Here is a 144179-nt window from a genome sequence, read left to right on the forward strand (position 1 = left end):
TTACAAGGTAAAAAAGTGGGTGAAATTCTTTTTTGTACATCGTTCCCATCGCAACGTTAGTTTCCATAGAAAGAAGAGGGGGGGGGGGGGAGAAGAAGAGGGTGGGGGGCAAGTGGGAAGGAGATCAAAACAAGAGAGCAACAGAAGGCCAGACAAGTTATCTACATATTTAAGTACCTGAGATAATAAAAACTAAAAAAAAAAAAAAATCTAAACTAAGGTGCCTGAGCATAGCAGCAATGTATTGTATACTGTGCATGTTATACTTATACTGTGCATGATATACAATGGACGTTAAGGTGCTTAGAGGAAAGGAGCACAATAAAAAAGACAAAAGTGCGTTATACATGGGATTTAAGGTGCAAAAGGTCAGTGCGTGTCCACCTAGGGTGGACTGACCTAGTATAATCCGCAAGTAGCTCCGTGAGGGAGTGCAACAAAAAGTAATTTGTACCTGGTGTAGATATGTGATGATGATGATGATGATGATGATGATGATGATGATGATGATGTGATCGTTGTTGTACTGTACTGTACTGTACTGTACTGTACTGTACTGTACTGTACTGTACTGTACTGTACTGTACTGTACTGTACTGTACTGTACTGTACTGTACTGTACTGTAATTTCCTTCTCTGTTTAACTCTTTCCACCCAGGTGACTCACTAAGCCATCACAATGGACAGAGATTCTCCGCTCCAGACCGTGACCAAGACATCTCCTCTCTGCATTGTGCTAAAGACAACCTGGGGGGGTACTGGTACGGCAACTGTGATACTTCAAATCCCAATGGACTTTATCTGTTCGCTGGTGACACACGTACCTTTGGTCTTGAATGGGACACATGGAGAGGAGGAGCCAGTCTGAAGTCTATCAGTATGAAGATCAGACCACTACGCCGAAGGGACCACCAGGATGATGAAAACACAGAGGAGTAGTTTCAGTGTGGCAGAACAGTACTGTGTGAGACTTGAAATGCATGTGTCATCCTTTTAGCCTTATAGGCCCTATCTTGGGCGCCGCCCTACCCCTTATCCCTAAACGTATTAGCCATTTTTCACTATTTCTTAAAACATTTTAAAATAGTTCAGCAAGCTGATCTACATCGACACGTTGTGAACTTGTAGATTGGCTATTTGAACTATTTGTAAATGTTTTTCAAAATAATAAAAAATGTCAAAGAAGTTTAAGGATAAGGGGTAAGGCGACGCCCAAGATAGGGCCCTTGTCTTACTGTACCATGTGCTGTTTACCTTTCTGACTAATAATAAATAGGTATTCAATCAATCAATCAATGTCAGCACTCACCTTATTAATGCCTAATTAATATTTTGACATAATGTTATATTACTAAAACACTACAACTGATAGATGTGACACAATACAACATGGCCATGCATTGAAGTATAAATATAAAGTAGCCATTAGTGTACATAATACCTACATAAAGATCACTTAGATTAAGTACACAGCACAGCCCATCCTAAACTAATGTACTGTCAGTTATTCTCCTGTCAGTTCACATCCTGTCAGATGCCACATTCCATTCCATCATTAGTCTCTCAGTATATATACCAGTCTATTTACACTGGTTCTGTTCCACACTGTCTAACATTACACTGAGACTTTTAGCAAATTACTACATGACTCCTGAACCTGACTAAGTTTGAACTCCTGCCTGCCTGACTACCTGGTTTTGACTCTGTTTTATCTGTTATTCCCTTCTCTACAATGGCTGCAATAAAGGAACATTTGTTTTTATCAGACTAAGACTTGTATGCGTTTTTTTCCCCATGCAAATTGCATATGTTTCACTTATAAATACCATTGTGATGTGAACAATTCACAATTCCAGTATGTATTCCTATGTGAGTCATTCAATTGTTCTGATCAGTGATAAAGTTCAATATCAACTAAAGCAACTCTTTTGTCTGTCGACAAAAATGGTGTGACCTGTCAAAGGTTGTAGATCATGAGCCTCATTGGTTGTTTTACATGTTCATGTTTTTTGCTGGACCAAGCATTCTGTGAGATCAAAAATGTCAATGAAGAGTGAGCAGCCATGTTTTCTATAACAGCTGCATGGTTACCATGCAGATGACTGCTGTCAAAGACATCTGCTACCACTGCATTTTAACATACATGTCTCAGTATATCTTCTGACACTTTTCACTTTTTTTGGTGTATAGTTTGGTCGATTATGATTATTTAAATAATTGTAATAATGATTTATATGATGCTGAACTGTGCTCAATATATCTATCTGAAAATAGAACGTCTATATCTAATACATTGTATTTCTGGCAGGCTAAAGACTCTGCCAAGTGATTTGCTGCCCTTCATAGGTAGTCAAATGACACTGCGTGTCATTTCATCCTTAGACTGTACTGAACATGGAGAATAATATGACCATCAACCAAATGTATCTCTAAATAATTTAACCAATCTCAGTAAGTCCGTAAATATTTCCAGGGTTCGAATAGAAACCATGTGGAATTTAAATACTTTGTTGCATTCTACTTTATTTTGTTAAATCACTGAGTAATAGTTTTTTTCTCCCTTTTTTACATCTATGCAGTTCTGGACACCACCAGTCCTGGGTCAGGATTCCCTTGAAAAATATATAAATAAATAATTGTTTTTATTTGTTATTTAATCTCAATGTTAAACAAAGTTTTGAAAACATATATATTTGGCTTTTAACTGGATATTACAGGAGCTTTCTCATCCTTCATGTAATTTTTATAGAGTCACACGTGTGGTCAGCTGTCTCGTCACCACTTTAAGAAAGAAAAAACAACAATAACCATGATGACAAAAGATAATAGAACACACAAGATAGAGACTGGGAAAATCAAACATAATGCATTCCAATAATACTTATTTGAGTCTAAACCAAATTGGCCCTTAAAGGACCACTCCACCCATTTTCAACTCATCTTTATAATTGGTCCCTATGGTCCTTCTCACTAATGCTCATTATAAGATGACTTTGTCTCAGAGGAGGGCTGTGGACAATTCAGAAACCTGCCTACCAGTGACATCATCGGTAGGCAGGTTTGGTCATTTCAAACAAGATTTCAAACAATTAAAAAAAAAAAGAACAATGTCTTCTATTAACTTTCCAGGAAGAGAAAGACTGTACTTTCAATTAGCTTGAAATCCCCATTGATAATGTCATTGGTGGGTTTCTGAACTCTGTGCCCAAAGAGACACAGAGTGAGTATATTATAAGACGTTATAAATGGAATGTATGAAATACATGAAAAAGAGCAAACAAGTCTTAGTCTGATTAAAAGTAACGCTCCTTTATTACAGTCATTGTAGAATAGGAAATATCATCAAGTAAAATACTTTGTCTCTTGATCTAATCATATTTTACTATCCAAACTAATTTCTTTAACCAGGATTGTCAACATATTTGTTCAAGGATGTATCCAGTATATACAGGCAAGAGTCAGAACCAGGAGATCAAACAGTGAAGGCAAACCTAACCGACATGGTTCAGAAAGAGAGTCAGAAGCAGGTAATCAGGCAGGAGTTCAGACAGGAAGTCATGTAATAATTGTTAGAAGTCTTATTGTAATGTAATAGAACCAATGGATGGTATACTGTACATACTGAGAGACTAATGATGAATGAATGTGGAAAGTGACAGGATGTGAAATGACAGGAGAGTTACTGACTATGAAAAGAAACTGAATGAATGAATACAGATCAGGACATCAGGAAGGATTCATTACACTTTAGGATGGGCTGTGCTGTGTTGCTTACTTAACCACTTAAGCCGCTACTGTATGTATATACTTCAGTGTACTACGAATAGTAAAAATAGCTGGTCTACAAGCTCGCAACGTGTTGCGATGCATCGTGAGCTTGTAGATCTGCTATTTTGTTATTTTCAAAAAATATATATTAAAATAATATGCATTTGAAAACACTTAGTAATAGATACAGTTAAAGTACAAGTACAGTATGTACTGTAACAGGGCGGACATTTCGATCATACTTATTAGTTTCTGACAGTTGAACATGGCCTCTTTTTGAGTCCTGACCTGTGTTTCAAGTCTCAGACAGGGCTGTTCTGCTACAATGAAACTACTCATCATTTGTATCGTCATCCTGGTCATCTCTTGGGCCTAGTGGTCTGATCTTCATACTGATAGACTTTAGGGGATCGCTGTAACCTTTCCATGTACTCCACATAACATTAATACCACTACCTGTGACATCAGTTACCCACATATAAATTCCATTGGGATTAGAAGAAGTACAACCGTAGTACCAGTACCCCCCCAGACGGTCTCTAGCACAATCTCCACTTCCCCAGCTATCCTGGTCTCTGTCTTGAGTGGAGAATTTCTGTCCATTGTGAGGCACTAGTGAGTCACCTGTGTGGAAAGAGTTAAAAAGGGAAGGGAAGTGTAAAACAACAATGACATCATCATCATCATCATCATCATCAAATGATCATCACATCACCATCAAAAGTACTGTTATGGAATAAGCTACAGGCTAGTCAGTGATGCACTTTAGATTTGTGTTTTCATGGTTTGATATTTGTTAGGGATGTTAGGTGGTTTTTAGTGTTTTGTATGTTGTAGTTCATATAACGTGCTGCAAGACAGTGGTGGAAAAAGTACTCAAATGTTTTACTTAAGTACTCTGGTACAAGTAAAATTCCAGAATTCAAAATGTACTTGAGTAAAAGTACAAAAGTATTGGTATCAAAATGTACTTAAAGTACCAACAGTAAAAGTACTAAAATGTTTGAAAATAGCCGATCTACAAGCTCACTTGTAGATCTGCTTTTTTCAAATAGCCTAGGTATAAAATAGGGCTAAGGAGGTTAATGTATGTTTTATAATGTAATAATTTATATCTGCAAAGTAACTAGTAACTAAAGTTTTCAAATGATTGTAGTGGAGTAAAAGTACCATATGTTCCTCTGAGATGCACTGTAGTGGAGTAGAAGTAAAAGTACTGTATAGACAATTGGAAATATTCCAATAAAGTAAAAGTACCTCAAAATTGTACTTAAGTACACTTGAGTAAATGTACTTAGTTACTTTACACCACTGATTGGTGCTATGTAATTTATTGGACTATTTCTTTGTATTTTATGTTGCAGGACCACATTGGAAACAATTGTTGTACATGTTGTAGTTAATTTCCCAAGTTTTTAGAATGAACATAATTACATGTTTGTGGATTTGAGCTACTGATTTGGCTGGATTAAGGAATGAGCTTTGATTATGGTTTGCATTTATTTACACAGGAGATCACTGAAGGATATATACAACCAAAACCCACAATTCTCCACAGCAAAACCCTAAATGTTAATTTAATTGTGAGGGTGTAAAAATTTACCCATTTTTATTCACCTCAAATTTACTCTCAGTATTGTGTTGTGTGATAGCAGTTATTTGTGTGGATCATACCTGCTGCTCCCCCTTTGAATTGATCAACATGTAGCATGTATCCATAGGCCTCTTGAGTCGATGTAAAATGAGCTGTACTGGGCAAATGCACTGTCCCCAGCAAAGTCCTCCACGTCCACTCTCAACTCACTTCTTTTGAAAGTCAGATAGTAGAGATTCTCCAGCCCTATAGTACATGAAGACATACAAGCACATGTAGCAGTTTGACAGTTTAGGCATTTTTATGTACAGTATTTATGGCCATGGACAATATTATACCAGTGGTAAAGAAGGCTATCACAATTAGAGTGTTGTGTCTATCAACCATTTAATGTCAAGAGTTTATGGTTACTGTATCTGCTCCTGTTGTTAGCCTATGTTTACTCAACATACTGTATCTTCTCACCCAGCCAGTATTCTCCCTCAACATTGCCAAAACCTCTCTTGTAATGGTCCCAGGGTCTGTAAAATGACACCGTGCCGTCCATCCGTCTTTGAAAAACCTTAGCAGTAAAATGCAGAGAGGAGAAATGAAAAACAGAAAGAGAGAGAGGCAGAAAGAGTGAAATCCAGAGATGTGATATAAACATGATTCAATGACAAAAGCTCTGCTTGTCCAATATGATATAACAATGACTTAATGTTATTATTGAGCTGCTAACAACAATAGGAGATATGCAAGTGTATACAAAAAAAATTGGGGAAAAGTGGGGAAAATTGAGCAGTTTAATTGACACTTAAAGGGAAACTAGCTACAGTAACGTTTAGCCTATTTTTAAAAATGTGTATATAAATATATATTTTTCTGATCTGTGTGTGTACACACACAGATCAGAAAAGTTACCTAGTTACCATTCATTAATAGTCTGCTAAATCTCATATCATTCGGAAAGGATTGACATTGACATTTCACCATGCATTTTCAATGCATGGTGAAATGCATCCAATGCATTCAGTAAATAAATGTAATGTAAGATGACATCACAGTATAATGAAAATACAAGCATCCTGCAGGACATAGAAATACTCTTACCGTCCACCTCCCTCCATCAGTGTCCATGTCACAGTAGACCTCTACAGCAGTATAATCATCAACAGGATAGATGGTGTAGACCCCACTGGGAGCACTGTTGTCCAGCTTGTAGATGTCATTACAGTCCAGTGGTAGGGAACTCACAGCCGCCGGGGTCAGGAGACACAGGACGAACACTACTTCATATAGTGGCTAAAATAAATAAAAATACAAAAAAAATTATGTATTTTTGTTGATCTGCTGACAATTGCTACAATTACCAATATTGTATAACTTAGTTATCAACAACTATGCCATACATGGGAACTTCATTATGTATATATAAATAAATAAAAGCTCATAGGACCAGTTGCATAAATAGGCCTAGTCTATGCCTCTTCACATTGAACTATAACTTAAATTAACATGCATACTATATGCACGTTAATTTGGTTCTATTAATCTGCATAAAGAAATCAAATGTCTAGTCAAACAGACACATCCATCTTCCCTCAATAGGTCAGTGAAATACATCTTACCATCCTGGTTCAGAGAGGAGAGGGAGATGATCTGTCTCCTTGGTGAGGGTGCTTTATATACAGTACATGTATGAGGTGGTTACGTACTCATCATTCAAAATATTCAATGTCACATTTGAGTGGAGCTTTTATAGCTGACTCACTGGAAAAAATGGGTTCATGTCAAATGCTGGGAAGTAGACTTGTGGGAACATTGCACCTGCATCAGGAGTTGGACGCATGCTCCACCATAAGTCTTGGTCGCACTGCCGCGCCCCTTGATGAAAATAACAGATTTTCAACTGGAAAACAGTTACGCATGTTATTGCTTGTTGTTTGCTATGCTGTAGAAATGTAGCAGACCATGTCCAATTGTCCATGTAAGAAATATTTCACACTTTTATGAAACACATTTAATGATCCCCATGTCAGCAACAAACACACACACACACACACACACACACACACACACACACACACACACACACACACACAAACACGCGCATGCACACAAGCACAAACACAATGTTAGCATATGTGTTTGTGCCAACTTTCTGAGAATTATACCAACTGGACTCAAGGACTTGTTGTTTGTTCTATCCAACTTATCACTGAGACATGGATTCCAGATTAAAAGACTTCATACTACATAAATAACTAAACAAAATTCATGTCTAAAGCTTGCAAACCTACCTTTTTTAGAAAGGGGATTCTGTTGTTGGTGTATCAAACCAAGTCATACACTCAAATAGACTAAAATTGTCTTTATGGGTTGAAGCTATTGTGTAACTTCTTCACTTCAGTAAAGAGGTAAATGACAGTGAATACACACATTTTCATTAGGAGCATTCTTCCTGAGAGAGATTGATTGATTGATTGATGTAGTTTATTTAGTAAGACATGAGAATAGTACATGACAGTACATAACAGTACATGGAAGTACAAATTCACAATACAAGGTCTACTAAACTGGAACTCTCTCTCATTAAGCACGCAGCTTGTTTAAGATGAGAACCCCATGCACACAAATCATGATGTCATAAGAGACAGACAGATATACACATACTATACAGAATGTCATACAATCAGCTTTCAGGTTGCTGGTATGAAGAGAGAAAAACATAATACAAAAGAGGAAAATGAAGGATGGGGGGGGGGGTAGGGGGGGGTAGGTTAAGACTTAGACAGGGGCCATTTTCGAATTGCAGCCTCCTGAAGGTGTATTTCAGGGCAGTTTTGAAAGTGAGTAGGGTTTTACACTCCTTTACTCCTTTTGGTAGGGCATTCCACATGTTTGATGAATAGCATGAGAACGAGTTCATTCCCTTAGTAGAGCCAAATCTGGGTTGAACATGATTTGTGGAGCTGCCTCTGGTGTTATGATCATGGACATTTTGGAAGTATTTTGACAAATACAGGGGGATCCCAATGTTGTGGTGTATCTTGAAGACCAGGCCCATAGCAAGTTGCTGTACTCTGTCCTCAACCCTAAGCCATCCAATCCTAGCAAAATGAGCAGGGGTTAGATGGGTTTTGTGATTGAGGCCAAGAAGTAGCCTTACAAGTTTGTTTTGGGATGTTTGGAGCCTTGTTTTTAAGGCCTTGGAGGTGTTGTGATACCATGAAGTGCATGCATAATCATAATGACCTTGAATCTTCAGAGTATTCTTACTGACTAGACGATCAATCCTCCACAAATAGCGTGTTGTTTGGTTGACCTTTTTGCTCACTTTTTCGGCGTTTTTGTTACCAGAGAGGTTTGCCTCCAAGATGGAGCCCAGGTAGGTAATTTCGTCCTTTCTTTTGATGACATCATCACCCACTTTGATCGTGAAACTCTCTGCCTTTCTAAGGTTAGGACTGGACCCAAAGAGGATGGATTCAGTTTTACCCAGGTGTAATGACATTTTGTTGTCAGAGAGCCAGATGCAGATCTGGACGCAGATAATAATACATCCACAAAGCTTTTAAAAATGTGTGTAATAAAATCATTCGTCTGTAGCTGTAAGCTGACGATCGCCATTGTGTTTTCGTTGAACCCTAAATTTATTCGACAGCCATTACGTTACAATGTTGCAGATGACATGATTGCTAGCTTTGCTGCTGTATAGAGGTATCAGAGAATCTTATGCAACAGAAGTGTTGTAATGTAATATAGTGTGACATATAGTGGTGTCTAGTGCACTGGTTCTCAACCCGTGGGCCAGGGCCCACTGGGGGGCCATGAGGATATTGCAAGTGGGCCCCCAAATAATTGGCAAAACACTAAGATTTTCATAATATAAAATAATAAAAAATAAATAATAACTAGAAAAAGTGCTCCTCGGAGCACAGGTCTCCGCCAGGTCAGGTAGGTTATTGTGGCCTCCTGGTGGCGCTATAATAGGCCAATGTGAAAAGGGTGCCATTTCTTCTTCGGCCTTGCACGGCAATCGGACACTGACTGCATTCATGATTTGAGGCATTTTGTTAAAAACATTTGTTTTGCTAAATTAGACCTGCTGGTGGCGCTATAACAGGCCAATGTTAAAAGGGTGGCATTTGTTCCTCAACATAGTGTGAATGTGCGTGACCGCAATCGGACGGTGCGTTCATGATTTGCGGAATTTTGTTCAAAACAAGCCACTAATGCAAACTTTTGATGTCAATCTTAGCCAATCAGGATGGAATATGAAAAATCAAACACATCCGTCTTCATCACATGACTATAGAGATCATGTATACCGATTTGCGTGAAATTTGGATAAAATGGGAAGTAGTAGTATAAAACGAAAGAAAAGACGTTGAATTGATGTAGGCCTACTTTATTTAGACATGAGACATGAGAAACAGTACATGGAAGTACAATTCACAATATAAGGTTTCAGTCATTCAGTCCGACTTCACTGTATAGGCTACTATAGTTGCCTTTTCATAAATGATATATTTTTTTACTTAAGCTGTCGTGAAAGTTTATAATATTTAGAGAAATTTAAAGTTTCAAATACAAAAGTAGTAGTAGTTGTGAAGGTTAGCAAACTGGACATTTAGACTGAATGTTTCCTGTATCCTCATCTTGCGCTAATGCACACAAGTGTTTCACCAGGTTTTATTTGTGTTGTTTCTCATAAGCGTACATCCGTTGTCCGTCAACAACACAGAAGTCTGTGCCTTGACTTCTGTGCGCTCACTGCGTTGAGCGCTCATAGCTCTCCAGCCGCAACCGGGCCGCAACCCTATATTTATGCGCGACCAGCACAAACATTGTCGCATAGTTGATGACGTCTGTGTCCACAGGGGAAACACTATGTGCATGCCGCCACCTGTAGGATCGGGGGTATATATGCAAGTGTTCTCTGGTGCGCTAGGATCTTGGCCAATGTGAATGCAGGCCAGCATTCGTTCTCAGGAACGATTCGAATTCAAACGGATCCAGTGTGAAGCCGCCCTAAGATTGGCTCCCAAAGTTTGCAGGATTGGATCATTTTGAACACAATGCCTCAAATCATGAACGAAGCATGCGATTTCCGTGACATTTTCCACGTAGATTCCCACTTGGCCCAGGAAGAAATGCCACTTGAAAACTTTCCTAACGGCCTCATGGTGGCGCTATAATAGGCCGATTCACGTTTTTCCCTATAATTGCACCGATCTGCGTGAAACTTTGCACGCACACTCCCCAGAGGCCAAGGAAAAACATCTGTCCTGCATTTTTCACATCTGCTTTTTATAGCGCCACCATGAGGCCGACTTTTGCAAAACACATTATTGGATATTACTCCTACAGATTTTCTCCAAAAAACACGCAAATCGTTACACAGTATCTCTATAGTCATGTGATCAACACGGATCTGTCTGATTTAGCAGATTCCATCCTGATTGGCTAAGATTGGCTCCCAAAATGTGCAGGATTGCTTCATTTTTAACACAATGCCTAAAATCATGAACGAAGCATGCGATTTCCGTGAAATTTTCCACGTAGATTCCCACTTGCCCCAGGAAGAAATGCCACTTCAACTTTCCAATCAGCCTCATGGTGGCGCTATAACAGGCCAATTGACGTTTTTACCTATAACTGCACCGATCTGTGTGAAACTTTGCACGGACACTCCCAAGAGGCCAAGGAAAAACAACTGCCCTGCATTTTTCACATCTGCTTTTTATAGCGCCACCAGGAGGCCGACTTTTGGAAAACACATGTTTGCATATTACTCCTTCAGATTCTATCCAAAAAACAAAAAAGCAAATCAGTACACAGTGTCTTTATAGGCACCGTTGGCCCGGTCGCTGCGAAACTGTGCACACACACTCCCTGGATGCCAATTCAGAACCTCTGCCTCAAATTTTTCACATGGGTATGTTATAGCGCCACCTGGAGGCCGATTTGTGCAAAACCATTTTTTTTAACATTACTCCTACAGATTTTATCCAAACTTCATGCAAATCGGTACACAGTATCTCTATAGTCATGTGATCAACACGGATCTGTCCGATTTCCCATATTCCATCCTCATTGCCTAAGGTTCGCTTCCAAAATTTGCAGGATTGGTCCGTTTTGAACAAAATGCCTCAAATCATGAACGCAGCTTGCTTTTTTTGTGAAATTTCACAAACACATTCCCACTAGGTCAAGGAAGAAATGCCACCCTTTTTCACATTGGCCTGTTATAGCGCCACCAGCAGGTCTAATTTAGCAAAACACATTTTTGGAACAAAATGCCTCAAATCATGAATGCAGTGTCCGATTGCCGTGAGCGACCTAAGAATAAATGCCACCCTTTTCACATTGGTCTATTATAGCGCCACCAGGAGGCCACAATAACGTACCTGACCTGGCGGAGACCTGTGCTCCGAGGAGCACTTTTTCTAGTTTTCCATATATTCGGCCGTACACCAACGTTGAAGTCACATTTATCACAGCTGATCCGAGCGTACATTTGGTCCCAGCCTCGGGATCATGTAGAGAAATAAATCATTTTTGGCTGCATATTTGTGTTTTGTTTTATGTTTGACTATGAAAAAAGTAGGCCTACACTGAGTCATTTTACAAAATGAGAAATGGCTCATTCTCCAGAGTCATTGTCATTCATATGGTGTGTTCCATTTCTATGATTGTGTTTTCAATTTTGCCCTGCAGTGTGCTGTAAATGTTTGGTAGTGTGCAGCACATGCTTATTGTGTGTACTGTAATGAATAGTATGTGTGTGTAATTTGAAAATATGGCTGTGTGTACCAAATGAAAACACGAGTTCCATTTTGTGAACAGTTAAAAGATTTGATGGCAAAGAGTCATCTTGCAAAGGCAGTGTGGGGTTTAGCATTTTGTGTGTACTGTAATGAATGGTATGTGTGTGTCATTTGAAAATATGGCTGTGTGTACCAAATGAAAACACAAGTTCCATTTTGTGAACAGTTAAAAGATTTGATGGCAAAGAGTCATCTTGCAAAGGCAGTGGGGTTTAGCATTTTGTGTGTGAGGTTTTCAGTTTTGTGTGTGCAGTTTTGAGAAAGCCGTTATTGTTTTGAAAAACGTGTGTTAACAATTGTGAAAAACTGTAATGGATGAAGGCTGGTGTGTGTTGGACCATGGGTTAAATGTCTGATCTCCCGGCCGGTGGCCATGAAAATATAACAGCAGCGCCGCTGCACCGGTCTAAACTCCCGAGAGTGCTCTCGCAGAAGCGCTGTATATTTTGAAAATAGCAGATCTACAAGCTCACAACGCGTTGCGACTAAATCTAATCTAACAACAACAATTGTCTGAGGTCCCTGGTACTAAATCTTTTCAAATGGGGGATCCATGGCGTATACATATCAAATTCCTTCCTCCATCCTTGACGCGAATATATTTGAGAACCACTGGCTTACATGAGAACCAAATTATGCTTAATTTATGTAGTTGTACAACAACAATATCTCTCACTGAAAATAACAGATTTTGAACTAAATAAAAGCAACTAGTGCAAATGTTTTTAATAAGCAGAATACTTAAGTGAGGGCTATTGAGAGAGAGAGAGAGAGAGAGAGAGAGAGAGAGAGAGAGAGAGAGAGAGAGAGAGAGAGAGAGAGAGAGAGAGAGAGAGAGAGAGAGAGACGTCTCCCAACTCAACTCTTATGCTCTGGTCAATTATTAAATGCACCTTATCGGCTACATGATGAAAAAGTTCACTAATAACGTATTCAGTAGAGCACAGTCCTCGAGAGGCTGCCTGTCCATAAACAGTTGTGCCATCACACAGCCATGCCCCCTTCCAGAGAAAAGTTATATCTCATACTTTTGCCACTTTTTTCATCAACTACACTACAAACTCAGACCACTTGATGTGATGCTGCACAGCCAAGATCAGCACAAACCTGAAAGGGAAGTCAAATATGCCTGTACAATCCTAGACATCAGCCAACAGTATGTGGAAGACCTGTACAATAAACTGATTGCAAACAACATTTATAACACATCATGTCAGATGACAGTCACCTCTGCATGGGGTGCCGTGCAGATACAACTAGAAAAGAGTGCTCCTCTGGGTGCAGATCCCCGATTGCCCTTACACCTACGGGGTGCCACACATGTTATTCGACCGCACCCCACGACTGACACAGCCTTGGGTAGGCTACCCGGCCTGTAGAATGAAGCTGTTGCTGGAGGCAATAAATATGCAGATAAGGAACATAGGGTGAGACGAGGTTATAGTGAATAGAGTGGTGTTTATTGCACAAACCAATAAAACAATAATGTGTTCAGTAGAGCAGTGGTTCCCTTTTTTGGCCTCATTACCCCCTATACCCGACTACAACATTTTGTTTAGAAAAAAACAAGTGTAGCCTATGATGCTTCGAATGAACGATAACCCACCATTTGGAGAATATAACATTATAAATACAGTCAGTAATGTAGAGAAAGAGATGCAATTACTGTCCATTGAGCAGACTTATTTTAAACTGTGGTTTATATATTTTACAATATTTCAGTCCAGTTCGGATCTCAATATGTTCAACATAAAACAGCAAATAACTGAAATTAAGTATTTCTTCCTATTCAATAACAGATAATAATGCTTGTCAAGTTTTGGGTTTTTGTTTAACACAGATAAGCAGGTTCACACAGAGTTTGTGAATGTTAAAAATACAGTAAAATATATTTTTCCATTTTCCCTCAACCCCCTGTAGTACTTCCACTTACCACTAGGGATACACTTAGCCCTATTTGAGAAACTGCAGTAGCGCACATACTTTCACTAAGGAGGCAGCCTGTCCATAAAGTGTTGTGGTACTGTCTGGGCATGGACAATAAAACAGGTTTTCATCCTGGTTTAAAATACTGCATTTTATATTAGGTTCAAAGTTCATGGTGTTTATAGTCACATAAAGTATAACAGTTTACAGTTGGTAGCAGCATTATAGTCAGTGGAATTCTTGTACTTCAAGCTTCCTCAACATCAAATAATACTTGTTATTATGGACCTGAATTAAACCTATTACATTGCAATATATATATTCTGGACACATTATAAAATGCATATACATAATACAATTAACATAGCATTATGTCATATATCGGGCAGTGAATACAAGTTAGTGTCCCGCCTCCACCTGACTGAGATGACTCATAAATAAATGCTATTGTACTGTGGTTTGACACAGTTGGGACAGGTGACATCATGGAGTCAAGACTGACCGTTTGTGTTGTGATTTTAGCTTTAGTGCTTGATGGTAAGTGTCACAATATTCCACATATTATTCAAAAACATTTAACGTTCTATTTTTTTTATTAAGGATATAAGTAACTTAAATGCAAACTAACTGATTGTATGATGATACAACACGTTACAATTAGGAAGGCTTAGGTTTGTACAGAATAGGTTATGTGTCTATCTGTCTATTGACCTACATTATGGTAGAATGAGAACAAATAACACATCTACATCATTAATATAATCTTTGTGATATTAATTGGGACTTATCTGATATTGACAGTGATGACAGGAGTGACAGGTGACAAGTGTCATGCAATGGTGGCGGAGAAAGTTTTATTTGTTTCCTGCCATATAATGTGTTAATAATAAAACACAGATTCTCAAGTCCTCAAGTCAGTGTTGTTACACTGTAAAAACGTTATGCTAGTCCATCCATTTGGTTCAATTTGTACACTGAAAAGTTAAATCAACACTTAAATTTACTGTGTAGCCTAACTTTCAGGAGAGATTTCTTTGTCACCATATTAACAGTAATTATTGCAACTTCTCAGGTGGTAAAGCGCAGTTGGATGGTGAGTTCTGCTTTCATTCATTCATTATTTCTACTTTTGTTAAAATAATCATGACAATGTACAAGAAACAATCCCACATGGTTTGCATCAGTTTGTTTATGACACAGGTGTGAGTGATCACTCTGTTTTTGGTTGTTGTTCTTGCCATCTCCACTGAGCAGTCCAATATGTGGGTCTAAGCAGAAGTTTAGAACAAAGAGCTTTTTGAGAGAAAGATAATAATACAAGGTTCCTTTGCCAATTAATCTGCTGCGTGGTGGAGAAGAGAGCTGCCATTTGATAAGAGCAATCCCAAGAGCTCCTCTTGGGATTGCTATTGCTGTCATCCAGTATACACCATACGGCTGTATTGCTTTATGTGATTGGCTGATGTGCTTATACAGTAGGTGTCTGTGAATGTAATCTGGTGTCTCTGAAATGGTGGAGCATGCTAAATTCAATCTCAAAGACTATAACAATGGTACTCAATGCCTCCATGCTTGGCACTCAGCATCAAGGGTTACATTGGGGGTAAGTTCCTCAGACATAGTCTCATATCCAAGGTGGTGTACTTGTACATCAAGCTGCCTCGTGCTACAGAAGGTGAGATTATAGGGTGTACAGAAAATGTAAAAAATTGTGAGAAATAGATGAAAGACACAATAACTGATAGCAAGACAGCAGAGTGGATGATGTGAAAACCTGATGGAAAAGTAAAAGTAAAAGAAGTGATAAAAAATGAAAACATATTGGAATGGAGCGTTTTGTGATTTGACATGTTTTACATGATCAGTTCATCTCGTTGCATATTCCCTGTAGTGTGTGGCGTGGCTCCACTCAACACGAGGATCATAGGAGGTTCTGATGCTGTAGCAGGAGCATGGCCCTGGATGGCCAGTCTGCACTCTGGAGGCTCTCATCGCTGTGGAGGAAGCCTCATTAATGACATGTGGATCCTGATTTCTGCTTCATGCTTTGGATAGTAGGATTTGACCTCATTATTATTGTGCTCCTTTACTCCTATAACCCTGCTTATAATCTTAGCCGTTTAATTCCTTCTGCATCAATGTTTTACACTGTAAAATGTTAATTTAAGAGTACATTTGTTTGCTGTCTGAGTGAAATTAGCACTCTAGATTTGACTGTGGGAGGAATGACAGGAAAGGAAAAGGCACAAAATGCAACCCAGATCTATCTAGGCAGAGGTATATACAAATTGACTGAGCAACACCCCTATTATGCCTCTTAATTGTAGTATATTCTGTACAGTACAACGTTTGGTTATAATATTTTTTTCATTATCTCTCAGGTACACAGATGGACTGACGGTGGTCTATATAAAACAATATTCTATTGAGGATATTCAATACTGAAACAAAATTGTCCATTTAAAGTATTTTATTACACACATCTTACTGTCTTACACATAGACACACCCCAAACCTATTACACAAATGCATTTGATGTTAGAGATCAAGTTATTAGTGATGTTATCTGGAGGACATCATATTACGATTTCACAAGTTTATTGGTGTTGTATTCATAACTTTGCTAAACTGGAGGTACGCGCCATTACAAACTCTGAGCAACTAATGAATCAAACACACAATCAATCAGAAATGTCAAATTAACTGGGTGGTTTAATGTTTAAATAATCATATTCTTTGAGGTGGTAATACTGTAAATAGGCCAATAGAGTGTAACACTATGTTCCGCCTACAGTAACTGTCAACTGACATCTATCTCTCTCTAATACACTTAGTTTCAACCACAGTGAGGTCACAGTGTACCTGGGACGACAGACACAACAGGGTCCCCATCCCAATGAGACGTCCAGCCCCGTGTCCCTGATGATCAAACACCCCGACTTTAACAGTAAAACAAAGGACAACGACATTGCTTTGTTAAAACTCTCCTCTTCTGTTAAATTTACCGATTACATCCGACCTGCCTGTCTGGCAGCAGACGGAAGTGACTTTAGCGCTGACAGCACAGCCTGGGTTGCCGGCTGGGGCACAGTCAACACTGGAGGTGAGACTTCTTCATCATGTTCAGTGATTATAAATATTAAATGTATATTGCTGACAATTCTGTGGCAGACCTTTTCTGTTTTTCATTCATCGCATCTGTGTCTTTTTAGATTTCTCTGGCTATTCAAAAATAGCAGATATACAAGCTCATAGCGCAGCACCGAGTGCCACGCTATGAGCTTCTAGATCTGCTATTTTTGGGGAAAATCGTGAAAATGGGTGCAAATCTTTATTCAGAACCCCCCCACCCCCTCTCTTTTCCAGCTCCCCTACCCTCTCCACAGAGCCTGCAGGAGGTGGACGTGCCCTTTGTGTCCAATAAACAATGTAATGCCGACTATGCAGGAGAACGAGAAGTCACTGACAACATGATCTGTGCTGGTCAAGAAGGAAAGGGCACCTGTTTTGTAAGTATTTTAAATCCAGTGTACTTCTTTCACCCTTTAGACACGTTTTCAGGATTGATCCAGTAATTAATTACGTAGAATTGACCAATCGTAATTTGAGAGTGATTTGTTCAGTTGTACAGTAGTGCTGATATGGCTATGGGGCTGATATGTACCCCTAGAGTTTGGCTATAACTGAACTGTTTTAATTTAAGTGATGGTGTGGACTTACAGTATATAACCACGCGCATTGGAGTTTATGAAAGAACATTTGTAACATTAAGATGAATTGATGGAGAGGATATTGTTCATTGTGGTGTGCTTACAGTACATCAACCTGAAGGTACACCTCTGCTATAAAGCTCCCTGTTGGATTGCAAATCTGATCTTTGACCATGTCAATGAAGTCATTACTAATGCTGGTGCATTTAAAAAGCCTTGGACAATGGGACTGAAAGGGAATCCTCATAAGAAAAGACATAATAGAAGATATAGTTTCCTATTTTGTTATTATTCATCAGTAACAATTTTTGCCTTGTTGACTCACATTATGATGATGTCTTACAATTTCAATTCAAACAAGAGAAGGGGGGAACACAGTCACAGTCGTATCAAAAAGCTAAAATACTCTTTTTACACAGACACACCAGTCAGATAGTAAATACATAATGCATATTGGCATATTTAGTGATGGCAAACCATCCATTTTGTCTCTCTCTGACAGGCAGATTCAGGAGGCCCGCTGGTGGTCAAACAGGGTAAACGTTGGATCCAGGCTGGAGTTGTGAGCTGGGGTGATCCTGCTTGCACCGTACCTATCAAACCTGGGGTTTATGCCAGAGTGTCCAACTACCAGAGCTGGATCGAAAAAGAGATCACCAGCAACCAGCCAGGATTTGTCTACAACTCTAGCAATGTGATCAGTGGAAGATCCAATCTGTTTTCCCTGCTCCTTCTATCCATTTTAACCCTTGTATTTTCTCTGTAACTGTTCTCATGAGAATCAGGCGATATAAGGTCCTGCTGTGATTGAACACAAATAATTTACTGAAAGGAGCACTTCAGCCATTCTAAACCTCATTCGACTATTTGTGGACCAACTTGGTAGTGCCCAATCTTTCAAAAATTGAATAATCATCCAAATGTGTGTTGTTCTACAAAACCTTTGAGTTACACCATTAGAGACATGGTCAAGTGCCATAGGTACTCCATCTCCCTTTTCCTCTCTGAGTTTGACTTGTTTTATATTGGTAGTGAAATAACAAAGTGACTCCGACAAAAATCATTGTCATGGCTGATCCTGGATAAATCTATTTATCTATCTATCTATCTATCTATCTATCTATCTATCTATCTATCTATCTATCTATCTATAAAAATATATTTCACTTTGTATTAATCTATTACTAATATTAAACCAAACCACTACCTTTTACGGCACCAACAGTATAAAGCAAAGTCCACTGATCTCCCTCAGTATGGACAAATCTGGCTGTCCCATATAAATTAGAACACTTGATGTTGCCCAGCCAAGACCGGCATAAACCTAAAAGGCCAGTAACAGCAACTGAGGGAGCAGGCGGTTATGGTACTATAACAAACACAACTTATTAATTCCTGCTGCTATCAGGTTTATAATGAGCAGCTGTGGAGACATACAGCATTTACACTTCTTGAATGTTTTACTTTTATGATATGTGTATTTGTCACCCATGTGTATTGTTTGTTTTAAAATGCTTCTTCTATGTGTGATTGCTGGCCAATGAGAGATAATAAAGATGAACTTGAATTTAGTTGACTTGCAGAACAATCATAATCTGGTGGTAAGAGTTGATGGAATCAAGAAGACCTCATCCCAATTAACTTTGATATTGTGAAATGTCCAGAGTATGATAGGGAACATTTTGAAACAGAATCTGGTTATTGGCCAAGTATGCTCACATACAAGGAATTAGACTTGGTGTAAAGCGTTCTGTACACCGACAATCTATACTGTATACACAGTTACAATAGATAACAGAAAGGTACAAAAGAGTCATTTCTAAGTTTTAAAGTAAGTACAACATGAGCTCACTAGAGAGCAGTCCTCTGTGAGTGTTTCTGAAAAATGTTATATTTTATAGTTTTTACAATGGAAATATTTTATTGTTTTAAAATATAATTTAGGAAATAATATTATATTTATTAATTTATTATGTGAAAAGTTTAGACTGGTCTAATTATCATTTGGGGGAAAACAAACAAACAAACAAACAAAACAGAATTGGTTGTGTCAAACAGGGACACACAAGGCTGGGCTAAAGTTGCCCATTTGCCCTCTTTGGCTGAGCAGCCCCTGTGGAGGAAAAATAAAAGGTATTTTTTTGCTGTGGCTGCATAAATGTGCATAGCCCATTGCAACTTTTATAACTTGTAGATAGGCATGCCGCCATAGGACACGGAGGCGGCAGGTGGCCAAGGGCAATTAAAAAAAAAAAAAAAACATTAAACTCAACACAAAGTAATGCCCACTGCTCTTTCTCATGTGACACTCTAGCATCAAAACCTTGTGTTGTTGCTGTCGTCTGAGGGCTGTGAGTGAGTCTTTTGAAGTTGTGTTAATGATTTACAGCGAAGGTATAACCAATGGGATGCCCTGTGAATTAAAATCTCCACAATACGTTTCGAAACAATATGCACATCACATGAACCAATCTAGCTGGCTAACATATCGGCAGCAGACTGCATGCAAGATAACTCCTTAGTTATGACCATTACATAGTGTGCATAAGTGCATTCTGTAGGCATTCTTTGAGACACACATATGGGCATTTGAGGGTGTGGTCAATTCAAGAAAAATCTCATGTCTTGTTTTTTTGCACCTCAAACACGCACACGTGATGTCACCTATCTATCGGCACTGTAGCTAAAACACTACCAGGATCTGCTGGATTTTGTACATTATTCACACAACATGTATCTGTCCATAAACAATCTAACATAATGTAATATAACATTTGAATCTTGATATTCAGTGTGTGTGTGTGTGTGTGTGTGTGTGTGTGTGTGTGTGTGTGTGTGTGTGTGTGTGTGTGTGTGTGTGTGTGTGTGTGTGTGTGTGTGTGTGTGTGTGTGTGTGTGTGTGTGTGTTTGTGTGTGTGTTGAAGGACAATTATAAGATGAAAATTATTTAATCAGTGAATTCCTAATTAACATCTTCCATCCTTCATACACACTTTGTATTGGTCATTTTGCTTTATTATTTTGATTATTATTTTGAAACTTCTCATTATATTTTGTATTATTGTCACACCATGGAGGAGTACAAGGGTTTCACTGCCTACCATGTTGTGACAGCTGTATATTGTAAGTTCATGATGTGACAATATCAAAGAATCTTGAACCATAAACCTTGCTCCACACATTGACCTGTACGAGACCATTATCATGTAAACAACCCTGTTATCTGCTGTCTGCTGCTGCAGAATGAACAGTGGGCAAAGAACACAAACAGCCTCACTACAGCCCTGTTATCTGTTGGAGACTGTTGATAAACATTTGTAAACATTTGTAAACATTTGTAAACGTTAACGATACACCCTCATTACGCGAAAAGGTTAAATACGGAGTCCCACAAGGCTCTGTACTTGGACCAATACTATTTACTCTATATATGCTTCCTTTAGGTGAGATAATTAGGAAACACTCTATAAATTTCCACTGTTATGCAGATGATACACAATTATATCTATCGATGAAGCCAGATGAAACAGATCAACTGGCTAAACTTCAAGCATGCCTTATAGACATCAAGAGTTGGATGACCCGTAATTACCTACTCCTCAACTCGGACAAAACTGAAGTTATTGTACTTGGCCCTAAGCACCTCAGAGATAAATTAGCCGATAAGAATTTTACCCTAGATGGTATTACCTTGACCTCCAGGGGCACTGTAAAGAATCTGGGAGTCACGTTTGACCAAGATATGTCCTTTCAGTCCCACATAAAACACATTTCAAGAAATGCCTTTTTTCACCTGCGTAATATTAAAAAAGTTAGGCACATTCTGTCCCAAAATGATGCAGAAAAACTTGTTCACGCATTTGTTACTTCTAGGCTGGACTATTGCAACGCTTTATTATCAGGCTGCCCAAGTAAGTCCCTAAATAGCCTGCAGCTAGTCCAAAATGCCACTGCGCGCATACTGACAGGAACCAGAAGAAGAGATCATATCACTCCTTCATTGGCCTCTTTGCACTGGCTCCCGGTTAAATACAGAATAGAGTTTAAAGTTCTCCTCCTCACATACAAGGCTCTCAATGGACAGGCACCAGTATATCTCAAAGAACTCATCGAGCCCTATAAACCAGCCAGAACACCATTGCGTCCACAGTATGAAAAAATGCTTATGGCTCCAGGAAACCCCCAAAAAATTAGAACAGGAGGCAGAGCATTTAAGTTTCAGGCACCTCAGCTGTGGAACCTTCTCCCAGTCTCAGTCCGTGAAGCAGACACACTCTGTATATTTAAGACTAGACTAAAAACCTTTCTCTATGATAAAGCCTATAGCCGAAGTGTAGACTCAGTCACCCTATAGTCATCCTCTCACCCCTCCTCCCACCCCCCCCCCCCCCTTCCTCTCTCCTCTCGTCCTCTCCTTTCTCGTCCTCCCTTTGGTTGTGTGGGTTTGTGTCCCATTGGTACAATCGTAATTAACCCTGTACGGATTCACGCTCTAGTAAGGCCTGCCACTAATTCTACAACCGGGGACCCGCTCCCCGGAGTTTCTTTTATTTCCCACGTCGCAGGTCCATGGACCCCCCAGCTGCGGCTCAATACTGTGACTGCGGACCGGGCCTCTCCATGGAGCACGACCGTGGATTTCTACTATATTACACTATACCACTACACTATACTGTATATTATCTTAACATTCTTTTATTATACCATTATATACTGCATACACACTATTGCTGTACTATATTATATTATCATATACTATCTTACACTATTATATTTGCTACTATTGTTATTGTTACTACTTGCACTGTATCTCTTTCTGTCTCTCCTCTGTCTGTCTGTCTCTCCCTCTCTCTCTCTTCTTTCCCCCGACACGGTCGAGGCAGAAGGCCGCCACCCTAGAGCCTAGGGTCTGCCTGACGTTTCTTCCAGTTAAGAGGGAGTTTTTCGTTGCCACTGTCGCAAAATTGCTTGCTCAGGGTGGGATGTCGGGTCTCTTCTCTACATGTAAAGTGTCTTGAGACAACTTGTTGTGATTTGACACTATAATAAAATTGAATTGAATTGAATTGAATAAACATAGTCATGCGTTGTATGAATGAGATATTATCCATACAATCATAAATACTATTCTTTCCAAGACGCTATCAATGTCTTAATTATTGATAGCCTAGTTTTACAAGCAAAATTATAGGTGGTTCATAGGAGAGGAAAAAAAAAATATATATATATATATATATATATATATATATATATATATATATATATATTGTAAAAAAGGTAAAAGACCTTCAAGGAAGGGACTGCACGCTCCAGGGAACAGATGGACAACTTACTACTGCATTATAGTATTTTATTAGCACGACGCGTTTCGCCGTGAGCTTCGTCAGGTGCTATACAAAAGTGTGAGTGTTTGATACAGTGACACATATATAGTGCCATTCATTAAACAGTTCCACCCCTCCAGGCGTGGTATAAATCATTCAATTATTAAAATACATTTCAGTACAGGAGAGGGTAGACAAAAGATGCTGTATGCAAAAACACCAATAAACAAACAGATCAAATAAGAACACATTTAAGGAGAAAACAAAAAAAGATAATATAAATGCACATATATATATATACATACATAAACACATCAGAAGGAATATCTCTAGTACTGACAGGAAATCCCATACAGATGTACGGCAACCCGTTTATACATAAAGTCTTTGAGTTAAAAACTTTTAAATTGAAACAAATATCATGGTATAGGCACAATCAAAACGGTCAGGATGTGGGTTAAGCATGGATCAGGCCAGGTCAGTTAGTCAGTGAAAACTTTTTGGACTGTTAATTTAAATATAAGGGGCGGTGCAAACACATTTGTACAAAAAAGCGCAGTGTGGTAATAGCACATTAATAACTTTTAAGATTTATAGAAAAGGGCTGAGGTCCAAATTCTCATTTAGGCCATTAGGTTCCATTGTGTTTAAGGTAAAAATCTATGGGTTACTTGCGTAACCCCAGGTTTTGTAAATTGCGAACGAGTTGTTCACTATGGGAAACAGCGCCCTCCGGCGATGATACAGAAGCTTCACATTCACTCCCTCAGGGCCGAAACCCTTTTTGGCCCGATGGGCCTTTCGTCGCTTCCCAGCAGCCTCCTCGCCCGAGGGCATAAGAGGAGCAGGAACGCGGAAGTAATCCTCTTAACACACCAGCTTCCTTCTGCCAAGCAAAAAAGAAGGGTGTTTTAGTGAACAACTCGTTCGCAATTTACAAAACCGGGGTTACGCAAGTAACCCATAGTTTTGTTGCATTGCTTCTCTCGTTGTTCACTATGGGAGATATAAACCCCCGGAATGTACCTAAGAATCGAGGTACCACCACCTGCTGTCCCAGCCCTCCCCTGGGCGCCAGGGCCACGCCCCGAGGGGCGTGACCCTTGCCACCCAGGCGCCAACAGACCCACCGGGTCTAAGGCACGGAACAGGAGAAAAGTGGGGCCCTGACAGACCAAGGTCTGCCTTATAAACTAAAAAGCAGGCACAGCCTGTCTATTCTAGTGGGGGGAGGGCCCTGACAGACCGAAGTCCGCCTTATAAATCTAAGGCCCAGACATCGGCCTATCCTACACTAAGGCACAGGGGCATGAACAGAAACTACCGCGGTTCCATGCACCCACCCACCCTCAGGTGGAAGCCACACCCAGGACTGCGTGCGCCAATGAAGACGCCGCCACGTCCAGGCTGTAGAAAGCAGCGAAAGTCGACGGCGACGCCCAACTCGCTGCAGTACAAACGTCTTGAATAGACACCCCTCTGCAGAGGGCCCAGGACGCTGACACACCCCTAGTAGAGTGCGCCCTCAGGCCCTCAGGCACTGGGGCTCCCCTACTGGTGTATGCCAGGCGAATAGCCTCCACAATCCAACGGGAAAGCGTAGACTTAGTCACCGCCTTTCCCCCAGGCCCGGGGCCCAAGGAGACAAACAACTGGCTAGGCCGGCCCTGGGCCGCAGTCCTCTGGACATACAGCCGCAAGGCTCTCACTGGACAAAGACAGTGCAGCCTCCGATCCTCCTCTGAGGCAAACGGAGGCGGGTGAAAAGCCACCAACTCGGTTGGCGCAACCACCGTCAGGTGGTTCTTGGGGATGAACGCCGGGTTAGGTTTTAGAACAACCCTACTACCATCACCCGCAAACCTCATGCACTCCGGAACCACCGAGAGGGCATGTATATCGCTCACCCGTTTCGCTGTTGTCAGCGCAACCAAGAGTACTGTCTTGAGCGCGAGGAACTTCAGTTCCACCGTCTCAAAAGGTTCAAAAGGAGGACGAGAGAGTGAGTCTAGCACCAGGACCAAGTCCCACGTGGGAAACAAAGACCTTGAGACAGGGCGTTCACGCAACGCGCCCTTCATGAACTGACCCACAAGTGGTTGTTTCCCCGCGGTTTTTCCATCGGGGAAACCAACATGGTTGGCCGAAATGGCCGCCAAGTACACTTTAACCGTGGAGAAAGCGTTCCCAAGATCCAACCTATCCTGTAGGAAGGTCATGATATCTGCGGCCGACGCCTGGAACGGGACCACAACCGGGGACTGTTCCATACACCACTCCTCGAACACGCCCCACTTAGCTCCATAGAGAGACCTAGTGGAGTGTGCCCTAGCGGCCTGAATAGTAGCTACCACCCTAGGTGGAAGTCCAGTCGCAGTCAAGTTCGCCCTCTCACGGGCCAGACCCACAGAGCTAGGTCTGCGGGTCTGGGATGATGAAGTTCGCCCCCCGCCTGCTGCAGCAGGTCCTCTCGCAACGGGAGGGGCCAAGGCCGCTCGTATAGGAGGGGAGCTATCTCCGACCTCCACGTGCCCCATGCTGGGGCCACCAGCAGCACCGTCAGGTCCCGGAGCCTGATCCGTTCCAGAGTGGGGTGGATCAGCTCCAGCGGAGGGAACGCATAAAGTAGCCCCCCCGGCCACTCGTGTGCCAGGGCGTCCAAACCCAGCGGAGCCTGTCCTTTCATTGAGAAAAACAGCGAGCACTTCGCGTTCTCCTCCGAGGCAAAGAGGTCCACCTGGGGCCGACCGAACCTGGTCCAAATCTGGACCGCGACCCCGGGGTGCAGAGACCAGTCCGAATAATGAGTCCTGCCTCTGGACAGAAGATCGGCTCCCCTGTTCAGAAGTCCAGGCACATGAGAGGCGCTGATTGATTTCAGGTGCAAGTTGCACCACAGTATCAGCCTCCGAGCCAGACCATCTAAGGTAGGAGACTTCAGACCTCCCTGCTTGTTGATGTAGGCCATGGTCGTGGTATTGTCTGTCCTGACCAGAACGTGACAACCACCGATGTGGGACCTGAAATGTTTTACTGCCAGAAAGACTGCCATCAGCTCCAAGTAGTTGATGTGTGCTTTCCTCATACTGCGGTCCCATAGACCCCTGGCCATCCGGCCCTCGAATGTTGCGCCCCAGCCTGTCAGGCTGGCATCTGTGGTGATCATCTTCCTCGAGATGATCCTCCCCATCGGGACGCCCTCCGACAGGAAAGAAGCTACTTTCCACTGTTGAAGGGATTGCATGCACGCCGCGGACACTGTCACGTGACGAAAACCCTGAGTGGCCGGGATCCTGAGGGAGCCCACCCATCTCTGAAACGGCCGCATGTGTAGTCTGCCCAGACGCACTAAGGAAATGGCCGAGGCCATGAGTCCCGCTGCCCTCATGCAGATTTTGTACTGGACCCTGCGTCCCAGTTGAAACAATGCCAGACACTTCAGGAAGGAATCTATCCTCTCCTGAGACAAACGCGCCCTGAGAGCGACCGAGTCCAGTGCTATACCTATAAAAGTAGCGCAACGGGACGGTGTGAGCACGCACTTCTCGAAGTTTAGCGTGAACCCCAGGGAGGTCAGGTGCGACACCACCAGACTGGTGTGATGACATGCGTCCTGACGCGAATCCGCCGTCAGAAGCCAATCGTCTATGTAACTCGCTATGCGAACGCCACTCTGCCTCAGAGGGGCTATCGCTGCCTGAGTGCATTTCACGAACACCCTGGGACTCAGGGACATCCCGAACGGGAGGACCAGGTACTCGTACACCCGACCCTCGAATTCGAACCGCAGGAATTTCCTGTGCGGTGGGTAAATAGGGATGTGGAAATATGCGTCCTTGAGATCTATTGAGCTCCACCAGTCGCCCTGGCGGACTGAGCGTAGTAACGCTGCTGCCGTCAACATTTTGAATTGAAAAGTTTTCAAATACCTGTTGAGAGCTCTGAGATCCATTATGGGACGTAATCCACCCCCTTTCTTCTTGACCAGGAAGTATCTCGAGTAGAAACCGAGACGGCTTTCTCCTGGTAGCACTTCCCTTACGGCATTCTTGCGTAGTAGAGAGGAGATCTCCTCTCGTAACGTCACCGCCGCTTGACCACTCGCTTGTGACAACAGTACTTTGTTGGACATGGGTGGTTTGGTGGAAAATTGCAGTCTGTAACCCTTTGCTATCGTACGAAGCACCCAGGGGTTGGGGTTGCATTTTTTCCATTGCTCGATGTGCAATGACAACGGATTTGGGGGGGTTGTTATTGTATTCGAGCGTACACGAGCCGCCATCTTGGCGCCACTCGTTGTCCTGACAACCGTGCTTGGTGTTACTTCCGGGCCCATGTACGCGGCCATTTTGGAAATACTGGCCACGCACGTGGGCGCCGCCATTGTTGCCGGCAACACGTGTCTGCGAGCAGCAGCGGCCATCTTTATTGGCAACACGTGTTGTGCAGTGGGGGCGGCCATTTTGGCTACACCCACCTTCCTTACAGCAATTTGGCTTATATTTACCTTGTGACTTTCTTTTATGGACCAAGGAAAATTTTGGCGTGACCCTTGTAGGAAATGACGGTTTTGGCCCGCCATAACGCCTTTTCTCTGTCCAACGACCACCATGGACCCCCGCGGGGGGGTCCGTAGTGGTCGTTGGCTCATTTTGGGTACCTTTGTTTGCAGAAGTTTTTGGTTGTTTATTACAGCATTTTTCGTCAAGTAAGAAACATTTGCAACAAAAGCACGGGACACATTCACATTTAACGGATACACATTTAAGTAATTCTCTAGGACAACATGTGTATTCAATTGTGCATGCACATTCACGTAATTTGCTACTGTGACATGTGTGTGTGTGTGTCTGAACTCGGGGCTCGTAGCGCAGTTCACTGTCGCCACTGACTCCGATGAAGGTCTCCTCCTCTTCCTCGTCGTCCTGGTACTGAGGCCCGCGGCCACTAGAACCCGATGCAGATCCCCCTTCTGAGGGGAGAGGGAACCGGGGGAGAGAGCCTCCCTGCACGTCTGGCAGGGAGTGATGGTGTCACCTAGTTGACCCCCCACGCTTGGACGTGCGACCTCTGTAACCGCCTCTCTGGTTAGGCTTGCTGGGTGGAGGGCGAGGACGGTCGTCCTCTCTCCGGTCCCGCTGTTCGCTTCTGGCGGCGGGCGGGGCGGAGAAGGAATGGGTCTGGCGAGACGGAGCGTCCTGTCGGGTCGGTGGTCTGCCTCTCTCCGGCCGCGGAGGACGGTTCTGGGGTTTGGGGGGAAGAGACCTGGTCGGAACCTGGATTCAGGACAAGGCAGCCTCGTCTTGAGCTTTACGCACTGCGGCGCTGTCCTGCAGGTAGCTCATGCCCCCCTTGAAAAGATTATCTGGAGTTACTTTTAGGTTCTGGAGATTCTTTTTGTCCTCAGGACCCTTGAAGTTGACGTGGTCGAGCCACCGCGCTCTCTCATGAGTAACACACAGTCCGATTCCCCTGCCAGTCCACTCTGTGGAGTATTTGTTAAGCAGGATAAGCTCCTGTGTGATGCGCCTCATCTCTGCTAGCTGCTGAGGTGTGGCGGTGTCTCCTGCCTCGCTCAGGAGTACTTTCAGGGACCCCTGCAGCAGCGCTGTGGCGTTGAGGGCTCTAGCTCCGGAGGTAAAAGCTTTGTGGAGAACTCTGGTGGCTGCAGAGCCAGACACGTCCTTCTCGTTGGTCAGAAGCGGAGGATCCTTAACCGTGGAGAAGGGGAGCTTCTGGTTCTTTGGTATGCTAAGGGCGAGTGAGAGGGCTAGGGTGCGATCCATGGGGGGAAGGGCCAGGAGACCGAGCTCGCTCGCACCCGCACAATCGATGTTAAAACGTAGCCTTTTAGGATCAGAGTCGGGGGTTAAAGGGGAATCCCACGACGATGAGAGAGCTGTGTTGAAACCCATAGCCAGGGGAAGCTTAGATTTCTTGGCAACCTTTTCTGCCACCGAGTCGAGACCCTGAAACTCCGACGGGTTGGCGGGGGGCTCCTTGGTGTCGTCAGCCGGCCATTTAAGACCGCATCTAATGGTAGCTGTTTTGTAGAGCTCCAGTAAAGTGGTCTCGCCTTTTTCGGCTGGTGGGAGAATGCTGCCAGGCTGAGCCGCAGCCGCCACCGCAGGCATCGTAACAGGGAGAAGGGTCCTCGCTTCAGGTGGGCCGAGAACTGGGGGGCCACGGTCATCCGTGGCGTCAGCGTCGTGGAGGACGACCTCCCCGTCCCCCTGGACTTCATCGACGACTTCGAATTCTTCGATATCGTCATGGTAAGAGGTGATGGCCCCGTTATCGGCATCACCATCACCACTCACCGGCGGGGAGTAATAGCGGAGAGCCGCTCGATGCTCTGCGCTGCTGCAGCGGCCATCATGTGGGGAGAGAGGGGGATCCACGTGGGGCTCGCTGTCCTCGTAGGGTGCCCTGGATGTAGGAGAGCGTGAGCGGGGGTGCAGAGTAGACCTCGGAGCTTCCAGAGCTCGTGCAGAGCCGGCTGCTGCTGACGCTCGGGGCCGCCGACGTTCTTCCCATACGGAGGCTAGGCTAGCTGGCCCGCGGTCCGCCGATCGTCGAGAGGAATAGTAGCGGCGGTCTCCGTCGTACTCGTCCTCGCAGCTCTCGAACATGGCTCGTGGTGGTAGGAAGAGCCTCTGGGCCCTGTTGAACCTTTCCCTAAGCTCGGAGGTGTGCAAGCCTGCACACTCGTAGCATCTCGGGTCGCCGTAGACGGCGTCCTCAGCGTGTGCGAGCCCCAGGCAGCTAACGCAGTGGTCATGCTGGTCCCATTCCTCGAGAGGCTGGGAGCAAGAACGGGAGCCGCAACGCCGCGGGGGAAGGTCCATGCTGGTCTCCAGCTGTCGGCGATCGGCGACGGCTGGACGGTCCCGTCGATCCATGAAGAGCTAACAATGTTAGCGGAGTTTTCCACGCCGGGAAAATAGTAGTTAGAGGGAGAAAGGTTGGGGAACTCAGTGGACTGGGATCCAACCCGTCGCTATTGAGCTTGTAGAAACCCGCAACCTCGATACTTACAGTGTGGAGCTCCTTCACACGCTTGGCAGAAGGAACAAAGAGGATGACTTCCGCGTTCCTGCTCCTCTTATGCCCTCGGGCGAGGAGGCTGCTGGGAAGCGACGAAAGGCCCATCGGGCCAAAAAGGGTTTCGGCCCTGAGGGAGTGAATGTGAAGCTTCTGTATCATCGCCGGAGGGCGCTGTTTCCCATAGTGAACAACGAGAGAAGCAATGCAACAAAACCAGTGAGCTTCTCTCTGCAATAGCAGTTTTATCATGTCGCCACCCCTAGGTGGCAGGTTCACCTTCTCTATGCCAATACATTTCAATGTGGCTGCTGATCCATGCGCCCTCTCCTTGTAGTGTCGTGCAATGGCATAATAATAATGTTGCCGTTTCTGATAGCGGCTTTGTGTTCAGCTATTCTTATTTTCAGGTTGCGTTTCGTTTGACCAATATAGACCATCCCGCATGGACACTTTAACATGTAAACCACATGAGTTGTGTTACAATTAATGAACCCTTTTATTTTATGTACCCGTCCGGTCTGTGGATGATAGAAAATCTTAGTGGTACTGGTGTTGGAACAGTGGGTACATCTACCACAGGGATAATTGCCACATATCTCCTCACTTAACCAATTAGTGCCAGTAGGCTTACTGGGTGCTTTATACATAGATGTGACAACAGAGTCCCTAATGTTTTTGCCTCTTTTAAAACAAAATCTAGGTGATAGTGTTGCTATATTTTTCAAATTTGGGTCGCATTTCAGCATATTCCAATGCTTGTGGATGATGTTCTTAATTTCTTGAGACGAGGTGTTAAACTCGGAGACAAAGGTGACTCTATTATCTGAAATGCTTTTGTTCACGGGTTCCAAAAGTGTCTCTCTTTTTACAGTTTTAGTTTTGCTTTCTGCTTTATGTATAATGGATTTCTTGTAGCCCCTCTGTCGAAATCTATTGTGCATTTCGTCTGCCTTTATCTTAAAATCTGCAGGGTCACTACAAATGCGCTTAAGGCGCAAGAACTGTCCATATGGAATATTTTCTACTAACCGTTTGGGGTGGTAACTCTGAGCGTGTAGTACACTGTTTCGATCTGTCGGTTTAAGGTAAATGGTCGTTTTGAGAAGTCCATCAGATTCTACTGAGATTCGCAAATCCAAAAAGTCTATGTGATCTTTGCTGTGTACCATAGTAAATTTTAACGTGGGATGTGTCCCATTAATGTAATTCTTGAATTCCACCAACTCGTTTTCTTGGCCAGTAAAAACCATCAGGATATCATCTATATATCTTTTCCAGTATATCACCTTTTTCAGCAATGGAGAAGCGGCTTGGTTTTGGATAAAACGGGATTCCCAATGACCCATAAATAAATTGGCATTATTAGGGCGCAAATGTAGACCCCATAGCAGTACCCTGGGTTTGAATAAAGAACTTATTGTCAAACATAAAATAGTTGGATTTCAAAATGAAGTTTGTTAAACTTAGTAAACATTCTGAGGGGATATCACCTCTTGTACCCAAAAAATAAGACATTGCCGCCAGGCCATCATCGTGAGGTATATTGGTATATACTGTAGACTTTCTACATCAAAAGATACCAAATAGGCACCATGTGGGATAGTAATGTCTAATGACTTGATTACATCCCTGGTGTCCGCTACGTATGAAGGTAACATTTTGACAGTATCTTTAATAAAGAAATCAACAAATTGGCTCAATGGCTCTGATAGTGAATTATTACCTGAGACGATGGGTCGTCCTGGCGGATTTGTCAAACCTTTATGAATTTTGGGTAATAAATAAAGAACGGGAGTAACTGGAAAATCAACCTTAAGAAACTCAAATTGATGTTTTGTTATACAATTGTCACGGAGAGCAGCATCCAGAATCTTGTCCCTGTCATTCATCAGTTGTTCAATTGGATTTTGGGGAAGACGTTTATAAAAAGAAGTATTATCAAGCTGTCGCATAGCTTCAGCAATATAATCTTTAGTATTTTGAACAACAATAGAACCGCCTTTGTCAGCAGACTTAAAGGGGTAGTTCACCCCCAAAATAACTTTTTTTCTATTGATTACTCACCCCATGGAGCCTTGAATTCATAGATATTTTTTTGTTTTTGTCACATTCCTAAGCCAATAATTTGATTATAATAAATGTAGCCCCATTGATTCCGGTAGGAGACACAAATGCATTTGTGTCTCCTACCGGAATCAATGGGGCTACATTTATTATAATCAAATAATAAAGGAAGGAATGCGACAAAAACAAAAAAATATCCATGAATTCAAGGCTCCATGGGGTGAGTAATCAATAGAAAAAAAGTTATTTTGGGGGTGAACTACCCCTTTAATAATGATCTTGTCATTTTTACTAAGTTCCTCGAGAGCTTTTCTCTCCAAAGCAGTCACATTTTGGCGTTTATTTACTTTATCTGATGATATGACAAGTTTCTGGATATCCTGCTCTACCATTTTACTAAAGGTGACCAAGGTTGGATTCAAAGTGCTGGTGGGACAAAACTTAGATGATTTCTTTAATTTATGTGATCTTTGCTGTGTACCATAGTAAATTTTAACGTGGGATGTGTCCCATTAATGTAATTCTTGAATTCCACCAACTCGTTTTCTTGGCCAGTAAAAACCATCAGGATATCATCTATATATCTTTTCCAGTATATCACCTTTTTCAGCAATGGAGAAGCGGCTTGGTTTTGGATAAAACGGGATTCCCAATGACCCATAAATAAATTGGCATTATTAGGGCGCAAATGTAGACCCCATAGCAGTACCCTGGGTTTGAATAAAGAACTTATTGTCAAACATAAAATAGTTGGATTTCAAAATGAAGTTTGTTAAACTTAGTAAACATTCTGAGGGGATATCACCTCTTGTACCCAAAAAATAAGACATTGCCGCCAGGCCATCATCGTGAGGTATATTGGTATATACTGTAGACTTTCTACATCAAAAGATACCAAATAGGCACCATGTGGGATAGTAATGTCTAATGACTTGATTACATCCCTGGTGTCCGCTACGTATGAAGGTAACATTTTGACAGTATCTTTAATAAAGAAATCAACAAATTGGCTCAATGGCTCTGATAGTGAATTATTACCTGAGACGATGGGTCGTCCTGGCGGATTTGTCAAACCTTTATGAATTTTGGGTAATAAATAAAGAACGGGAGTAACTGGAAAATCAACCTTAAGAAACTCAAATTGATGTTTTGTTATACAATTGTCACGGAGAGCAGCATCCAGAATCTTGTCCCTGTCATTCATCAGTTGTTCAATTGGATTTTGGGGAAGACGTTTATAAAAAGAAGTATTATCAAGCTGTCGCATAGCTTCAGCAATATAATCTTTAGTATTTTGAACAACAATAGAACCGCCTTTGTCAGCAGACTTAAAGGGGTAGTTCACCCCCAAAATAACTTTTTTTCTATTGATTACTCACCCCATGGAGCCTTGAATTCATAGATATTTTTTTGTTTTTGTCACATTCCTAAGCCAATAATTTGATTATAATAAATGTAGCCCCATTGATTCCGGTAGGAGACACAAATGCATTTGTGTCTCCTACCGGAATCAATGGGGCTACATTTATTATAATCAAATAATAAAGGAAGGAATGCGACAAAAACAAAAAAATATCCATGAATTCAAGGCTCCATGGGGTGAGTAATCAATAGAAAAAAAGTTATTTTGGGGGTGAACTACCCCTTTAATAATGATCTTGTCATTTTTACTAAGTTCCTCGAGAGCTTTTCTCTCCAAAGCAGTCACATTTTGGCGTTTATTTACTTTATCTGATGATATGACAAGTTTCTGGATATCCTGCTCTACCATTTTACTAAAGGTGACCAAGGTTGGATTCAAAGTGCTGGTGGGACAAAACTTAGATGATTTCTTTAATTTATGTGATCTTTGCTGTGTACCATAGTAAATTTTAACGTGGGATGTGTCCCATTAATGTAATTCTTGAATTCCACCAACTCGTTTTCTTGGCCAGTAAAAACCATCAGGATATCATCTATATATCTTTTCCAGTATATCACCTTTTTCAGCAATGGAGAAGCGGCTTGGTTTTGGATAAAACGGGATTCCCAATGACCCATAAATAAATTGGCATTATTAGGGCGCAAATGTAGACCCCATAGCAGTACCCTGGGTTTGAATAAAGAACTTATTGTCAAACATAAAATAGTTGGATTTCAAAATGAAGTTTGTTAAACTTAGTAAACATTCTGAGGGGATATCACCTCTTGTACCCAAAAAATAAGACATTGCCGCCAGGCCATCATCGTGAGGTATATTGGTATATACTGTAGACTTTCTACATCAAAAGATACCAAATAGGCACCATGTGGGATAGTAATGTCTAATGACTTGATTACATCCCTGGTGTCCGCTACGTATGAAGGTAACATTTTGACAGTATCTTTAATAAAGAAATCAACAAATTGGCTCAATGGCTCTGATAGTGAATTATTACCTGAGACGATGGGTCGTCCTGGCGGATTTGTCAAACCTTTATGAATTTTGGGTAATAAATAAAGAACGGGAGTAACTGGAAAATCAACCTTAAGAAACTCAAATTGATGTTTTGTTATACAATTGTCACGGAGAGCAGCATCCAGAATCTTGTCCCTGTCATTCATCAGTTGTTCAATTGGATTTTGGGGAAGACGTTTATAAAAAGAAGTATTATCAAGCTGTCGCATAGCTTCAGCAATATAATCTTTAGTATTTTGAACAACAATAGAACCGCCTTTGTCAGCAGACTTAAAGGGGTAGTTCACCCCCAAAATAACTTTTTTTCTATTGATTACTCACCCCATGGAGCCTTGAATTCATAGATATTTTTTTGTTTTTGTCACATTCCTAAGCCAATAATTTGATTATAATAAATGTAGCCCCATTGATTCCGGTAGGAGACACAAATGCATTTGTGTCTCCTACCGGAATCAATGGGGCTACATTTATTATAATCAAATAATAAAGGAAGGAATGCGACAAAAACAAAAAAATATCCATGAATTCAAGGCTCCATGGGGTGAGTAATCAATAGAAAAAAAGTTATTTTGGGGGTGAACTACCCCTTTAATAATGATCTTGTCATTTTTACTAAGTTCCTCGAGAGCTTTTCTCTCCAAAGCAGTCACATTTTGGCGTTTATTTACTTTATCTGATGATATGACAAGTTTCTGGATATCCTGCTCTACCATTTTACTAAAGGTGACCAAGGTTGGATTCAAAGTGCTGGTGGGACAAAACTTAGATGATTTCTTTAATTTATTCACAGGATTAATCGGTACAGATTGGTCAACATTTCTGAAGTGGTTTTTAAGATGCAATAGTCTAAAGAATTTATATAACAGTCCACTTTTAGCTTAAATGCATTGACTTTGTTTGTAGGTACAAATGAAAGTCCTTTACTTAAGACTGATTGCTGGGCAGGGGAGAGATGACAGTCAGATATATTTATTACCGTCTGTTGCTCTGGCTGCGGGTGACCACTGTGTGCGGGATGGCGTTTCTTCTTGCCCCGCCTCGTCCTCTTCCCCTGGCTCCACCTCGTTGGTGGTAGCTGTGCTGTCGTGGGGTATCCCTTGTTTGTACGTCTAAAAAACGCTCATCTTGGGAGTAGGTCGAGTCGCTTGATAGACCGGGATCAGATTCTTCGGTCAGATTCACATGTTCTGGGTTCCATGTCTTACGTTCTTGGTGCCAGTTGTAGACAGTTCCTTCTTTGTAGTCTTGGGCATGTAGTTCGAACTTGCTCCTTTTGAGAGCTTTGAGTTCACAAGATTCTGGATGCTGCTCTCCGTGACAATTGTATAACAAAACATCAATTTGAGTTTCTTAAGGTTGATTTTCCAGTTACTCCCGTTCTTTATTTATTACCCAAAATTCATAAAGGTTTGACAAATCCGCCAGGACGACCCATCGTCTCAGGTAATAATTCACTATCAGAGCCATTGAGCCAATTTGTTGATTTCTTTATTAAAGATACTGTCAAAATGTTACCTTCATATGTAGCGGACACCAGGGATGTAATCAAGTCATTAGACATTACTATCCCACATGGTGCCTATTTGGTATTTACCACTAAGATTTTCTATCATCCACAGACCGGACGGGTACATAAAATAAAAGGGTTCATTAATTGTAACACAACTCATGTGGTTTACATGTTAAAGTGTCCATGCGGGATGGTCTATATTGGTCAAACGAAACGCAACCTGAAAATAAGAATAGCTGAACACAAAGCCGCTATCAGAAACGGCAACATTATTATTATGCCATTGCACGACACTACAAGGAGAGGGCGCATGGATCAGCAGCCACATTGAAATGTATTGGCATAGAGAAGGTGAACCTGCCACCTAGGGGTGGCGACATGATAAAACTGCTATTGCAGAGAGAAGCTCACTGGATTTTTACCTTAAACACAATGGAACCTAATGGCCTAAATGAGAATTTGGACCTCAGCCCTTTTCTATAAATCTTAAAAGTTATTAATGTGCTATTACTAGCCTCGCGTGGCCAGACAATATCACACGACACACTGCGTGGATATTAGTCTGGTCCCTATCAATGATAGATTTTTTTCCAAGGGGCGGTTACAAAAAGATCCAAACAGACTCTATTGGTTAGACCTAAACCAATCAGAGCAGTGCTTCCTTTTACGAACGAATCAGAGCAGTGCTTCCTTGTACGTCATTGCTCCAAATAAGGTGATAAGCCCGCCCACATTTGGATACTGGGCCCTGATTGGTCCCTCACGACTTCGGAGGGAGAGAAATGAAATCTCTATTGAGGGGGGCCAGACCTAATCTGCCGAGGGCTAAAGTGCGATGCAATTTTGCAAAGGCAGATTCGTCTGGAACCAGGCTATGCTATTACCACACTGCACTTTTTTGTACAAATATGTTTGCACCGCCCCTTATATTTAAATTAACAGTCCAAAAAGTTTTCACTGACTAACTGACCTGGCCTGATCCATGCTTAACCCACATCCTGACCGTTTTGATTGTGCCTATACCATGATATTTGTTTCAATTTAAAAGTTTTTAACTCAAAGACTTTATGTATAAACGGGTTGCCGTACATCTGTATGGGATTTCCTGTCAGTACTAGAGATATTCCTTCTGATGTGTTTATGTATGTATGTATATATATATATGTGCATTTATATTATCTTTTTTTGTTTTCTCCTTAAATGTGTTCTTATTTGATCTGTTTGTTTATTGGTGTTTTTGCATACAGCATCTTTTGTCTACCCTCTCCTGTACTGAAATGTATTTAAATAATTGAATGATTTATACCACGCCTGGAGGGGTGGAACTGTTTAATGAATGGCACTATATATGTGTCACTGTATCAAACACTCACACTTTTGTATAGCACCTGACGAAGCTCACGGCGAAACGCGTCGTGCTAATAAAATACTATAATGCAGTAGTAAGTTGTCCATCTGTTCCCTGGAGCGTGCAGTCCCTTCCTTGAAGGTCTTTTACCTTTTTTACAATTTATATGCCTGCTGACTAGACTTGCACCTCCAACGGGGTTTTTTGGATGTGCAGGAGTCCCCCTTTTTCGTTATATATATATATATATATATATATTTTACTTTTTACTGTTTGGACCCTTTCAGTAATGTTTTTATGCGCTCTTTTCTGTATAGTTGCTTGTTTTCTGTATGGGGACTACAGATGGAAAATAGCATTCTTGCTAAATCCGGTGTATTTTTACACGGCATTGTATGTGTGGTGTTCATTAATACGCGCTGTCCCTTCCAAATAAACGTATAAATAAATAAAATAAATGAAATATGGACTGTTGAGTGCTTTGAAAATTGCAGCTCTAAAAGCACGTGTGATGCTTTGTGAGCTGGTAGATCGGCTATTTTTGGTGAGTGGCACTGTGAGAATGGCCCAATAGGCTCTATGCACAGCAGCCATATTGGGAATGAATTGGGCCCCTTCCTTACTTCCTTCACAGGTGTTACCAATAATACTAATTAAGGCTCCGTTCCATTTAGTGTAGCACAGTGGTTGTCTTATTTTCAAGGACCCCCATAAGACTGACCAGAATGGAACAGAGCCTGCATTAGTATCTTTGGTAACACCTGTGAAGGAAGTAAGAAGAGGCCCAATTTCTTTCTAATATGGCTGCTGTGCATAGAGCCTATTAGAGGCTGGAATCCAGTACCGAAGCCGTGGTATGGGGCAACCAAAAAGTGTGTTTATTCACCACCAGAAAGATATCAAAAAGGACAAACATGGCAAACTCTGTGGCACCCTTGACATAGTGGTGTCCAGCTCTCCACCCACAACTCTAATCTAGTGTGAACTAGCAGCTGTTCATACTCAGCTGACCTAATTAGTCTGGACTCCCCCATGTCAAGAGGTGTATTCTAGATATAGATAGAACATACAATAAATAAATAATAAATACCTTTAACCCACGTAAAAGTATATAGAAAAATCGTCATGAACTACAGGTGTAGTACTTGGTCTAGTACTTGGTCTGCTCTTTCTCCCCCATACCAAACCTTCTCTGCCGAAATAGCCGATCTACAAGCTCACAACGCGTCACACTGTGATGCGTTGTGAGCTTGTAGATCGGCTATTTTCGGCTAATGTTCCCCTCAAAATAGTATTAGGGATGCTAGGGTTCAAGTGGTTAATGTAAAGTTCCTATCAAACAAAGATTTGGCGGCCCCCATGATGACCCCCTAGGGGTCCTGGACCCCCTGTTGAAGACCCATGCTGTATACCATGATGTTCCACTAATCCATTCTGCAATCCTGGCATTTCTTAAAACATTGTAGAACTGTGTTCATATCAGACAAAATAAGTTAAAAGGCAAATCCAAAGTGCTTTACAATGTGCATTACATTCCCAAGTCCCAACCAACTGCGGAGGAAACCATCCAAGGCAGTGGCAGTGTCTTGCTCAAGGACACTTCGACACTAACTCAGGGGGAGCCGAGGAGGTAGGAGCCGAACTAGGTTCAAGGTTCAAGTTTATTAATGTCCCAGAAGGGCAATTGGGTTTACAGCCAGAGTAGTGGTTTAAAACATACAGACAGTACAGGACAACAGCAGACATGAAACACCATAGCATAAAAACATAGGTCTGGGCGCATCTAGTGCAAGAAATAAAAAAGGAATCCCTTCGTAGGATCCTTTCGTTTCCCAAGTGGCCACTTTACCTCCTGAGACAGTTCAGATTAGTGTGGAGCCTCTTGTAATATTTGTATTCTAATTGTCATCTGGCCCCCTGGATTTTAGATTAAACAATAATAGTAAACCCGCTTCATCACTCAGGCAGATAATAATGTCATCCAAGTTAATCCAGAAGAACAGCACATTCTTTATTAGTCATATTAGGTCTATAAGGATAAGAATTTATTAATATCAAAGGCAGCCTTAATTCTTAGTGAGAGCAATAAGTGATTGAAGGATTAGATTGTAAAAACAACAATTAGACATACATTCAAAGTCTGTCTTTTGATGGAGTTGGCAGAGCTGCCAGTCTCTGTCAGTTCCCCTTTATAGTGCGTACAAAAAATCATCTTGGTGGGGCATAAACAGGTTGACTTAACATTGACCCCCACCAGCTACTATGCCACGCCCCCCCCCCCCCCCCGTGGTGATTGCACGTTGGCAAGCACTGTAAATGAATGATCCTGGCTGTGGTTGCACACAGTTGGGACAGGGGACATCATGGAGTCAAGACTGACCATTTGCCTTGTGATTTTAGCTTTAGTGGTTGATGGTAAGTGTCACAATATTCAAAATGTTATTCAAAGAATGTTCTATTTAAGGATATATATGCAAATGCAGTAATTGATGTAACTAATATAACAACCAAATAGGAAGGTTTGTAGTGTATAGAACAGGTAATATGTTTATCTGTCTATTAACACATATATTCAAAGTAGAATAAGACACATATTAAATAGCAATAGTGTTAGTGATGACAGAGGTGTCACACAATGGTGAATGGAAATCCTTGTCGATTTGTTTCTGTAACCTGCAAGATCATTTAGGTTGATAAAACACATGCCTGTCATTACGTGCATGCAGGTCATGTCCTATGCGTATGTATTTTTGGTAACAGGAGAGGTTTCTGTGCCACCACACTAACAGTAATTATTTCAACTTCTCAGGTGGCAGAGCACAGTTGGATGGTGAGTTCTGTTTTCATTCATTCGTTTGCATGAATAAAGCCTCCTGCACAGAAGGACCTTAAACAGGCTATAAGCCTGGGAAAGAGGAATTCTAAAGAGATGATAGACAGTAAATTAGAGCAGTGTAACACTATGGAAGGTATTAAAGGTCGATGCTCTATGGCCCTGCCAGCTCTAACCTGCATCTTGGTGAGGCTAACCAATTCTTTTACCGATCTGACACCAATGACCTCCCAGCAGAGCCAGTCCGCCCTGTAACTGAGGGGAATGGAAGAGGCCTATTCGTTGCCCCCTTTTAATTATTATAGTTGATGATGAGGTGCACGCTGCAGGCTCCTGAATACGGCTCCTGGCCCAGATGGGGTCTTTCCATGCATGTGCTCTCAAAGTATGTGCAGATCAGTTATGCAATGTGCTTCACTATTCTCTTTGTCTCTGTCCCAGTCCAAGATCCCAGTTAGGTAGAAAACCTCACATAAATAAATGCTTTGAAAGTGTAGTCCTGGGGCATTTCTGTAGGCAGGTTTGTGCCCACCAGGACCGGTGCCCATTTACATACAAGAAAGGAGTAATATGCTGAACAACAGACGTCTCTATACACCATACAGTAACGATCTGTGTGTGTGTGTGTGTGTGTGTGTGTGTGTGTGTGTGTGTGTGTGTGTGTGTGTGTGTGTGTGTGTGTGTGTGTGTGTGTGTGTGTGTGTGTGCGCGCGTGTGCGTGTGTACAATTGCAAGATAAGAGCATTTGTGTTGAATAATCACAAAGAATACAGCAATTCTGTACTCTGCCGAAATAACATACAGGTATGTTATTAAAGCATAGTCTGCATGCTGTGGTTTGACTGCGCACAACGATCAGAGCAGGGGTTACAGACAGGCGCACAGACAATGAAAAATGAGTGAGAAATAGATGAAAGAGACAAGAACAAAGCAATTAACCCATTAAGACCTGGAACGCATCTGTGTTACTTTTTCATTTGAGCTAAAATGCATTATTTTACACTTTGGCTATTTTTAAAAAATCGTGAAAATATGTGCAAATCTTTGAATATATATTGTTTAGCGAACATTTTTAACTGTATTCTTTGCTTCTGGGTCCGCGGCCAAATACATATCATTTTGGGGGTCCTTGACATGGAAAGGTTTGAGCACCACTGATATAGAAACATACGTTTTTTCAGAATACTGTTGGGATTTAGAAGACATTTGTAGAATCGGCTTCAGGTCTTAATGGGTTGAGACATGCATTATGAGATGAGACCTGGATGGAGAAAAGTAAAGTAAGAGACACTTTGGAATGGAGTCTTGCATGATTTTCCATGTTTTACACATGTTTGTCTCGTTGCATATTCCTTGCAGTGTGCGGCCTGGCTCCATTCAACGCGTGGATCGTAGGAGGTGCTGAAGCTGTATCCGGAGCATGGCCCTGGCAGGCCAGTCTGCACACTAAAGGCTCTCACCGCTGTGGCGGAGCCCTCATTAACGACATATGGATCCTGACTTCTGTCGTATGCTTTAGAACGTAAGATTTGACTCTGGATCATATTGTGCTGCTTTACACTTAACTCCCTTACTCTGCTCATAATGTTAGCTGTGTCTATGATTCCCATGAAAATGCATTTCTGCATCAATTTTGTAATTTTCACCTAGCCTATGTTGTAGCAGGTCACACCTTAGACCAGCTGTGACCTGGTATAAGTCTAGCAAAGTTCCCCAGTGCAGTATTTCCCTGCTATTTAAAGAGCATCGATAATATATTGACCAACAGGTTCTCAACACTCAAACACAGCTAGCAAAATCAAAATCCGTCCAAATTCAACACAGCACATGTTCAACATCGTCACCTTGCTTTAGGCTTTTTGCCTAAAGCTGGCTCCAGACCAATCCTAATCGGCCCGATTTTGGGCCGAATTGGCTTCGGGAAGCGTCGGCCAGTCGGTTAGGGGTCCGTCGGGGGGTCCGTCGGGACCTTTTCGGCCGACCCAGAGCCGACGAACATGTTCAGCTTTTTAGCCGACTGCAGCGCAGTGGCAGTGACAACAGAGGGCTGTCGGTGTTGCCAGATTATGTGAGAGAAACAAGCGACCATGTCTAAGAAAACCTACATTCACTGTTTCTCGTGAGGGAGAGGGGGAGAGAAAGAGGGGGGAGAAAGAGAGAGGGAAAGAGAGAGAGGAAGGGAGAGAGGGGAGAGAAAGAGAAAGAGAGAGGGGAGGAAGACAAAGAGGGTGGGAGAAAGTGGGTGAGAGAGAGGGAGATACCAGGAGCGAGGGAGAGAGAGGAACGGAGAAAGCGGGAGGGAGAAAGAAAGGGAGAGAGACGGAGAGAGAAACGGAGGGAGGGAGAAAGAGGGAGGTAAAAAGCGGCAGAGAGAGAAGGAAAGAAAGAGAGAGGGAGAGACAGAGGGAGAGAAAAAAGGGAGAGTGAAAGATTGAGAGAGAAAGAGCGAGCGAGAGATTGAGGAGACGGAAAGAGGGAGAGAGAGAACGAGCAATTAAGTGAATTGCTTTCACCTGCTGCTGCTGCTGCTGTGCGGAGTGTGCTACAGGGCATATCTCCGCCAAGCCAGGGTGACCTACCCAGGCTCATGAAATTCATATTCAGGCATAGTAGCCAATTAGAATGAAATCTGCAAAAACGGACTCATATACTGATACAGAACCATATATTGGCTATATATTATGGCTGTCGGGTGGAAATCTTGTATGTTCCTTTTTTATTATTATTTAAAAACCATTTAAAATCGTGAAATCCAATCTACAAGCTGTAATTATTAATAATTAAGAAATACTATATTTTAAAGGTTTAATGACATTCACTTTTACACCACATTCAAAGTCTTTGTCCTGGTCCTTCAAAAGTGTACAAAAAGTTTTAAGTGAAAATTCCATTCCAGTGATCAATGGCAGGTGTTTTTCTCTCACATTTCTAAAGCCTTTTCAACTGCAATGAAAAAAGAAATCTTTGCCTGCGGGTGTCGCTGGTGAGGGATTTTGCCTGTCAATCATCGCCTCTGCTCCGCCCCCCCCAAAGGAAAGGATAGGGGAGGGGAGGGGCGAGGAGGAGAGTGGGCGGGATTATTCGACAGTGACCTCACTGTCGAAGGGCCAAGCTCAGATTACTTTTCAGCCTAATTATTCAGAAAACCCCAGACCACAGAAAATCCACTGAATGTTTTAAGTTCAGGTTTTTTGGGTGTAATTGAGGTCATAAAACCCCAAATAAAACATTGAAAATAAAAAAAAGTGAAAATGAATGTCATGATACCTTTAAAGAGTGAAAAATCAACTAAAGTCATTATTAGTGCAAGTTCATTCACATTTCATTTGAATGAAAATAACTTGTGGGTAAAATACATTCTGTGAATCTAATGTGATTAATGTGACCCCTACTTCAGTCAGTGAAGTCCAGGGCTGAATGTGACATATTGAGACCTATATAACTAAATATTGGTCATTTGCCAACACATTATTTTGTGAAATAAATGGGTAATATTTCACAGATAGTTATACTATTCTTATAATATATTAAAATACAATCATCCTTAACCTTCAAGTTAAATGGATTATTTCCGTGGACTTAAAAATCATTTTTGGACTTAAAAATCTTTATTATTTTTTTGGATGGCCTTCCTGCCCTGGCAGGAAGGCCGGGCAGGGCCTATATTTTCAAATAGCTTATAGGTATAAAATAGGGCTAAAGTGGTTAATGTATGTTTCATAATGATTTATATCTGCAAAGTAACTAGTAACTAAACATTTCAAATAATTGTTGTGGAGTACAAGTATAGACAATTGGAAATACTCCAGTAAAGTAAAAGTACCTCAAAATTGTACTTAAGTACAGTACTTGAGTAAATGTACTAGTTACTTTACACCACTGCATGTCAGTGAAGAAAAAACGCTGGGAACATCCCTAAGTGGCTTTGCAGGGAAACAAGCCCAAAGTCGCTTATAATAAGCAGACCTGGCAACGCTGGCAGGCTAAAAGTCAAATTAGCACATGAATGGCCAGTCGGCTGACAGACTTAAATGGCAACTTTTGCCAACCGAATACCAGTCTGTTGCAGTCTGGAGTAGGCTAGTCTGCAATAGTCTGGATGAGTCTGTTTGGTGCGGAGTTGCCTTAAGTCAGCTCCTCATGACACAGGCCACCTCTGGTAAAATCGCCCATCTCCAAATTGAAAAGGATCATGCTGTTCACTCCACTTTTAGTATAACGGCCTAACTCCCTAGTGTGACCAAAATAGGCAAATTATTAACTGATTTAGGCCATTTTTTTAATTTATTTTTTGGCCTAAGTCAGATTTAATCCTATTTAAACCTATTTAAATCTCTTATGTTACATCATTGACAGACAGTGTTATTTATATTTAAATTGTCATAATTTGTTATAAACATTTTGGGTGAAATGATTAAGAAATATCATATAGTTTTGTTTTGGATCAGTTTTTAATTTTTCCTGAAAAACTTTTTTTTTAAATGACACAGGCCATTAGTTTAGCAAGGCGACGACATGGTAGAGGACATTGCTGTGAGACTCAGCCTTGAGGTCTTAAAATAATATTATTGGTGTGGGCCAGAGTATTATCCATATTGCACCAGACCATTTGCCATGCTACAGTAGGAGGTAGCAAAAACGTAAACACATTTTCAAGCACTTGCTTTTTCATTATTCCTTTTAATAAGATTATCACAAACAAAAATGTGTTGAATGTGTGTGAATAATAAGAATAAGAATGTCGCCTTGCATCTTTGCATGGAGACAAGAGAGGTGAGGGGAGAGAGAGATTTTATGGGAATTTTGTGGGAATGTCGTGAATCCATGGCTTTCTGTATCTCTGCTACCGTTCAGCGGACAGCGGTAACAGGTCACCAAACTCGGGGCTCCCGATGCACAGAGCACACTGATAATGAGCATGTGATTATTAACCCATTCAATCCGGGAACGCATCTCTGTCATTTTAGATTTCTTTGGCTATTTAAAAATAGCAGATATGCAAGCTCACAGCGCGGCACGCTATGAGCTTGTAGATCTGCTATTTTTTTTAAATCGTGAACATGTGTGCAAATCTTTGAATATATATATATGTTTTTTTAAAGAAAACATTTGTAACTCATATCTTTGCTTCTGGAATATCTATAACAGACAGACAGACAGACAGACAGACAGACAGACAGACAGACAGACAGACAGACAGACAGACAGACAGACAGACAGACAGACAGACAGGAGTAAGGCGTGATTCTGATCAGCAGTACAGCCACTGTAGGTGACCCATGCACCTCTCGTTTCCATGTTATGATTCGGTGAGCGGAGAGCTCACTGTATGCAGTATCTGCCATTTAACTAAAATTGGAGTTTACACTCCAGATTTGAACAGGAAAGGAGAAGGCATAAAATGCAACACAGATCTATTCTAGGCACAGGAATGGTTGAGCCACCAGGACAATTATGTAATTATTTTAGCCGTGGTATATGCAATGTTTTAATCTCTCAGTAGCAAAGATGGATAGTTTAGGATCAGAACTGTTAAATTAACTGGTGGATTGTTTTCATAATTAAATCTATATACTGTTTGAGCTAGTAATACATATTGGGTATAACACTATAGGTTCCACCTACAGTATTATCACTGACATATCTCTCTCTCTCTCTCTCTCTCTCCCTCCAGTTCCAGCCCCAGTGATGTCACAGTGTACCTTGGACGGCAGACACAGCAGGGAAGCAGTTCCATCGAGGTGTCCAGATCCGTGTCAGAAATCATCAACCACCCCGACTATAGCGTTGATACCCATGACAACGACATCGCTTTGATAAAACTCTCCGCCCCTGTTAAGTTTACCGATTACATCCGACCAGTCTGCCTGGCAGCAGACGGAAGCGGCTTCACTGCTGGCAGCACCGCCTGGGTTACCGGCTGGGGCAGGATCAACACCGGAGGTGAGACATCTTCAGTGATTGTATTATGAAATATAGTTGATGAAACACACAACATTCTATTATAATACTATTTGTATATGTTCAAGTGTGCATCAAACTATCTTTCTTGCCCTAGATGTGATTCAATGGTGCTCCTGTAGTAATCTGGGATGATATTTCATCACTATCCAGATGTTCACTGGGTACTGCCCAGATACAGTTATGGAGATGGTGATAGTCCCCAGACTTTCAGCTGTGCTGAGACCCTCAGTATTGTCTCTGGACAGTTTAATAAAGCAATAAGCCACACAAGGTCTCAGTTTACCTTGTATTTTATAATGGCTGAGAGGCGTAGTGCCAGCTGAGTAACTCCGACCCTCTCAGCCATTATGAAATAGAGGTAAACTGAGACCTTGTGTAGCTTATTGCTTTTCTAAAACAGTTAAAAATATGGCAACATGAAAATCATAGACATTAAAACAGGTTACACTAATTCACTACAAGAACAACTTCTACAAGAAAGTAGTTCCCCTTCCCGGCCACCAGGAGGAGCCATTTCCTCATGAGAGAGACAAGTGTTTGTTTTGCGTAGCAAGGCTGTGTGAAGACTTTTCCCAAACAAACACATAGAGAAACAAAACGTAACTTTTAGGTCATTCTCATGGTAACTTACTAAGATATTCGATAGTAATTCATAATTTAATTTAAAGCCAGATTTAGCTAATATGTCTGACTGTAAATGGTGAAAAGTGTGAACTCTTCTCTTCTCTTCCAGCTCCTCTACCTTCCACACAGAGGCTGCAGGAGGTGAAGCTGCCTGTTGTGTCCAACAAAGAATGTAACGACAACTATGTCAAAGAAATCACTGACAACATGATGTGTGCTGGTGATGGAGGGAGGGGCACCTGCTTTGTAAGTCAGCTACATCTAGTGTCATTTGCTCACCCTTTAGACGCAATGTAGAGTTGAGCAGTGTAAATTTGAGAGTGATTTGTTCACTCAAACAGTAAAGTATAGCTCTGCGGTATACAGTAGGCTATGTACATTTACAGTTTGGCTGTCACTGAAGTGTTCATTTTATTGATGGTATGAACGTATTAAACCACTTGCATGGGAGATTATGTAGGAACTTTGTAAACGTTTTAAGATAAATGAATGCAGGGGATACTGTTGTTCAATGCGGTCTGTGTGAAGATGCACCTCTGTTAAGCTTCCTGTTGGATTGCAAATCTGGAACATGTTGTTGCAGACTAATCTTTGACTACGTCAAAGAATTCTGGTGCATTTAAAAAGCTTTGGGCAATGGGACTGAAAGAGAGTCCACATAAAAAATGCATTTAAGTTTGATAGTTGCCTACTTTGTAATTATTTATCAGTAACTACATTCTGCCTTATAATTTCAAACAAGAGAAGGGGGAAACGCTGTCACAAACTTTACAAAAAGATAAAATACTCGTCTAACTGCACACATCGGTCAGTCATTGCAAATACATGGAAATGAAGCATATTGGAATATTAAGTGATGGCAAACAAACATTTTGTCTTTGTTGCACAGGGAGATTCAGGAGGACCAATGGTGGTCAAACAGGGCAAACGTTGGATCCAGGCTGGAGTTGTGAGCTGGGGTGATCCTGCTTGCACCGCACCTATCAAACCCGGGGTGTATACCAGAGTTTCCAACTACCAGAGCTGGATCGAACAACACATCACCAGCAACCAGCCAGGATTTGTTCACAGCTCCGAGTGATCAGTGGAAGATCCAATCTATTTTCCCTGTTCCTTCTATCCATTTCACCCCTTGCATTTTCTCTGTAACTGTTAAGAATCAGGAAACATAGGGGGCTGTTGTGATTTGTTCATCCTGAGTCCTGTCTCTAAAATCTAATCTATGATACAGTAGTATGATGATTTCACTTGGATGGAGGCAAAGTGGTTTTTAGCATTAATATTTGAATTTTATTATTGGTTGTACTGGTTCAACAAACAGAGCTGCATGTTTCAGAAGAATGTGTATAAAGAATTAGCACAACTTGAACATGACATAAAAATACCTTATAAATGAAATATACTGTTCTTATTTAGTTGTATATGTTTAAATAATGTCCAAAAAATATGTCTATTCGTGAATGCTGTCTTTTTTTTATAGTGTTGCACTGTAGGGCAGAGTCGCAGACAGTGTCAGGGGTACAGCCAGGGGAACTTTCATGTAGAAAAGGGACGAACGCTTGAAGGGCGCTTTTTTCGAGTTGCCAACAATTGGAGCAAAGATGGAACAATTTCCAGTGCAATGTTTGGGGTTTCCTTAATGGTACCAACAGTTAATAAAGTAGCTTTAGTACAAAACATTGTAGGTTTTGTATAGCGTCAAGGGTTGGTGTGATATTTTAGTTGGTTAGAGCTGGATAATTAAAGTGTTCCAAAACATCACACAAGTACCAACAGAGCTGAGCTGATGCCTTCTGTATTCTATGTCTAACCTAATAGTTATGCCAGTTGCATCGTCTAGGGTTTAAGCCTTCTTCAGTTCTTCTCACTAACACCAGGCACAAATCTTACGCCTTGTCTGGAGTAAGCATAAAGTCCAAATCTGGGGCAGTTTATAGTAACAATAACAACACAGCGTGTAACACAATGGCACACCTCGCATAATGTCTTTACACTGAGCAGGCTTTAAGAATGGCACACATTAGTGTATTCTACTTAGCCCATACTGCATTTTAAGTCTGGCTACCATAGAAGGCTTATAGAACAATATTTCGCCATTCCATCTATTTTGATCGAGGCATCGAGATATTAGGCCTACCAGAGAAATACCATAGATTCCACATGAATATGAAGTGGGTAAAAACATGGTATCAGAATATATTTCCTGTTAGTGCCAGACTTATTTCTGGCTGTGTGGTCCCACTGCCAGGATTTTGCGATTCTCTTACCTTTTGAAGGAGTCACAGAATATTTATCTCCAGTAGGCTATGATCGATCCCCTGATGGTTGCTAATCACTGAGGGTTTCACTGTGTGGTTTCACAAATGTCAACGAGGTCATCGCGACCTCGTTGACATTTGTTGTCCGCCTTTGAAAATAGCATGTTTCACTCAAAAATACATAGTAAACACAGGAAAAAAGGGATTTTTTTCTCCGTTATTATCTTAACAGGGAAGTGAATGGAGCAGTAAATCTTTGGATCGCGTTATCTCCTGGTTCTTTGTGATAGCCGCGACCCCTGTTTAACCAAACAAACAGCTCATGTAGTAACCTGGGTAACAAATGAATCTCCAGAGGTTCCTGAGGAACCCTCCAGTAGGCCCATTAGGCCACGAATAACGAGGAGAGGATCATGGGAACCTTATACGGTTCCACTGTTGTACACACAATAGCAACCCAGACAGGGTTCAGGATGGATAGTGGCAGTGGAGGAGGGAGTAGATGTAAGAGTTACCCCGCAAGAGGTAGAGAGAAGGTTCCCCTCTTCCCCACAACAACAACAACAACCATGTGTCCCTCCTACAGACGATCAAATATTAGCAGTAACAGTGGATATGATCAGTGGAAGGAGAGAAAGAGAGAGGCAGAGAGACAGGGAGCTGATAAACGAGAGGGCAAGAGAGACTGATGTGATGTGGTACAGAGAGTTCTTAAATGAGAGCACAGAAACACCTAACGTGATAGAGATCAGTGACACAGAAGAACAGGAAGGACAGGATAGCACAGAGCGGGTGACAGATGGTGGGACACTCCAAGCACAGCAGGTCAACAGTCATCAGGAGTAAATATCCTACAGCCCCACCACCCCAACATCACACTCCCCTGAGCCCACCATCAACGCCAAGGACGAGGAAAGAGAGGAATCGGTTAGCTATGAGCCAACTTCGCCCTCTCTGGACCCCAGGTCACCATGTTATTCCCCTTCATCACCTCTCAACTTTCACACCTTAATGGATGTAAGCGAAGAAGAGTTGGACAACGGGGAAGACAACAATGTGGACTGACAGAAGGTTGGGGTTGGATGGGCAGGGGTTACTGAGGTTCAGAGAAAGAGTTCAGAACAGGCCTGTTTATTTTGTTTATTTGCCTGGATTTATTTGCCGGGGTTTATTTGCTTTATAAATGATTGGTGAATTTATGGTGTTATAAATTTAATGATAATAATGGTTTGGGTTGATTAGTATGTAAATATTTCACAAGTAAACAACTTAATGCAGAATTAAAGTGTCTGACCTTGACCTTTTCAGTAGAGAGTAAATCTGGTTACTGCAGAGAGAAGCTGCGAGAATTTTTTGAGATACCCCTACCTGGGGTAGAACATTGTTTTTTCATATTTTTAATACTCCCCCTGTCAGAGTAGGATTTGTTTTGCCTATGTGGTGAGTCACTTCATAGATCAATTTCATGACTTTTGCAGTAAAAGTAAAACTTGGGACAATCCATTTCATGAAAAGGACATCTGAAAATGGAAGACACAAAAAAGTGGATATTTTACTCACAAGTCACAACCCATAAAAATTGGTCCGCGACCCACTGTTTGGGAAACAGAGTGTTAGAACAGTCTATCATGACAGCCCTGAGGAGGCCACCCGGCCTGGCAGAGATATGCGCTGCATAGAGGGCCCCTTTCTACTTTGTATAATGTCACTGTCAGATGTCTAAAACCGTAACTTCTCAGGAAACGGAAGGAACATTTTCAGAAATTATGAAAATAGCCGATCTACAAGCTCTCATCGTGCTGCGACATAGATCGCGACGCCTTGTAGATTGCCTATTTCTACGACTTTAGCTTGACACTCTTGTATGAAAAAGTAGGGCATTAAAGCAGCACTATGTATTTTTTTAACCACTGTACAGCATATTATGTCCCTCAAAATTATAGTTACATGTTTAAGCAATAACAATCATCCTTCCATAAATGTATAGACTCAGGGGGGTCCCTGCTAGGGGCTTGACTGTATTACTATGTATAGGGGAGACAATGAGTTTCATCCTGGCATTTGCCAAGGCACCAAAGCAGAACTGCCAGTCAAAGCAGACTGGCCAATCACAGCGCGTCCTCGCCGGGCATGCTTGGGTATTGGTAATGAAGTCAAAGACGTTGGCTGCCATTTTATTTGTGTCCAAGTGGCCACTGATACCCCAAACTTCATAGTGCTGCTTTAAATGACGAAAAAAACATGAAAAGTTGAAATTTGGAGATACAAGGTTTTTGCCCGACAGCGACGATAATGAAGTGTGATGAATGTGCATTACATGATTTAAGAACACTGTTAAAACTTCTTTCACAAAAGGAATTGATTATAAAAGGCACACAAAGAGAAAAAAGCTAAGATGATTGATTATACCTTATTATACTTATTTGTCGTAGAACTAGTTACAAGTCACACAAAGCCTACTATGGAAGCAGTCCATAATGGTTACCATTTTATTATGAATAAACATTTTAAACAATTTCCTGCGCAAGTGCTAACACGCCTGCTTGCTCAGGGGACAAATTGAATCCTGACCATCAGGTCAAAATTCATGTCAGATCCTGTGTCTAGGTGAGACATGACCTTTGACACAATCTAAATACTCAATAGAAGAGCAGGGACACAAAATACACACACAAAATACAAAATACAACCACCCCAATTGTATTAACATACTCTGAGTCTACCATATAGATTACGTTATATTCATTAAAAAGAAGTTACATAGTGCCACTTTAATTCACACAGATTAATTATCCAACTCCAAACTCAGCGGCTCTAAATACATGCTCAAACTATGGTAACTATGTTAACTATGGTAATTATGGTAAATGTAAGTACACAGATCACACAAGTGCATCCTCCGGGGTGTCCAGAGCAGCGGTGGAAAAGTACTATTTTTTTTTTACTTGAGTAAAAGAATCAATGTGTATCAGTACTGCAATGTAAAAAATACTCTGTTACAAGTACTTTCGGAATACAAATTTTAAAGTAGTTTTCAAAAAAATTATAAAAAATGTATTTGAAAAAATAGCCGATCTACAAGCCGATGCGACATATTGTGAGCTTGTAGATTGGCTCTTTTCAAATGGCCGAAATGTATATAGGGCTGAAGTGGTTAATGCATGTTTTGCAATAATAATCTAAATCTAAAAAGTAACTAATAACTCCACTACAAATAATTGTAGTAGAGTAAGAGTAGCCTACAACATTTGCCTCCGAGATGTAGTTGAGTAGAAGTAAAAGTACGGACAATTTGAAGTACTCCAGTATAGTAAAAAATACCTCATAATTGTACTTAAGTACAGTAGGCTACTTGAGTAACTGTACTTGTAAATGTTACTTTACACTACTGGTCCAGAGGACCCTGCTAGTTGGACATCACACATAGGGTTAGTACCAACTCCCTGAAATTCAATAAGAGACACTCGGCTGGCCGTCACTTATTTCCAAGAAGAATAAAGGACTTCCAGTCAATAGATAAAATCTAACTGTGTATGTACAATTCTTATATCATATTAACCACTTGAACCCTAGCATCCATATTTTGGGGGGGAACATTAGCCAAGCATAGCTACAGGTTCACAACGCGTCACGGCGTGAGCTTGTAGATCGGCTATTTTTGGCAAAGAGATTTGGTGTAGATAGAAAAAAAGTACATAGAGGCAACTCAGGTCCAGTTTACCAAGTCTAGGGGGTTGAAGTGGTTAACAACCTGTATTGTACATTATGTATATGAGCTGTTTGAACTTGCAAGATGAGTGTCATTGATTGATTCCCAAAAATAAGGATCAGATCAGTGTCCCTTATTGAACTTATCAGTTCAACTAATCAGTTCAATAAGCCAAGTACCGTACATGGGGGGATAGGGCTTTCTCTGTTGCTGCCCCCTCCCTCTGGAATGCACTTCCCAGCCATCTAACAAATGCCCCCTCCCTCCTCTCCTTCAAAAACTCACTGAAAACTCACCCCTACAGGGTAGCTTTTCTCAATAGAGGTCTAGTTAAGATGTCTCCCTAACCCATGCTTAAACTTTTATGTTTTTAATCTAGCACTTATGTTTTTTTTCTTTTCTTAATAAAGTTGGTTCCTTCCTTTTCTTTATGTAAAGTGACTTTGGGTACTTAGAAAAGTGCTATTTCAATCTGAGCTATTATTATTATTAATAAGGGAAAAGTCTTTTATGGTTTCCAAATGAGGGACGGTTCCGTATTTCAAGGGACACAGACACACAGCTTCATCCTCCTGCCAGTTGGACATCACTCATCAGATGACTCAGAGCTGCTTCGCGGAGCCTGTGAGAGAGCGGAACATGTCCATCAGGTTGATGTCAAAGTAAACCATTAAAGGAGTAGTTCACCCCAAAAAGTACTTATTTGATATCAATTACACACCCGATGAAGCCTTGAATTCATGGATTCATGGAGATTTTTTGTCTCATTCCTAAGCCAATAATTTGATGACCAGCGATGCCGGCGGAGTCTATCCGGTAGGAGACTCTGAGCAGTCATCCGGTCATCAAATTATTGGCTTTGGAATGCGACAAAAAATCTCCATGAATTCAAGGCTTCATGGGGTGTGTAATTGATAGAAATTAAGATTTTTTGAGGGTGAACTGAATTACACACTCTAGAAATGCTTCTAAATGGGTAGTTCTCAAACCTTTTCATGCCAAGGACCCGAAAATTGATATATATATATATTTGCCCTCTGTTCTGCTCCCCTCCATCTGTGTGTGTAAATGTGCGTGTGTGCGTGCGTGAGAGAATTAAACTTACTGAGGTCCTGGTCGTCTTCATTTCCCCCCTGTTAGATGGAGATGGTCCTGGATGGGTCACAGCAGAAAGGCTTCTCTCTCCAGATGGTCCAGCATGGGTCACAGCAGAAAGGCTTCCCTCTCCAGCATGGATGCGCTTATGTGCTTTTAATGTTCCGTACCGAGTGAAACACTTCCCACATATTTCACACCCAAATGGCTTCACTCCAGTGTGAATTATCTTGTGTCTCTCAAGGCTTGACCTTTCAGTGAAGCCTCTCCCACACTGGTCACAGCAGTAAGGCTTCTCTCCAGTGTGAATTCTCTTGTGTATCTCAAGTTTAGACTTTTGAGTGAAGCCCCTACCACACTGGTCACAGCAGTAAGGCTTCTCTCCAGTGTGAATTCTCTTGTGTATCTCAAGTTTAGACTTTTCAGTGAAGCCCCTCCCACACTGGTCACAGCAGTAAGGCTTCTCTCCAGTGTGAATTCTCTTGTGTCTCTCAAGGCTTGACCTTTCAGTGAAGCCTCTCCCACACTGGTCACAGCAGTAAGGCTTCTCTCCAGTGTGAATTCTCTTGTGTATCTCAAGTTTAGACTTTTGAGTGAAGCCCCTCCCACACTGGTCACAGCAGTAAGGCTTCTCTCCAGTGTGAATTTTCTTGTGTATCTCAAGGTGAGACTTTTGAGTGAAGCCTCTCCCACACTGGTCACAGCAGTAAGGCTTCTCGCCCGTGTGATTTATCTTGTGTATCTTAAGGTGAGACGTTTGAGTGAAGCCTCTCCCACACTGGTCACAACAGTAAGGCTTCTCTCCAGTGTGATTTCTCTTGTGTGTTTCAAGGTGAGACCTTTGAGTGAAGCCTCTCCCACACTGGTCACAACAGTAAGGCTTCTCTCCAGTGTGAATTCTCTTGTGTATCTCAAGGTCAGACATTTGACCGAAACCTCTCCCACACTGGTCACAACAGTAAGGCTTCTCTCCAGTGTGAATTCTCTTGTGACTCTTAAGGTGAGAGCTTACAGTGAAGCCTCTCCCACACTGGTCACAGCAGTATGGCTTCTCTCCAGTGTGAATTCTCTTGTGCTTCACCAGGCCTGCTTTTTGAGTGAAGTGTCTCCCACATTGGTCACAGCAGTAAGGCTTCTCTCCAGTGTGAATTCTCTTGTGTATTTTGAGAGTAGAATTTTCACTGAACTTTGTCCCACACTCTTCACAACAGTAAGGCTTCTCTCCCGTGTGAATTCTCTTGTGCGTCACCAGGCTTTTTTTTTGAGTGAAGCCTCTCCCACATTGGTCACAGCAGTAAGGCTTCTCTCCAGTGTGAATTCTCTTGTGACTCTCAAGGTGAGACATTCGAGTGAAGCCTCGCCCACATTGTTCACAGCAGTAAGGCTTCTCTCCAGTGTGAATTCTCTTGTGTCCCTCAAGGCTAGACATTTGAGCGAAGCCTCTCCCACATTGGTCACAACAGTAAGGCTTCTCTCCAGTGTGAATTCTGTTGTGTTTCTCAAGGCTAGACATTTGAGCGAAGCCTCTCCCACATGTTTCACAGCAGTAAGGCTTCTCTCCAGTGTGAATTCTCTTGTGACTCTCAAGGTGAGACATTCGAGTGAAGCCTCTCCCACACTGATCACAGCAGTAAGGCTTCTCTCCAGTGTGACTTCTCTTGTGTTTCTCAAGGTGAGGCATTTGACTGAAGCCTCTCCCACACCGGTCACAGCAGTAAGGCCTCTCTCCAGTGTGAATTCTCTTGTGTATCTTAAGGTGAGACGTTTGAGCGAATACTCTCCCACATTGGTCACAACAGTAAGGCTTCTCTCCAGTGTGAATTTTCATGTGACTCTTAAGGTGAGACCTTAGAGCGAAGCCTCTCCCACACTGGTCACAGCAGTAAGGCTTCTCTCCAGTGTGCATAAGTTGGTGGCTCTTGAGTTTAGAAACTGAAGTGAATTTCTTTCCACACTGGTCACAGCAAGAACATCTTGGTATAGCTGAGGACAGAGAAGGACATGTATCTGAGATAAAAGCATAAAATCAGTCAGACCAGGGGTGGGATGTTTAAACACAATGTTGTGTCAGTGTCACTATCCGTTTAGGTCTAATTAAGCAAAACAATTTAATTGTTTATAATTTTACTCATACCAGAATATAAGTTTTACATGCTTGTTCTGTTATTCAAAGTGACCATCAGCAGTTTTCAGAGTGGATTCAACACAATTAGTTCTACAATAATTGCAATAACCCATTTAGGCCAGAGGCCGACACTACAAATGCCTTCCAAATCCTAACAGTTTTCTGAAAAACCTACGTTGCTATAGAAGTGGTGCTCAAATGTTTTCATGTCAAGGACCCCCAAAATGATATGCATTTAGCCGTGAACAGTCTTTCCAATTGTCAGTACTTTTGCTTCTACTCCGCTACATCTCAGAGGCAAATATTGTGCTTTTACTCCACTGCAATTACAGTATATGAAAACTTTAGTTAGGCTACTTGTTACTTTGTAAATTTGGATTATTATTACAAAACATACATTAACCACCTCAGCCCTATATTGATTGATTGATTGAAAATTTTATTAGGCAAAAGAATGTAAAACAACACAGTTTACATTTATAATGCTTTTGTCTAAAAGGTCCGGCCAAAAAAGTCCTTTCGGACTTGTTTCCGTTGGGGTCCTTGAATTAATTTCATAGACATATATAGTAGCAACCAAACAGTTCAAAAATCAACATGTACATTTCGGCCATTTGTAAATAGCCGAACTACAAGCTCACAATGTGTCGCATCGCAATGCATTGTGAGCTTGTAAATCGACTATTTTCAAAAGATTTTTATATATTTGAAAAATTTAGTTCTTTCTACTTTTGGTATTTTAAGTACATTTTGATACCAATACTTTTGTACTTTATTTACTCAAGTAACATTTTGAATTCCGGACTTTTACTTTCTATATTGCAGTAAAATTTGAGTACTTTTTCCACCACTGCTGGCTGGGTCTGGAGAGTTCATCTTCACCTGCAGTCTGGACTCCATAGACTGGTCTGGAATGAAACAATTGACAGATTGCTGTATTAGTGTTGTTACAGTGTTGCAGAACATGCCACTACTAGGGTTGTAATTCCCTCTTATGTAATGATTGACAGCAACCACGTTCTTATGTTACTGGTTGGATTTATTTCACTCCAGACCGTGAGAACTGTGATGACAAAACATCCACAAAATACAATAAATCACAGATCAAACAAAAACAAACCAAATCAATATCGACTTGTCTTAGTGTTAAACAAATAAACTTAATCCCAACAAAACACATTAACCTTAAAGCAAAACAAGTTAGACAAACTACAACATCAACAACAATACACTTTGTAAACATTTAGTTAGCTCTTTATCTACCTAGCTTAGGCCTACATAGCTGACAAATAGGTTAACAACACAACACTAAAATCAAGTATATCTTAGCACAAACAAAACAAATAGTAGGCCTACCTTATTGGCTGCATTCAATAAAAGAGGAAATTAGGGGTACTTTATCAACTTCTGATAACTTAGATAACTTATGTACTCTTTACATCAACACTTTGACTGAAATTATCTGTCAAATCTGCGGAGAATGTGCACGTGTGTTTCACTATAAAACGTCCCCGTGTGTGTGTTCATCATAAAACTTCCCCGGAAACGCTGATAATCGGACAATTAGTTCCGCCCCATTTATTTAGCAGCAGGTAGGTAGGAACCAAAACTCTGGTATAGGTACCAAAATCTTAAACTGAACACAGAGGCAGTTACAGTCATGACATGCTTGTTGTAGATTAGTTGTCATACCAAAAAAGACGAATAAAGGTTGATGATTTAATTGTGTTTTTTTGCATTGAACATACAACTGCCTACAGTATTGGTTACCTATGCCTTAGTCTCGCGTAGCCAGACAACTATTCCACAATCATCGAATGCTAGCTACAGTATACGAGTCTGAAACTACACATCCCCAAATCCGAGAGAGGAAGCTGTCATCTGTTCGTCATTTGCATTCACACAAATATATCTTAAAATATCTTTACATTGCATTTTATTAATATTAATTTCTGCTAAGACGATTTTGATTTCAATTTGGATACATTTGCGTGACTGTAAATAATAATAATAATAATAAATTTTATTTATAACGCACTTTACATTCTTACGAATCTCAGAGTGCTACAATTAAAAGCAAGGTATAAAAACAGCATAGGCAACAAAACAATTAATAGACCCAACTAGGCTAAACTAAGAGCCAAAATTTAGAAATAAAAACAAACAAAGTCCATAAAAATTAGAAAAATGCTTTTTTAAAAAGGTAGGTTTTTAGTCCATTTTTAAAAGCATCAGTGGACTGTGGTGCTCTCAGGTGGTCTGGGAGGGCATTCCACAGACATGGGGCTGTGCGACAGAAGGCCCGGTCGCCCATGGTGCGGAGGTTGGTGTCAGGGACAACAAGGAGGTTGGTATTGTTGGAGCGGAGGCTTCGGGTGGCGGGTTTTGGTGTGAGGAGTTCTTTGAGGTAGGGGGGGGCGTTGCCGTACATGCATTGATGGGTGAGAAGGGAAATCTTATATTCAGTCCTGAATGAGATGGGGAGCCAGTGAAGTGAGCGGAGGGTGGGTGTGATATGGTCATATTTTCGCACTCTCATCAGGACCCTAGCAGCGCTGTTTTGAATGTATTGGAGCCTTTGGAGGCTCTTGCTAGGGATCCCGATGAGTAGTGCATTGCAGTAATCCAGCCTGGAGGAGATAAAGGCGTGGACGAGTTTCTCAGCATCTGGCAGGGTGAGTGTGGAGCGGAGTGTGGAGATGTTCCTGAGGTGGAAAAAGGAGGTCTTACAGAGGTGTTTTACGTGTGCCTCGAAGGTGAGGTGCGGGTCCATTTTCACACCCAGGTTGGTGACTGTGGATGAGAGGGGGAGATTTTGACCGGAGAATGAGATGCTGGTTATGGGGCATGATTTGATCTGGTGGGGGGTGCCAATTAAGATGGCTTCAGTCTTGGAGCTGTTTAACTGAAGAAAATTGAGGTTCATCCACGCCTTTATCTCCTCCAGGCAGGTGGTCACTGTAAAGATGAAACGGAAGTGGGGAGGAGCCCCGAGGAGGCGTCACACTAGTTTTATCGCTGTATGGTGGAAGCATTTGAAAATATTTATTTTGAAATCATTATAATCAGACAATTATTTAATAATTGTGCATTTGACAAGTATTTTTTTCAGTTCAGTCATCCAAGAAAAAGAAAAAAGTGTGTAGCCACCCATGGTGAAATTGGTGACCTGACGAAATATGTGACCATCTTGTGAACTTCACATAACTAAAATAGTTACGTTCAGACAGTAACATTATGTAAAGTAGAGTCCACAAGATAGTAACAAATGTCTTTAGGTCATGAATTTCACCATAACAATGCTGGAGGGGAGCGTACTCAAGTTCCCTCAGCCTTATGTTCCCCCAACTCAAATGTCACCCTATATGTTCCCTCAGCCCTACAGTATGTTCCCTCAACCCTATATTCCCTCAGGTTGGTAAAATGAGGTAAAGTTTTTGCTCATTTCTTTATCTAAATTTAGAGTAGCCAATTATGTTTTACCCCCCTTTTCTCCCCAACCGTCGCTATGCCGCAATTGATTCCTCCCCACACACATTTCTGTGTTGTCACTGCTGTTGCATCCTACTGACTCGCCTACCGGTGAGGAGACTCCACCGGGAGGACGTAGAGCCTTCGTCCTACTCCTCACTCCCTGCTGACAGGTGCCACCCCCAGCCCGTAGAAGTACGTGCAATGACCAATATCACCCTCCCCGTCCGGCTCCCCTCCCCCAAACACGGGCCAATTGTGTTCGCATAGACGCCCGACAAAGCCGGGCGTCCACCACGAAATCCACTACGGAATCCACCACGAATTCACCACGAATCCACCATGGTGGATTCGAACCCACAACCTCGGTGGTGTATGGACAGTGACTTTACCACTGCGGCACCCGAGCGCCTGCTACTGTTTGTTGATTCATTTGTCTGTCTGTTTGTCTCAGGCTTTTTACCTATTTTATCCACGTCAGGTATGCTGAGCATGAGTGCACTTTTTCAGCAACGCTCTGTTTCACATTCACACAGACACGCACCCATTAAAATCTGGGAGCTTACCATTAGCATTTCAAACGAACATCCTATTAACAAGCATTAATTAACAGTTAATAAGATAATTGTAAGTCCTTATCAGATGCTCATTAACCTTATCATTTGTTAATAAAAGATATATTACACCTAGCACACATTACACCTATTTTAAAATCCCTCCACTGGCTGCCTGTTAGTTTTAGAATTGATTTTAAGATCCTTTTATTGGTTTTTAAATCATTACATGGAGGTGCTCCGGCCTACCCGTCCGTGTGTCCATCTGTCTGTGAACAGCTAATCTCCGGCACCGTTGGCCCGGTCGCTGCAAAACTCTGCACACACACTCCCTGGATGCCAATTCAGAACCTCTGCCCCAATTTTTTTACATTGCCCTGTTATAGCACCACCAGGAGGCCAATGTGTGCAATTTTTTTTTTTTATATTACTCCAACAGATTTTATCCAAACATCACGTAAATCAGTACACACTATCTCTATAGTCATGTGATCAACACAGATCTGTCTGATTTTCCATATTCCATCCTGATTGGCTAAGGTTGGCTTCCAAAGTTTGCAGGATTGGTCCATTTTGAACTAAATGCCTCAAATCATGAACGCAGCTTGCGATTTCCGTGAAATTGCACACGCACATTCCCACCAGGCCGAGGAAGAAATGCCACTTGAAAATGTTCAAATCAGCCTCATGGTGGCGCTATAAAAGGCCGATTTGCGTTTTTAACTATAACTGCACCGATCTGCGTGAAACTTTGCACGCATACTCCCTAGAAACCAAAGAAAAACATCTGCCCTGCATTTTTCACATTAGCCTTTTATAGCGCCACCAGGAGGCCAACCTATGTACAACATTTTTTTTTTTGATTAAGCCTTCAGATTTTATCCAAATTTCACGCAAATCGGTACACATGATCTCTATAGTCATGTGATCAAGATGGATCTGTTTGATTTTTCATATTCCATCCTGATTGGCTAACATTGACATCTAAAGTTTGCAGGAGTGGCCCATTTTCAACAAAATGCCGCAAATCATGAATGCAGCATCCGATTGCGGTGGAACTTTGCACGCACATTCGCACTATGTTGAAGAACAAACGCCACCCTTTTAACATTGACCTATTATAGCGACACCTGGAGGCCGATTTTTTCTCCTACTAATTTTGTCCAAACACCATGCAAATCAGTACACATTATCTCTACAGTCAAGTGATTAAGATGGTTCCGTCCTATTTTTTATATTCCATCCTGATTGGCGAATTCCGAACATTGCTAGCTGGCCCACAATAACCTACCTGACCTGGCGGAGACCTGTGCTCCGAGGAGCACTTTTTCTAGTTCTAAATGTTTTCTTTGCCTCTTTTGCTGTTATCCCCCGGGTTTTTTAATCGTTATTTTTAAAACTATTCTGGGAAGCACATTGAACTGCACTTGATGTATGAAACGTGCTATATAAATAAACTTTGATTGATTGATATATAATTGTTCGTAATAGCATTGTTAATACTATTAACAAGCATTAATTAACAGTTAATAAGTTACATATAAGTCCTTATAATATGCTTATCAAACGTATTATTTGTTAATAAAGCTATATAATGTTTATAATAGCATTGCTAATACTATTATTGTTATATTATTCAACTCTAATAAGCAATGAATTAACAGTTAATAAGGCACTTACAAGATGTTTATTAATTTAAAAAAAATACCTATCATATCCCACGGGGGAACTTCAGTTTTCAGCTTCACCCAGCTGAGTGCTAACCACAGAGAGCAGTTAGGGATTAAATGTCTTGCTCAGGGACACTACAACACATAGTAGTCCTAGGCGAGCTCACTAACCATTCAGCTACAGTATGGCCGCCCATGTGTAATAAGTATCTTTAAGTGTTAATAATAGCATTGTAAACACATTTATTTTTGTATTATAAGGCCATAATAAGCATTAATTAATAGTTAATAAGGCACTTATTAAGTCCTTGTAAGATGCCTTATGTGTTATTAAGACAATACGTGTCTTAATAATAGCATCGTAAGCATGTTTATTGTTCGATTCTAACATTATAACTTTGTAACATTTTTTTGTGTGTGTGTGTGCGTGTGCGTGCGTGCGTGCGTGCGTGCGTGCGTGCGTGCGTGCGTGCGTGAGTGCATGCGTGTGTGTGTGTGTCACAAGTTGACACAGAACCATGTAGATTATCAACACAGTATTATGGTGCTAGTTAAGGCTAACAGTGGTGGAAAGTTAAGTACACGTACTCAAGTACTGTACTTAAAGTAATACTAGGTAACGTTTTCAACAAAACTAAAGTTAAATTGTATATCTTTTGCGAGTGGCAAAAGTTTCACAACACCCACTCCGTGAATTTCACCCCCGGAAGCCTTTTATTTATATATTTTCTATTGAAAGTGGACTGGGGGGACATTCCCGGGGAAATGACGTTCCTGGCCAACGTCATGACGTCGTGGCCGACGTCCCCAGGAACTACCGCAACGGTTTCCTGTTTGGCCAGGAACTACCGCGCTATAACAAAAAGGAACCTCACGCTGATGTTAAGATAATGTAGGATTGGAAGATCGAAAAAGAACAGAAAAAGAAAGCACAGCTCATGGTAACTAATGCTCCACTGGCTAAGAGAAACGATCCGTAGATAGTATAAAACAATTAAAAGATCGCTTTTTGAAACGCTTCCGGCTTCCGGTGAAAACGAATGGAATTCTGGGTAATCGAGGATTACGGAAATTGTATGCAGTGACGGTAGTGACCAGCAGAGGTTGCTAAAAATCGTTATTTGGGATTCTGCATTGTATTACTTTAAGTACAATTTTGAGGTATTTGTACTTTACTTGAGTATTTCCAATACTTTTACTTCTACTCCACCACATCTCAGAGGCAAATATTGTACTTTTACTCCACTACAATTATTTGAGAACTTTGTTACTAGTTACTTTGTAGATTTTGATTATTATTACAAAACATACAGTAACCACTTCAGCCCTATATCGGCCATTTGAAAATAGCCGATCTACAAGTTCACAGCGACATCTTGTGAGCTTGTAGATCTGCTTTTCAAAGGATTCGAAAACATTTGAAAACTTGAGATGGGACATTTTGTATAATGAGTACTTTTACTTTTGGTACTTGAAGTACATTTTGATGCAAATACTTTTATACTTTAACTCAAGTGCATTTTGAATGCCCCCCCCCCCCCCATGATAGCACATAGGCATTTGCCTAGCTCGCCTGTGCATAAACACGGCCATGTACATACCTATTCTGTGTAACTTGATGACTGGTTTTAACATGGCCGTCTGCATTCTGTTCTTCAGATGGAAAACTTCTGGATGGTTGTTGTCTGGCCTGGATGGGTGACCGGGACTACACTACCCTGAATGTTTTATCAATAACCCCGGATCTCACAAGAAAATAAGAATGAAAAGAAAACAGTCTCAGATCTATTCCAATCTTGCTTCAAAGCCTTCGATAATGTTGTTCGTCCAGGAAGAGAAAAGAAAAAAGAAAGTGCGTCATACTCCCTGTTTTCTGAGAGAGAGCGAGGGAGAGAGGGAGAGGGACAGAGAGAGGGAGGGAGAGAGCAAGAGAGTGAGTAACCAGACAGGAATATGCGGCCTTGGCAATATCTCTCTCCCCCGTACAGTGTGGGAGTGAGTGTGTGAGTGCGTGTGTGCGTGCGTGCGTGCGTGCGTGCGTGCGTGCGTGTGTGTGTGTGTGTGTGTGTGTGTGTGTGTGTGTGTGTGTGTGTGTGTGTGTGTGTGTGTGTGTGTGTGTGTGTGATTGATGCAACATTACATGGGTCATTACTTCTACCCCATAACCTAGTAGGCAACTGATTTGATTTATTTTGAAGCAAGTCACACCGAGCCAAGCCATGTGGAAAGAGGCAGCACAACATGGCTGGATCTGGATGTGATACTAAAACTCAACTTGGCGTCTCTATTTTCGGCATGTCATTACAGTCTTCCCTGCACTCTAGCCTAGTTTCTTTATTGCTTTTCTTTATCTTGTCTAGATTTTTCTTTTGATTCTTTGCAACCCAGTCTCCTTTTTTCCATCTTCTTTTGGCCAATTCCCATTGGGGTCGCCACAGCGGGTCATCTGTCTCCATCTGGATCTGTTTTCTGCTCTCTTCCTCTGTGACTCCTGCCTCCTGCATGTCCTCCTCTCTCATCCATGAATCTCCTCTTCTGCTTTCCTCTTCTCCTCTTACTGGCAGCTACATCTTCCTTCTCCCAATGTACCCCTCGTCCCTCCTGTCTAAAACGTCTCATTCTCAACCTCGCCTCTCTCGCTTTATCCTCAAACCTGGGCTGATCCTCTAATGTAGTCATTTCTGATCATGTCCTGCCTACCTTGTCACTCCTAATGAGAAAGGTAGCATCCTCAATTCTGAAACCTCCAGCTGCGCCTCCTGTCTTTGCCAACGTTTCCAAGCCGTACAGCATGTCTCAATACCGTCTTATAAATCTTCCCTCTCACTCTTACTCAGTGGTGTTAAGTAACTAAGTACATTTACTCAAGTACTGTATACTTACAGTACAATGTTGAGGTATTTTTACTTCACTGGAGAATGTCCAATTTTCAGTACTTGTAACTTCTACTCCACTACATCTCAGAGACAACAAATTTACTTTTTACTCCACTTTTTTTTTGGTGAAAACTTTAGTTACTTGCTACTTTGAATGTTTAGTCTAAATTATATCTATACTACAATTGGCATCCTGCGCATGCGCCGTTGACAATTTGGACGTCGTGTGTCTGCCTGTGGCTGTGGTAGTGTGTCTGCACGAGCCTCGCACGAGCAACCCCAGCGCACGAGCCTAGCCGCACGGGCGCCTCTGTGTCGGATGCGCGCCCTCATCGTACACACACACACACACACACACACACACACACACAGCGTTAGCTGCTAACGTGGCCTGCAACTTGGATTCTGTTGCTGCTGGTTGTTAATGCAGCCTGCTAATAGTGTCTAAAGCATGTATGTGAATGTTTATGTCCATTACTGTGTTGCCGTTAGTTGGGTTACATGGGTTACATGACTATTAGCCAAGCGCTGCCTATAATGAGCCGTTAGCGTGTAGCTAGAAGTGTAGCTAGAAGTTCGGCCCGCGTAGCGGGCCGAACTTCTAGTATTATACACTTTGGCTATTTGAAAATAGCAGATCTATTAAGCTCACAATGCTTGGCCTTGCGACGCGTTGTGAGCGTAGCTTTAAGCTTGTAAATCCCGGTTTTAATGGGTTAAGGGCGCGTGTGTGTGTGTGTGTGTGTGTGTGTGTGTGTGTGTGTGTGTGTGTGTGTGTGTGTGTGTGTGTGTGTGTGTGTGTGTGTGTGTGCTAGAGACAAAGAGAGAGATTGCAAAAGAGAGCAAAAAAAGAGAACATCAACGTATTTACACATGCACATGAGCTTGGTATATTATATACTTTGTCATTATATTATATTATATTATATTATATTATATATTATATTATATTATATTACATTACATTACATTACATTACATTACATTACATTACATTACATTACATTACATTACATTATATTATATTATATTATATTATATTATATTATATACACCAACAGCATTTTTCATTAGCTGCCACATTACTTTATGGGTAACACTTTAGAATAACTATTCGTTATAAGTAGTCAATAGATCATTCATAAACTGTTAGTTAATGAGTTATTAATGACTTGTTAATCATTTATTAATAGTTAGTTAAGGATTAATAACAATGCCTTATAACTGCTTAACAGATCATTTATAAACCATTAGTTAATGAGTTATTAATGTCTTGTTAAATGTTTGTTAACAGCTAGTTAAGGAGTTGTAACCATGCCTTATAAATAGTTAATAGATTACTAACAAACTATTAGTTAATGAGTTATCAATGACTTGTTAAATATGTTTCAATAGTAAGTTAAGGATTTATAAATATGCCTTATAGATAGCTAATAGATCACTCACAGAGTATTAGTTAACTGACTTATTAACTGTATGCTTATTATTTATAACTATGTCTTATAGATGCCTTATAACTAGTTAATAGATCATTTATAAACCATTAGTTAATGAGTTACTACTGTTTTGTTCAATATTTGTTAACAGTTAGTTAAGGGGGTATAACTATCCCTTATAGATCATTTATATATTACTCACAAACTATTAGTTAATGACTTGTTAATAGCTTGTTAAATATTTACTACCTGTATGCTAATGATTTATAACTATGCCTTATATATGTTTAAAGGATTATGAACAAGCTATTAGTAAAACACTTACTAATGGCTAGTTAAGTATTTGTTAATAGGTAATATATGTTATTGGGTAGTTATTCTAAAGTTGCAACTATTCCTCATTTACTAACATGAGTTAAGTATTTGTTAATGGTTAATTTATGTTATTGGGTAGTTATTCTAAAGTTGCAACTACTCCTCATTTACTAACATGAGTTAAGTATTTATTAATGGTTAATTTATGTTATTGGGTAGTTATTCTAAAGTTGCAACTACTCCTCATTTACTAACATGAGTTAAGTATTTGTTAATGGTTAATATATGGTATTGGGTAGTTATTCTAAAGTTGACACTACTCCTCATTTACTAACTATTAACAAATACTTAACTTACCTTTTACAAATCAATTGCTAATGATTTGATTCCCATCTACTAATACCATAGACACGTTGTACAACAGCAAATGGGTGGTACAGAAATTTGATGTGATATTGTGGACATATTTCACATTTTGGTACCTCAACCTTGTTCAATATTTTACAAATAAATACCACAGATGAAATAATGAACAATTTATTTTTTAATTAATATGGAAAACAGTACAAAAATAACAAATGCATCCATCTAAAATAACAATAGCAAATAAAGAAATAGTCATATCAACAGTAATACAGTAATTAAAAATCAAAAGGAATACCTTCATAATCCCATCATATCCCCTTATTATTATTATTATTATTATTATTATTATTATTATTAATAAGTGTTCCCAAATTATAAATCTTACTCTTTTTCATCAAACAAACAAAAACGAATTATTTACATTAACTAATAAACACAACAGTCCATACAGTTTTCATGGTTTTGCACTACATCACCTGAAATGCATAAAATAGAATACCCAATGTATACAGCCCCTTCTCTTGTGTCTTGTTCACAATAACTGAACAACATCCTGCTCCTTTCAAAATAAAAGGCAGTTCAGCTTCAGAACTCCATTGAGACACACTGCCATCTACTGACACAAAGTGGTTTTGGTACTACACTAACACTACAGACTAGTGTAGTTGCATGAACTGAACTGTATAGGACAATAAAATAAAAATACATGGATCATACATGGAACATACATGGAACATACATGGAACATACGTGGAACATTGCCAAAAAGGTAGATAAGAAATGACAGATCTACAAGCTCACAGCAAGACGCATTGCAACTTGTTGTGAGCTTGTAGATCTGCTATTCCTGATCTGATATTTCTGGCGAATGAAGAGAAACTGAAGAAAATAATTGCAACCTCACAAATTTCAAATTGAGGGTTATTGCTTCTAAAAAGGCCCAGTAAACACCCAGGGGTCAGTTATGAGTCCATTGCTAGTCATGGTCTGGAATTTTGAAAAGGGGCATTCTTCTTGAGTTTTTCTTCATTCAGTAGAAATATCAGATTAGAAATAGCAGATCTACAAGCTCAAGTGTGAGCTTGTAGATCTACTATTTCTAATCTGATATTTCTACTGAATGAAGAAAAACTGTTCAGTTCATGCAACTATACTAGTCTGTAGTGTAGTACCAATTCCACTTTGTGTCAGTAGATGGCAGTGTCTCAATGGAGTTCTGAAGCTGAACTGCCTTTTATTTTGAAATGAGCAGGATGTTGTTCAGTTATTGTGAACAAGACACAAGAGAAGGGGCTGTATACATTGGGTATTCTATTTTATGCATTTCAGGTGATGTAGTGCAAAACCATGAAAACTGTATGGACTGTTGTGTTTATTAGTTAATGTAAATAATTCGTTTTTGTTTGTTTGATGAAAAAGAGTAAGATTTATAATTTGGGAACACTTATTAGTCTGTTAGCTACAATATTAGCATAGCTACAATATTAGCACATGGTGTTGCTGTGGCCATACTGCTTACTGCAGAAGGCCTGCTAAAAAGCTAAAGCTAATGTGTGTGCTGTATATCCACTGGATAAAGCCATATGTAATCTGGACTGTAAAGGCGGATTATGATGGGATTATGAAGGTATTCCTTTTGGTCATTTCTAATTTCTGTTTTACTGTTGATATGACTATTTCTTTATTTGCTATTGTTATTTTAGATTGATGCATTTGTTATTTTTGTACTGTTTTCTTTATTCATTAAAAATACATTGTTCATTATTTCATCTGTGGTATTTATTTTGTAAAATATTGAGGTTGAGGTACCAAAATGTGAAATATGTCCACAGTATCACATCACATTTCTGTACCCCCCATTTGCTGTTGTACAACGTGTCTTTGGTATTAGTAGATGAGAATCAAATCATTAACAATTGATTTGTAAAAGGTAAGTTAAGTATTTGTTAATAGTTAGTAAATGAGGAGTAGTGGCAACTTTAGAATAACTACCCAATAACATAAATTAACCATTAACAAATACTTAACTCATGTTAGTAAATGAGGAATAGTTGCAACTTTAGAATAACTACCCAATAACATATATCAATTATTAACAACTACTTAACTAGCCATTAGTAAGTGTTTTACTAATAGCTTGTTCATAATCATTTGAACACATATAAGGCATAGTTATAAATCATTAGCGTACAGGTAGTAAATATTTAACAAGCTATTAACAAGTCATTAACTAATAATTTGTGAGTAATATATAAATTATCTATACCTATTTATATTTATTTATTTAATTATATTATACCTCCTTAACTAACTGTTAACACATATTTAACAAGACATTAGTAACTCATTAACTAATGGTTTATAAATGATCTATTAACTAGTTATAAGGCATTTATAAGACATAGTTATAAATAATCAGCATACAGTTATTAAGTCAGTTAACTAATACTCTGTGAGTGATCTATTAGCTATCTATAAGGCATATTTATAAATCCTTAACATACTATTAAAACCTATTTAACAAGTCATTGATAACTCATTAAATAATTGTTTGTTAGTAATCTATTAACTATTTATAAGGCATGGTTACAACTCCTTAACTAGCTGTTAACAAACATTTAACAAGACATTGATAACTCATTAATTAATGGTTTATAAATGCTCTATTAAGCAGTTATATGGCATTTTTATTAATCCTTAACTAACTATTAACAAATGCTTAACAAGTCATTAATAACTCATTAACTGACAGTTTATGAATGATCTATTAACTACTTATAACGAATAGTTATTCTAAAGTGTTACCACTTTAGGTAACCAACTAGTATCTATATACAGCAGGTAGGAACAGTTCAAGCATATTAAAGTGTTTAAGTAGGAACATACAAGATTTGGGGGTCCATATGGCACAAACTATTTTCTGATTGGGGTCCAAATACATTTTGGGGTCCTTGACATGAAAAAGTTTGAGGAGGACCACTGGGGTAAAGCATTTGAATTGCCTTGTTACCTTGCACTTTACAAATAAACTTGCCCTGGGACACCTTAGAATGCTTTTGTACTTAGTTATTTATGGATTATGCTTTTAATTCATATTGTCTTATCCCTATTCTTACTGCTACTACTATGTTACCTTCCTACCTTTTGAATTGTTGTTTGATTTTATATTATTGTTATCCACGCTGTTGAGGAAGTTTGAAGTACAATAATTTCACTGCTTGCAGTATAATGCTGCAACCAGCTGTCCTGTATTTGTGTCAATAAACATCTTGAACCTTAAACCTGGGCTTGAACCTTGAAAGAGAGCTGTAGCTTCATGGATAAGAAACTAACAAACCATTTCGTTTATTCAATTGATTACTATGAATGATTACCAGAGGAAACAGATAAACAGACCTAGATAAACAGACCTTTACATGCAGGGAATGTCTGTTTGATCACATAACCCTCCTGCAGTGTTCTCTGACATCAGTGCGAAGCGGCGTTGTTGCCAAATGCCAACAGTTGCCAACAGTTGCTGTTGAGTTAAACCCGAGCATCAGAGAAAAGAGAGCATCCACATAACCAATGCTGGGTACCGAGACCTTAACAGGCTGATCGACGCATCTATTACAATAACCCCGGCATCACAGGTCAAGCTGCCTGTTGTTAATAAACCTATTTTCTGACATATTTTCTACAGATGATGCTCAACAAGTTGATAGTCTCTGTCTGCATGATGAGGATGTCTCATCAGAGAATCAACTGAATACAGAACAACTCATTAGGAGCATCATGGAAGACAAAAATAACACCACCGTGCCTTCTTCTACAACCACAGATGGTGGTAGCTAACATTAAGCTAATGCACTTATTCTGCTCTGCAGACCGTGATTTTTTTCAAATCTCTTCTTCTTTCCCCAACCTCCTTGGCCATCAAGGAGAGAGACACCTGTGTCAGCTAGGGCTACATGTTCTCCACAATGTGGCTTCATATTATAACAGTAGTCTACTAGCCTGTCTCAGAGTCACAAAGTATGTAGGATTTTATGCCATACCTTACAGGCTTTTGGGGCTTGTAGACCCTGAAATGTAGGCACCCACAACACAGAAGCGTAGCTTCATCAATGGAAATGTATACCTGGCTGATACATTTCACTGAATTGCTTGACTAGGTAATCCAAGACTGGGCGGACCTTTTACATTCTGTCAGTACCATCATTTGCTACAATGTTATCCGTGAAGTGCAGAAATCTCAGTATCAGCTGAAACCTATTGTGAGCCATGGTCTTGCTTAAATAGGGGGTAGCTATCACTTCACCTGTAGACCAGTACGGAAGGTTTTTAGTTCCTCAACTGTCGGTGTCCATGCACCGACTCTAGACTGTGCCATAAGGCACTGCCCTGCATAGACATTAGTCGGATCAACAATACGCTTGAGCAGCTCATCAGACATGAAGAACTTCATAAAGTCAACTGGTTGGTCTGAATCCAGAGCAGCACCATTGAGAGGTCCTGGAGTTGGGCTTCACTTTTTCCCATGAGGTCGATGTCATCAGCGAAGTGGAGGCTGGAGATGGTTATGGAGATGTGGAATTCTTGAAGGGCTTCTTCCATGATGTTTTTTCAGAAAGATGTTAAATAGGACATAACTCTGAGAGTGCAAAGGGAACCAAATGGACCCGTTCCCTTTGTAGCCTACACTGTCAGAGTTAAAGACCGATACGGGTCTATTTGGTTCCTGACTATCATTAATTTAGTTGGGGACCCCCTGGGGTCCCTGGACCGCACTTTCCTAACACCATTTTCCAATGTACCAAAGGAATCTTATTCTGAATAGCTTATATCTATAGTACAGTATAGTATACAATATATGCAAATAAGGGCAAATGGGGTAAGATGACCCCCTATATATCTAGAAAACTGTAAAAATGTGTTGTCATGTAAACTTAAAGTTTATATGCACCCATCATTTCCTGTGAAGTATAGGAAACGTGGAAATTGAAAAGCAGTTTTTTACACAAATCTATTTTTGCCTGTCAAATTACATTTTCTACACGTCAGGTATAATGACGGTTATGTCAAAGCAAATGTATCCAGGTGGTGATTTGCCACCTGGATGCTATTATCTATTCATTTAATCATATATAATAGCAAAAACCTCACAGGTTATACTAGTCAGAATTGTCTAGCACGGTGGCATGTCATATCTATAAGAATTGTTTAGGAATCTTACATCTTATAGTTTCTTTCTCTAACAGTGATTGTGATAAGGCTTTATTAAATACTACTTTAATTAACATGGACAGTAATGTAAGCAGTTGTTTCTGCTGACCCACTAAAATAACCTTTCTGTCATTTCTTAACCTAACGTAGGTTAATTTAAACTTCAATCAGAGTTGTGTTGTTTTACAGTAATCTATTGACCAGATGATATTGCATTGCTTTCAGGTTTGGATGTAATCAAACTGCTACCTGTTCAGCTTGTTTTGTCCACCATCTTGTTCACTTAAATCCTACAGTATACTTGGTACAAATCCGTGAACCAATATCTATTTTATTTAATACATATTAATTTATAATCTCTACACTAAATGTCTTCTCCAAAATAACCGATCTGCCAATAGGTACTGATAAAAAACAAAAACAAATTTACTGTACAGTATGTTCGGTTCACATTTACATTCATTGTATTATTTTATCTTCATATATTCATCAATACAAACCCCCACTGCATCTATACTATTTAATATGTGTATTAATATCTATTATATATTTACATATTTATAGTTTTTTATTTTTATTTTTTATTGTTGATTCATACTCTCCCTTTATCTAAAACCACCAGGATACAGGATACGGGTCCATTTGGTTACGGTTGTACTCTCTTGGAGTTAAATGAACATTGCATATTTTACAGTGAACTGGAACTCGACAACACGCTGTGAGCTTGTAGATCGGCTATTTTTGCTATTTTTGAACATTACAAAAATAATGTGCAATATAGGGACTCCAGGTTTAGTGGAAAGTGGTTTAAAGGAATGTGTTAGGAGCTTAAAGATGAACCTTTACATCTATTAATTTAATCTGTATGTCTGTGAAACATCTGTATAGCTGGTAAACACATATTTGAGTCAATGTAATTCATATTCATAATGATAATAATAATCCAGTATTGTGCCCTTATATGAACCAGTGATTTATTTACTTATGGATGAAACAGAACAGTGTAATTGATATACAGCATGGAACATAAAACAATAAAGTTGAACTTGTACAAATATTAAGTTGAAATACATGTTCATTTCAATGAAAGCTGAAAACTATAACATGTTTAGATCAGAGCCAGATTGATATGGGATTTTTTTAGTCTAATGCCATTTAAAGAGAAGTAAAATTCACTTACAACATGTCATTCTTGACTACTGAAAAATGAAAATATCCGCCTGATATATTGACTGGGTTTTAGTTTCGATACATTTTATTCTGTACTTAAAGCTGATTTATCTATTATACATACTGTACATACAATATTGAACATCATAACATATATGTTCCATTTGTAACCAAAGTTCTTAGTAATCAACAGATACATCTAAATAAACATGTACAGTATCTACATTTATTTAGTCATTAGTATTAATATTATGTATCAACCAATGTAGAAATATGCTCATATTAACAAGGAACAGTTATTACAGTGTTCTTACAATGTTCCTGTATGATGGAGAAATAACATGAATGTGTGTGATTTATGTCAAACCAAACTTAATTAGACCTATTTTATCCCATGGGGGATATTCCATTTTCAGCTTCACGCAGCTGAGTGATTCTCACAGTAGTTAAGTGAGAAGGGGCTAAGTGTCTTGCTCAGGGACACATTGCTGAGGCTGGGATTCATACCTTGGACCTTCTGCTTCCCAGGCAGGCTACCCATTCAACTATATAGGCTGCCCTAGTGCGTCTGATATCTGGTCTAGAGGGGCGGGTTCAAAATCTCCGGAGAGAGAATCCGTGGGCTCCCATTGGTTCACCGATCTGTGCGCCCGCCCCGCTCCCCTCCTCCTCCCCCAATGTGCAGTATTGAGAGCCCTGACGTCACAACATTTGGAGCGACGCCCTCTGCACTCTGGTTGGTTGGGTAAATGAGAGGTTGACTCCCACTTCCTATGCCAGGAACGTCACCCGGCTGGTCTAGGCTCTTATTTTTGAGCAAAACGTGAAGGAAAATAAAAGCCTGGAGATCGAGGCTAATTCAACTATGACCCCCTAAGTTTCGTTTCATGAAACATCTTCATCTCTCACACTCATCTCATCAGCACCTGTCGCGTTGTCAACTTCACTCATGGTGTCAACTCCTGAAGAGGACGCTATTGGTCCAGGATGTCTCTTCAGCAGCCAATCAGAGACCTTCCTGTGAGCTGATCGGTAGTATGAACTTCCTGCTTCAGATGGTGTTCCACCACTCACTGCAACAGATGACAACAGACAGCAAGACATTTACAATGAGAATAAAAACACACCTGAATGTGAAAACCCTGCAGCCCCGCCCACCATCTCTACATGTCTCTGTTCCTCACATATTAACCATGATGCCATTTTGACCTTTGACCTCTTCCACCCATTCATATAGATCCCGCAGTTATTACATAATGTATAATAATTGTGACTAAATTGACCACAGAACAGTAGAACTAATGTATCAATGATTTGTTATAATGAAGATTATGTGTTGGTCATCAGATAAATTATAACATTACACTGTGTACTGCAGCTTTTTATCATATAGAATATCATCACTGTCGGGTGTAAACCTTGTATGTCCAAAACCATTGCTTTACAGGAAATGGAAACGAGAACCATGTGTTCCAATGGATAAAATGTAGTTATTATTTAGTTACAAGCTCTATTTAATACCTTTCATTTACTCAATATGTATAAAACACACACAAATAGCATATCTACAAGCTCACAACATGTCACTATGCGACGCATTGTGAGCTTGTAGATCTGCTATTTTTGCTACTTGTATGAAGCTGTTGTATATGACGAAGTAGGGCATTAATTTCCGAAAAGAAAAAAACAAAAGAAAACGTTGAAATATGGAGATACAAGGTTCTTGCCCGACGGTGACAATATATGAAATTGCCAAAATATTGATAATATACATTATTGATCAATATAAAAATATTTATTAGGACAGACAGACAAACAAACACAATTACACACAATTACACACACACACACACACACACACACACACACACACACACACACACACACACACACACACACACACACACTGTTAGTATGTATTATTAACTGATAGTATATTTGATTGCAATTATATAGTTTAAAGCTTTCTTCCTTCTCTGTGAAGTATAATGGAGGTGTTCCTGAGACAATGTCTAGTTGTCTAGGTGAAGTGGTTCAGTATCCAGCTAATTCCATGGAATGTTAATTTGACTTAGACCCAAGTAAAGGTCAATTTAAAGGGTCAAGAGTGACCACAATGGAATGATCTGTGTTTTGTTCTTAATGAGTGTTTTGTTCTTTTTAATGGATGACAGATGTGTAGGAAGGAGGAGCTTGTGGAAGTGAATTGTGTAAGCCTCTCTCACTGTGGATGGACATTAACATTTTACTAACCCAGACAGGCCTGTCCTAATAAACCAAGCTTAGAATGATTCTTGACTCCTCTCCAGTTATTATCAGAACCTGACCACTAAAGTTATATAGTAACACACACACACACACACACACACACACACACACACACACACACACACACACACACACACACACACACACACACACACACACACACACACACACACACACACACACACACATTGCTACTCACTACTTGGAGGAGGCCATTCCATGCTGCGTCTTCTCCTGACAGTTGTCAGGGTTGGTTCTGGATCCTTCACTACAGACTTCAACATCTCTATCAGCTCCTCCTCTCTCCTCCTCCCTTCCCCCTCTCTTTTCTTCCATTCCTCCTCTCTCTTCTTCCATTCCTCCTCTCTCCTCCTCCCTTCCCCCTCTCTCTTCTTCCATTCCCTCTCTCTCTTCTTCCATTCCTCCTCTCTCTTCCTCCCTTCCTCCTCTCTCTTCCTCCCTTCCTCCTCCCTCTTCCTCCCTACCTCCTCCCTCTTCCTCCATTCCTCCTCTCTCTTCTTCCATTGGTCTTCTTGTCTGTTCCATTCTTCAGCAGTTGGCTTGTATCCCACCTTGAAGTGTCCTGTGTCTCTGACAGACCTATCTTCTCTTGAGTCTGAAGGCTCATGTCCTCTGTTCATCGTCACCATGTCTTCTGTTTTCTCTATCAGCTCTGTTATTTCTGAAATGTCCGACTTGACTCCATCCAGAACATGGTACCCGTAGCCACATTTCTCCAGGAGCCACCTCAGAGGTTCTCCTTCAGACTCTATGTACTCCTCAACACGTCTCCCTCCCAGCCACCATCCCCATGTGAACAGAACCATAGAGTGTCTCCAGACTCTGTCCCCCAGCAGCTCCATGTGCTTCTCCACTGATCTCCTGTCAGCTTCAGAGAAACTGGACTTGACAGAAACAGTCACCAGGACAGCATGGGGTCCAGGAGAACACAGTGTCACACCGTGAAGAAGGACGTCTTTGATCCTCTGTGATGGAGGTGTAGTCGACCAGTCTGGAAAGTTCACCACACTCACATTTCTGTCAGCAACTCGTCTATGTTGTCTGACACATTCTGTGAGTTTAGTGTGGGCTCTAAACTCCTGGAATTTGAGATTTACTGTATGTTAGTCATAATAATCAAAACATTTATTCTATTCTGTTTGAGTTCTGCTATTCTATCCTATCGTATTCGTATAATGTATCCTATCGTATCAATTGTATCTTATAGGCCTAGTAGTATCTCTCTCTCTCTCTCTCTCTCTCTCTCTCTCTCTCTCTCTCTCTCTCTCTCTCTCTCTCTCTCTCTCTCTCTCTCTCTCTCTCTCTCTCTCTCTCTCTCTCTCTCTCTCTCTCTCTCTCTCTCTCTCTCTCTCACACACACACACACACACACACACACACACACACACACACACACACACACACACACACACACACACACACACACACACACACACACACACACACACACACACACACACACACACACACACACACACACACACACATGATTTCCTGGTAGAGAAACATATAAGTGAAGCAGGTTAATAATCTCTATCATCATAGAGCTACTTACTGTATATAAACAGAACATCTAACAGTGACAAATAGCTAACACACATCACAGTGAAATGTAAATGTAAAACACACATGTTTACATGACAGATTACACACATGATTAGACGCTACATTTGTTGGACTCCATGCTAATTTGAAAATGAACGTGTGTGTATTGATCACTGACAGTTCATTGATCACATGAATTCTCAAACATTCATGACAGCAGATACTTTCACATTATCATCAGAGAACATTTATATTTGATCTCTTTACTGTTTACTTTGAGCTCATTCATTGTAACATCACATTCATATCATATTACTCACCCTGCGTGGGGTTTCTTTAAACACAGTCTTCTGCAAAATGTGATTCCCAGCTCTGCTCCTCTCCTTCTGCTCTCCACCAACCAACATCAGCCTCACATCTGCTAGACTCTGATGTTCTCCTGACACACACACACACATGCACGCACACACACACGCACACACGCACACACACACACACACACACACACACACACACACACACACACGCGCACAAACTGTACATTAGTTCACTAAATGAAACCTAGCATCCCTCTTCTGGGGAGAACGTTCAGCGTAAGTAGAGCAGATGAAGCAGCTCACAAAACGTTGGGACACATTTTGAGCTTGTAGATCGGCTATTTTCGGCAAGAGATTTGGTGTATAGGGGGAAAAAAGGAGCCAACCAAGTGTAGACCCCTGGGGGACCCCAGTCAACCAAGAATAGGGTTTAGGATTTAAATATTCAATAATAATAATAATATTAATCATGTAGTTTACTTAGTATTGTATCCATAGATTCAGCTACATTAATTATTACATAATGAGTAACAATTGTGACTAAACTGACCTCAGAACAGTAGAGCTAATGTATAATCATTTGAAGTTATAATAAAGATTCTCAGGTTATCAATTATTTGAAAATCCATACATTCCTGAATATATGTGGTCAGATAAGTTATAACATTAAACTGTACTTGTACTGCAGCTTTTTATCATATAGAATATCATCACTGTTGGGTGTAAAACTATTACTTTACAGGACATGGGGGAAAAAATACAATGTACTGTAATTATTATTTAGTTACAAGCTCAATTTAATACCTTTCATTTGTTCATATTATGTATAAAATCCACAGACATACATAACCCTTTTCACTTAACCTTTCAAATTATTATTATTATAGCTAAATTAGCCGATCTACAAGCTCAAACCACGCCACAATGCAATGCATTGTGAGCTTGTAGATCTGCTATTTTTTGCTACTTTTGCCATTCTATGACAAATAAGGGCATGAATTTACGGGGAAAAAAACATAAAAAGTTGAAATATGGAGATACAAGGTTCCTGCCCGACAGCGACATTACATTAAATAGGCAAAATATTGAGAACATTATTAATCAATATGAAAATGGACAGACAGACACACACAATTACACAACAACAAACGCAATTACATTTACACAATCACGCACGCACGCACGCACGCACGCACGCACGCACGCACGCACGCACGCACGCACGCACGCACGCACGCACGCACGCACGCACACACACACACACACACACACACACACACACACACACACACACACACACACACACACACACACACACACACACACATACATTAGGTTTTCTAAGCATCACCTTCAAACAGATCTTTCAGAGCAGTTCTTTGTGTGTGTAGCTTGGTCATGATGTGGGTATGTTCCTCTATCCTCCTCTTCCTCTCTGAGATCTTCTCACAAACTTCTCCATCATCTTCATAGTGTCCACCTTTGTTTCCTGACACCATCTCATCTATCTTCTCCAACAGCTGTGTGACCTGAGTGACATCTCTCTTGTGCTTGTTGAAGACATGATACCTGTTCCCACATTTGTCAACAAGCCAGCGGAGGTCTTCCCCTTCAGCCTCAATGTGCTGCTCAATGCTTCTGTCTCCCAGCAGGTCTCCACAGGTGAACAGTAGTAAAGTGTGACTCCACACTCTCTGTGACAGAAGTGACATGTGTTCCTCTACTGCTACTCTCATTGCTTTGGTGAATGCTCTATGAAGAGGAACCGTCAGAAGAACAGCATGTGGTCCAGGAGGACAGAGACCCACACTGTTCTGGATCTCCAGTTTGTCCATCTCTGAGGTGTCCTGTAGTGGACTGCTGTAGTACCAGCCTGGTGAGTCCACCACTGTCACATGTCTCCCTGCTACTTCACCATGTCTCACCTCACACTGCACTGACCTCTGGCTTCCCTGACCAACTTTAAAATCACTTCCTGTCAGAATGGTGTTTCCTGCTGAACTCTTCCCAGATAAACGCCTTCCCAACAACACAATCCTGAGGCCAGTTAGTCCTGTCAGAGTAAACATTGATTACTTTCACTTCGATACTTTTTCTAAAACACTACCTTAAAATATAACTTTTTTTTCCATTCTCTTTCTGCTATTTTAAACAAATAGTTAAAATAGCAGATGACATCACAATGTGTTGTGACACATTGTGAGCTTGCAGTTATGTTCACAATTTTTTAAAAATGTTGTGTTGTTGTTGTTTTCTTATTGGGGGGGGGGGGGGTGGTTGTCTATAGGCTAATGAAACGCTCAAAATGCTTAAAGGGGAATGTTGACTATGGTTTTCTTACCTTTTCTATGATGTTATGATATCCTAGGATGAATGGTACAGTAAAAGAATGTCATAACTCCATCCCAGGTCCACCACAGCTTAAAACGTGCGCATTTTTTTTAGATCTGACGTTCATAGTGACTATGCAACGTGATTGTCTTGAATGCGCCCCACCGGAAGTCTCGCTAGACGAGATTTCAAAGACAAGATTTCAAATCTCGTTCAGCGAGACTTCCTGTGGGGAAGCTATTAAAATACGCGATTTATCGCAAGGACCTTAGGCACACGTTTTAAGCTGTGGCGGACCCGGGATGGAGTTATGATTTGTTCTACTGTACCATTCATCCTAGGATATCATAACATCATAGAAAAGGTATGAAAACCTTGGGGCAAAATTCCCCTTTAATGTGGTTGAGGAACAAAGCAACAATGTTCAGGTAATTATAGGATGTTCTTAATATGTAATAATAACATTGATCCAAGTTAAATGAACACTAAGGTGTGTTCAGCAGAGTTCAGTAGTACAGTGATGTATGCAGTGACATTATTACCTAGTCCTTGTGCGTGTGCTTGTGCGCGTGCGTGTGTGTAGCTAATCTCACAAACCGACCGATCAGTTCCAACTTTCTTGTGAACACTGCCTGTAGGCCAAGGAAATACCTCCATGTATTTATTTTCTCACATGTTTTATAATCTTTTTATAACTTAAAGGTAGGGCAAGTGATATATTTTGGTTAAAACAAAAATGTTTTTGTTAAAAGGTTAAAGTAATCATTATGGTAATCATTGCTATACAGTGTTTGTTCCAATTGGGTCTGCTCATTTCTTTGTGTCACCACTTCCAATTTCACTTGTTTAATCTGTATCCTGACTAAATTCTCTATCCTGATTGGATGAAATTGATATCCCGACCTGAAAATGCATTTTCTGTTTAAAAAAGGGGTGGAGAGACATGGAGACTCCTGTTACTAAACAATCACTCTATAGCAATGAGTACTATCAGAATATATTTAACACTTATTTTGACCAAAGAAAATCACTTACCCTACCTTTAAGTTTTATAATGGAAGTGAATGTGGGTTGGATCAGGCTGAAAATGTGGCCAAATATGGAGTCATTATGTTATACATTATGTCATAGAAATGTCATAGATGTATTTTCCCCCCAGATTTCTGAAGAGCTGGAGACACAGGGAGACACCAGTTAATGAACAAACACTCTATATCAATGAGGACTATCAGAATATAGAGCTATTTAATACTTATTTTAATGAAAAATATCACTTTACCCTACCTTTAATAAAACTACTGACAATCACAATAGCTGTATTCCAGAAACACGCAAAGTAGCGTGCCAGATCTCAACCAATAAAAAATGTTTGGGGAGGGACACGACCGCGAAACCTTGCAGAAATAGAGACGCTGTGAGCGAATATTGGGGGGGGGGGGGGTGTACGACGTCGTTGCACAACACGTTGTCGCTTGTGGTACGTCAGGACAGTCTCATTGAAACACATGTATTTTAATGACTTTTCATCACTCGCTGGCATCGCTGGCAGTGTGGATGGGGTATTACAGTATTTTTCACACTGCTGGCTGTTGGATATTACATTTAAACTTTGAGTGAAGAAGAGAGGGAGCTGCAACACAAACACAAGGTGGGAGTATGGCTGCAACTATGGATTATTTTATTAGTGATTATTCTATAATCTTAATGTTTAGATTAATCGAATAATTGAGAAATATGCTTTTTAATTTCTTATATATGAATGAATCAATTAGCCATTTATGTCCTATTTTATACTTTGCCGCACAACAGTGTCATGCAAAAGTAGTGAAAATAGCAGATCTACAAGCTCTACAGCGTGTCGCATAGCGACGTGCCGTGAGCTTGTAGATCTGCTACTTTCTCTATTTTTTAAAGTTTTTGAAAATGTTCACCTATAATGACAAAATCAAATTATAATTAATAATTTTTTATAATCAATTAAATTAATTATTTTATTTTACTTAAACTGTTGCACTCCTAGGTGGGAGGTTTGAAAAATCTGAAATCCCATAGCCTGGAGGGACAATTTTCCTACACTTATTAATTCACAATAACAACATACATTGGGAATTGAGGTCCTTGGCTTGCTGGTAGTGTGCATAGGAAATATGACACGCGTCGGCCTAAGGCTTATGAGACAGATCAGGCAGGCAGGCAGGCAGACACACACATTAGACAGACAGACAGACAGACAGACAGACAGACAGACAGACAGACAGACAGACAGGCAGACAGGCAGGCAGGCAGGCAGGCAGACAGACAGACCATGTACCTCCTGGTGGAGATTCATACAAAACATACCAACATCTTTTGGAAGTCCAGCTGTTAGTTTCTGAGCATCTGCCCTCCTTTGTTCTGCTCGTCTTCTGATACTTCTCTCCATCTCCTTCAGTTCCTCTGAGACGTGTATTTCTGTCTCATAGTGACAATTACCATTACTAGTCACTATGTGATCTACCTTCTCCAACAGCTCTGTGACCTGACTACCATCTCCTCTGTCACTAATGTTAAGAACATGGAAGCGGCCTTCACATTTATCAGTAAGATATCTTAATTCAGGGTTAGAACTAATGAGATCAGGTCTCATTTTGTTTTTATCAGCTACAGTGAACACCACAATAGTGTGTTTCCACACTTTGTCACTGAAGAGAAATCTCACATGCTCCTCTGCTGACATCCCTGTTCCTACATATGGGCTGACCAGTCTCATCACTAGGACAAAGACATGGGGTCCTGGAGGACACAGATTCACACTCTGTTGGATTTCCAACTGAGTCAGTTTTGGGGTCAGATCTAGGGGATGAGAAGACCACCATCCTGGAGTGTCGACCACAGTGACCTGTCTCCCTGACACTTCCTCTTGTGTCATGACACTCTTAGATGTTATTCTGATTGTGTCATCTCTGCCCAGGATGATGTTTCTTACTGAACTCTTTCCATTGGGTTCACCTCCATGTTTTCCCCCGATCAGAACAATTCTCAGTTCTGACAGGTCGCGGTTCTTCCCTGGTTGGAAAAATAAACATAATATTCATAAAAATCACAGATGTGACTAAACCAGTATCAGTTTGTTGGTTTCATGTGTTTTAATATAACTCACCTCTGATGGAAGCGGAGGTTCCACTGGACATCCTGTCTACAGCTGTTGTTTGAACTGGAAAACTGTAACATACAGTAAGTCACAATAATCTGCTGTTATAACTGTTTTGTTGTCATTACTGTTACATCACACACTTCACAATATAATAAACAGCGGTGGACACATTACTCAATCCCAGTACTTGAGTCAAAGTATAGATACTCCTGGTCAGATTTGTACCTGAGTTAAAGTACCAGAGTAGTTGCTTTTAAAACTACATATGTACTCAAACATATCAATGCAATGCTGCATTAATAACTAGACATTTTCCAAAATAATTTCCAGAATCTTTCAAAGGATATCAATGAATAGCCAAAATACAAGCTCACAACGCAACGCCATGCAGCATGTAGTGAGCTTGTAGATCTGCTATTTTCAGTATATTTGAAACATGGCTTAAAGGATCTTTCCAACTGAAATCCGTATTTTCGTATGATATAATGACGGCAATGGGAAAACGTGATTGACACAACGTGAAGTGAACTAATAAGAAGTGTGTGTGTGTGTGTGTGTGTGTGTGTGTGTGTGTGTGTGTGTGTGTGTGTGTGTGTGTGTGTGTGTGTGTGTGTGTGTGTGTGTGTGTGTGTGTGTGTGTGTGTGTGCGCGCATGCCCGAAGTGCGACAGCCCTCGACACAGCACGCGGAAGTTGGCGGTTCCTCAACCTAAACTGGCTTAATACATACACACCCGTTGTAACTGCCAACGTTAATGTAGAAGATGAGAGCAATGCTTGGAAAGCTCTATCTGACAATGTTTCTGATCACCGTAATGAGGCTCGCTTTCAAACAAGCGTTGCTCTGCGGGAGGATCTACGAGCTACCGGAGCAAGCCGACTCTGCCTTGAAACATCTGGCGGGCAGGCTGCCAGTGGAAACGGACTTTACGGAGTACCACCACCCCTGTCTGATGAGCAGTGGACGGCCTTCGGTAATGTCCATAAATCAGTTGTGAGAGGCCTGCAGATTGCAGGAATGCCCAAGCCAAAAGCAAAGGCATTGGCAAAATTCTGTTAAATGTCTGTGATAATGGGCAGTCGCCATATATGGAGGAGGCGATGCTTCCTGTACCCGTGATCTGTATTCTGAAATACTTGTCGTTGAGTTTTTTCCAAGTTTGTGCATCTACTATTGTTTGTGTTCAAGAATGTATTGTTAAAATGTGAACGCAAATAAAGATGTTAAATGTGTGTGTGTGTGTGTGTGTGTGTGTGTGTGTGTGTGTGTGTGTGTGTGTGTGTGTGTGTGTGTGTGTGTTCGTGTGTGTGTGTGTGTGTGTGTGTGTGTGTGTGTGTGTGTGTGTGTGTGTGTGTGTGTGTGTGTGTGTGTGTGTGTGTGTGTGTGTGTGTGTGTGTGTGGTCAGCTGAGAGGTTGTGTTCTACCGAGTACCGAGCAGACAGAGTCATCTGTGACTAATTAGTACATTGGTTGGCATTACAGCCTGGTTTATACTGACCCTGGTTGTGGTTTATGATTTGCTTTATAGTCTGCTCATAAAAAAATGCAGTCACAAGACAGAGTCCAAGATCAAATAAAATGATAAACATTTCAAATGAAGTCAGATCAGGCTTCCGTGTCCAACAGGTAAAGTGGCATATGCAGTAAAAGAAGATTAAATATCAGCAGAATGTTCCTGACCTGAATGGATTGCTAGTCAATAAAGTCGATCTGGGACTGCTGGCACTGCTATTTCATTCTGATATCACTATGAGGTCAAATGTGCCACTTATTATGTAACAGTGAATTAAAGATAAGTTGGACCCGAAACAAAGGGTGGGTGTAATTTTGTTTTGGAATTAGTCGATTCGATCGCATCACGTCCGGAGGTATAATGATGCCCTCAATACAGGCTAATAATATTATTTTATATGTTTGAAAACATTATTCCAGTGGTCCATGGGGATGTACATGAACTCTACCTATGATACCACATGGCAGTTGTGTTGCTGTTGTAGCAAAATGTACATCTTAATTACAATAAAATCAACGAGCGTGAGCACAAGATGTGAAGAGACATTAATTTAACATGCATCCCTATATAGAGATCTATCTATCTATTTATTTATTGATGCTGCTGAAAGTGGATATGTATTACAATGAAATCAACGAGGGTGAGCAAAATATGTGAAGAGACATTAATTTAATACGGATCCCTATATAGAGATCTATCTATCTATTTATTTATTGATGCTGCTGAAAGTGGATATGGTTTGTGATATGAAATTACACAGTAAGTATTGTACAGTTTACGGGAGCGTACTTAAGTTCCCTCAGCATTATGTTCCCTCAGCCCTATATCTTCCCTATAAGCCTTATGTTCCCCCATTCCAAATTAGACCCTATGTTCCCTCAACTCCATGTTCACTCAGCCTTATATTCCCTCAGCCCTATGTTCCCTCAGCCCTATGTTCCCTCAGATTAGTAAAATGGGGTAAAGCTTTTGCTCCTGTTTGTTCATTAATAACAGTAACATAACTAACAAAGTGATGGACATTTTCAACATGGGCCAAACGGCCAATGAAGAACTGTTTAAATCCACACGTACAGTATTTGTCAAAAGGAGAGTGGCAATAGACATGGCATGTCACAAAAGGGTAATTATTTGATATCTCAAAAATGTATGGACAGGTTTATACATAAAGGTGCTCTAAGTTATATTTTTTTGCTAAAGATTTTTGTTAAAGCTCTATTTTCTGACAGTAATCATTGCTATGGTGTTAGTTCAATAACAGTAACAGTAACATTTTCTGACAGTAATCATTGCTATGGTGTTAGTTCAGTAACAGGGGTCTCCCCATCTCTCCAGCTCTTTAATAAACAGAAAATACATTTCCAGCTGGGTCACCAATTTCATCCTACCAGGAGAGAGAACCCATTTATCAGCTTCAATTGTATAGTGTTCCGATTTGTTTTCTGCTCAATGTTTATCCTGTACGTATCCTATATGACTTCTGTTTGTTTTGAGTTCTCTGATTGGATGACATTGGTATCTCGACATGAAAATTAATTTCTGTTTACTAACAAGCTGGAGAGTTACTGAACAAACACTCTATACCAATGATAACTATCCAAATACAGTGCCCGAGTTAACACTTATTTTAACAAAACATATCACCACTTTGTAGAAAAGTTTGCCAGGCTTAGGAAGAACTAATTCAATTGTTGTCACAAAAAAAGCTGAATAACTTCCAAACAAATTCACACAACTCCACAGAACATTGACAGAGAAACGTCATGGGACAGGAAATAACGGATCAACTTTCCACTCTGATTTACCAAAAGGGGGCATCAAAGTGGTTGTGTATAGTCACTTAACACCACACAACTTTGACACAAGGAATGTCATGGGGCCAGAGGAGAACTGACTAATATCCACCCAAATTCACCAAAACGGGACATGGTCTATCATAACAAGTTGCATAATGTGAAAATAAATGAGTATAACACGAGACAACTGTAAATGTTTGACATGGGCAAGGAAGAACATAATAAATGTTCTCACTGATTGGTCTTAAAGGGGGTGTGGCCTATCACAATAATTTACGAGATTTAAGATTTTAGATCAGATTAATATAACATCTATCATAACACCACAATAATGTTGTGAAAGTTTTGCCATGGGGTAATGGACAACTGAATAAACTGTTCATGACAATTTTTACTTGCTTAGGCGCCACGCTACGGTCAGCTGAGCAACGTTATAGCCTCTTTATTGCCTGAACAGGTCAGCTGAGAAACGTTATAAATATAAAGGATACAGCATTGTATATCCCTCAGCTCAAAGCCTGTATCAACAGAATAATGTCATAGACAAGGGGATGTGCCGTGGTGATGATTATTTTCTGTTCTAAATGATAGAATTTAGCTTTAGAGTATTGCTTATTGGAATGGCAGGCTCCGTCACAGACTCGCAGAGTCAGACCTTCTGGTAATTAATCTCCGGCTGTGATGTGTTTTGGTGTATTCATGGACTCGTCTCTTTGGAATACCAAAACGCTCGCCCCAAAACACAGTCACCCCGGGGCAAATCCTGCAGTATTCACCTGTTATTCCTAAACTTAACCTCAGTAAAAAAAAATCACGATTTTTCAAAAATAGCAGATGAGTGCCGCGCTATGAGCTTGTATATCTGCTATTTTTTAATTGCCAAAGAAATCTAAAGTGACACAGATGCGTTCCAGGTCTTAATGGGTTAAGGCCGCCCCTGCATGCTGTGCATTACTGCAGTCCCGAGTTTCTGGAAGGTAGCATACCGAATTCCTGTTCCAGTTAATTTCCCCCCTTCAGTACCTACAGTATACAGTAGGGCTGAGGGAACATACAGTAGGGCTGAGGGAACATTGGGCTGAAGGAACATTGGGCTGAGGGAACATAGGGCCTAATTTGGATGAAAAACAATTTGGGGATTGAGGGAACTTAGGGCTGAGGGAACAAGCATGACCCCGTATAGTTAACATCACTGGTTGTTTTCCCTATTCAAGGGCTTTTTGGAAGAAATGAATCAAACTGGTAGTTACAGCTGACACTCTTTGAACAAGCCTCATTCACCCTCTGTACTTTAATGCAAAGTCCAGCAACAGGAAATAATAATAGATATCTAAGATTGCATGAAATGAAGTTAGAAGCAACTCTCTCTGGGATCATGGTAAAGTGCTTTAAATATAAAGTATAAAAAAATGTCTTATAAAATGTAATTTCGTGTGTTAATACAAAGTTAATACAATATAACGTATTGAGGTGGATGTATTTTGTCTCCCTGCTCTTCTATTGAAACATTTAGATTGTGTCAAAGGTCATGTCTCACCTAGACACAGGATCTGACATGAATTTTGACCTGATGGTCAAGCAAGCAGGCAGGCTCTCTCGGCTCAATGGTAGAAAGTTCAGCACTTGCGCAGGAAACCGGGTTCAAATCCTGGGTAGAAGATGAAAGTTACAGAAAGTGCAGCTTTAACTCAGATACAGATTCCATCAGACCATCACTACAAACTGAAGATGGGCAATGTTGATAATTGGAAAAACTAAAATCAAAACAATGCTACAATATTGTATTGTGCTGCTATAGGATCCTGATGAGAGTGCGCAAATACAGCACATCACACCCATCCTCCTCTCACTGCACTGGCTCCCCAACTCCTCCGGGACAGAATACAAGATCTCCCTGTTAACCCATTAATGCATCCATGGTAATGCTCCCTCCTACCTTAAGGAACTCCTCAAACTACTAACCCCCCCCCCCTCCCCCATTACTAATCTCTGTACCAAGGGCGACCGGGCCTTCTGCTCGGCCGCTCCTCCACTCTGGAGTCAACACTAACTGTAGAGCGCCGCAATTTGTTGATGCTTTTAAAAGAAAACTAAAGACCTGCCCTTTTAATGAAGTGTTTCTTTTTTTTTCCACATTAGTTTTTCTCATAGACTTTCTGCCCACACGGGATTTTAATGTGTTTAAATCTTTTTTAGTGTTGTGACGTGTTATGCAAATATTTTACCCTGATTGTAGTACTATTATTACATCAATAATAATAAACCTCAAAATGTCCCTGTATTGTAAAATGTCCACGAGTCGAGAATGCATGGTAATGCGCTTCCATGATAATTTGGTGCAGGCTGGCAAAGAACCCAATTTAAAAGGTTGTTTCAACCCGTCAATACATTCTTCCGTTGGAACTACAGACATCTGACACTTCTAAAAAAAAATGATACAGTGTTCGTAATACAGGTAAGAATTTGACCATTTCACCGGTTGTCGCCTCAGCCAGATCTTAACCATACCATACGGAGTATGGTATGGTTACAGAGTCCCGGAGACGGGGCTAGTTAAATATTGAGTACATGGCTCTTCACCTGCTGTTTGACAGTCCCACAATCAAATACACTGAATAAAAGAAATAATTAGTTTCAACACGTGGTCCACCTTAAAAAAAAACTTACAGTATGTACTTTGATTTAATTGTATTTATAATTATATGTTGAAAACTTTTTTTCTAATTTAGAGAGCTTACCTGTCTAAGAGGTGTGGTGTAGAAGAAACGAGTCTAGACTGCAAACTTCACTCCTCCAGTGTCAACATGCACTGACAAGTGATTCCTGTCATCAAGAGGAAAGTGTCAATAATTAACCTGCTGTAATTAATGACTCTGGATAAAAGTCCACGGGACATGGTTTTACAGCTTGACACCAAAGGGACCTTCTTACAACAGCAGCTCTGACCTACACCTGGTGTGCATCAGGTCCCAGGTTTGATTCCCGGCCCCGGCAATGTGTCGGAAGTGTCTCTGAGCAAGACAGTTAACCCCTAATTGGTACCTGAGCGGTGTAATAGCACTGCTTCTACACATATTCATGAACACAGCTCCACTTTATAAATAATATTTTTCAATTCATATTCTTTAGTGTCGATTCACAATCTCCCTTTTTCTATAAGCACCAGGATACATATTCACAATGATTTATATTTCCTGAACTGGTGTTAATGTGCTATTTTTGGCCTTATTTGTGACTCTTTTATAATTGCATCTTCTTTACACACAGTAAAAATCCTCAGAGTTATTTGTGTCCATTTGTAACTCCAAGAGTGAACAAAATGTAACAGGTTCATTTGGTTACATTTGTACACTGTATACATGAACACTGAGGATTTTACAGTGTAGTGTAGATTTGATATATTTAAAAAACGCACTTTGACATTAGAACTCTTAATGTTTCGTTCCTTTTTTGAAAATATAGCCAATCGACAAGCTTACAAAGTTTCGCATAGTGATGCGTTGTGAGCTTGTAGATCGTCTGTTTTCGAATAGACAAAGTATAAAATAGGGCTTGTCATGGACATCTATCTGCTGGTACAGGTATCATTATAGTGAGACCGGTGTTGTAATGGACCTCTATCTGCTGGTGTGTGTGACCCAGGCGAACAGCAAGGAAGAGGCAAATTGAAGGTTGAAGCCCACAAGGGCAAGTTCATTAACCACAGGGTTAACGACAAGGGAGAGAAGTATGTTAGTAAGGCGGGAATATGCCGTTTTCAATACACGATAGTGCACTTGGTGATACAAGCACGAAATTTGGCACAGATGTCCTTCATATGACCCTAATTGATAATCAACCTCTGGCCACGCAAAAATCCTAAGATTTCAAGATGGCCACCACCAGTTTTCAAAATGGCTGCAACTGGGCCAATGTTTTGGACTATATCACTTTGCTGGGGCTTATTTTAATATATGAGAATATGTTCTGGAGGTATTTCTACCAAGTACGATAAAAAATAACATTAGGTTCCAATATGGCGGCATGTTTTCCAATATGGCTGCCGATAAATTGCAGAAATGTGCATCTGCTTATGGTTTATCCACATGAGCTTGTAGTACATGTATTTGTATTAATTACCATACACAGAATCCATTTATGGAACATTTGAAAGTGATTTATTAGCTTGGTAAAGCTTAGTGCTTACTTTTTGTTTTGTTATAAGTCATTATAAACACATTCTCATTTACAATGGTGGCTGGGCAAGTGACAGGCCAGTGTAGTAGCAACTGCAACCACAGAGGGGTGTGCAGATAAGTCCAAACTTAAAGCATTTGCAGTGTCCAGAACATGCTTTTTTACATCCACATCGTGTCAGCTTCTGGCATAATTTGGCAAACAGGACTGCACAAGAGTGACTGGCCCCATATATGTCCTGCTTGGAATGCACTTCACTTGCATTCACTTCCTTGAAGGAACTACTTCTATGAAGTTCTATCGTACATGAGTACTATGAACTCCTCAATGACTTGCATATGATTATCATTTATTGCAACAGGTGTTGAACCTAATTTGGAGAAGTTGTCTGCCATGCTGACCTTTTTCCCTTTCCATGGAAGGACGAAACTGTGTGGCATTCCCTGAATGCATGAAAGAAGCAAAGACCTGATGACTTTGATTCAATAGCTGATGCAATTTCATGAACGGGGATCCATCTGAGATCCTTCCCTCCTTCCAAAGGCAATCCACAGCTAATTCAAGCCAAGTCTTTGAACAAGTGAAACTGTTATGTCAACAATGTCAGTATCTGAGGCAGAGCTGCAGAGGATAGCATCTGACACAGGGGTCTTATAGACCCCCTGGTATTGCTGAGGTGGAGCGCCACACTCACCGTACCTACTCATACACTGATCCTGACCGAACCCATGACCATGTGATCCGAAGGTGAAAGCTCTACCGACTGAGCTACCCAGACACAAAGACTTCGAAGTCGAAGAACCTCAGATGGATCCATGGATTCATGAAAATGCATCAGCTATTGGATCAAAGTCATCAGGTCTTTTCTTCTTTCATGCGTTCAGCAGATGCCATACAGTTTTGTCCTTCCACGGAAAGAGAAAAAGGTCAGCACCTGTTTGAGAAAATATCCCTATATATATCTAAGTTTGTGAACATATTGAAAAGTCTGTTGCCCTAGGTCATTAACACATTGGGTGCCAGAGGTTTATTAAAATATTATACGTTGAGTGCCTGCATTTCTTCCATCCACTTGCGTTATACGTTTCGTGCTGTAGAAGCCCCGACGCGGAAGTGCATGTAAACAAAGCGTGCGTGCGAGACGGCGGAGGGTCCCGACTAACGCCTGGAACAATAATATTTCTAACGCGATCCTCCATTGCAGAGTGATCGCCGATCGAAAACGGCTTGTTTCCACCACGTTAAAAAGAAATGGAGATATTAAGCTTTTAGTCAAGGAGATAACATTGAAAACGCCGACCGGAAGGATTTTTGACATGGAGCCAGATCCAGCCTCTTCTTCTCAGAAACTCCTAGGGTGATGTCAAAGTTTCGTTTTAGCGCCCCACGTGGCCCACATGTATAAAAATAGAATTGGGTCAAAAACGGTCCGGACCGTTTTCGGCACTTCTCGTTTGGATCCTCAAAAACGGTCCGGACCGTTTTTGGCATTCAATGTGTTAAAAAGCTACCAAATCACTTTAAAATGTGCTATAAATTGATTCTGTGTATGGTAATTAATACAAATACATGTGCTACACGCTCATGTGAATGTACATTTATGCAATTTATCGGCAGCCATATTGGAAAATATGCCGCCATATTGGAACCTAATATATATTTTTTTATCTTTCTTGGTAGAAATACCTTCAGAACATCTTCTTCTTCTTTCGTGTAACGTCAGAGGTCCAACTCGGTATCGTGTAGCCATGCCCGCATCTCTGGTCCTAGGTCGAAGAGGCTGGCTTCCGAGGGTGGTCTATATAAACAGAACATATTCATATTCTCCTATATTAAAATAAGGGGGAAATCAAAGATTTGCAGCCTCAGCAAAGTGATATAGTCCAAAACGTTGGCCCAGTTGCAGCCATTTTGAAAACTGGTGGTGGCCATCTTGAAATCTTAGGATTTTTGAGTGGCCAGAGGTTGATTATCAATTAGGGTCATATGAAGGACATCTGTGCGAAATTTCGCGCTTGTATCACCAAGTGCACTATGGTATCAAATTCCCGCCTTACTATGTTGGCTGACTATACTTTACCATACCTAAGGCTGGTTAAGCTCTGGCACCGAGTGTTATGCAGGCCAGGCTCTTGCAGAGTGTGGATGTGATTAGAGATGAAGGGCAGGTGAGGAGATTGGAGACGAGAAGCAGGTGTGCTGAGATGTGGAGCCCGCTTGGGGCGCTGATGAGTGCAGAGAGCCCACAGGACATAGATGTGGTGGCAAAGTCGGGCGAGACGTAACAGCTGGTACAGGTATGATTATAGTGAGACCAGTGATGTAATGGTACATGTCTCTCTCTCTCTCTCTCTCTCTCTCTCTCTCCTCTCTCTCTCTCTCTCTCTCATATTTGTGAGTGTGTGTGTGTGTGTGCGTGTGCGTGCGTGTGTATGTGCAGTGGTTGGAGAGGTTTTCTCTCTGCACTTCCATTGAGACATTTCATTCTAAACATTATTCAGTATATGTGTTTACCTTGCTTACTGTTAGTCGCTCTGGATAAAGAGTGTCTGCTAAATGCCTAAATTGTGACAATACCTTATTTTCTGATGTATGTTGATGTATGTTTTGTATTTAGTTGTCAGTTTATTTTATAAATAATAGATTTTCCAGTAGCACAAAATTGTTGTGCAACAACTTGGCAATACTCAATCTTCATACGGTGGCAGACAACCATTTAATTTTGAGTTAGTGTTATGGTCATCCAAATGCTGTTTAGAGGAGGACAGATTTAGGTAGGACAGCGTCCCGCCTCCACCTGACAGAGACGACACACACAGTTGGGACAGGTGACATCATGGAGTCAAGACTGCCTGTTTGTGTTATAGTGATTTTAGCTTCAGTGGTTGGTGGTAAGTGTAACAATATTCCAAATGCTATTCTTAACATGTTAACATTCTCTTTAAGAATATAATTAAAGGGATACTTCACTTTCGGGCCGGGGAAACATTTAAAAAAAATATTAAAAATAAATGAAAAAAGTAATGGAAAATTCATGGCCCCCTCACGCATTAGAGTGTCCTACTAATGCGTGAGGGGGCCATGAATTTTCCATTACTTTTTTCATTTATTTTTAATATTTTTTTTAAATGTTTCCCCGGCCCTAAAGTGAAGTATCCCTTTAAGTTAAAATGATAATAAAGTAACAAATAAACAAATAACAGCTAAACAACCAGGGAAATCTTAGGTTTGAACGGAACAGTTTATGTGTGTATTTATCCATTGATAAAGCTATTGATAGTAGAATGAGACAAATATGAACCCATTGATCTACGTGAATCATATAAACATTGGAATATTAATTTGGACTTCCAGCTATATCTGATGATCTGTGTTAGTGATGACATAAGTGTCACACAATGGATGAGTGGAAAACCTATTTTTAATGTGTTTCTGTCACCTGCATGAGGTTGATAAAACACATGCCAGTCTTATTTTGTGCATGCAGATCATGTTAGTGAGTGTCTTTGTTAGTATCAACTTTCAGGAGAGGTTTCTGTGTCACCATACTATGAATTATTTAAACTTCTCAGGTGTTAAAGCACAGTTGGATGGTGAGTTAATTCATTCATTTATCATTAATTTGCCCTTTGTTAAAAAGGGCCAGCTTTGAATGCATGGACTGGTCTGTCTTTCATAATGAGGACAATAATGGGATTGTTAATGTGGCTGACCATGACACTGATTATGTAATGATTACCTCATTACAGAGATTTCAAACAACTAGCCCTGGGTCACTAAGGAGAAAATGATTGCTATTAAAGATAAGTTGGTAGCTTTCACTAGTAGAGACAAGAGGGTGATCAAAAATGCATAGAAGGAACTTAAGCAATAAGGGAAGGAAAGAGGAACTACAAAGAGAATGTTTAGGGAAGGTTTTAAAGTTGGTGCTATACAGTATGATCCTGCAGGAAGGCACTTTCACTTTGATGAGGCTATTATAACCAATGACTTGCCTGATTTCAAACCAGAGACCTTTCAGCAGAGCATGAGCCAGTCCACTCCACCCTCTGTGACCTCCCAGACCACGAGCCAGCCCATTCCAAGCTCTCTTTTGGAAGGTAGGCCTATTCGTTGCCCTCCTGAAATCTTTACAGTTGATGAGGTCATACCCAGCTAAGATGGCTTACCATGAATATAAGGATCCTAACCAACTTACTATTCATGTATTTGTACGAGGGGAACCGCCTCAACCAAAAAAACAAGATGGGGGGCTTGCAACTCCCTTTAAAATGCTCCAATTTACTCATAGCACAGCAGCCATATACAAACTTTCGACCTTGCTGTCTTTTCAAGTAACTTGAAAACCATCTTGTTTTTCATGATTCTGTTTTTTAGAGTTTGGCTCAGCACCAAGAAACAGAGGATGTGCGTTATTTTTTCTTTGAATGTTTGAACCACCTCAACCAGCCATTCCTTTTAACTTTCTCAGTGCCAAGAGTTTTTTCATAAAGTACTCCCCCAGTGCCAGCAATTTGCGTTTTTTTTAGTTTTTTAATTTTGTAATTTTTCATTGAAATAAATTATCTGATTGGGTGTTTAAACCCATAATACAGTTCTACCAGTAGAGAGCAACAAATCGACACATTGACCTCGCTGGCTCACTCGCCCCCTCCCAAACAGGCTCACGTCACATCCGGTCATAACCGGATGTTGACATTTTTGACAATCGTTGATCGGGCTAAATTACGATGCGATACACGACTACGATGACTGATCGTCACCCAGACCAAAGAGAGTAGACGTGGACCTCTCCGTTTGTTTTTTTATACCGTGTGAAAAACCGTGACTTTCCCTATTCTGGCCGAAAATGACTGCGGGAAAAAAATGAGAACCGGAAACGGAATCTGCGTCATGAAACCGGAACCCAATGAGTCTGAAGGAGTCAGGAAGCGAAAGTGATCATGAAAAATAAACAGAATAGCGCGACCACAGTCAAAAGTAAAAACTCAGGATTTCTCGTGCTGGCACGGAGGGTACTCGGGAAAAACTCGGGATATCTCGGGGCGTGACACTGAGAGAGTTAATAAGGTCTCTTTTATGTCTTTTATCAAGGTAGCCTATTGTTGCAAGTGTTATTGTCTCCGCCAGGCCGAAAGGCATGGCGAGAGAGTATGTTTTACCCCCTGTCTGTCCGTCCGTGTGTGTGTGTGTGTGTGTGTCCGTCCGTCCGTCCGTCCGTCCGTCCGTCCGTCCGTCCGTCCGTCCGTCCGTCCGTGTGTCATTCTGTCATTTTGTGTACAGCTAATCTCCGGCACCGTTAGCTTGATCGCAGCCAAACTGTGCACACACACTCCCTGGACGCCAGAGCAGAACCTCTGCCCCACATTTTTCACATAGGCCTGTTATAGCGCCACCAGGAGGCCGCTTTGTGCAAAACATATTTTTTGACAGTACTCCGACAGATTTTGCCCAAAAATCATGCAAACCGGTACACAGTATCTCTATAGTCATTAAACGAAAGAAGTCTTTCAGATTTTTCATATTCCATCTTGATTGGCTAAAAATGGCTTCCAAAGTTTGTAGGAGTGCTCCGTTTTGAACAAAATGCCTCAAATCATGAATACAGCATGCAATTTCCATGACATTTTGCACGCACATTCCCATTAGGCCGAGGAAGAAAGGCCACTTGAAAATGTTCTAATCAGCCTCATGGTGGCGCTAAAACAGGCCCCTTTGTGCTTTTACCTATAACTGCACCGATCTGTGTAAAACTCTGTATGCGCACTCCCTAGAGGTAAAGGAAAAACCTTTGCCCTGCATTTTTCACTTCTGCCTTTTATAGCGCCACCAGGAGGCCGACTTATGTAAAACATATTTCTTTATATTACTCCTTCCGATTTTATCCAAATTTCACGCAAATCGGTACAAATGATCTCTATAGTCATGTGATCAAGCCGGATCTGTTTCATTTGTCATATTCCATCCTGATTGGCTAAGATTCACATCTAAAGTTTGCAGTAGTGGCTTGTTTTGAACAAAATGCCACAAATCATGAACGCAGCGTCCGATTGCGGTCAAACTTTGCACGCACATTCACACTACAGTATGTTGAGGAAAAAATGCTACCCTTTTAACATTGGCCTGTTATAGCGCCACCAGCAGGTCTAATTTAGCAAAACTATTGTTTTGAACAAATCCCTCAAATCATGAATGCAGTGTCCTATTGCCATGCAAGGCCTTAAAAAAATGGCACCCTTTTCACATTAGCCTATTTTAGCTCCACCAGGAGGCCACAATAACCTACTTGACCTGTGCTCCGGGGAGCACTTTTTCTAGTTTTCTATGCTCTTGTCAGTTGGGGTGCAGTGTAATGGAGGACAGGCAGGATCAATAAGTTGATCAGAAAGGCAGGATTTAAATTATTATCTGACCCCCGATTATCTGGGGTCTCTCAGATTATCATTACAGAGCAGATAACTCTTAAAAAGAGTAGCAGCCAGGAGCCTCAGAAGAGGGCTGTGGACAGTGTGGACACCTAGTTGTACCACTAGAAATTCGGTCCACGGCCCGAACACCTACGTCGCACCGCCAATCTGAGCGATATGTGTGAGTCGTAGTGTCGGGGGCTTTGTCAGAGGACTGTGTCCCTTCTGTGCTCATAAAGGGAGATCTCTGTATCTGTCTGTGTCTAAAGATTGCAGGAGAGGCCCGTTCTGAAAAAAATGCCGCAAATCATGAACGTAGCCTCCGATTGTAGTGAAACCTTGCACGCACATTTGCACTACGTTGAGGAACAAATGCCACCCTTTTAACATTGCCCTATTAGCGCCACATGGAGGCCGATTTAATTTTTTTTTAAATAATGTAATTCTCCTAAAAATTTTGTCCAAACATCACGCAAATGGATACACATTATCTCTATAGAGTACAGAAGTCCTGACGTCACATCCCCTGGGTCTAGGGTTGGGACTCGTTAGGATTTTAACGGTTCCGGTTCCGGACCGGTTCCCTCTTAACGATTCCGGTTCCTAACGGTTCCCGTTCCCGGTTCCTACAGTATATATAATATATAAATACATTATATATATATATATATATATATATATATATATATATATATATATATATAATATATAAATACATTATATATATATATATATATATATATATATATATATATATATATATATATATATATATATATATAATATGTCATTCATTATACTTATATTATAATTAAGTGATTCCTTGATCACTATTATTACAACTTGTACAACTATTATTTCAACTTAACCACAACAGCAATATAATTATGTGCATGCAGATATGCATTTAAAGGGTGCACGTTCAACAGTGGAGAATGCATGGGAGTCCTTAACAAATAAACGCTCTCCACCTGTTTAGGAGCAGGTCGCTCACCCCAGACCGTTCGTTGCGATCCGGGGCAACCGTGTTTAGGGGGGAGAAAGTTAGGAGCAGCTCGCTCACCCAGACCGCTCGTTGCGATCCGGGGCGACCGTGTTTAGGGGCGAGTGAAGCGGCGGAGACGGAGAGTTGGCTCGTACAGTTTTTCGGAGACTCGACACGGTACAATGACTAGATAAGATTAACCTTTGTGTCTCTGGTGGAGAGATTTACTTAAAGTCGACGTGCTACCACCTTTGCACGAAAGGATTGCACTGTATTTCATGCACTTTGCATGCTCATTTTCCTCTCGTAAAGTCCAACCACACTTGTGTTGTGAGGATTTTTGTGTGTTCGATATGCTGTTGTCCTGACAATATTCACTCCGTCACACTCAAAGGACACTACTATTCTGATCCTAGATCAGTGGGCTATCCAACCCACTCACACGTGTAGGTGGCGTAACGTCACCACAGTCACCTTGCATGCACACAGCTGAGCCAAATGAAGACAGATGAGAAATTCCAGGAACCGTTTGCGGGAACCGTTAATGCAAATACGATGGAACCGGCTCCGGTTCTTCAATCTCGGAACCGGATCGGAAAAATAACCGGTTCTGAGTCCCAACCCTACCTGGGTCATAAAGTAATTTCGCTATGGAGAATAACATTGGGTCATCTTAGAATCGTCTCATATAAGAATTGTGGTCCAAAAATAAACAAACTGTCTCTGCGATATTGTCAGGGAGGTGGCTCTGTATCGTTTATGATAGTCTGTCACTCATTTGTTACAGTCTGTTTCTGGTGAAAATTGTACTAATTAGGCGGAAGTAACATTAGCGTTTTCTCACCGTCAGTTGATGCTTCATATCCATAAGAGTCAAATCTCCGGGATCATTTATTTATTTTTGGAACATAGTTCTTATTTGACGCAATATTAAAGACGTCTACTGGAATTCAGAATGGGGGTGGGAAACCACAGGTAGGACGCGTAAATTATGTCAGACTTCGATGCTCTATAGTCAAGTGATGAAAGACAGATCCGTCAGATTTTTCATATTCCATCCTGATTGGTGAAGTCTGGCAACATTGCTGGCCCACGCTAACCTACCTGACCTGAAGGAGACCTGTGCTCAGAGGAGCACCTTTTCTAGTTAACTTGTGTTTTTGTTTTGTAATCCACAGTTTGAGATTTGTGATGTGTATTAGCAATTTGTAAAACAGAATTTGTAATTTTACAAATACACAAATACATGTGAATTAGATTTTGCAGTGCACAAAACACGCATGAGTTCTGAAACACGTGTGAATAATACTAAAACAGGCATGAATAATATTGGCACTTGATCATCTCCATATTAGCAGTGCATTTGTTGGCCTCAGTGCAGCGAGCCTTTGCTTTGATCTGAGCAAGGGAGCACAAAAGGGCCGGTCGCAGCGCAGGGCTTCTCCATTTGGAGAAAATCAAACACACAGTTCTACTGCCCCCGGGGCAGGGGTGGGTGGGAGGGTTTGTCTTGACGTATTAGTCGCTGTTTTTTGTCTCTCTTATGTTATGTTTTCTTTCTCTGTTTTGTTTTGTGTCTTCTGTTCTGTTTGTGGTCATGTACGTCTTGTATTTTAAAATAAAAAAATCCGCCTCTCAGAGTGTGTTTCCAAACGAACCATTGAACGTGCATTGTAAATACGTATGTTTTAATGGTCTGTGACTGTCATACACGAAGAAACCCAGACATTTGAAGGAATTTATAAAAGACAGGCCGGGTAAAAGAGGACATAATTATGGTCACCCTAGCAAAGTGTGGTCTGCAGGCCAGGGTTTGACTGAGCACAGCCACGAGAGCAGGGTGTACACAGAAAGACAGGTGCAAAATGGTGCACAAAAAATGAGAAATGAGTGAATAGATGAAAGTCACAAGAACTGCAACAGAAGTGATCAAAAATTAAATAACTAGAAAAAGTGCTCCTCGGAGCACAGGTCTCCGCCAGGTCAGGCACGTTATTGTGGCCTCCTGGTGGCGCTATAATAGGTCAATGTGAAAAGGGTGCCATTTATTCTTAGGTCGTTCACGGCAATCGGACACTGCATTCATGATTTGAGGCATTTTGTTCCAAAAATGTGTTTTGCTAAATTAGACCTGCTGGTGGCGCTATAACAGGCCAATGTGAAAAGGGTGGCATTTCTTCCTTGGCCTAGTGGGAATGTGCTTGTGAAATTTCACGGAAATCGTAAGCTGCGTTCATGATTTGAGGCATTTTGTTCAAAACGGACCAATCCTGCAAATTTTGGAAGCGAACCTTAGCCAATGAGGATGGAATATGGGAAATCGGACAGATCCATGTTGATCACATGACTATAGAGATACTGTGTACCGATTTGCATGACGTTTGGATAAAATCTGTAGGAGTAATGTAAACAAAATGGGTTTTGCACAAATCGGCCTCCAGGTGGCGCTATAACAGGCCCATGTGAAAAAAAATAGGCAGAGATTCTGAATTGGCATCCAGGGAGTGTGTGTGCACAGTTTCGCAGCGAACGGGCCAACGGTGCCAGAGATTAGCTGGTAACACACGGACAGGACGGACGGACACACACACGGACGGACGGAGGGTAAAACATACTCTCTCGCCATGCCTTTCGGCCTGGCGGAGACAATAATAATAATAATACTAAAAAACACTTTTCACAACATGAGTTACAAAGTGCTGAACAGCAGTTGGAGCCTTGCATGATTTGACATGTTTTACACAATCTGTTTTCTCGTTACATTTAGTGTGCGGCAAGGCTCCACGCAACTGGAGGATCGTAGGAGGTTCTGATGCAGCCGCAGGATCATGGCCCTGGATGGTCAGTCTGCACTTTGGAGGGTTTCATCGCTGTGGAGGAACCCTCATTAATAACGAGTGGATCCTGTGCGCTGCTCATTGCTGGAGGTGCACTGCTCATTACTTCTTTACTCTTACGCTCATTTCCACCTGACAATATTAAAGCCATTTTAAGAAAACGCAAAAAAAGCAGTTTTTGCTCCGCCTCCTACCAATTTTTGTAATACCGCTGACTCTCTCTCTCTCTCTCTCTCTCTCTCTCTCTCTCTCTCTCTCTCTCTCTCTCTCTCTCTCTCTCTCTCTCTCTCTCATACAGTAGTACCAGCCCCAGTGATGTCACAGTGTACTCCATCGTGTACCTTGGACGACAGAATCAGCAGGGTTCCAATCCCAATGAGGTGTCCAGAAGTGTGTCCCAGATCATCATACACCCTAACTATAGCAATGTTACTCTTGACAACGACATTGCTTTGTTAAAACTTTCCTCCTCTGTTCGATTTACTGATTACATTCGACCTGTCTGTCTGGCGGCAAAGAGAAGTGCCCTTAGTGCTGGCAGCACCACCTGGGTTACCGGCTGGGGATATATCAACACTGATGGTGAGACATCTTCAGCATGTTCAGTGATTGTGATATGTGTTGTATTTTTCATAAAGAATAAAGCACACGTAGACAAGGCAGCTTCATACCATGTGTTCACAACTTGACTCCCTCTTTCTTACACCAATACAATACAATACTGTCACGGTCCGCTCCTCGGGCCGTGGACTTTGACTGTATTTCTCAGTCCTTGGACCTTTGCTGCCCTTATAAGGTCGTAGACTTATTAGGACTGTTATGTGGTGTCGTTCCATTTGTATGTTCTGTTATTCTGAAGTAATGTTGCAGTCCTTGTTTCCGTGTTTGGTTTTGCTTTACAATCTTGTACCTTATTTTGTAGTCTTGTTTCCTGTTGTGCTTAGTCACTGTTACCTGTCTTGTCTCACCTCCCTGTAATTATTGTAACCCTAGTCACCTGTGTTGTGTTTGCCTGTTAGCCTATCCCAGTGTTGATTGTCCAGTTGTGTTCACCTGTGTCTAGTCAGCGGCTTCGAATGCTATCAATGCATTGAATGGGAGATTATCACGTTTTATCAGACCTTTGAATGGGCGAGTAGGCGACGGAGTAGGCGCGATTTAGACCTACCCGCGATTTGTCAGACCATTCATGGGGCGTAATCAGGAGCTACTGACCTACTTGGAGGCGGAGCAGTCCCCACAACAATATTTACGATTCTGTGCCTATCGGTACATAACTCGAACGGCGCTGAGTAGGCACAGGCGAACGTCACACCGTTCAGGACGGCAACTCGGTCGCCTTAGCTCCCTCGGTGGTCCTTCACGGGGTGACAGTTCGCCTGTGACTGTGCGCCTCCGTCATGGTCCGAAACCAAAACCAAAACCGAAACTGAACTATTTAAGTCATCTCCGTTGGTAGGTCAGTATGTCTTGATAACACCCAATGAATGCTCTGATAAATCGCGGGTAGGTCAGTATGTCGCCTATTTCGCCCATTCAAAGGTCTAATAAGAGGTGATAATGTCCCATTCAATGCATTGATAGCATCCGAATCGGGTGGTCTAGTTAGTCCTTGTGTATTTATACCTCCCTGTTCCCAGTGTTTGGTTGCTAGTTCATTGTTGAACTGTTATGTGTCATCCTGTCTTGAGTTCAGCACTTACTTTGTATCCCTGTCTTTTGAGTTATTAAACCCTTTAATCTAATCTATTCTGCCTCCGTCTCTCCTGCACTTGGGTCCTACATTCCGTCCTGACTCAAACCGTGACAGAATGAATCAACCAAATGGACCCAGCGGACAGCCAGCAGATGGCTTTGGTGAAGTACTCTTCTTGCCTGCTAGCCATTGCCTGTTCACCAACCTACTCTCCAGCCTGTCGATGGCCAGCCTACTCATTCAGCCTGCACCCCTTGGGTTTGTAGGCCTCCAGCCTCTCTGCTCCGAGCCTGCCTCTGTTGACCCCGTGTTCCCTGAGCCAGCCTTTGCCGAGACAGCTGTTTCCATATGCTGGGTCTCGCTTAGCTTTCGTCAGGGGGAACCGGGCGAGGGGGCATCATCGTCCTGGCCTTCGACACCGCCAACGCTCCCAGCTGCCCAGCATCCAGGAGCCTACTCTGCCCAGCGTCCGAGAGCCTCCACTGCCCAGCCTCCGGGAGCCTCCTGCTTCGCCCCGGGTCAGCGGCGACGAACGGCGGGCGGCCTGCCGAGACGTCCGAACCTGGACGGGCTCCGCCAGTATCCAGGTGCGGCGTCCGGTCCTTCTGTGCTGGTTCGCGGTCTCGGCAGGGCCTCTCGTGACCCGTTTTCCGGTCGCTGCTGTCCGGGGCCTCTTCTCTTCCGCCTTGGTTCCCTGCCCCCCCCCCCCGGCTCTTCGCCTGCCGTCCGTGCCTCTCCGGCCGCCTTCCGGCTGGTTCCCGGCGGCCGTCCTGCCTCGAGCTCCTCTTCTCTGCCCCGGTTCCTCGCCTGCCATTCCGGACTTCCCCTGCCGCTGTCCGGCCGGACCCGGGTGGCCTTCCCGGCCTCGACCCGCGCCTCTTCTTCCTGCCCTGCCTGCGCCCTCTGCGCCGATGCCCTCTGCGCAGAGCCCTGGCAGCGTTCGACCCCCCCCCCGGTCCTGTCTCTGTCCTCTGCCGCTTGCGCCCTCTGCGCCGGTGTGCGCCAGAGCCCTGGCGGCGGTCCCTCCCCCCCCCCCCCCGGAGGTTCTGGCCCGTTTCTCTGCCCCCCCCCCCCCCCCGTTCCTGTTCTGGGACGCCTGGAAGTCGTCCCGTGGAGGGGAGGTACTGTCACGGTCCGCTCCTCGGGCCGTGGACTTTGACTGTATTTCTCAGTCCTTGGACATTTGCTGCCCTTATAAGGTCGTAGACGCTTAGTCACTGTTACCTGTCTTGTCTCACCTCCCTGTAATTATTGTAACCCTAGTCACCTGTGTTGTGTTTGCCTGTTAGCATATCCCAGTGTTGATTGTCCAGTTGTGTTCACCTGTGTCTAGTTAGTCCTTGTGTATTTATACCTCCCTGTTCCCAGTGTTTGGTTGCTAGTTCATTGTTGAACTGTTATGTGTCATCCTGTCTTGAGTTCAGCACTTACTTTGTATCCCTGTCTTTTGAGTTATTAAACCCTTTAATCTAATCTATTCTGCCTCCGTCTCTCCTGCACTTGGGTCCTACATTCCGTCCTGACTCAAACCGTGACAAATACACCTTTACTAATGGAGCCCCCGAGTCTAAATCCCTGCAGTGCTTCTTATTGTTCTCCAGACTACACACATACTGCAGTGTATCTCATCTTCCCCCTTTTAAAGAGTAGAACATCACTACATTCAAAATAGCTTCAGAACCAAAACATCTGTAGGCCTACATAATGACAATGTAACAGCATGGCATATTAAGAAATATGCAACATGTCTAGCTGAAACTAGCAACATATGACATTCAAACCAAATAGGAAGTGAGCAAATTAAATTCTTCACTGGTTCACATATTATATAATATACATATATATTTTTCAGAACATCAAGCAATGACTTTGCTCAGTATTAAATCACATAGCATGCAATCAAAGTGTTATAGAGAACTTTAAATTACAGAAATCGCTTGTGTTCTGGATAAATTAAATTGAATGGTCTATCTGTGTACTTATAGCAAACTCAGATCATCAAACCCCATTTTATTTGTCTTTGATAAGCTTAACTGGCAACTGCTGGTAAAAACACAATGTATTGGCAAAATGAATTAATTGTCACACTTGTGTGGATTTCAGTAACATTTTAATGACAATCACAATCACATTAACAATCACTTAATTCAGCTGCAATGTTCAATAACTCTGTCTTATGTAATGTCGGACACTACCCGACATCTGCATCATAAGCTCTAGCCTTTAATTGCCTTTGATTAAAACCATATTTCATACACATAAGTATCACCCACATGTTACTGAGAATGTTATATCATTGTAATCTGTTCTTTATTTGCTGCGCAATGGATTAATCAAACTTGTGTGGTTTGGATTGAATGGCATTGCACTGCACACAGCACAAATTTGTCAATTGTCTTTGAATAGACTAACATCTTATATAAACACAATTTACCCCAAGGAATTGACACTCTCACTTCTGTTGATTATAGGAAAATTAGCATCACAGAGATTCGTTGAGAATTAGGAGGGAGACTTCTAAATGTTGTGCGCCTGGCCCGACTCCCGAGATTTCCATTGCAGGGCGTGCTCTACCTAACGGATTTGTCATATCGGGTGCACGGTGTGAAAATCCACTATGCGCTTTCCCCCCCGTTGGGGGACAGCGCCAGCTGCCTTGTGCGTAATTGACGGGTAGAGGGCAGTGCCAAGGGATAGTGCAGGGCGGAAGATGGGGCCCTAACTCTTGGGCACGATGCTTTCTCACAAAATCACACGTTGCAAGTAATTCCCGTAGTGCAGACACATAATCTGTAATCGACTCTTGTGGCAGCTGCGACCTACAGCAGAACTTGTGACACTCAACCACAACTTTTACTGTAGGCGTAATTATATATATTTTTAGCACAGCTACAGCCGTAGCACCTGTATCAGGTATACTGTAGACAATCCTTTGGCCCTCTGTACCTAGGCAATGGAGTAGAGTAGCACGCTTACGTTTGTCCGGCTAGTCGTCCCCTTTCGCATTAATGACAAGCGTTTAATCGTAAATCTTCATCCAAGTATCGAATGGAATTGAAGCCTGGGCAAGGCAGGAACAGTGCAGATAGATGTACAGCAGTACAGCCATCCTCGTCGCCATATATGTTGTATTTTTCATAAAGAATAAAGCACATGTAGACAAGGCAGCTTCATGTGTACACAACTTTACTTCCTCTTTCTTACTCTTCACCACTACAATACACCTTAACTCATTAGAGACCCTAGTCTAAATCACTGCGGTGCATCTTATTGTTCTCCAGACCACACACATAGTATACCATTATGAAACATATTCGTATTTTGTACCTGGGGAACATGGGAATGACCCTTTCTGTGATTTCCTTCTCTCAACCAGTGGCGTAACGGAGGGGCAGCAAGTGCTGCGGTGCGGGGGGGCCACCAGCAGGCGGGGCCCCGCCTGCGCTGATACAAATATTTTTACAGCAAAAAAAAAGAAAAAAGTTTATTTATATTGGTCAAATAGGCCGTGCACATGCACGCGCGCGCATGCGTGGGCCTCACGTGAAACTCCCGCGGGGAGGCCCTGCGATTCTGCGTTACGCCACTGCTCTTAACGTCAGTGAATTCACCATTAACCCATTAACTATTCACCCAAACAATTTATGACCATCAAAACATAGGGATAAACATATCTATTCTGTATTATCATGTTTGGTTCAGGAGATATAATGCAAAATACATAATTTGGTAATGGCGGAAAGTAAAATGGCCACCATATGGGCACCATGAGGCATTGTTGTAATGGCTCCATATGTGAAAATGTTCAGGACACCAAACTTAACACGTGTACAGAAAGTGTAAGAAGTTTCATGCTTTTGTGAAAAAGTGAATGATTCACCAAACATGTGGGACATTATCTACTGGACTTCCAGTATAAGTTATGCAGATGGTGAATGTCCCCAGACTAAACTAAACTTTCAGAAGTGCTGGTCTCCGACCAGTTTAATCTCCACTGAGAACCCTAAGTGGAATTGTTGGTCAACCTTTCACTTTATACAGTAAAAAAATCTCTTCTCTTCCAGCTGATCTACCCTCTCCAGGGAGACTGCAGGAGGTGGAGGTGCGCATTGTGTCTGATACAAACTGTAAATCCTACAATAAGGGCTTCACTAACAACATGATATGTGCTGGTCGAGAAGGAAATCTGTTTGGCATCTTTGGCAAATCTGGCATCTGTTTTGTGAGTCATCTAAATCCAGTGTCTTTCATTCACACTTTAGAAACAGTAGATTTTCATGCATTGATCGATCCAGTAAACAATTATGTAGAGTTAACCAGTTAATCTGAGTTATTTGTTCAGTCAGTAGTGTTCATATTGTGTTTATTGAGTTTTTTGGGATCCCCCTTAGGTGATGCATAACATCTGCTATACTCTTCCTGGGTTCCATAACATATAAACATGACAACATATAAGACACTTACAGAAAAACAAACAATAAGAAAGTGACAATATACTTTCTCTCAAACATACTATACATAGTATACCATATTTTTAATCATATGGAATCATTAACTGTGGGTGCGTTTTTGTTTTTGTCGCATTCCTAAGCCAATAATTTGATGACCAGAGGACCGGTAGGCAGTGGTTCCGGTAGAAAACACAAAGGAGACTCTTTGTGTCTCCTACCGGAACCGCTGCCGGTCATCAAATAATTGGCTAAAAAACTAAAAAATATTCATGAATTCAAGTCTCCATGGGGTGACTAATCGATAGAAAGAAAGTCATTTAGGGGGTGAACTGTCCCTTTAAGGGTAACCCGTTCGAGTGGCAAATTAAATGTTGTGCAATTTGGTATACTTACACAATTTGTTTAAGATACACCTCTGCCTACTCCCTTTTGCATTGCAAATCCGGCAAGTTACTGACTAATCTTTGACCAAGCTGATAAAGTTTCAATTGAAGCATATTTGAATATTTAATGATATAGCAAAGATCCATTTTGTCTTTTGCACAGGGAGATTCAGGAGGCCCAATGGTGGTTAAACGGGGAGAACGCTGGATTCAGGTCGGAGTTACTAGCTTCACATGGATAGGAGGTTGTGGCGTACTTCCTGAAGGTTATACCTTTGTGTCCCCGTACCAGACGTGGATCGAAAAACACATCACCAGCAACCAACCAGGATTTGTTTACAACTCCAGCAACGTGATCAGTGGAAGATATCTATTTTCCCTGCTCCTTCTATCCATTTTACACCTTGTATTTTATATGTATATGTTCTCATAAGAATCAGACAACATAAGAGATTGTTGTGATTGATTGGATGATCTTGAGTTGTGGAAATCTCTTTAAAAGTCTCTTTAAAAATGTAATATATGACACAGTAGTAGGAACCCTTCCACTTGGACGGAGGGGAAAGGAAGTTTAAGATTGTGATCTATGGAAAAATAGTAATACCTGACATATATTGACATGAGAACAAAAATAACCAGATTCTTGATATTTACATTTTATTATTGATTTATTGAGATTAAAAAACTAATCCAGGCTAAATGCGTACACATTTGCAAAATTAAGAACATAATTTGTTTAATTTAAATAAGATAAATGTGAAAAACGTGTTTTGTATAATTTGTCCAAAAATCAGAGGTCACTGTGTGTGCAGATAAGTTGTGGCATCCTGCCATCAAAAGAGGAAGATACAGGGCATAGGATGATAGAATATGTGAATATTGTGATTTGAATGAGGTGGAAAATTAAATTCATTTTATTTCATAGTCCTTTGTGTATAATATATCAGAGAAATATTGTTTAAACCCCTGATTAAAATGTAATAGATAGTGAGCTACTTTAATAGATTTTTTTTTATTATTATTTTTTTGCATTTTCAGAATATCTTTCTAAAGCGTGGGATTTCACTTAATTTTTACTTTTTATATTCTATATATCCAGGCTTGTATGAATGTATGTATACTCTGTTGTTTATATCCAGGTTGTATTATGAGTTTCTGGTCGGGTAATATACAGCACACTAGAATGTTTTGTGTTTTGTTTAACTGAGGTACAGTATCTTATAATCCTATGTGGGATGATGGGTCAAGCAATTGTCCTGACACGGAAATAAAATATTCATTCATTCATGCATGTATATGGAATTAGCACTAATTAAACATATTGTAAAATGTCTCATAAATTAAATCTAATGTCATTTAGTTGTATAATTTCAAATAATCAAAGAATAATTATTATCACCGCCACTATTGTCTTTAATGTCCATTCTTGAATACTGTCTTTTTACGACGTGGCAATGTAGAGCCTTAACCTCATAAACCACTGGACCGATCTGGAACAACATTCTTATGCATGTTGTCAGTGCTTGTCCTACCATAACATAAACAAACATGATAACTGGTGTTTTGACTGGTGGAAAGGGAAACTGGCACTGATACATATTAAAGTCATAATGTGTTCTTACTTCTTTGAGAGGAACGATTAGTGAAGGCATGAGGAAGAAAACAGAAACATAATAGAACACTGGTGGAGGTTGGATGCTAAGAAAAACATACATTTGCCAAAGAAATGTCTTCATCCATCGCTGAACACGTTAGACTCAGACCTGGTGTAACTGCCTAAATCAGGCATCACAAGGTCTCCATTCACACACAGACAGGCAGATAGCGAGAGTAATGCATCATTTGTGACCGAATACAGCGCTTAGTGCCACATGCAGGGTCTGGTACTGGGTTTGGTGATGCTCCATATTGTCTGAATCAGCTTTGTTTGCGTTCGTTTATGTGCTAAAAGAGTGACTTTGAGAGCTGTTTCAGCGTACAATGTAAGTCAATGAGGAGCATATTTTGAATTATCAATTTCTAATCACTGGAACAATTATTTTAGATTTCTTGAGTTACATCATGGCAAGGTAACTACACAACAAGGTAACTACACAACCCAAACCTCTACCAAAGTACAACGCGCGCACACACACACACACACACACACACACACACACACACACACACACACACACACACACACACACACACACACACACACACACACACACACACACACACACACACACACACTCTCTCTCTCTCTCTCTCTCTCTCTCTCTCTCTCTCTCTCTCTCTCTCTCTCTCTCTCTCTCTCTCTCTCTCTCTCTCTCTCTCTCTCTCTCTCTCTCTCTCTCTTCTATAGGTATGAAGAAGGACGAAGAAGGATGAAGAGTGTCCACCTAATGACATTTAACTCAACCCTAGGTGCAAAGACACCATCTGCTGGCCATTGGAGGGCACTGAATACAACTGCAAAGAGAACGTTGTGCATTTTACAGACATCATATTACATTTTAATCCTGTCATAGATATAATTTTCTCACACACATTGAGCTTGTGTATCCGTGTGAATATCTTGTTCATTCTCTTTATCCTGGCCTCTCTCCACTGGCTGACATGAATGGTTTAAACAGATACAGATTTGAAGATGTTAATGAGGGACTTGGAGTGACAATGGCTTTGCTGTCACAGCCCAGCCCCAGACTATGGAACTTGCCATCTAAGCTCCATTGACTCTTTTGAAGTTCAGACTCAAAACACACTTTTTTTCCACTAGTGTTTGTATGGTCCGTGTACTTTCTGGCAGTTGGAATTTCTTTTGGGAACCACAAACAGAAATCCACCCATTGCGTTCATTTTTCATTTTTCATTTTTCATTTAGGGTCGCGTCGGTTCTTTCGCTCCCGTTCGCTCCCGTGTTTCATTTTTCATTTTTCATTTTAAAACAAGTTACGTTCGTTTCGCTCCCGTCTTTCATTTTTCATTCTTCAATAAAAAATAAAAAATGAAACATAAGAAAACAGGGTTTTGCTTTTTCATTCTTTCATTTCTCGATATTAATCAAAGATACTGTAAAGACAAGACCAGAAGCGGAAGTAGATTTAGTACTTAAAAATAAAAGTGTATATATATATATATATATACATTTATTATACCGTAGGCTACATGATTATAACATTATGGCTACATCAATGTTAGACAGATGGACATATAGATAGATAGATAGATAGATAGATAGATAAAGATAGATAGATAATATAAATATATTATACTGTAGGCTACACGGTTATAACATAAACATAATTATGATAGGCTATATTATTATAGGCCTATTAGGCTATTAACATTATGCAAGCTAATTATATTTACCATGGTTACGTCAATAAGAAGACAGACAGATCTATATCTGTCTGTCTGTCTGTCTGTCTGTCTGTCTGTCTGTCTGTCTGTCTGTCTGTCTGTCTGTCTGTCTGTCTGTCTGTCTGTCTGTCTGTCGGACGGACGGACGGGCAGATATAGGCCTACGTGATTCTCTTCTTTTCATTTAGACATGCGTTTTTTCATCCAAAATGTGTGTTATATTTATGTTATTTAGTTGCAGCATGATAATTAATAGCAATATTACGGAATAGGAAAACAGAAACAAATCTACCTATATAATTCGAACTTGGAAAGTTGGGTTGAGACTTGAGAGCTATACGCGTCGCTACTCATTGAACCATCGAAATTACATCTCTGCTGACGTTTTAATCGGATACAGCATAGGTGGGCACTAGGGACATCTGGGGGTCACCAGGAAGAGTGGGTACTATGTGCACTGCCTGTGAGATTGAATTCTTTATTAACAATGATTATTAACACCAGTTTTCCCGGTGCCCAGTCTTCCTGGTGCCCAGATTTCCCTAGCGCCCACTCTTCTCCACCCCTAAGTGCCCACTCTTCCAAGTGCCCACATGTCCCTAAATGCCCACTCGTCCAAGGTGCCGCCCGTAGAAAGCACTGCCGTGACGTCTGCAACGATGAAGCAGCCTTATAAAGCTCAGCAGGTCATGTTATAGACCTACTACAGCATGTTAGATTTCCTCAATACACAATAATAAACATCTGCAGATGTTCTATCAGACAGTGGTTGCAGCGTCCTTTTCTATGCTGTGGTGCGCTGGGGAGGCAATAGGCAAAGGGACACACTCAGACTGGACAGACTGAGGGTACCATACGTGCGTTCCCGGTGCTATCTATCTATCTATCTATCTATCTAATGCAGTCAGTAACCTAAAACATTTTTTTTTTAAATGAAGCCACTCATTGTCATCAAGTGTTTCAGAATCGGTATAAACCAAACGTGAATACTATCAATACAAAAGATACAATGCAACTTTGGACTGGTACATCAGAGCTTATCAATATTCGGTGTCTGTCTGTCTGTCTGGATGGACAGACGGACGGACGGACTTATACGGACAGAATTGATAAGTGGACTTGATTATAGCCAATATATTATTTTATTTTCATTTACACATGCGCCTTTTCACCCAAAATGTGTTATATTATTAATAGTCCCTGTTTGCGTAGCCCCCAAATCGGGCTCCCCAAGTTTTGCTCGCTGTGTGAACTGTTCAAAGACGCAACAACAAGCTCCATACTAGCACTCGGTGGTACTGGTGCGTCTCTGACCGTTTCTGTCTGTCTGTCTGTCTGTCTGTCTGTCTGTCTGTCTGTCTGTCTGTCTGTCTGTCTGTCTGTCTGTCTGTCTGTCTGTCTGTCTGTCTGTCTGTCTACTCTGTCCACAGTAGGCCTATAGAAGGATATACAGTAGACCTAGGAAATCCAGGTGTCCAAATGTAACAATGTTGATATTGCAGTAGTAATTTTAAATCGAGTCTTTACAACTGGCTGGAAATCTGGAATCTCATGAACTTGGATGTATAATACGCTACAATATTCAGACCCTGCCCTATGGCACACAGTGCCCGTGATGGGATCATTCCTTACAAATGGTTACATACGGTTGTAGCCTATATGTTTGTCATAATTGTAATACTTTTGGAATAATCACCATGAACGATCGAGCTCAATCTCTCCCCTCCATTGCGCACTGGAGTCTGGACGTTTGGTTGTTCATTGATTACAAGTTACACAAATAACACAAATAACCTCTTGCATTATATGGTCAATAACGCCAAAAAAATGAGGGGAATTGTTAAACGAGTAGAGAACAAATAGGGCTCTAATCATTATGATTAGAGCTCTATTGGTTAAATATCTCCCCCTCTTTTTTGGCATTATTTGTGTAAAAATAATAAAGTAATACAAAATCATCACCCACGGGCCACGGCAATGTGCAGGATGTCATTTTACAGGTTTTGAATTCATTCAATACATTTGACATATTCTACTGGTGAGAATCAATAGCGTTGCGCCTCGACAACCTGTGGGTTTCAAACGGTAGAAGCATGCGCAGTGGCGTTTTAAATATAGAACTATTGCAATCCCAGATTTGACCACCAGGCGATGGCCGCTTCAATGTTCTACCGTGGCTCTTGGTGCCACCTCCTACCAATACAATATGAACTACCCCCCACAGTTAAGAGGTTCACATCTCACTAGTCTGGGCAGATCTGTTCTTTTCGGTTTCCTCGATTGCCATGGCTGGTACACACTGTATGACTTAAAGTCGTCAGGTTGTATTACTATTAATCATACTGCAACTAAAGCCAACACATTTTGGATGAAAAAGCTGATGTCTAAATTAAATAGATTGGCTAAAGTACATGTGCATCTTGATATATCTGATTCATAATAGTGTTGCAAGGAGAAAAACAACCTTTGTAACTGCTGGGGATTTCAAAAACATAACAGTTGGGTTAGAAATGTTCAGTTGGCCATTAGTGGGCCTATTTGAAAGCAGACATCGTTAGTTGTTGCTATAATCTATATAATATATACAATATACGCAGGCCAACCCTTACCTCTATTAATGGCCTACAGCCGCACGAAGTGATCAGAAGCGACACTATCCAGGCACGCACCTTTACGCATCCTAATTTATGTTATCCTACAGTGTATAGACCAATTATTTGTTTACTAACATTGAGACTGGACGCACAGGTGATTGTTTCATGCAATCAATTCTCAACCTGTTGTTTCGGAGTGCACTCCAACCCCCTCTTGTGTGTTGGCTGGTGGTGAGACGCGTCTTAGCGAGACCTGATAGAATAGGTTTCATTGCGCGCATACTGGTTGCACACATACTGGTTCTTATCAGTGTGACGTCGTCTGTTAAGGGGTCTATATATAGGCGCGTTCATTAATTCATTAATAGTGCGTGCTAAAAACAAGGCATTTCGTACCATAAACAGCACCGTCCGCATTGACATATTGTTCAACAGGTGTGTGGGGCAATGTATCCCACTGACGACGAGCACCTGCAGAGCCAGGACTACACTCGGGGTTTTGCTTAGCCTAATTTATAAGAAAATAAACAGTTAATAAAGCACATATAGGCCTATACCTTCAATGAAATGCTCCCGCACAACACACCACCAGGAAGAAAGAACAAGCCAGCTAACTGGCGGCTGCGGGCTTTGAATTTGTTTATGCAGTTATTTTTGTCAATAGCTGACAAGCATGCTCCAGATAGAAAACAAACTAACCATGTATAAGAGCACCTTGGATTGGAAATTAAGAACTGCATGGCTTTAGAAACACTGCAAAGCAAAAGGCAAGTGAATCTGTCAGTCTGGATGACTGGCAGATCTACTGTAAATTAAGGAATAATGTGCCAAAAATGAATAGAAATAATTTATTGAGCCAATGATAGATGGCCCTCTGTTTCATGGTAATTACCTAGTACTACACGTCACAGCCTCAAGGTAGCGACAATCAGTGGTGATTGGGGTTGGCTCTGGGTATGGACTATTAGACATATTGCAAAATATATACAAAATAGTAAAACCATATAATGCCATATCAAGATAAAGTTAAAGCAGTGTACATATAGAAATAAGGGACGGAAAATATTATACAAAACATGTTAGATCTTTTTAAGACACAATGCAAAAAAGAGAACATTTTCAAAAATGAAAGGCACCAAAAACACAAAATACACATATGAAAGTCTCAGGGACCGTCTACAGGAAGCAAGAAAGGCTCTGCTCTTCGTTTAGAGTAGACCATTGGTGTTAAGGTTGTGGATCCATAGTACTTCTCTGCGAAGCAATTTATTAATGATGTCACCACCCCGTGATGAGGCTGCAAGATTTTCTCTATTCCCCAGAATTTAAGGGATGCTGGGGAGCCATGCTTTGCTTGTTGATAGTGCCTGCCATGGCATATTCAGGGTTGTTAGTAGGAATAGCAGTTTTGTGCTCACCAATACGAGTTTAAGTGGTCTCTTAGTTTGACCAATGTATGCCAGTCCACAGGGACATTTAAGCATGTATACCACATGGGTTGAGTTACAATTTATAAATAAGGATATTTTATATTTTTTATCAGTAGGTGGATGGGTAAAACATTTGGTATTTGATGAATTAGAGCACTGAGCACAGTTGCCACATTTATAAAAGCTCTGTGGGGGATTGGGAAGCCAGGTGGGGGGGGGGGGGGGGGGTGGGTGTTCATATTGGTGTGACATATTTACAAATGACATGTCACTGGTCTTACACAGGGCCAATAGACCAATTATTTGTTTACAAACATTGAGACTGGACGCACAGGTAACTGTTTCATGTAATCAATTCCCAACAGATCCCCAAACCTGTTGTTTTGGGGTGAGCTTGTTTCAGTTCATTCAACCTCCTCTGTGTGTAGGCTAGTGGGGTGCGCCCTGCAGGCAACACATATATACTCCATCGCGTAACGGCATTGCGTACCGAGAACAGCTGACATACAAGCTCACAACCACGTCACGGATGCGACCGCTGTGAGCTTGGAGATCTGCTATTCTCGGCCGTTCTCTGTGCGCGACACCTTCGCGGGACGGAGCATAAATTAGTCTTGACGGGCTGCTGCTGCGCGAGCCAAGCAGGTTCTGGTGCCATGATCATAGAGCGCTCTCTCCGTTCTTATATGACAGCCACTGGAGGTGGAGTTTTGAGGACAACTGCTTTGAATTGTTATTATTGTTTACACACAACAGAAACCAAGGATTATATATTTCAAGAGCGAGAGATCACAGTAAAAATCCTAAGCATTCTTCCTCCACACTGGGAGAGAAACAGCATCTGAAAGTTTGATGGGATGCATTTTTACACGTGAGACTGTGACCACTTTTACATTGCATATTATGAGCGGTGGGGTTCTTTTGCTGCCGACATGCGCGCGCACACTGTTTCGTATCAGTGTGACGTCGTCTGTTAAGGCGTCTATAGCCATGTATTCTGACGACACAACTTTGTCTGCTACTATGTGGAAGACCTGTCTGTAGCTCTTAACAAGGAACCAATAGCCTACATATCAGAGTGGGTGGTGGTCCTGCACATCTCAAAGACAAAATCCATTGTATTTGAATCACAGTATAATCACAGTATCATTCACACAGCGAGCAAAACTTGGGGAGCCCGATTTGGGGGCTACGCAAACAGGGACTATTAATTAACCATGCTACAAGTAAATAATATAACACACATTTTGGGTGAAAAGGCGCATGTGTAAATGAAAATAAAATAATATATTGGCTATAATCAAGTCCACTTATCAATTCTGTCCGTATAAGTCCGTCCGTCCGTCTGTCCATCCAGACAGACAGACAGACACCGAATATTGATAAGCTCTGATGTACCAGTCCAAAGTTGCATTGTATCTTTTGTATTGATAGTATTCACGTTTTGTTTATACCGATTCTGAAACACTTGATGACAATGAGTGGCTTCATTTAAAAAAAAATTGTTTTAGGTTACTGACTGCATTAGATAGATAGATAGATAGATAGCACCGGGAACGCACGTATGGTATACCCTCAGTCTGTCCAGTCTGAGTGTGTCCCTTTGCCTATTGCCCAGGGACGCTGGAAGTCATTTATGCCAAGGGGTGCTGGGCTTGGCGGGGGACTTTTTTTCACATGTGTCCCGCGATTTCTTTCACATTTTTCACGTTTTTTCACCTTTTTCAACAAATATTTTATTCCCCAAAGTTAAATACATCATTGTTTTAATATATAAGTGTGTATATAGACTTTAAAAATGATATATATTTGTTTAATTTACAAAAAAAAAAAAAAAAAAAAAAATAATAATCATTTTTGTTTTCATTTCTTTTTCTTTCTCTTCCCCACCAGCACCACCAGGGGTGCTGCAGCACCCTCAGCACCCCACTTCCCGCGTCCCTGCTATTGCCTCCCCAGCGCACCACAGCATAGAAAAGGACGCTGCAACCACTGTCTGATAGAACATCTGCAGATGTTTATTATTGTGTATTGAGGAAATCTAACATGCTGTAGTATAACATGACCTGCTGAGCTTTATAAGGCTGCTTCATCGTTGCAGACGTCACGGCAGTGCTTTCTACGGGCGGCACCTTGGACGAGTGGGACATTAGGGACATGTGGGCACTTGGAAGAGTGGGCACCGGGAAAACTGGTGTTAATAATCATTGTTAATAAAGAATTCAATCTCACAGGCAGTGCACATAGTACCCACTCTTCCTGGTGACCCCCAGATGTCCCTAGTGCCCACCTATGCTGTATCCGATTAAAACGTCAGCAGAGATGTAATTTCGATGGTTCAATGAGTAGCGACGCCTATAGCTCTCAAGTCTCAACCCAACTTTCCAAGTTCGAATTATATAGGTAGATTTGTTTCTGTTTTCCTATTCCGTAATATTGCTATTAATTATCATGCTGCAACTAAATAACATAAATATAACACACATTTTGGATGAAAAAACGCATGTCTAAATGAAAAGAAGAGAATCACGTAGGCCTATATCTGCCCGTCCTTCCGTCCGTCCGTCCGTCCGACAGACAGACAGACAGACAGACAGACAGATATAGATCTGTCTGTCTTCTTATTGACGTAACCATGGTAAATATAATTAGCTTGCATAATGTTAATAGCCTAATAGGCCTATAATAATATAGCCTATCATAATTATGTTTATGTTATAACCGTGTAGCCTACAGTATAATATATTTATATTATCTATCTATCTTTATCTATCTATCTATCTATCTATCTATCTATGTATCTATCTATCTATCTATCTATCTATCTATCTATCTATCTATCTATCTATATATATGTCCATCTGTCTAACATTGATGTAGCCATAATGTTATAATCATGTAGCCTACGGTATAATAAATGTATATTTAATATATATATATATATACACTTTTATTTTTAAGTACTAAATCTACTTCCGCTTCTGGTCTTGTCTTTACAGTATCTTTGATTAATATCGAGAAATGAAAGAATGAAAAAGCAAAACCCTGTTTTCTTATGTTTCATTTTTTATTTTTTATTGAAGAATGAAAAATGAAAGACGGGAGCGAAACGAACGTAACTTGTTTTAAAATGAAAAATGAAAAATGAAACACGGGAGCGAACGGGAGCGAAAGAACCGACGCGACCCTAAATGAAAAATGAAAAATGAAAAATGAACGCAATGGGTGGATTTCTGTTTGTGGTTCCCAAAAGAAATTCCAACTGCCAGAAAGTACACCGACCGTGGCTGGTATTTGGCTTGTGCCTCTATGTATTGTTTACTTGTGCCAATGAGATGTGTAGCTATTTGTTTATTTCACAGTTTCTTGTATTTGTGATTTTTGTTACATGCTATGGTCTGGACAGCACTTTGGTCCATGTGGGTTGTTTTTAAATGTGCTTTATACCGTAAATACATTTGACTTGACTTGACTTAAGCTACTACGTAAACGCACCCAAAATATGGATTCATTAGAAAATAAATATGCTTAATTTATTGTTTTGGAAAACAAATTCTGCAATTGATTATTAAAATACACGTTTAGCACTATATTCAATAAAGCAATACACACATTTGATGAGTTAAAACAAAAATATATATTTTTAAATTTACCACTGATTCATTAAAAAAAGGAAATAAAAATGTATATGTTTTCTAATCTGTTGTTTAAAGTACATTATTGTCAGGATACAGAGAGAAAACAAGCCAAACTAGAGAAACCTGGTAGATTAACTAGTTAGTTACCACTAGTTAATTGGGTGACCTGTTCCATTTGTCATAATGCAAAGCTTGGTGTTCATCTCAAAGCATTGTCACAAAACCAACATTGTTGTACCAGGCAGGTATTAGGCAGCTTGACTGGACTCCACATGGGTGATGATATTCTGGACCCACTTCTGAGTTTGGTCAGTAACTGCTTTCCATTCTTCATCGTGAACCTAGAACAGATAGAGAGAAAAGACACTGCAGTTTTATTTATCATGATGAATAGATGTTTTAGTATTGATTAGCTGTGTCATCTCAACTTTAAAAGTTTATAAAATGGGTATCTAATTGATATAATCTGGTTTGTGGCGTGCTATTTTCCTATTTTCCTTTTTTTCTTATATACTACTTGACCAGGATACTTTGACTCAAGTACTGGGGTTGAGTATTTTGGGTCCGTGTACTTTCTGGCAGACGGATTTTCTTTTGTAAACCACAAACAGAAATCCGCCCATTGCGCTCATTTTTCATTTTTCATTTTTCATTTAGGGTCGCGTCGGTTCTTTCGCTCCCGTTTGCTCCTGTGTTTCATTTTTCATTCTTCATTTTAAAACAAGTTACGTTCGTTTCGCTCCCGTCTTTCATTTTTCATTCTTCAATAAAAAATAAAAAATGAAACGTAAGAAAACAGGGTTTTGCTTTTTCATTCTTTCATTTCTCGATCTTAATCAAAGATACTGTAAAGATAAGACCAGAAGCGGAAGTAGATTTAGTACTTAAAAATAAAAGTGTATATATATATATATATATATATTAAATATAATTTTATTATACCGTAGGCTACATGATTATAACATTACTATGGCTACATCAATGTTAGACAGATGGACATATATATAGATAGATATATAGATATATAGATAGATAGATAGATAGATAGATAGATAGATAGATAGATAAAGATAGATAGATAATATAAATATATTATACTGTAGGCTACACGGTTATAACATAAACATAATTATGATAGGCTATATTATTATATTAGGCTATTAACATTATGCAAGCTAATTATATTTACCATGGTTAGGTCAATAAGAAGACAGACAGAACTATATCTATCTGTCTGTCTGTCTGTCTGTCTGTCTGTCTGTCTGTCTGTCTGTCTGTCTGTCTGACAGACTGACGGACTGACGGACGGGCGGGCAGATATAGGCCTACGTGATTCTCTTCTTTTCATTTAGACATGCGTTTTTTTCATCCAAAATGTGTGTTATATTTATATTATTTAGTTGCAGCATGATTAATTAATAGCAATATTACGGAATAGGAAAACAGAAACAAATCTACCTATTTGAACTTGGAAAGTTGGGTTGAGACTTGAGAGCTATAGGCGTCGCTACTCATTGAACCATCGAAATTACATCTCTGCTGAAGTTTTAATCGGATACAGCATAGGTGGGCACTAGGGACATCTGGGCACCAGGAAGAGTGGGTACTATGTGCACTGCCTGTGAGATTGAATTCTTTATTAACAATGATTATTAACACCAGTTTTCCCGGTGCCCAGTCTTCCTGGTGCCCAGATTTCCCTAGCGCCCACTCTTCTCCACCCCTAAGTGCCCACTCTTCCAAGTGCCCACATGTCCCTAATGCCCACTCGTCCAAGGTCCAATGTTGATATTGCAGTAGTAATTTTAAATCGAGTCTTTAGAACTGGCTGGAAATCTGGAATCTCATGAACTTGGATGTATAATACGCTACAATATTCAGACCCTGCCCTATGGCACACAGTGCCCGTGATGGGATCATTCCTTACAAATGGTTACATACGGTTGTAGCCTATGTTTGTCATAATTGTAATACTTTTGGAATAATCACCATGAACGATCGAGCTCAATCTCTCCCCTCCATTGCGCACTGGAGTCTGGACGTTTGGTTGTTCATTGATTACAAGTTACACAAATAACACAAATAACCTCTTGCATTATATGGTCAATAACGCCAAAAAAAAAAGGGGAATTGTTAAACCAGTAGAGAACAAATAGGGCTCTAATCATTATGATTAGAGCTCTATTGGTTAAATATCTCCCCCTCTTTTTTGGCATTATTTGTGTAAAAATAATAAAGTAATGCAACATCCAGAGCTGATGTGCATACCCACGGGCCACGGCAATGTGCAGGATGTCATTTTACAGGTTTTGAATTCATTCAATACATTTTACATATTCTACTGGTGAGAATCAATAGCGTTGCGCCTCGACAACCTGTGGGTTTCAAACGGTAGAAGCATGCGCAGTGGCGTTTTAAATATAGAACTATTGCAATCCCAGATTTGACCACCAGGCGATGGCCGCTTCAATGTTCTACCGTGGCTCTTGGTGCCACCTCCTACCAATACAATATTAACTACCCCCCACAGTTAAGAGGTTCACGTCTCACTCTGGGCAGATCTGTTCTTTTCGGTTTCCTCGATTGCCATGGCTGGTACACACTGTATGACTTAAAGTCGTCAGGTTGTATTACTAATAATCATACTGCAACTAAAGCCAACACATTTTGGATGAAAAAGCTGATGTCTAAATTAAATAGATTGGCTAAAGTACATGTATGCATCTTGATATATCTGATTCCTAATAGTGTTGCAAGGAGAAAAACAACCTTTGTAACTGCTGGGGATTTCAAAAACATTATAACAGTTGGGTTACAAATGTTCAGTTGGCCATTAGTGGGCCTATTTGAAAGCAGACATCGTTAGTTGGTGCTATAATCTATATACTATATATACAATATACGCAGGCCAACCCTTACCTCTATTAATGGCCTACAGCCGCACGAAGTGTTCAGAAGCGACACTATCCAGGCACGCACCTTTACGCATCCTAATTTATGTTATCCTACAGTGTATAGACCAATTATTTGTTTACTAACATTGAGACTGGACGCACAGGTGATTGTTTCATGCAATCAATTCTCAACCTGTTGTTTCGGAGTGCGAGAGACCTGATAGAATAGGTTTCATTGCGCGCATACTGGTTGCACGCATACTGGTTCTTATCAGTGTGACGTCGTCTGTTAAGGGGTCTATATCTATGGTCTATATATAGGCGCGTTCATTAATTCATTAATAGTGCGTGCTAAAAACAAGGCATTTCGTACCATAAACAGCACCGTCCGCATTGATATATTGTAGGCCTACAACAGGTGTGTGGGGCAATGTATCCCACTGACGACGAGCACCTGCAGAGCCAGGACTACACTCGGGGTTTTGCTTAGCCTAATTTATAAGAAAATAAACAGTTAATAAAGCACATACAGTAGGCCTATATACCTTCAATGAAATGCTCCCGCACAACACACCACCAGGAAGAAAGAACAAGCCAGCTAACTGGCGGCTGCGTAAGGCTTTGAATTTGTTTATGCAGTTATTTTTGTCAATAGCTGACAAGCATGCTCCAGATAGAAAACAAACTAACCTGTATAAGAGCACCTTGGATTGGAAATTAAGAACTGCATGGCTTTAGAAACACTGCAAAGCAAAAGGCAAGTGAATCTGTCAGTCTGGATGACTGGCAGATCTACTGTAAATTAAGGAATAATGTGACAAAAATGAATAGAAATAATTTATTGAGCCAATGATAGATGGCCCTCTGTTTCATGGTAATTACCTAGTACTACACGTCACAGCCTCAAGGTAGCGACAATCAGTGGTGATTGGGGTTGGCTCTGGGTATATGGACTATTAGACATATTGCAAAATATATACAAAATAGTAAAACCATATAATGCCATATCAAGATAAAGTTAAAGCAGTGCACATATAGAAATAAGGGACGGAAAAGATTAGGCCAATACCAAAACATGTTAGATCTTTTTAAGACACAATGCAAAAAAGAGAACATTTTCAAAAATGAAAGGCACCAAAAACACAAAATACACATGAAAGCCTCAGGGACCGTCTACAGGAAGCAAGAAAGGCTCTGCTCTTCGTTTAGACCATGGGTGTCAAGGTTGTGGATCCATTTAGTACTTCTCTGCGAAGCAATTTATTAATGATGTCACCACCCCGTGATGAGGCTGCAAGATTTTCTCTATTCCCCAGAATTTAAGGGATGCTGGGGAGCCATGCTTTGCTTGTTGACAGTGCCTGGCCATGGCATATTCAGGGTTGTTAGTGCGAATAGCAGTTCTGTGCTCACCAATACGAGTTTAAGTGGTCTCTTAGTTTGACCAATGTATGCCAGTCCACAGGGACATTTAAGCATGTATACCACATGGGTTGAGTTACAATTTATAAATGAGGATATTTTATATTTTTTTACCAGTAGGTGGATGGGTAAACTGGAATTAGAGCACTGAGCACAGTTGCCACATTTATAAAAGCTATGTGGGGGATTGGGAAGCCAGGTGTGGGGGGGGGGGGGTGTTCATATTGGTGTGACATATTTACAAATGACATGCCACTGGTCTTAGACAGGGCCAATAGACCAATTATTTGTTTACAAACATTGAGACTGGACGCACAGGTGACTGTTTCATGTAATCAATTCCCAACAGATCCCCAAACCTGCTGTTTTGGGGTGAGCTTGTTTCAGTTCATTCAACCTCCTCTGTGTGTAGGCTAGTAGCGCCCTGGCAACACATATATACTCCATCGCGTAACGGTATTGCGCACCGAGAACAGCTGACATACAAGCTCACAACCGCGTCACGGATGCGACCGCTGTGAGCTTGGAGATCTGCTATTCTCGGCCGTTCTCTGTGCGCGACACCTTCGCGGGACGGAGCATAAATTAGTCTTGACGGGCTGCTGCGCGAGCCAAGCAGGTTCTGGTGCCATGATCATAGAGCGCTCCCTCCGTTCTTATATGACAGCCACTGGAGGTGGAGTTTTGAGGACAACTGCTTTGAATTGTTATTATTGTTTACACACAACAGAAACCAAGGATTATATATTTCAAGAGCGAGAGATCACAGTAAAAATCCTAAGCATTCTTCCTCCACACTGGGAGAGAAACAGCATCTGAAAGTTTGATGGGATGCATTTTTACACGTGAGACTGTGAGTGTGACCACTTTTACATTGCATTTTATGAGCGGTGGGGTTCTTTTGCTGCCGACATGCGCACGCATACTGTTTCGTATCAGTGTGACGTCGTCTGTTAAGGCGTCTATAGCCATGTATTCTGACGACACAACTTTGTCTGCTATGTGGAAGACCTGTTGTCTGTAGCTCTTAACAAGGCACCAATACATATCAGAGTGGGTGGTGGTCCTGAACATCTCAAAGACAAAATCCATTGTATTTGAATCACAGTATAATCACAGTATCATTCACACAGCGAGCAAAACTTGGGGAGCCCGATTTGGGGGCTACGCAAACAGGGACTATTAATTAACCATGCTACAAGTAAATAATATAACACACATTTTGGGTGAAAAGACGCATGTGTAAATGAAAATAAAATAATATATTGGCTATAATCAAGTCTACTTATCAATCTGTCCGTAAGTCCGTCCGTCCGTCCATCCAGACAGACAGACAGACAGACACCGAATATTGATAATAATAACCGGAAATAACTGCAGTGTGTATTTATGTATAGGCTAGTAACGGTAACAGCATGGATAGGTGGGCACCAAAACATTCTGGGCAATAGGGATAACTGGGCACCTTGGACGAGTGGGCATTAGGGACATGTGGGCACTTGGAAGAGTGGGCACTTAGGGGTGGAGAAGAGTGGGCGCTAGGGAAATCTGGGCACCAGGAAGACTGGGCACCGGGAAAACTGGTGTTAATAATCATTGTTAATAAAGAATTCAATCTCACAGGCAGTGCACATAGTACCCACTCTTCCTGGTGCCCAGATGTCCCTAGTGCCCACCTATGCTGTATCCGATTAAAACGTCAGCAGAGATGTAATTTCGATGGTTCAATGAGTAGCGACGCCTATAGCTCTCAAGTCTCAACCCAACTTTCCAAGTTCAAATTATATAGGTAGATTTGTTTCTGTTTTCCTATTCCGTAATATTGCTATTAATTAATCATGCTGCAACTAAATAATATAAATATAACACACATTTTGGATGAAAAAAACGCATGTCTAAATGAAAAGAAGAGAATCATGTAGGCCTATATCTGCCCGCCCGTCCGTCAGTCCGTCCGTCCGTCCGTCCGTCCGTCCGACCGTCCGTCCGACCGACCGACAGACAGACAGACAGACAGACAGACAGACAGACAGACAGACAGACAGACAGACAGACAGACAGATATAGATCTGTCTGTCTTCTTATTGACGTAACCATGGTAAATATAATTAGCTTGCATAATGTTAATAGCCTAATATAATAATATAGCCTGTCATAATTATGTTTATGTTATAACCGTGTAGCCTACAGTATAATATATTTATATTATCTATCTATCTTTATCTATCTATCTATCTATCTATCTATCTATCTATATATCTATATATCTATCTATATATATGTCCATCTGTCTAACATTGATGTAGCCATAGTAATGTTATAATCATGTAGCCTACGGTATAATAAAATTATATTTAATATATATATATATATATATACACTTTTATTTTTAAGTACTAAATCTACTTCCGATTCTGGTCTTATCTTTACAGTATCTTTGATTAAGATCGAGAAATGAAAGAATGAAAAAGCAAAACCCTGTTTTCTTACGTTTCATTTTTTATTTTTTATTGAAGAATGAAAAATGAAAGACGGGAGCGAAACGAACGTAACTTGTTTTAAAATGAAGAATGAAAAATGAAACACAGGAGCAAACGGGAGCGAAAGAACCGACGCGACCCTAAATGAAAAATGAAAAATGAAAAATGAGCACAATGGGCGGATTTCTGTTTGTGGTTTACAAAAGAAAATCCGTCTGCCAGAAAGTACACGGACCATTTTGTCCACCACTGGTAAAACATAATACTCACACAACGCCATCCTTAGCACAGTGAAGGTGTGTGTGTTGGAATTTTGCCCACTTTGTCCATAGGCATGCGATTGGTGTAATACCTGAAGCAATACTTAGCTGGAACAGTGCTGTCTGGTTGAGAGACACAGAGTGAGAACGAGACACAGAGACACAAAGGCAGGTAGTGGAATAACAAGGGATTAAAAAATATAATTAAAAAAAAGAGTTGAGAACAGCAGCATGCAGACCACTAGAATAACTGGTGTCTTTTTCATCCTCTTTGTCATTATTATGATTTTTATAATTGAAGTCTGTCAGTCGATCCACCAGTCAAGTTGTTTCACTCTCTCTCTCTGTCCATGGGTCTATATATGTCTTAGGGTGGTAGTGTAGGTGGATGGAAACATATGGGGGTGGGGGGTGTTTTTACTAGAATTAAGGAAACAAACTGTCATCAGTATTTTGCGGTGAGAACAAAGATGTATTAATACAAACACACAGTGTGTTTATCCTGAATACACTTTATCGTAATTTATCCCCTCTTTCTAATCCAATAGCTCCACAGTCTAATTCCAATATATGTATTCTAAATTCTTATGGCAATAAATGGCAATACATGGCAATAACACACGCACGCACGCACACGCACACACACACACACACACACACACACACACACACACACACACACACACACACACACACACACACACACACACACACACACACACACACACGTACAGTAGGTGAGGAAGGATCTGATCCTTTGGATGTTGTAAAGTGTAAATCTACAGGAGTGAGTGATCGCTGCAATGTGTGCCTTGAAGGACATGCAGCTGACTGTCCAGGACAACACCCAGGCTCTTGGCTGTTGGAACAGAAGCCACCAGTGAGTTGTCGATGAATGGTGAGTTCCTGCAGGGGGCAGTACTTACCTGGGAAGAAGAGAAGCTCACAGTCTTGTCTGCGTTGAGTTTGAGGTGGTGGAAAGACATTCAATGTGAGATGGTCAGCCATGGCTTCAATCTGTGTGGCAGAGGGAGGGAAGGAGAACAACTGTTGAGTGTTATCAGCACAACAGTAATAGGAGAGCTTGTGAGCAGAGATAACAAAGCCAAGATGTTTGGTGAAGAAGGAAAAAAGGAGGGGGTGAAGTACAGACCCCTGGGGGACCCTGCACAGCAGAAAATGCAAACAAGTTTCTGCCCATTTCACAGTATAGGACATGTTTCTAATGCAAATTACACCTTATAATTTACAGTCTCTTATTTATTAATTTTATTATTTATCTCCGGAGACTTCACAAATTATGCAAATTCAGACTTTGACATTGATTGTGACCTTGATCTTCCAACCTATTGGACAAAAAGGGTAATCATCTATTTGAGGCATGCTACTTGATCATTCCCACCAAGTGTCAAGAATGTCCACCCATCTGTTTTACGTTTTGACCTTGACCTTGAGAGTGACCTTTGATAACCAAAATGTCAGTCATCTCTTCATGGCAGAATATTGATCACTCTGACCAGTTTGGTTGAAATCTGTTAACAATCACTGGTCAAGACTGAAAGTGAAAGAACACTGACCATGTATCCCTGCAAATCAATGTTCTACCGTTTGCTTGTGTGCACATGCACGTTGAAAAGTATGTCTGTCCAACCCAGCAAGGCAAGCAGGGTTTCTACATCAGGATTACTTCATCAACCTACAACATCATGTTCAGAGACAGATGGGGCAGATTTTTTTTTCTTTTTGGCAAAGCGTTGCTGTATTCTTTTGTGTTTTTCTTCCTCATGCCTTCACCATTCGTTCCCCTGGGACTTATTTTTCAGTGCCAGTTTCCTCCTCGTTTAAACCACAGGTATAATCATCTCCAACACGCCGAATGCAAGGGAGAGGTTATGTAAAGCTACATGACTACATTATTAAGTGGCACATTATCAACATCAAATAGCACAAGTGACACTGGTGCCAGTATGGGGGTGAAACATGGGGGTGCATCCGGGACTTTTTCAGACTGGTCACCAATAGAGGGAATAAACAAATAGATTGATCGTCACTGTGGCTTGAAGCATTGATTAACTCATCTTTCTATTCACCCAGTAAAAGGCTATGTCCTCATGTCAATTCTTGCAGCCTGCGCAGGCCATCCATTGGTGACTCTTTTGATTCATTTTTTTTAATAGATTTTTACTGTGTTTAATGTCAACACAACTTCCCACTTTGTATGAAGACCAGAGAAAGACCACACACACACGAGCACACGCACACACACGCGGCACGCACACACACGCACGCACGCACGCACGCACGCACACACATACACACACACATACACACAAAGACACGCACGCACGCTCACACACACACACACACGCACGCACGCACGCGCACACACACACACACACACACACACACACACACACACACACACACACACACACACACACACACACACACACACACACACACACACAGTAGGCGCCAAAACTTTTATTGGAGTGAAGCCTAGACCTACGCGACCAGCAACCTTGCCAGTGGAAGCTCTTCTGACCGGGTGGAAGGAGAACTAAAACCACTAGCACTGGGGGAGAGAAGAGGAGTAAAACAGTGATAGTGCACATCCAAATCTAAAGTCCAGGTACCTCACAAAACGGCACATATAGAGAGAAATAAAGTCTGCACATGAATTCATTTTTATTGTATTTGTGGTTTTACATACATGATTACATTAGTTTTTTGTTCCGTATGTTTTTTTCTTTCATTCCACAAATGAAAACGAGCAGGAAGAAAATCTTATCTGCCCCATTTCTCTCTATATGTATATATTTCTCTCTATATGTGCCGTTTTGTGAGGTACCTGGTATCTTCAATCATAACTCAACATTAAATAGATGATCTGTCCAAAACAAGATATTCAACTTCATGCTCAGAGACAGAGACAGAGGGGTGGGACAATTTTTGTTTTGGCAAATGCAGTTGTTTTCCTTGCCATTCAACCTCCAGGGCTGTTATTACGGGGCCAGAGCTCAGCTCTGGACCTGTTTTATTATTGTAGGTATTCTTCTGTTTCCGCCACTTTTCGCAGTTCTGGGTGAACCGTGCTGTCGCTTTTTACGAAACTCGGCCATATGGTAGATGGTCATGAAAAACTATCAAGAAATAAATCTCACAATCTTTCGTCAAAAGGTGGCGCTATAGCACTCAATTGAAAATGCCAACTTTGAACAGGTACAACTCATGCCCTGTTTGACCTACAGCCATAAAACTTCAATACACACATGCGTCTACTCATGATGAACAACTTTAACCCTCTGACTTTTGACCTCTGACCTTTAGATCTCCCACCATTTTGAATTATATGAAAAACAGTTAAAACCTATCTCCTCCTGGGATTTTTGAGTAATCTGCACAAAACGTTTTACACATGAACTTTGGACCTTTGCCGACAAACAAGCAGCGAGGATTTTCCATAAGTGAAAAAATGAAGCTTTAATGAGCCAATGAATATTGCAGTTTTATGACAATTATTCATCTGCCCCTAACACATACATGCAGACTCACATTTCTTTGAAACTTTGCGGTAATGTTGAGGGTCATTCCAAATATTACTGAAACCAATCTTACTCCAATTGGTCAAAGGGGGGCGCTATAGCGATTTTTTGAAAGTGCAAACTTTAAACAGGCAAAAGTCATGCCTCGTTTGGCCGACAGCCATTAAACCTGTTTACACATGTGCCTTGACTCATGAGGAACACATGTATCACGTTGACCAGTAAGCTTCGCCCTTAGATTGTCCGCAATTTTGAGCAGTTTGAAAAACACTTAAACCCAGGATTTTTCAGCTATTTGCGTGAAACTGTATCATCTGTGTGATCTCCTTTTTCACAGGTTCTTGTCTGTTGGTCCAATGGCTTCTCCCTTAAACGTGTGCCTCACAACCTGAAGGTTGCCATTTCAAGCCTCACTTAATGTGGACTTCATTAAAGTTGCATTGCACACAACATGATTGTGTCAATTAATACATGTGCAATTGTTAAACTTAACCTGAAATACTTATTTGAGAGGGTATGTTTTTGCAATGTATGACATACTTCATTCTGAAAATAGCCGTTCTACAATCTCAAAACTTTTCAGATAGCAACGTGTTTCTGAGCTTGTAGATCGGCTGCTTTCACTGGTTCACTTTTATCTTCAACAGACAACCTCAGCCTGGACAAAGCTATAGCACTATAGGTAATATTGCAGCCCGTCAATACGAAGGTTGAGGGTTCGATTCCTGTTAATGGTAATAGGTTGACACGTCCAATCAATCCATTCTGCTTCCATCCTTCTCTCTCTTCAATCTATTGTTTCCATGTCTCTCTCTCTTCAATCTATTCCGTTTCCATGTCTCTCTCTCCGCCCTTAGATTGTCCGCAATTTTGAGCAGTTTGAAAAACACTTAAACCCAGGATTTTTCAGTTATTTGCGTGAAATGGTATCATCTGTCTGACCTCCGTTTTCACTGTATCAGGTCTGTTGGTCCAATGGCTTCCTGCTTAAGTGAATGTTTCACAACATCAAGGTTGCCGGTTCAAGCCTCACTTGGTGGAGACTTCATTTAAAGTGCATTGCAAACAACAAGACTGTATTACAGTTTTTCACAATTGTTAACACACGTTTCTCAAAACAATAACGGCTTTCTCAAAACTGCACACACAAAACTGAAAACCTCACACACAAAATGCTAAACCCCACACTGCCTTTGCAAGATGACTCTTTGCCATCAAATCTTTTAACTGTTCACAAAATGGAACTCGTGTTTTCATTTGGTACACACAGCCATATTTTCAAATGACACACACATACCATTCATTACAGTACACACAATAAGCATGTGCTGCACACTACCAAACATTTACAGCACACTGCAGGGAAAAATTGAAAACACAATCATAGAAATGGAACACACCATATGATTGACAATGGCTATGGAGAATGAGCCATTTCTCCTTTTGTAAAATGACTCATTGTAGGCCTACTTTTTTCAAACATAAAACAAAACAAATATGCAGCCAAAAATGTTTTATTTCTCTACATGATTTAGGCATCATGCCTCCGGTTCATGTCTGGCCAGAGGGCCTCATCCACATCATAGGCAATGTTCTCCCTGTCCAAGCAGCGTTGGAAGAAACGCCTCGAGTGGCGCATGAAGCCCTGACAGACCTCAACAGTGACTAGGGCTGCAATCGATTTTTACTATTTTTGTATAATGACATTTTTCGATTTTGAATTGGAAAAATACATATTTTACTAATCGAGAATCTTTGTTTTGAAAAAATCGGAAAAGAATCAGAATCGAATCGTGAGATAGCAGAAGATTCACACCCTAACAGTGACGTCGCCACAAGCCTCCTCCATGGCCTGGAGCAGTGGGACCCGGCTCTGTGGGTTCCGTTCATTTACCTTCCACCTCCAAGCTCAAAAGTACTCCTCAATGGGATTCAGGAGAGGAGAATAAGGTCGAAGGTACAGAACGAAAAAATGTGGGTGGTCCTGGAACCACTCACGCACTGGAGCCCGGTGGTGCAAATTGCTCACCAGACCTGAATGTTTAGAGATTTGACTATTTAGGTGTTATAGATTGATGCTTTGAGATTTTGCGTGAGAAGTGTGTGCAACAACTGAACATTGTGTGTAGTGTTTGGACAACAAGGTGTGTTGTAGATTGTTGCTTTGAGATTTTACGTGAGAAGAGTGTGCAACAACTGAACATTGTGTGTAGTGTTTGGACAACAAGGTGATAATGTAATTGACATCAGAGTGTAAAGAAGGAAAGTCAGAGTCTAATGCAGATAAGGGAGTGTGAAGTAGTGCCAAATTGGGTCGAGCGATTAGTACATGAAGTTAAGGTTGTGAAAATTGTGCCGAATTTTCGCTTTTTGTGTGTTAACAATTGTGAAAAACTGTAATGAATACATATACAATTGATAAAGATAACATTAATTGCTTATCTGAGAAGGTCTGTTTTTGCAATGTATGAAAATACAAAAATAGCCGATCTACAATCTCAAAACTTTTCAGATAGCAACGTGTTTCTGAGCTTGTAGATCGGCTGCTTTCACTGGTTCAGTTTTATGTTCAACAGACAACCTCAGCCTGGTCAAAGACACAAAAATGCCTTTATTAGTAAATGGTTTTTGAACCAGTGATCTAGAGTAGTTCGGGACACAGAGGCTTGGTTCATAATGGACGGAAATACTTATAAATATCAACAGACACTACCAGTAATTGTGTCAATTAATACATATGCAATTGATAAAGATAACCTGAAATGCTTATTTGAGAGGGTATGAAGTATGTATGACATACTTCATTCTGAAAATAGCCGATCTACAATCTCAAAACCTTTCAGATAGCAACGTTCTTTTTGAGCTTGTAGATCGGCTGCTTTCACTGGTTCACTTTTATCTTCAACAGACAACCTCAGCCTGGACAAAGCTATAGCACTATAGGTAGTGTTGCAGCCTGTCAATTCGAAGTTTGATGGTTTGATTCCTGTTAATGGCAATAGGTTGAGATGTCCATTCTGCTTCCATCTCTCTTCAATCTATTATGTTTCTGTGTCTCTCTCTCTCTCTTCAATCTATTCCGTTTCCTTCTCTCTCTCTCTCTCTCTCTCTCTCTCTCTCTCTCTCTCTCTCTCTCTCTCTCTCTCTCTCTCTCTCTCATATTCACCAGGTCAGGTCTGTTGTTCCAATGGCTTCTCGCTTAAGTGTGTGCCCAAGCCTCACTTGATGCAGACTTCATTTAAGTTGCATTGCACACAACATGATTGTTGCGAACGCGGAAGGAGGCCTCCGACCAAGTGGAGCTTACTATATCACTGTGCTTGGGGTGTGTGTGTCTGTCCCTTATTTATGGTCTTTCCGTGTGTGTTCACGCTCTCATTGGCTCGCGCCCCCATGTGACTCGAAACTCTGTGCTGAAATGCCAGCAGCTGCACTGCCTGTATACAGCCGGCAGAGTGCGGCAGAGTGCACTACTACAGTGTGGTTGAAATATAGCAGCCTCAGTCAATCTGCGTTCGCTTCCAGCGTTCGCGCGTCTTACTTGTGTCAATTAATGCAAGTGCACTTGTTAAAGATAACCTGAAATGCTTATTTGAGAGTATGTCTTTTCAATGTATGACATACTTCATTCTGAAAATAGCCGATCTACAATCTCAAAACTTTTCAGATAGCAACGTGTTTCTGAGCTTGTAGATCGGCTGCTTTCACTGGTTTCTGAGCTTGTAGATCGGCTGCTTTCACTGGTTCACTTTTATCTTCAACAGACAACCTCAATCTGTACAAAGCTATAGCACTATAGGTAGTGTTGCAGCCTGTCAATCCAAAGGTTGAGGGTTCGATTCCTGTTAATGGCAATAGGTTGAGATGTCCATTCAATCCGTTCTGCTTCCATCTCTCTCTCTCTTCAGTCTATTATGTTTCCATGTCTCTCTCTCTCTCTTCAATCTATTCCGTTTCCATGTCTCTCTCGCTCTCTCTCTCTTCAATCTATTCAGTTTCCATGTCTCTCTCTCTCTTCAATCTATTCCGTTTCCAAGTCTCTCTCTCTCTTTCTCTTCAATCTATTCAGTTTCTCTCTCTCTCTCTTTCTCTTCAATCTATTCCATTTCTCTCTCTCTCTCTCTCTCTCTCTCTCTCTCTTCAATCTATTCCGATTCTCTCTCTCTCTCTCTTTCTCTTCAATCTATTCCGTTTCTCTCTCTCTCTCTCTCTCTCTTTTTCTCTTCAATCTATTCCGTTTCTCTCTCTCTCTTTCTCTTCAATCTATTCCGTTTCTCTCTCTCTCTCTTTCTCTTCAATCTATTCCGTTTATCTCTCTCTCTCTTCAATCTATTCCGTCTCTCTCTCTCTCTTCAATCTATTCCGTCTCTCTCTCTCTCTCTCTCTCTCTCTCTCTCTCTCTCTCTCTCTCTCTCTCTCTCTCTCTCTCTCTCTCTCTCTCTCTCTCTCTCTCTCCCTCCCCCCCCATTATTGTTATAATCTTCCTCATGCCTACAAACTTTGACTTATTTATCAGTGCCAGTTTCCTGGTAGTTTCCACCAGTTAACCACAGATATAATTATCTCTACCACGACGTTGCATGTCATTGTTTAGGTTTTGGTTCAGGGTTAGGTTAAGGGTTGCTGAGCATTTTCTCTGAAAATCTTGCCTCTGAGAATCTAACAAAAATATATTGAATCCTTTCTGGTACAATTTAAGGGTTGTTCATTGACTCAAGTTGTTTCGGATTTGTTCTTTGTCTCAACATTGTGGACAAATTTACATCAATTTGTTGAGTTTGTGGCTGTTGCCCAAGTTGATGGGCTTCTACTGGGCCTCTGACAAACAGACCTGTCAACATCAACATCTTCAACATTTATCAACTCCTGTACATCCTGGTAAATCATGCCTCCTAAACCTCCCTTGTGAGGATGATTCAGTGGTTACAATGAGTGTACTCTCCCAGATATTGGAACAACAGAAAGAGTTCTACAAGGAGATGTTACTGCAGAAGCAGGAAAAACTTCAAATGTTTTATTCAGCTTATCATGGAACTAACTCAACCAAAACAAAATCAGCTTTCTTTACGGAAAAAGCATCAACTAATAACAGTAATGAAACCCAACATAAAATAATACACAACTACATGTCTCCCCAGTAATAAGGAGTACATACCCAGCCAACATGTCCACCTGGGCCCCATGTGGGGCACATGTGGGCTACTTGGGTACCAAGCGGGCATGGGCTTGAACTGGGCAATTGTAGTGGGTTCCATATAGGTTCTATATGGGCTAAGTGGGCGCGGGCTTGAACTGGGCAAGTTTGGTGGGTTCTATGTGGGTTATGTGTGGGCTAAGTGGGCATGGGTTAGAACTGGTCACCCACGTCTGGGTCCCATAAGGGTTATGTGTGGGCTAAGTGGGCATGGGTTAGAACTGGTCAAATATGTCTGGGTCTCATATGGGCTATATGTGGGCTAAGTGGGCATGGGTTAGAACTGGTCACACATGTCTGGGTCTCATATGGGCTATGTATGGGCTAAGTGGGCATGGGTTAGAACTGGTATCACAAAAGTGGGTTCCATATGGGCTATGTGTGGGCTAAGTGGGCATGGGTTAGAACTGGTCACCCATGTCTGGGTCTCATATGGGCTATGTATGTGCTAAGTGGGCATGGGTTAGAACTGGTATCACAAAAGTGGGTTCCATATGGGCTATGTGTGGGCTAAGTGGGCATGGGTTAGAACTGGCCACCCATGTCTGGGTCTCATATGGGCTATATGTGGGCTAAGTGGGCATGGGTTGGAACTGGTCACCCTTTTCTCTGTCCCATATGGGCTATGTACGGGCTAAGTGGTTATGGGTTAGAACTGGTGTAACAAAGTGGGTTCCATATGGGCTATATAAGGGCTAAGTGGGCTTGGGTTAGAACTGGTCACCCTGTACTTGGTCTCATATGGGCTTTGTACGGGCTAAGTGGGCATGGGTTAGAACTGGTCATCCATGTCTGGGTCTCATATGGGCTATATGTGGGTTAAGTGGGCATGGGTTAGAACTGGTCACCCATGTCTGGGTCCCATAAGGGCTATGTATGGGCTAAGTGGGCATGGGTTAGAACTGGTATCACAAAAGTGGGTTCCATATGGGCTATGTGTGGGCTAAGTGGGCATGGGTTAGAACTGGTTACCCATGTCTGGGTCTCATATGGGCTATGCATGGGCTAAGTGGGCATGGGTTAGAACTGGTCACCCATGTCTGGGTCTCATATGGGCTATATGTGGGCTAAGTGGGCATGGGTTGGAACTGGTCACCCTTTTCTGTGTCCCATATGGGCTATGTACGTGCTAAGTGGGCACGGGTTAGAACTGGTGTCACAAAAGTGGGTTCCATATGGGCTATATATGGGCTAAGTGGGCTTGGGTTAGAACTGATCACCCTGTACTTGGTCTCATATGGGCTTTGTACGAGCTAAGTGGGCATGGGTTAGAACTGGTCACCCATGTCTGGGTCTCATATGGGTTTCGTACGGGCTAAGTGGGTATGGATTAGAACTGGTCACCCATGTCTGGGTCCCATAAGGGCTATGTATGGGCTAAGTGGGCATGGGTTAGAACTGGTAGCACAAAAGTGTGTTCCATATGGGCTATGTGTGGGCTAAGTGGGCATGTGTTAGAACTGGTCACCCATGTCTGGGTCCCATAAGGGTTATGTGTGGGCTAAGTGGGCATGGGTTAGAACTGGTCACCAAATGTCGACTTAGAACGCGCAATAAAGCGTAATATCTCGATAACGATACGTTTTTAGAATCCGCCTTTCGGATATGTTGTAAAGCTCGCAGAGGCGCACGCGTCGATGTCTTCGCCTTTCTCGTACGACACTCCCACGCAGAGTCCTCTACTTTCAGGGAGCTACATAGAGTGTTAGACCTTTAGACCATAGTGAATGCAAACTTTTAAAAACAAATTTCTTGTAGGAATGTCGGATTGGGACACCAAGGGCATCCACACGTGCGCCTTAATGAGCTGTACGACATATCCAAAAGGCGGATTCCAAAAACGCATCGTTATCGAGATATAACGCGCAGAAGATAGCCCCTTGACCCCAGCTAATTAAGGAGAACCGTAAGGCTGTGTATGACAAAAGTTATATGGGCGCGTTCTGGGCAACACACTGACCCAGAATCTGGTGTTTGATTTTGAAAAATGACTTTTCCAAGCCTTTGAGACAGTTATTTATGATTATCTTGGCCCCTAGGGGTCGTGCAGCTTTGAGACTGGCACCGTTGGATTCAGCGTCAAAAAGCAAGTGGGAATATATATATACATATATATTTTTAAAGCGATTAGAGGGTTAGAACTGGTATCACAAAAGTGGGTTCCATATGGGCTATGTACGGGCTAAGTGGGCATGGGTTAGAACTGGTCACCCATGTCTGGGTCCCATAAGGGTTATGTGTGGGCTAAGTGGGCATGGGTTAGAACTGGTCACCCATGTCTGGGTTCCATATGGGCTATGTACGGGCGAAGTGGGCATGGGTTAGGACTGGTATCACAAAAGTGGGTTCCATAAGGGCTATATATGGGCTAAGTGGGCATGGGGGTAGGTTTGTGCTACTATATTGGCATATTTATCATACCAAAATATAAGCTATGACATAGTAATACAAAAAAATATATATATGGTCACGGGTGGTACCAATTTGTAAAAATATGTGCAAGCACACCTTTTTGTACCATTTTGACTAATAATAAAATACTGCTGTATTATATGATTCATATCCTTTCACTGCAATAACTAACAGACAAAAAGTTTTTTTGTTTTATAAGTTAGGCTATACTATATTATGTTTACAGCCAGAATAATCCTGTATCATACAAACCAAACCGTGTGTAAATCCGTTGAGAACTCAATGAGTTGTGATGCTTTTCATGGCTCAATGAGCTTGGTTTATACTTCGACGCACGACGGTATCGCGCGTCAAAAATCGCCGATCTACAAACGCACAACAACTCGCCTCCACAACGCTTGTGGGCTTGTACATCGATGATCCCGTCGAGCGTGGAAGCGTAGCTCAGTCAGCATAGACATAATAAGCATAGAAAGTGAAGCTCTGCAGTTGGAATGAACAGCAGCAGTCAGAACAGTTCTATGTGAATCGATATCTATGCGCTGAACACAGCAAACCTACGCACGCACACACACACACACACACACACACACACACACACACACACACACACACACACACACACACACACACACACACACACACACACAGACAGATTACGTTTACGTCTCATCTACATAGAGGCTAGAGCTTGCCCACTTCCAACCCATGCCGGTTAGCCCACATGCAGACCATGTGGGAACCACATGGGCTTGCCCACTTCCATCCCACTCCCAGTTAGCCCATATGCAGACCATGTGGGCCCGGCATGGGCTTGCCCAGTTCAAGCCCGTGCCCAGTTAGCCCATATGCAGACCATTTGGGACCCTCATAATTTGCCCAGTTCAAGCCCATTCCCACTTGGTATCCAAGTAGCCCGCATTGAAACCATATGGGTCCCACGTGGGCGTGCTGGCTGGGGCAACTCACACAAAACTGTCATTCAAAGTCTGCTGACCCAGCGCCAAAGCCCAGACCCGTTGGGGGGTTTCCTATCCTTGGAAAGTTAAGTAGTAGTTTTAGAGTTTCTAGTAAATGTGTTTGATTATATTCTAGGTGTTCATGAATTCATGCTCGAGCTGTTTTAATTAGGACTATAGTTTATAACTGATCATTCAATGAATTGTAATACGATTTGCCTATGGTTACCTCTCGTCTTTTATTAGTGTTTTCTGCTTTAGTATAGTTAAATAAATAAAGTATCCTGTTAATGTCCATTGGAAGTTCTGCCTCCGTTATTAATGCTTACAGTAGAAATATTCTGTGGGCGGGCTCTTTACATTTCTCATACCTGAGACAAGGTTTATTACACATAATATAAACCTTAAAAAACCTTTAATAATTTTCCTGCCTATAATAAGTATAACTGCCTCTGTGTCAGTTTGGTACTGTATCAGATTGTTGGTTCCTACCTGCAGATAAATTCAATTACAAGTAACAAAAAGTTGGGTTGAAGAACAATAATTGTTTTTTTCACTACTGGCTTACATGAAAAAAATACCCAAATGGGTCCATTTGGTTTCATTAATGTCTTTTCTAAATAAAGTATTCAATCAAAATACAAAATAGCTCACAATGCGGCGACGCGTTGTGAGCTTGTAGATCTGCTATTTTCATAGCAGATCTGTTTCTAACTAGTGTTGCCATGTATACTAATTATAAGCGACCTCGTTTTCTGTAAAGTTGCTTGCAAATATTGGTAGCTGCTTTTTATTTGTTATTACTATTTTGTTGTGAGCTTGTAGATCGGCTATTTCCAAATCATCTATTTTCAAATAGCCGATGCATATAGGTTTAAAGTGCTCATATAGCCTAATAGTCGGTTAAATCTTTGGGCTTGTTTTCATTGAACTGGTTGCTTATTTCTCTCTCAAGAATCTGGCAACCGTGTCATTGTTTACACCAACGAAGAAGAAAATGCGCAACAGTATTATGTTGCGCAAATATAAAGTCATTACAGCACCATAACATGGTTAATACATTTTATTTTGGGATGTACAATACATGAAAATTACGAGAGTAATAACGCGACTTGCGTCGATAACTAATGCAGAGCGGACATTACTGCGTTTGGCTAAAAACAGTGTGTATCATTAACACTTTTAAAGTCAACTTCAAGTCCCTGAATGCATTGAAGCCGTGCATCGTAAGCCCACGGCAGTGTTGCCATGTCTGCTTATTATAAGCAGCTTGTTTGAAGACGCGTTGTGAGCTTGTAGATGGGCTATTTTCAATATACAAAAAAATAAAAATAAAGGGAAAGCTTTGATCCCTTAATTTTATATATGTATATATAGGCCATGTGGCCTTTAGTCACCACATGACCTTATGCCAATACACAGTTTTCGGCTTGTTTTCATAGACCTGTCTGCTTATTTCTTTCGCAAAATATGGAAACACTGTCAACTACAGGAACTGACGTCACGTCAGTCATTCCCGTTTGAATTCTCAAACCGCCCGGTGGATTAACCGTACGCCAACCCTTCGTTAGAATGAGATTTTTAGATGAAACAAACCAAAATAAAATCAATAAAAGGTTGTTGGACATTAAAAGAAGTAGTTCCAGAATCTCCCGATCTATTTCTCGGATTGGATACACTCCAAGGAGACGGAGTGTTGGAGCAGTGAACTGAGAGATATGTATGTATTTAAGTAACAACAAGCTGTTTTCCCTCCATTTTTTGGGGCCAGTAATATAGTTTGTACCACCATTTATTATGCCGTTCAGATACCATCATCTGGCTGTCATCCTTTGACTAAATGTTTTGTGAATTATGTGCGGACTTGAGGTTCATTGTGGCTTGTTAGCCTAGCTTGGTTGCACAGTCTATGCTTGGTAGTCATTATTAGCATGATAGCTAACTGGTAAGTGAGTCCTAGTATGGAGAATAGTATGTATTATCCCGTTCAGATACCATCATCTGGCTGTCATCGTTTGATTAAACGTATTATTATTATTATTATTATATATTATATTGCCGTGGCAACTTAGTCCGGAGAGCAATGCATAATATTAGCTAGCATGCTAGTTCACGTTGCCCGCCATTTTGACAAGTTTAGTGATTAAAATGCATTCTCATTAGTTTATCTGTGTGTATACATTTATAGATTTTTAGCGTTTTTAATAATTGCATAAGCATAGTTGTAACCAGCACCACTGTGAAGCAGTTCGTTAATTTATAATGGTGAACCAAAAGAAAAAGAATGAACGGAGCTAACTGGCTAACTGGACTGGTCTGGTATCAATTCACTTAGTAGGTAACAGTTCCGGTCTAGAGCGGATACGGAAACGACATCATGTTTGCATGTGTGTGTATGTGTAAATTTACCGGATATACCAGGCTGGCTTTAGATTGCATTTGAGCACTGAGCAGTATCAAGCCAGCCTATCCAAGGTTCAGTGTTAAAAAAAAAGAAAAAAAGTACTCACTTCGTCTACTTAAGTAAAAGTATCAATACTGCAATGTAGAAATACTCTGTTACAAGTAAAAGTCCGGAATTAAAAATGTACTTTATTTATTTTGGCTTGTATATCTGCAATTTTGGGAGAATTGGGCGGATGTTTCCCTCATAGGAATGCTAGTGGTTATGGGGGGGAAAAAAGCAATGCATAATGTTAGCTAGAATGCTAGTTTTTGTTATCAAAATGTACTTAAAGTATCAAAAGTAAAAGTACTCATTATGCACAATGTCTAATTTCAAGTTTTGAAATGCAGAAAAAACTTTTGAAAATAGCAGATCTACAAGCTCACAATGTTTTGCAATGCGACGCATTGTGAGCTTGTAGATCTGCTTATTTCAAATGGCTGAAGTGGCTAATGTATGTTTTGTAATACTAATCAAAATCTACAAAGTTTTTTTTTCTTTTCAAACAATTGTAGTGGGGTAAAAGTACAATATTTGCCTCTGAGATGTAGTTGAGTAGAAGTAAAAGTACTTAAAATTGGAAGTATTTCTGTGAAGTGAAAGTACCTCAAAATTGTACTTAAGTACAGCACTTGAGTAAATGTACTTAGTTACTTTACACCACTGCCAAGGTTAGTTAATGGAAACTGCTTCATATACTTTGGGTAATCCTTTTGCCAAAGGAAATTTTAATTAAGGCACAGTGAAGCTTTTACTAGAGAAAAACCTACCATGATTTATCTGTCCCCCCCACACACACACACTTTTTTCTTTTTAAAGGTAGGGTAAGTGATTTTTTTTGGTGATTTTTTTTTTATGTGCTTTGTCTGTGTTAGAGCATTCATAGTTCATGTTTTGTGTTCTCACATTTTAGGCTTTTGTGGAAGCTGCTTGGCAGTGTTGGAGTCAACTGACCACTGTAATCATGGTAAGTAGACTTAATAATAGGCTAGATATAGCTATGTGATGCTCTCAGCCACCCTTATTGTCTCCCCAGGCCGAAAGGCATGACAAGAGAGTATGTTTTGCACCCTGTCTGTCCGGCCGTCCTTCCGTGTCATTCTGTCTGTGTACAGTTAATCTCCGGCACCGTTGCCTTGATCGCAGCGAAACTGTGCACACACACTCCCTGGATGCCGGAGCAGAACCTCTGCCCCAGATTCTTCTCATGGGCCTTTTATAGCGCCACCAGGAGGCCAATTCATGCTAAACAGAAAAAAAACAAAAAAGTATGTAAAGCAGGGGTCTTCAACGTTTTCAGGCCAAGGACCCCTTAGCTGAGAGCGAGATAAAGCAGGGACCCCCATTATATATTGTGTAAATATTTATTTTTTCATAGATTTAATCGGCAGCTGCATAGACTTGTTTCACAGCACTATCATGTTGGATTCATGTTAATGTGTATTTCCAGACATTTAACCATGCACTTAAACAATACTTAGTAAACCTGACCTTTCACTCTGTACTTAGTCTGCTCTTTTTTTCCCCTACACCAAACCACTTTGCAGAAAATAGCAGATCTACAAGCGCACAACGGCGTTGTGCGCTTGTAGATCTGCTATTTTTGGCTAAAGTTCTCCTCAGAATAGGGATGCTTGGGTGAAGTGGTTAATGTAAAAATCACACAAAGATTTGGCGGACCCCCTGTAGTAACTCTGAGGACCCCCTAGGGGTCCCGGACCCCCTGTTGAAGACCTCTGATGTAAAGTATGGAATTAGATTTTGTAATTTTTTATAAAATATACAGAGAATTTAACATCTTGAAATGTTACATTATGTTTAGGAACCCCGAGTCCCAGAAGAACCCCCAGTCCCGTTGGAATCCCGAGTGTGGACACCCCAGTTGGAAGACCAAGAGCAAGCCGCCCAACTGCAAACCTGATCAGCCGCCCCACTGAACCCACAAACGTGAGCACCCCAATAAACTCCCATTACACCTAAGGCAGGCAGCCTCTGTGAATAGCTTTAAAGCACAGCTGAAGACCTATTTCTTCACTCTGGCTTTTGGTTGATTTTTAAATGTGGTTTTATGCTTTTGCTTACCTTTTTTTGCTTTATCGTTAAATTAGTTTTACTTTACTGTAATTGTAAGCACCTTGAGCTGCATTTCATGTCATGAAAGGTGCTTTACAAATAAAGTTTATTATTATTAACTGTGACACAGAGCCGCCCCACTGGGACCCAGATGAGCCACCGCACTGGAACCCCTATGAGTCGACCCACAGCTAGAACCCCAATGAGCCACCCCACTGGAACCCCTAGTCAACCCACAGCCGGAACCCCAATAAGGCGACCCACAGCTGGAACCCCGATGAGCAGCCCGAGTCCAGCACCACGAGCACCAGGCATGGAAGAACACATGTTCACCCAGCTCGTGAGACTCCTAGAGCAAGTAAAGAGCACTCAGAAGGTCCATGGGCAGATGCTGAACATACTGCTGAAGGAGAAACAATCTCTGCCAGCGCTGGAGCTGCCTGAAGGAGCTGTGTTCCCTCCCGCTGGACACGGTGGCAGATCTCGAGTCATGAACTTAAAGCTGGGTGACCCTGACTTTAAGTCTGCAGTTGTAAGTTCAAATCTCTTATTCACTTCAAAATGTACTTGTATTTTCTAAATCTCTTATTCACTTCAAAATGTGCTTGTATTTTCTAATCACATTGGTAGTCTGTTAACCTGCCCTTTGAGTGCATGCACACAACGGGCATTGACATCTTAGCTGTTCACTTAATACAGAATTTCCTTCCTGTGACTTTTATCATACTCAGGTTGCCATGGTTGCAGACATTGGGGGGACTTCCGTGGACCGTTGTGTCAGGAGGATGATGGGTTTCCTCCTGACCAATAAGCTGGCACTCGAGCATAACCTTTTCGGACGCAGTGGCAAGAAGGAGTTCCGAGGACTGGCACTTTTTGAGGTTCTATATGGTAAATTAGATTTTGTGTTATTGCCATAACATATGATGGTGCCACCTGAACTTTGTTGTTCTACATGAAAACTAAATTGCCACCATAGCTCAAGACATTTAAAATTATTGTTCCGTTTTCTTTTTCTGTTCAGCAAAGAATCCTCAATAATGCATCAGAACATCTTAGCCACCTTAGCTGTCAGGTTCTATACATAATCCTGCATTTTTCCTGTAGCACTTGGCCGTGTGAATAGCTTGAACTGTTCTCAGATTTGACTCGGTTGTTTTTAAAAAGCATACACATGTCTTATAAGGTTTCATAATGTAAAAATCAAGCCAGCATTACTAAGTTGGCTTCTTGTCATTTATTTTTAGGGGCAATAAAGAAGAACGCCGTCACGCAGCATATAAACCAGAAGGATGCAGAGTTGGCCGTGTCCAAATGGTTCACCGGAGCTCGAGACCGTGGTGGAAACCGGACCCTACGAGCTAGGAGATCCCTCGAAAACACACAGGAAAATCAGGAACAGGCCCAATAGGCCACACACACACACACACACACACACACACACACACACACACACACACACACACACACACACACACACACACACACACACACACACACACACACACACACACACAGAGTTTGTGGTGTGTTTATCATTCAGGATTTGTTGGCTGAAATGGCCCTCTGCTGGAATAATTAACTACCTCATGAGAAGAACCCTCCTTTTGTTGAAGTTGAGTTAAGAGATATGGGTTCCTCATTAGTTTGTGTCCAGAACATTTAAGTTGTTACTTTAGAGTTTGCACTGTTATTTGTCATTTTTACAAGAGTTCTATCTTAATGATAATTTACGAGAGTTAAAGGGATTGTTTACGAGAGTTGAAGATATATTGGCCCAATAATACTGTCTACACTTTATTTTCATTTATATATATTATTTTTATTATTATTATTTTTTTTTTCACAATTTCTGAAAGCTTTTGCACTTTATTTTCATTTATACATTTTATATTTTACAATTACCAAAGCATTTTGTATTTGTTTTTTTTACATTTGTATTTGGTTTATTAAAAACCAGGAGGCCGAAAGTTAAAAGAAATAAACATTGTCAAAAGATATATTGTCTGATATTGTTTTTTCACCCTGGTAAAACTTAGCAGTAGTTAAACATGGTTCTTGTCAATATACTGTTTAATTCTCCTATTTAAATCCCTTCAGGACCAACTTGAAACCCATGTTGGCAAAGGGCCCGGATGTTACCCACTTGGGCTGCTAGAAGTGGGATCTACATGGGTCTCAAACGTGCCCAGTTGGACTCCACCTAAGGCCCATTCAGATCCCACTTCAAGCCCATATGGGCAAACACAGGTGAGGCCTAGATGGGTGTGACATACAATTGGCCATTTGGACCCCACCTAAGACCCAGTCAGGACCCACTTAAGCCCATATGGGCTAACACAGGTGAGGCCCACATGGGTCCGACATCAAATTGCCCATTTGGACCCCACCTAAGACCCAGTCAGAAACCCACT

At 41.0% G+C, this 144179-nt stretch overlaps 3 protein-coding genes across 3 annotated transcripts; 2 read left to right on the forward strand and 1 right to left on the reverse strand.

Moving 5' to 3' along the window:
- Nucleotides 1–14578: 14578 nt before the first annotated feature.
- Nucleotides 14579–101197, forward strand: LOC308098625 (serine protease 48-like; the record flags this gene model as incomplete). The annotated part of the gene is made up of 5 exons (XM_080447034.1): nt 14579–14640; nt 40353–40373; nt 94325–94414; nt 100474–100633; nt 101182–101197. Exons 1-5 carry the CDS (start codon nt 14589–14591, stop codon nt 101195–101197), a joined length of 339 nt encoding a protein of 112 aa, XP_080303160.1. The 5' UTR covers nt 14579–14588.
- Nucleotides 52913–63651, reverse strand: LOC308098626 (uncharacterized protein). The gene is made up of 5 exons (XM_080447035.1): nt 63448–63651; nt 56991–57059; nt 55560–56009; nt 54037–54794; nt 52913–53553 (listed from the first exon to the last, which is right to left on the reverse strand). Exons 1-5 carry the CDS (start codon nt 63491–63493, stop codon nt 53518–53520), a joined length of 1359 nt encoding a protein of 452 aa, XP_080303161.1. The 5' UTR covers nt 63494–63651; the 3' UTR covers nt 52913–53517.
- Nucleotides 101198–142255: 41058 nt separating the features above from the next.
- On the forward strand, nt 142256–143222 carry LOC308099606 (uncharacterized protein; the record flags this gene model as incomplete). Its single annotated transcript, XM_080448343.1, has 3 exons — nt 142256–142297; nt 142497–142656; nt 143013–143222. 3 exons carry the CDS (start codon nt 142256–142258, stop codon nt 143174–143176), a joined length of 366 nt encoding a protein of 121 aa, XP_080304469.1. The 3' UTR covers nt 143177–143222.
- Between the last annotated feature and the right edge of the window lie 957 nt (nt 143223–144179).

This window comes from Gymnoscopelus braueri (assembly GCF_963280865.1).
Source record: "Gymnoscopelus braueri genome assembly, chromosome: 13".
Lineage (NCBI taxonomy): Eukaryota > Metazoa > Chordata > Actinopteri > Myctophiformes > Myctophidae > Gymnoscopelus > Gymnoscopelus braueri.

What these genes read in the sequence shown, in the direction of transcription:
- LOC308098626 (XM_080447035.1), bottom strand. Translation starts at nt 63,493, where the DNA reads ATGCAGACGGCCATGTTAAAACCAGTCATCAAGTTACACAGAATAG. An exon ending in GCCTTACTGCTGTGAAACAT is followed by an intron (nt 54,795 to 55,559) that starts GTGGGAGAGGCT and finishes AGTGTGGGAGAG; the next exon opens with GCTTCACTCAAACGTCTCAC. An exon ending in TGAAGACGACCAGGACCTCA is followed by an intron (nt 53,554 to 54,036) that starts GTAAGTTTAATT and finishes GCTCTCTCACAG; the next exon opens with GCTCCGCGAAGCAGCTCTGA.